This window comes from Dipodomys spectabilis, unplaced genomic scaffold (assembly GCF_019054845.1).
Source record: "Dipodomys spectabilis isolate Male_0828 unplaced genomic scaffold, ASM1905484v1 ptg000018l, whole genome shotgun sequence".
Lineage (NCBI taxonomy): Eukaryota > Metazoa > Chordata > Mammalia > Rodentia > Heteromyidae > Dipodomys > Dipodomys spectabilis.
Window position 1 is genome coordinate 9,422,707 of NW_024870695.1, and position 140,064 is coordinate 9,562,770.

The 140,064-nt window shown below is 46.5% G+C and overlaps 5 protein-coding genes, 1 long non-coding RNA gene, 1 other non-coding gene and 1 pseudogene across 9 annotated transcripts in view; 5 read left to right on the forward strand and 3 right to left on the reverse strand.

The window, feature by feature from the left end:
• The first annotated feature begins 4,888 nt into the window (after window positions 1-4,888).
• Meioc (meiosis specific with coiled-coil domain) lies at window positions 4,889-26,453 on the forward strand. Its single transcript, XM_042674092.1, has 8 exons — window positions 4,889-4,954; window positions 5,731-5,865; window positions 10,949-11,106; window positions 14,597-14,701; window positions 16,701-18,573; window positions 19,005-19,139; window positions 25,119-25,299; window positions 26,224-26,453. Exons 1-8 carry the CDS (start codon window positions 4,889-4,891, stop codon window positions 26,451-26,453), a joined length of 2,883 nt encoding a protein of 960 aa, XP_042530026.1.
• A 4,307-nt stretch (window positions 26,454-30,760) lies between these two features.
• On the reverse strand, window positions 30,761-46,175 carry Ccdc43 (coiled-coil domain containing 43). The gene is made up of 5 exons (XM_042674093.1): window positions 45,889-46,175; window positions 38,796-38,883; window positions 36,487-36,622; window positions 34,450-34,508; window positions 30,761-31,149 (listed from the first exon to the last, which is right to left on the reverse strand). The coding sequence occupies exons 1-5, from the start codon at window positions 46,090-46,092 to the stop codon at window positions 30,962-30,964; spliced, it is 675 nt and encodes a 224-aa protein (XP_042530027.1). The 5' UTR covers window positions 46,093-46,175; the 3' UTR covers window positions 30,761-30,961.
• Window positions 46,176-49,180: 3,005 nt separating this feature from the next.
• On the forward strand, window positions 49,181-82,898 carry Dbf4b (DBF4 zinc finger B). The gene is made up of 13 exons (XM_042673871.1): window positions 49,181-49,309; window positions 49,594-49,656; window positions 57,780-57,925; window positions 61,527-61,712; window positions 63,186-63,236; window positions 64,568-64,634; window positions 65,686-65,762; window positions 69,122-69,158; window positions 71,301-71,346; window positions 74,047-74,163; window positions 79,718-79,826; window positions 79,976-80,097; window positions 80,958-82,898. Exons 2-13 carry the CDS (start codon window positions 49,623-49,625, stop codon window positions 81,799-81,801), a joined length of 1,836 nt encoding a protein of 611 aa, XP_042529805.1. The 5' UTR covers window positions 49,181-49,309; window positions 49,594-49,622; the 3' UTR covers window positions 81,802-82,898.
• LOC122103321 lies at window positions 52,255-52,922 on the forward strand (annotated as a pseudogene).
• A 6,928-nt stretch (window positions 82,899-89,826) lies between the features above and the next one.
• On the forward strand, window positions 89,827-107,757 carry Adam11 (ADAM metallopeptidase domain 11). Of its 3 annotated transcripts, XM_042673916.1 has the most exons (27): window positions 89,827-90,051; window positions 90,436-90,611; window positions 98,774-98,850; window positions 99,021-99,087; window positions 100,121-100,206; window positions 100,296-100,371; window positions 100,784-100,850; window positions 100,917-100,984; window positions 101,305-101,379; window positions 101,456-101,527; window positions 101,699-101,865; window positions 102,382-102,466; window positions 102,573-102,663; window positions 102,791-102,842; window positions 103,284-103,383; window positions 103,464-103,535; window positions 103,665-103,757; window positions 104,088-104,168; window positions 105,141-105,191; window positions 105,293-105,356; window positions 105,591-105,690; window positions 105,866-105,985; window positions 106,099-106,267; window positions 106,357-106,471; window positions 106,556-106,646; window positions 106,807-106,824; window positions 107,341-107,757. In XM_042673916.1, the coding sequence occupies exons 1-27, from the start codon at window positions 89,991-89,993 to the stop codon at window positions 107,354-107,356; spliced, it is 2,310 nt and encodes a 769-aa protein (XP_042529850.1). In that variant the 5' UTR covers window positions 89,827-89,990; the 3' UTR covers window positions 107,357-107,757. The 3 variants fall into 3 exon arrangements, with proteins under 3 accessions (XP_042529850.1, XP_042529849.1, XP_042529851.1); XM_042673915.1 differs by having other exon boundaries at window positions 89,833-90,051; window positions 106,807-107,362; XM_042673917.1 differs by lacking the exons at window positions 89,827-90,051; window positions 90,436-90,611; window positions 98,774-98,850; ... (1 more) ...; window positions 100,121-100,206; window positions 100,296-100,371 and having other exon boundaries at window positions 100,610-100,850; window positions 100,917-100,980; window positions 106,807-107,362.
• Window positions 107,758-113,732: 5,975 nt separating this feature from the next.
• On the reverse strand, window positions 113,733-126,369 carry LOC122103276. The gene is made up of 3 exons (XR_006146732.1): window positions 125,152-126,369; window positions 121,738-121,745; window positions 113,733-113,744 (listed from the first exon to the last, which is right to left on the reverse strand). It is a non-coding gene; the product is annotated as an uncharacterized LOC122103276 (long non-coding RNA).
• A 1,834-nt stretch (window positions 126,370-128,203) lies between these two features.
• Gjc1 (gap junction protein gamma 1) overlaps window positions 128,204-140,064 on the reverse strand; it is a 17,170-nt gene continuing 5,309 nt past the window's right edge. The window contains exons 2-3 of the mRNA XM_042673847.1: window positions 132,450-132,516; window positions 128,204-129,816 (exon numbers count right to left, since the gene is read on the reverse strand). Coding sequence (XP_042529781.1) covers window positions 128,606-129,796 — 1,191 coding nt within the window. The 5' untranslated portion in view covers window positions 129,797-129,816; window positions 132,450-132,516 and the 3' untranslated portion in view covers window positions 128,204-128,605. The remainder of the gene's footprint in view (window positions 129,817-132,449; window positions 132,517-140,064) is intronic.
• On the forward strand, window positions 132,974-133,110 carry LOC122103633. The gene has a single exon (XR_006146806.1). It is a non-coding gene; the product is annotated as a small nucleolar RNA SNORA70 (small nucleolar RNA).

Consider the following 140,064-nt stretch of genomic DNA (forward strand, 5'->3'; position numbering starts at 1 on the left):
TTATCAAGTACTGAGACTTGAACTCAGGGCCTTGACAGTGTCCCTTAGCTTTTTCACTATAGGCTAACACTCTATTACTTGAATCACAACTCCATCTTTCAGCTTTTTGGTAGTTAATTGGAGATCAGAGTCTCATGGACTTTCTGTAGAGCTTGACTTCAAACCTCTATCCTCAGGTCTCAGCTTCCTGAGTGGCTAAGATTACAGGTGAGAGCCACTGGGTGCCCAGCTCTCAGTCATTTTTTTATGTAAAAAAATTATTTAAAATTAAAAAAAATTAATTATATACTACATTTATTTGTATCAAACTGTAATAAACCTAGAAGGACATATACTAAACTATTCACAGTAAATACTCCCAGAGACAACAGAGAAAAGCTTATAAGCTTATATTTCATTGTGTACATTTCAATATTTTCTTTAAATGTTTTACAGCCAGCACATACTTCTTTTGTAATAAGATAAAACAATTAAAATTGAGGATCAATCATAAATTATAGGTTAAATAAACAAAAACTTCAAGTAGAGCGTTAGCCTTGAGCTGAAGAACTGAGGGACAGCGCCCAGGCCCCACAACCAGACCCTCCCCCCAAAAAAATAGCTTGCTTGAAAGTAGAGCTATAATTCACAGTAGTAGAGTGCTAGACTTAAGCAAAAGAAAAAAAAAAAAGCTTAGGGACAGCATCCAGACCCTGAGTTCAAGCCTCATGACTGACAAAAAAAAAAAAAAAATCTTGGGCTGGGGAGGTGGCTCAGTGGTAGAGTACTTGCCTTGTACACATGAGGCTCTGGGCTCGAATCCTCAGCACCACATAAATAGAAAAAGCCAGAAGTGGTGCTGTGGCTCCAGTGGTAGAGCACTAGCCTTGGGCTAAAGAGCGCAGAGAGAGCGCCCAGGCCCCAGAGTTCAGGACCCATGTCTACCACCACCACCAACAACAAAAATCTTGCTGACAGTGGTAGAGTGCTTGCCTTGCATGCATGAGACCCTGGTTTCGATTCCTCAGTACCACATAAGCAGAAAAAAGCCGGAAGTGGCGCTGTGGCTCAAGTGGTAGAGCGCTAGCCTTGAGCTGAAGAGCTGAGGGACAGCTCCCAGGCCCAGACTTCAGGCCTTACAACCGACAAAAATAAATAAATATCAATAAAAATGCAAAAAAAAAAAATCTTGCTGAGCACTAGTGGCTCATGCCTATAATCGTAGCTACTCAGGAGGCTGAGATCTGAGGATTGCCCTGAGTTCAAGCCCCACAAGTGACAAGGAAGGAAGGAAGGAAGGAAGGAAGGAAGGAAGGAAGGAAGGAAGGAAGGAAGGAAGGGAAGAGAAGAAGGTACTCTGGTAGCTCAAGGATAGTTTCCTGAATTCAAGCCCCAAGACCAACACAATAAACAAATAAGTATCATCTAGCAAAAAGGAGGTAAACGCTGACTTACATAACTGTAACCCCTCTGTAAATCACCTTTAAGATAATGAAAAATTTTAAAGAGAGATAAATGTCATAATATCTTGTTTTTGTTTTGTTTTTGGGTCCGGTCGTGGGGCCCCACGACCGGACCCAAAAACAAAACAAACAAACAATAATCAGCAAAAAGCCATCCTTAAGTGAAAAACATGGATAAGAGCTTGAGCTATGACCTGAGTTTAAGTTCCAATATTGGTACAAGCAAAGTGTCAAGTTCCTCAGAAGACAAACGATTGACTTCCCACTTATTCAGAATAATAAAAAATGCAGTTTTCTGTTTTTTTGCTTTTGAAATGGAAAACATTGTATGCCACATGTATAGTTGCAAAATCTAAATAATTAGAATAAAATGTACAACAGAAGAAACTTTTCAATTCAGTCCTTTATAGTGCCTGCAAGACAGAATTCTGAACTTTCTTAATTATAGTACAAACACCAGATTATAGATACAACTAGGCTTAGCAATATGCAATTATAATTGCCTTTTTTTGTGGGGGAGGGTGCAGTTGTGGGACTTGAACTCAAGGCCTAGGTGTTGTCCCTGAGCTTTTCTGCTCAAGGCTAGCACTTTACCACTTTGAGCCGCAGCTCAACTTCTGATTTTCTGGTGGTTTGAGTCTCATGAACTTTCTTGCCCAGGCTGGCTTTGAACCATGATCTTCAGATCTTAGCCTCCTGAGTAGCTAGGATTACAAGCATGAGCCACTGGCTCTTAGCTCATGTCTTGTCTTGTTTAGGCCATCTTTGTGTTTGTGTGTTCTATTACATTTAAGTGATTATAGATTTTGCTCTTCTGGGGCTTCTTGTTTTTACAACTGTTTCCTTGGAAAAATTATAATGAAGATAATGTCACAATATATTATGACATTGAGGGCTGGGAAGGTGGCTCAGTGGTAGAGTGCTTGCCTTGCACACATGAGGCCCTGGGTTCGATTCCTCAGCACCACATAAGCAAAAAGAAAATATCCGGAAGTGACGCTGTGGCTCAAGTGGTAGAGCGCTAGCCGTGAGCTGAAGAGCTGAGGGACAGCGCCCAGGCCCAGAGTTCAGGCCCCACGACTGGACCCAAAAAAAAAAAAAAAAATGCATAAGGAGCTGGGCACTGGTGGCTCACACCTGTAATCCTTAACCACTCAAGAGGCTGAGATCTAAGGATCACAGTTCAAGCAAGCCAAAGCAGGAAACTCTGTGAGACTTATCTCCAATAAATCACTTAGAAAACCAGAACTGGCCCTGTGGCTCAAGTGGTAGAGTGCTCTCCTTGAGTAAAAGAAGCTCAGGTACAGCACCCAGGCCCAGAGTTCAAGCCCCAGGATTGGGGAGGGAAAAAAAAAAAGCAAAAGGAGAAAAATTTTCAAAATTCTTCTCTGGGGGTAGGGCAAAAGCAGTAATGGGGGGGGGAGAAAAGAGGGGAGAGATGGGAAGGGATGGGAAGGGGAAACAAAGGAGGAGAAAACAATGCTTGATAAGAAATGAACTCATTATCTTGCCCATGTAATTGTAACCCCTCTGCCCTCTGTATGGTATTTTCACAATTAAAAAAAAAAAAAAAGCAGTAATTTGTATGTGTGAGTGTCCCAGTAGTGGGGCTTGAACTCAGGGCTTTCCACTCTGGCTTGGCTCCAGGCTGGGCTCTAACCACTTGAGCTATACCTCCCCACTTCCAGCCTTTTTGTTTTGTTTTGTTTTGTTTTGTTAATTGGAGATAAAAGGCTCTTGGATTTGTCTGCCTGGGCTAGCTTCCAACCTCCATTGCCTCCAACCTCTTAAGTTTCCTGAGTAGCTAGGATTACAGGCGCCATAACAGTAATTTTAACAGTGCCACAGAGAAACATAATTGGTACAGCCCCAGTCAGCTTGCTGGAGACAAAATAGATATTTGAACTATAAAATGACTGGGTCCCCCCAAAACTTGTCCTCTTATTTCCATTTTTGCCTCAGTTAAAAAACAAAAACAAAAAACAAAAACAAAAAAATCCACAACTACTTAACTGAGCATTGCTCAAGTTATTACTATTAATTTTCTTGGTCATACTGAGATTTAAACTCAGCCAAGGCCTCACATTTAATAGGCAAGTAGTCTCTCACTTGTTTTGATTTTAAATATAAAAGGGGGGAGGGGAGGCCTGTGGCTCATGCCTGTAATCCGAGCTAAGATTTAAGGATGGCAGTTCAAAGCCAGCCCAGGCAGGAGAGTCTGGCAGACTTTTTTTTTTCCCCCTAATAACATATTTTCATTGTATTTACTGTAGAGAGGGGTTACAGTTACATGAGTAAGGAATTGAGCATTGTCACCCCCTCTCCGGCAGACTCTCATCCCCAATCATTTACCAAAAAGCTGGAAGTGGAGCTCTGACTCAGGTGGTAGAGCACTAGCCTGGAGCAAGAAAACCTCAGGGACAGTGCCTAGGCCCTGAGCTCAAGCCCTAGGACAAGCAAAAAACAAAACTAAAAATCCTGTGTTTCATCTTTACTATTTGAAAAGGCACACAAATGTATTTTCAGAGAAACAAGCAACAACAACAACAAAACTTGTATTTCGGACACTATTATACCTCCAGACATACGGTGTAAACGGCTTGTCTGGCGCTGGGATGGACCTATGGGGGGGAAATTTAAATCATGGTAAACTTTGAAGGTTACATGAACATCTTTACACCTCCATTCCACCCCTACCCTGAAGCGTGGGCCTAGCACCGTGCGTGGCTTTCTCTCAACACCCTCGTGCTTATTAAGAGGCTCCTTGACCCCTGAAAAGCCGTGCAGATCTGTTGGCGTCTGGGCGGTCCCCAAAGGATTCTGGGAACTAGGGTATGCCCAAGAGACAAAAATGAAGAGAAAAACGTTACCACAGAGTGCGCGGCAGAGAGGTTTAGTTCTTGTTGCTGAGCGATTTCCCAAATCTTCCCAGCACGCCCACCCCCTACTCCAACCCAGTAGGCCAGCGCCCTCGTATTAGCCAATCAGCAGGCTGTTACTTTTCCATGCGGACCAATCACGAAAGAGCTTACTTTGAGCGGGAAATGCTCATAAGCTGTGGGAGAAGGAGGTCGGCTAACCGTCCATTCCTAGCCTCGTCTCCGAGGGGTTAACACACTCGGGAGTCGGTTGCCCATTGGCCGGGCAGCAGGCCAATGAGGGGTTCTAAGCGAGATAGAGGCCCCAAAGGAGGGGGCGAGACAGGGCACAGCCGGCCGGTGCCCAGGCGCGTGCCAGGACCACGAGTCCACCGCAGGCGATATAACGGCCTTTCTTCGGCCCCACCTTCCCCGCTCCAGCCCCCCACCCACGGACCGGCTCCAGGCAGTGCCCGGGGCGGCGGCACCAGCGGTGGGGTGCGGGCTGAGGGAATCGGGCCTCGACGCCCTCCCTCACTCCCGTACCCCAAGGAGCTGTACTTGATCCGGAAGGTGCTGGGGGGCCCCATGGAGGTGAGAGGCGGAGACACCTGCTCACCCCCTCACCCCCTAGGCCTGAGGGAGGGACCTGAGGTAACGGGTCGGAATGGACAGGGCCCCCCCCCCAGGGGTGTGGGTGGCCAGGGTCACAGGATGGTGACCCAGAGCAGAGGCTGGAGGAATGAGCACGGTCCCCTAGGGTTCCCTCAGGAGGCTGGAGTGGGGGTGGGGAAGGGGAGAACCCCCGACGGGGGGTGTCCGGGCTGTGCCTTGGGGACTACCGGAGGTCGCGGCTGAGGCTGGGGGTCCACTAGACACCTCGAATTAGGCCGCCCCCCAGCCCCACAACCTGAGGAGCCTGCAAGAACGGCCTGTCATGGCGTTAAATGAAGTAACGCTGGGGGAGGGGGGTGGGAGAGCGTGACTGGACCAGGGCCTGTCATGGCGTTGAGCGCCAGGACTCAACGCAGAAGGGCAGGTGGCGACCATGTCCTGTCATGGCGTTGAACACCAGGCCTCATAACGCGGGCGGGGGGTGGGGGGTAAGAGGGAGCGACCATGGCCTGTCATGGCGTTGCGCCTGTCAAGGCGTTAGCCGCAGTGCCTCCTAACGCAGGGTGGGGGTGGGGGCACGACGGCCCCCCTGGCCTTGGGCCCTGTGCTTCTTAACACAGGTGGCCCAGAGCAGAGAGAGGATTTCTGGGACATGAAAGGAGGGACACTTTTTGCGGGCCCCCCCTCCCCGGGAGAATTAGAGCATCGTCAGTAAAATAATCAGCGTGAAGGGTCGCATGGCCCTTTCTTTGCCTATCACTCTGCATGGCGGGTGACCTGCTGGCTCGCATGTCCCATTTTCTCCTTTTGAGCAGCCGAAAGTAGCGTTCCGGGGAGGTGCGAGTCGCTGCTGGAACCTCAGTGTGGACCCCAGCAGTAGACTGTCCGATGTGTTCAACAGCGTCATGCTCACAGGTTCTGCGTCCTTCTGCGATTGCTACAAATCTCAGGTCCGTTCAGAAACTTGTCCTTATTGATACCGTTTATTCTATATATGGTTTGCTTAGCCAGGCAATTTCATAGTCAGCCTGGCTTTCCTTCCTTCATTCCTTTTTTTTTTTCTAGGTACCAAGTTTGAATTAAGGGCTCTCACCCTCCTTAGTACTTGGCTTGCTCAGCTGGAGACACACCTCCAGCACAGGGTGTTTTCTTTTGGTCAGTCATGAGGCTTGAACTCAAGGCCTGGACACCATCTCTGAGCTTTTTGCTCCAGTGTTCTACCACTTTGAGCCACAAGGCCACTTCTGATTTTTTTGGTGGTTACTTGGAGATAAAAGTCTCAAGGATTTTCATGCCTGGGCTGGGTTTGAACCTCAATCCTCAGATCTCAGCCTCCTAAGTAGCTAAGATTACAGGCATGAGCTACTGGAGTCCAGCTCTCCAGCTGGCTCTCCTTCTGCCACTTAATTTTGTATTTGAACCAGTTTAACTCAAGGCTTTAACTCAAGGCCTGGGTGCTGTACCCTAGAGTCTTCTGCTCAAGGCTAGTTGTTGCTCTATCACTTGAGCCACAGCTCCTCGTCCAGCTTTTTGCATGTTAATTGGAGATAAGAGTGTCCAGACTTTCCTTTTTGGGAGGGCTTGGAACCATGATTCTGAGATCTCAGCCTCCTAAATAGCTAGGATTACGGTTATGATACACCAGCACCCTGTTGCTGGGTTTTTTTTGAGATGAGTCTTGTAAACTTTTTCTCCTGGGCTGGCTTCCATCCATGATCCTTTAGAGCTCAGACTCTTGAGTAGCTAGGATTATACGGGTAAGCCATTGAAACCCACCTTTTCCCCTGTGTCTGTCTGTTTCTTGACCACTTCTCTCTTCTTCTCCCCTCTCCCTTCCCTTCTCCTGTCTCCTCCTCTCCTCTCCTCCCTTTCTCCTCTCTTGTCCTCTCCCATCTTCAGCTCTTTTTGCCTTTTTCAGTCTTGTCTCTCCTGCTCTCCTCTACCTTCCCTTCTCCCCTGCCTTCCCCTCTCCAGCTTTCTCACTGTTGTTCTGTATAGCACTCTTTTTTCCTTCCTCTCCCCTTTCCTCTCTCCTTTCTCTCCCCTTCCTTCTCCCTTCCCCAGCTTTTCTATTTCTGTCTTCTTGTCCTGTTTTCTTTTCTTTCTTCCCTTTCCTTCCCCTCCCCAGCTTTCTGTCTGTGGGTCTCCTTTTCTGTGTCTTTCCTGCCCCCCCATCTCCCTTCTTCCCTTCCCTCTCTCCTCCCCTTTTTTCTCTTCCCTCCCCAGTTCTGTCTGCCTTTCCCTCCCACTCCTTCCCTTCTACTCTACTCTCCCCTCTTCCCTCTTCTACAACTTTCTCTCTCTCTCTCTCTCTCTCTCTCTCTCTCTCTCTCATGTGTGTGTGTGTGTGTGTGTGTGTGTGTGTGTGTGTGTGTCCTGGGGCTTGAACTGAGAGCCTGGGCACCCTTTAGCTTTTTTTCTCAAGGCTAACGCTCTACCACTTGAGCCACCTTTTTGGTAGTGGAGATAAGAGTCTTGCAGACTTTCTTGCCTCAGCTGGCTTCCAACCATAATCCTCGGATCTGTTTCCTGAGTAGCTAGGGTTACTAACCTGAGCTACTAACGCCTGGATATTTCTGTTTCACTTTCTCCCTTGCTTTCCTCTCTTCTCTTTTCTCCTTTCCTCCCTTCTCCCCCTCCTTCTCTTCTTCTCTCCCCTCCCCAGCTTTTTTTTGTCTTTTTGTTTGTCAGTTGGGCTTGAACTCAAACCTGGGCACTATCTAAGATTTTTTGCCCAAGGCTAGCGCTCTACCACTTTGAATCACAGAGCTACTTCTGGTTTTCTGATGGTTAGTTGGGGGAGTGGGGGTGGGGCGGAAGAGTCTCACAGACTTTCCTGCCTGGGCTGGCTTTGAACTATGATCCTCAGATCCAAGCCTCCTCAGTATCTAGGATTATAGGCATGAGCCACCAGTGCCTTCCTTTTAATAGTATCTTTAATTACAAGATACCCCACTGAAGGCATAATTTTGTTGAGTATTAAATTAGGTTTAGAGCCAGGTACCAGTGATTCACACTGTAATCCTCTCTACTTTGAAGGCTGAGATATGAGGACTGTAGTTTCCCAGGCAGGAAAGTCCATGAGTTTCTCATCTCCAATTAAAGCTGGAAGTGTAGCTATGGCTCGAGGGGTAGAGCACTAGTCTTGATGAAAAAAGCTTAGGGGCAGCACCAAGGCCCTGAGTTCAATCCCCAGTACCACCCCCCAAAAAGTTAAGCTTAGAGTAATGCAAATATTTATTTAAAATTATTTAATCAGATATTAATATTTATATCATTAATACTTTGAATTTTAGCAATATATAGAAATAACATTTAACTAGGTGCTAGTATCTCACATCTATAATTCTAGTTATTCAGGAAGCAGCAATCCAAGGATTACTATTACAAGACAAGTCACTTCAGTTAACCAGCAAAAAGCTGATACTGGAGGCATGGCTCAAATAGTAAAGCACCAACCATGAACAAGCAAAAGGCAAGCAAGCCAGAGACCCCAAGTTCAAACCCTCATGCTTCCAAGAATAAATACATAAATAGGATAATAAGTCTTTTTTTTTTTTTTTTGGTCTATCATGGGGCTTAAACTCTGGGCTTGGATGCTGTTCCTGAACCCTTTAGCTCAAGGCTAGCACTCTTACCACTTGAGCCACAGCACCACTTCCAGTTTTCTGGTGGAGATCAGAGCCTTAGGGATGTTCTTTGCCCTGGCTTGCTTTGAACTGTGATCCTCAGATCTCAGTTTCCTGAGTAGCTAGGATTACAGGCTGAGCCACTAGCACCAGTCTATTAATAAGACTTATTAAGCAGGGTGTTGCTGGCTCAAGCCTATAATCCTAGCTACTCAGGAGGCTGAGAAGATCGATGGACACGGGCCACCAGGTAGGGAAGTCCTTGAGACTCATCTCCAATAAAATACTCAGAAAAAGCTGGAAACAGCAAAAAGAGGCTTAGAGACAGTAGTTAGGCTCTGAGTTCAAGCCCCAGGACCAGCAAAAAGAAGAAGTCTTATTAACTAAAAAAAAAGTTACCATGAAATTCTATTGATGTAGATTTTATTGGCACTTTTAACTAAAAACCCTTACGCTTCTCTCTAACTTAATAATTATAAGCTATATACAATGTGTAGGTTCAAATAGTATTTGTAACCAAAATTTATACAAATATTGTAAAGTCTGTTGAGATTCTTATGTTAGACAACTGGGAGTTATAAAGTTTCATATTTTGTTGGTATAGTATAAACTCAGTATTGTATATTTGTTAAGATTGTGTCTAGTAAGAAAAAATTAGATATACTTTGAACATTTCTTTTGGCCAGGCGTGGGTGACTCATACCTGTAATCCTAATTACTCAGGAGGCTGAGATCTGAGGATCACAGTTCAAAGCCCACTCAGGCAAGCCAAATCCAAGAGAGTATCTCATCTCCCATTAACCATCAAAAAACCAGAAGTGGAGCTGTGGTTCAACTGGCAGAGCACTAGCCTTGAACACAAAAATGGGACATTGCCCAAGCCAAGTTCAAGCCCTAGTACCAGAGAAAAAAAGTCTTTTCTTCTTATACAAATATAGATATAGATAGATATGAAAATACTATTTCTAGCTGGGTGCTAGTGGCTCATGCCTGTAATCCTAGCTACTCAGGAGGCTAAGATCTCATGATCAAGGTTCAAAGCCAGCCCAAGCAAGAAAGTCAATAAGACTCTTTATCTCCAACTAACTACCAGAAAACTAGAAGTACTTCTGTGGCTCAAAGTGGTAGTGCACTAGCCTTGAACAAAGGAACTCAGGGATAGCCCCAGCCCCAAGTTCAAGTCCTGAACCAACAACAACAAAAAGAATATCCTTAAAATTTCCAAAGAGATAACATTTTACATATCTTTTCATTTTTATTTATTTGTTTGGCAGTACTGGAGTTTGAATTCCAGGCCTGGTGCTTCTAAGCAGTCACTTTCACCATTGAGCCATATCATCAGTCCTGAGTTGTTGTTGTTGTTTTGTTGTTGTTCTTCTTATTATTATTTTGGGTCCAGTCGTGGGCCTGAACTCTGGGCCTGGGCACTGTCCCTCAGCTCTTCAGCTCAAGGCTAGTGCTCTACCACTTGAGCCACAGCACCACTTCTGGCTTTTGTTTTTCTGCTTATGTGGTGCTGAGGAATTAAACCCAGGGCCTCATGCATGCAAGGCAAGTGCTCTACCACTGAGCCACCTTCCCAGCCCTTATTATTATTATTGCCACTCCTGGGACTTGAATTCAAGGCCTGGGTACTGTCTGTGAGCTTCTTTTACTCAAGGCTAGCACTCACTTAAGCTACAGTGCCACTTCCAGCTTCTTCTGTTTATGTGGGACTGAGGAATCAAACTGAGGGCTTCATGCATGCTAGGCAAGCACTCTTATCACTAAGCCACATTCTTAGTCCCTGTTCATTATCTTTAAGATAGGGTCTCAATTTCTGCCCAGACCTGTACTTACGTGCCTGGGCAAAATCAATCTATGTTAGGTTTCCTGGTAGCTAGGTGTGAGCCATTACATCTAGTTTTTGGTTGAGAAATGAATCTGGAGAACATTTTTCTGGATAGGCTGACCCAAATTGTAATCCCAACAATCTCAGCCTCCCTAGTAGTTAGGATTACAGGCATGAGCCATTGGCTCCTGGCTTTTCTACTTTGTGCTGGTACTAGAGCTTGAATCTAGGCCTCTTAGTCTCTCTGGCTTATTTGCTTAATGCTAGAGCTCTACCATTTGGGCCATACCTCCACTTATAACTTTTTTTTTTTACTAATCTGTATGGGGGTGGGAGTGGCTGGCTTTGAACCATGACCCTCAATTCTTAGCCTCTTGATAGCTAGAATTACAGGTATGAATCATCAGCAACCTGAGCCAGAAAAAATTTGGTGTTAAAGTCTACATTTAAATATGATAGCAGATCTTAACTACTACCTCTGCTACTTCTTTTGATTTCTTGCTATTTTGCTAATATTCTGTAAAAAATAAAGTTTTGATGTGTCAATGTACCAACATCTCTTTAAAATTTCAGAATGAAGACACTGTAGACCTAAGACAGACCTATACTCCACTTTCTTCATCAACAGAATATACAAGTTCTATAGATTCTTCACTTTTCTATGCACCATGGTCTAGTTATGGCGATGATATTAAACAACCTTCTAATTCTCAGATCAGTGTAAAGAACAGGTAAATTAATAAATTATGATTTCTCAAGTTAATCTTACGTGTGTGTGTGTGTGTGTGTGTGTGTGTGTGTGTGTGTGTGTGTGTGTGTGTGTGTATGTGTATGTGTATGCACAAGCGTGCCAGTCCTGGGGTTTGAATTCAGGGTATGGGTACTGTCCCTGAGCTTTTTGTGCTCAAAGCTAGTGCTCTACCACTTGAGCCACAGTTCTACTTCTAGCTCTTTTTAGTTAATTGGAGATACAAGTCTCATGGACTTTCCTGCCTGGGCTGGCTTTGAACCATGATGCTCAGATCTTAGTCTCCTGAGTAGCTAGGCTGTAATAGGTGTGAGCCACTGGCACCTGGCAAATATGGTATTTGTGTATGTGTGTATGTGCCGGTCCTGGAACTTGAACTCAAGGCCTGGGCAGTGTGTCTGAACTTCTTTGCTTAATGCTAGCAATCTACCACTTAAGCCACAGCTCCAATTCTGGCTCTTTTAGTAGCTGATTGGAAATAACAGTCTCATGTACTTATAGACTTTCCTGACCAGACTTCCTGACTAGGGTAGCTTTGAAACAGGATACTCAAATATCAGTCTCCTGAAGCTGGGATTACAGGCATAGGTCACCAACAGCCTGGATAAGATAAATGTGGTATTTTTAAGTTTAATTATATGGGACCTAAAATGTATTAGACCTGTTCCTAAATCAGCATTTTTCTTTTTTTCTTTTTGCTAGTTGTGGGGCTTGAACTCTGGGCCTAGGGTGCTGTCCCTGAGCTCTTAGCTCAAGGCTACGCTCTACTGCTTCAGCCACAGCGCCACTTCTGGTTTTCTGGTGGTAAATTGAAGATGAGTCTCAGACTTTCCCACCCGGGCTGGCTTTGAACTTTGATCCTCAGATCTCAACCTCCTGAGTAGCTAGCATTACAGATGTAAGCCACCAGTGCCAGGCTCTCTCTTTTTTTGGGGGGGGTCAGTTGAGGGCTTGAACTCATGTGCTGTCCCTGAGCTTTTTCAGTCAAGGCTAGCACTCTACCACTCCAATTTTCTGGTGGTTAATTGGAGATGAGTCTCATAAACTTTCCTACCTGGGCTAGCTTCAAACTATGATCCTCAGATCTCAGCCTCCTGAGTAGCATGAGCCACTGGTGCTCAGCAGCTTCCTTCCTTCCTTCCTTCCTTCCTTTTTTTGCCAGTCCTGGTGCTTGAACCTCAGGGTCTGGGCACTGTCTCTGAGCTTCTTTTGCTCAAGGCTAGCATTCTACCACTTGAGCCCACAGCACCATTTCCAGATTTTTTCTGTTTATGTGGTACTGAGGAATTAAACCCAGGGCTTCATGCATATTAGGCAAGCACTCTACCACTAAGCCACATTCCTAGCCCCAACATTTTCATTTCTTAGATCAGCATTTTTCAGACTTATTTACTAGGGAAAAAAATGTTTTGTTTTTGTTTTTATGTGATACTGAGGGATCCAACCCAGGGCCTCATGCATGCTAAGCAATCACTCTATCACTAAGCCCCTTTCCCAGACCTGCCCCCCACCCCAGAAAAAAATATTATAGCATAATTTTATGCTCACAAAACTTTTAGTAAAGCCTATACTAGGCAGTTATTTTTATTTTTTTATTTTTGCCAGTTCTGGAGCTTGAACTCAGGGCCTGGGCACTATCCCTGAGCTTCTTTTTTTTTTTTTTTTTTTGTCGGTTGTGGGGCTTGAACTCTAGGCTTGGGTACTATCCCTCAGCTCTTCAGCTCAAGGAGAGCACTCTACCACTTGAGCCACAGCGCTACTTCTGGTTTTCTAGTGGTTTATTGGAGATAAGAGTCTCATGTACTTTTCTGCTCGGGCTGGCTTTGAACTGCGATCCTCAGATCTCAGCCTTCTGAGTAGCTAGAATTACAGGCATGAGCCACTGGTTGCCTAGCCCTGAGCTTCTTTTGCTGAAGGACAGCACTCTACCACTTGAGCCACAACACCACTTCTGGCTTTTTTTATGTGGGACTGAGGAATTGAACCCAGGGCTTCATACATGATAGGCAAGCACTTTACCACTAAGCCACATTCCAAGCCCTATTTTTTAAAATTAGAGAAAAACTTTAGTAAATATATCTTTGTAAAGATAGCAGATTTAAATTTTGGTCTGGAGTGGGCAGTACTGGGGTTTAATACTCAGTACCTCATACTTATTAGGCATATGCCTTTATAATAATAATAATAATAAGATGATGATGATGATGATGATGCTTTTAAATTTTATCCTGTTCTGGGGCTTGAACTCAGCACTTAGGTGCTGTCTTTGAGTTATTTTATCTCAAGGACACTTGAGCCACAACTCTACTTCGTTTTTGTTGTTTTGTTTTGTTTTTTGTAGTTACTTGGAAATAATCATCTCATGGACTTTCAAACCACAATCCTCAGATCTCAACCTCCTAGCTAGGAGTATAGCATGAGTTACTGGCTTGGACTTGAAGTTGTATTTTAAAACCAAACATTACTTCTAGGAAGGAATTATGCAAAAACTATATGAAGTAAAGAATACCAATTTTCCATGTGTTTGTGGTTTCTATATTTTGTATTATTTGGACAATATTAGTTACTAGCAAGGATTTCAGGAACATGGAACTCCAACTCATAGCTACTTGGGGCCCATAAGCTGTCACATTTAAGGAACCAACTGCAAAATTCTCATGGTAGCTAGGAGGACCATACAGCAGTTCACTTTTTAAATTTAGTATATAGAACAGTCACAGAATTAGAGCAGTGGGTTTATGTTCTCAAACCACAAATGAGGAGACTGAGCAAGGTGTTAAAATAATGATGTATAACAGGACCAGACATGCTTTCAGGTATGTCTCAAACATTGTACATCAGAGATTTATGCCTTGATTACCTAAAATAAATAGCATGACTTATGGGAAAATAAGAGATAAACATACAAACTAAACACAGAATGGATCTGAAATAAGGAGAAGTATTTATAATAGGATAAACATTAGGCCAAAGTAGAACATATTCTTGAGTCCTTCCCTTCCCCATTTTTGAGAGTTGTACTATGTGGCCCAGGCTGGCCTTGAGCTCTTGATCCTCCGGCCTTAGCCTACTCAGCCCGCTAGGAATATAGGCTCATGCCACTACATGTAGCTCTTTCCCTCTTGATTTGAAATAATGGTTTGGAAGTAGTCCGAATATCTTGTAGAAAAATAATGGTGGAATATATCTAGAAGTAGAAATCAATACATTGGGGGCTGGGAATACGACTCAGTGATAGAATGCTTGCCTTGCATGCATGAGGCCTGGGTTCGATTCCTCAGCACCACATAAGCAGAAAAAGCCGGAAGCAGTGCTGTGGCTCAAGTGGTAGAGTGCTTATCCTTGAGCTGAAGTGCTGAGGGACAGCACCCAGGCCCAGAGTTCAGGTGCCACGACCAGCAAAAAATAAAAGTAAAAATCAATACATTGTATTTTAATGCAAATAAAAGTTTACATATGATATTCATTTATAGGATTCAAACGGAAAGAAATGACTATGGCAGTGAAACAGACTTATACGGACTTGTATCTAACATTTTGGAAGAACAAGATAAGTCACAGACATATTTTGCTGAAGGGTTGGTATATAAGCTTTATAGTGTATAATAATAGGCTTTTAAATGTACTTATACTAGGTTACCCTGTTTCTTATCTTGGAATATTATTTAATAGTAGATCATCTGACAGTAGATAAACTAATTCAAGTATTTTTCTCTAAGAATCTTGATTTTCTGCAGTAGTTGTCATACAATTAGAAGTTCAATCTAAGATTTTATTTGCTTAAAATCTATCACCTGAAAAATAATCAGTTAATTCTCTTGAGTTCATGGGCTAAACTCCAGCTGGGCACTGGTGATTCATACTTGTAATCCTAGCTACTCAAGAGGCTGAGATCTGAGGATCTAAGTTCAAGGCCAGGAAAGTCTTAGAGATCTTTGTGTGTGTGTGTATGGGTGGGGGGAGGTCAGTCATGGGGCTTGAACTCAAGGCCTGGATGCTGTCCCTGAGCGTTTGTGCATAAGGCTAGTGCTCTACCACTTTGAGCCCAGCTCCACTTCTGTTTTCTGGTGGTTAACTGGAGATAAGAGAGTTTCATAAGCCGGGCACTGGTGGCTCACGCCTGTAATCCTAACTACTCAGGAGTCTGAGATCTGAGGATCATAGTTGGAAGCTAGCTCAGGCAGGAAAGGCCATGAAATTCATTATCTCCAATTAACCACCAGAAAACAGAAGTGGAGTTGTGGCTCAAAATGGTAGAGCACTAGCCTTGAGCAAAAGAGCTCAGACCTGGAGTTCATGCCCCAAGATGATGGGGAGGAAAAAGGGTCTCATAGACTTTGTTGTCTTGGCTGCTTGATCCTCAAATCTCAGCCTCTTAAGTAGCTAAGACTATAGGGCTAAGTCACAGGGTGCCTGGAATCCTTGAGACTCTTTATCTCCACTAAAACACACACACACACACACACACACACACAAAGCCAGAAGTAGAGTTGTGGTTCAAGTGGTAGAGCACCATCCTTAAGCATAATAGTTCAGGGATGGCCTTCAGGCTCTAAATTGAAGCCTCAGGACTCCTCCCCCCCCTGCAAATTAGTAAGAGTGCACTCTAAAATAACATAGCTGGTGCCAGTGGCTCCTGACTGTAATCATAGCAACTCAGGAGGCTGAGATCTGAGGATCAGGGTTCAAAGCCAGCCTGCAGGAAAGTCCATGAGACTCTTATCTCCAATAAACCACCAGAAAACCGGAAGTGGCCCTTTGGCTCAAGTGGTAGAGTGCTCGCATTGAACTGAAGAGTTGAGGGACAGCACCTAGGTCCAGAGTTCAAGCCCCATGACTGACAAAAAATAAATAAATAAAAATAAAAATAAATAAATGAAATAACAACAATAAAGCTGGGCACCAATAACTCCTAGATAGTCAGGAGGCTGAGATTTGAGAACTGTGACTCACAGCCAGCTTGGGCAGACAAACCTTGAAAGACTCTTCTTTCCAATTAACCAGTAAAAAGCCATAAGTGTAAGTGTGGTTCAAGTGGTACCAGCTGTGAAGCACAAGAGGTCTAGAGCTCAAGCCCAAATATGTATAGTATATTAATTACATTAACCAGTAAAATAGTCACTATAATGATCTAGTATTATATACTATAAATAACTATATACTATACTATTATGTGACTGACAGTACATTAATCCTATGTTTATTTTCACCAGTGCCATAGACACAGGAGTAATGCATTGTGCTACGATGATGTTGTAACAGCTATGATCTCACTAGACAACCAGAATTTTCCAATTTCTCAATAATCTTAGACTTCCATCATATTTGTGACCCATGGTTGATTGAAACATCTTTATTTAATGCATGACTGTATCTTTAGAGTGTATAATACATTTTGTGTGATAAAAGAATTATCTGAAGATAATGGTAGCTTTATATAAGTCAGAGTTAGGAAAGATTTGAGGATGGTGAGGATAAGGGAATATAATATTTCTGAAAATGTTTTTTACCTTTCCACTGAAGATTTAAAGTTTTTAGAACTTAACTTGTAATTATAATTATATTTATTTGTTATAGGACCTGTTCCTCCAATTTAAAGTCAGTTTGGCCAATGAACACAAACAGATTTGTAGATCACCATGACCTCTTAACAGAAACCAAAAGGCCAATAGATCCAGCTATCTCTCAGCAAGCTTTTTATAGTGGTGAATCTGTGTCAGCAGTGGAAAAGCAATACCTGCATAGTAGTAGTCTCATACCACAACAAAAAATAGATGAACTTTATCATGGATTTACTGGTTTAGACCTTGAAGAACAATGGATGTACCCTGCACGAAATGATCATTCTAACTGTTATAATATACAGACAAGTGATACAGCAAAGGCAACATTCCAAGAATATCCATTTATGAAAAACTGTTTTACACCACAAACTGGTCTGTTTGATATCATGAAAGAATCAGGAATTGATACTTACACTTATGGAAGAGATAAAATATGTGCTAAAAGTCTCGAAGCACCATTACAGCAAAAAAGGGCAGAGATATTTCTTTCCCAATTTAATAGATACAATGAAAATGCAGAATACTGTAGATACCCAGAATATGCTCATCCTAATAAGGCTAAGCTTAATAAATGCTCAAGTTTTAGTATCCAAGATGGTAAAAAATTGTCCAATGGCACATCTGAAACACCAACTGTAGAAGCAGATGCGTACACAAAGCTATTCCAGGTTAAACCAGCAAATCAGAAAAAAATGGAGGAGGCCATACCTGACCAGCAGAATTTTGCATTTCCAAAAACCACACCACATTTGGCAGAAAAACAATTTGCAAAGGAAACAGCATTTACTACTGATTGTGGCTTAAAATCAGAATATGGACTAAAACCTCATACAGCTTGTCCAGCTAATAATGATTTTGCTAATGTCACAGAAAAGCAACAATTTGCTAAACCTGATCCCCCAAATTCTGAGTATTTTAAATCAGTGAATTTATTATCAAACTCAGCAATATCTTCAGGAGGTATCAATTTAAGTAGACCATCTTGGGTGAATGTTCAAACAAAAAATAGCACTCCTATTCCTTACCGAAATCAAGGTAACTTGATCAAATTAAATAGTCATTTAAGTGCAGCTTCAAAAAGTTCTAACCATTCTTCAGATTTCCCCCAGCTATTATCCACAAATTTAACCCCAAATAGCAATCTATTTCAAAAGTATTGCCAAGAAAACCCTTCAGCATTTGCTAGCTTTGATTTCAGTTACAATGGTGCAGAAAGAATCCAATCTGTCAATCACATGGAAGGACTGACAAAGTCTGGAGAAGAAAATCTCTTCGAAACGGTTACAGATAAAAAAATAAAGCAGCCAAATGGATTTTGTGATAACTATTCAGCTCAACAGTATGGGATCATTGAAAATGTAAACAAACATAATTTTCAAGCCAAGCCCCAGAGTGGACATTATGATCCTGAGGAAGGTCCAAAGCATTTAGAAGCCTTATCTCAAAATTCCTATCAAGATCTGTTGGAGTCACAGGGTCATTTTAATAGCCACAGACAAGGAAGTGGAGACAGCAATATTAATAGCCGTGTGAATCGCACACAGGCCTCATGCTTTTCTAATAATTATATGATGGGAGATTTAAGGCATAATCAGGGTTTCCAACAACTTGGTTCAAATGGGTTTCCACTAAGATCTGCTCACCCTTTTGGCCATTCAGTTGTCCCACTGTTGGATTCCTATGATTTGTTTTCTTATGATGACTTAAGCCATTTATACCCTTATTTTAATGATATGATGTATGGTGATAATTCCTTTTCTGGTTTCGTGCCAACTTTTGGATTTCAAAGACCAATTAAAACCCGTAGTGGACCAGCCAGTGAACTACACATTCGTCTAGAAGAGTGCTATGAACAATGGAGAGCATTAGAAAAGGAGAGAAAAAAGGTAATGAGCTATCCATTTAGATGGATCCATTGTGGGCCAAGAGTTCTTAACCTTTTTTTCCAAGCTGAATTCTTCTATAATGTACAGTATTTAAGTTAATTGCCACAAGGAATTAGCTAGGTTACTTAAAGACTAAAAGCTTGAGGCTTTAAAATAATAGGTATGTATATGTTAATTTTTAGTTTGTCTATGAAGTAGATTTTTTTCCTTATTCAATTAAAACTTTGAAATTTTTTTAGTATTGAAGTGTTGGAGGATTAATGTATTTTGTATGTATTAAGTATTATAGAAAAATACTGTACTACTATGGTTTTTTTTATACTAAGACAACTTCTATTTAAAGGAATAACTATTTCTTAGAACTATGAAAAATATTAGCAGTTGAATCATATTTACAAAATTCAACATAAAAATTATGTAATTTTTTACAGACTGAATTAGCCCTTGCCAAGAATTATCCAGGAAAAAAAGTATCTAGTACTAATAATACTCCAATTCCAAGGCTGACCTCCAACCCATCTAGAGTTGATCGTTTAATTGTGGATGAACTTCGAGAACAAGCCAGAGTAAGCCATAAAAACATCCATAATGAATTTTTTTTTAATTGATGAGTTTTTAAAACATTTAAGCAAGTTAAACTTATAAAAAAAATTTTAAAATCACATTTATATAAATGAAATACATTTTCTTCACATTTGGTTCTAAAGCTAGATTAATATTTAGACAAGGAAAAAATAGTTTTACTCAATGATTTAAAAAGTACTTGAGATCAGTCATGATGGTATAATCCCAGTTACTCTGGAGTTCAAGGCTGGCCCAGGTAAAGTTAGCATGGCTCTATCTCAAAAATAAAATTTTTGTTGTCGTTCATGGGGCTTGAACTCAAGGCCTGGACACTGTTCCAAAGCTTTTGCATTCAAGACTAGCACTCTACCACTTTGAGCCACAGCTCCACGGGTTCCTATTTTCTGGTGGTTAATTAGAGATAAGAGTCTCTTGGACTTTCCTGCCTGGGCTAGCTCTGAACCTCCATCCTCAGATCTCAGCCTCTTTTTTTTTTTTTTTTGGGTCCGGTCGTGGGGCCTGAACTCTGGGCTTGGGCTCTGTCCCTCAGCTCTTCAGCTCAAGGCTAGCGCTCTACCACTTGAGCCACAGCACCACTTCCGGCTCTTTTCTTTTTGCTTATGTGGTGCTGAGGAATCGAACCCAGGGCCTCATGCATGCAAGGCAAGCACTCTACCACTGAGCCACCTTCCCAGCCCCCAAGATCTCAGCCTCTTGAGTTGTGAGGATTCCTTACAGATGTGAGCCACTGACACCCAGCTACTAAAATCTGTTTCTAAAAAAGAGAGTAAACCCTTAGTAATAGCAATAAAGTAACATTTTTTGATTAATTTGTTTTAAAGGCAGGTGAGTTGTGGGTACAGCTCAAGTGGTAGAGCACTTGCTGAGCAAGCTGGAAGCCTTGGTTTTTGAATGGGTTAGGAGATCACTTGCATGCAAAAGGGTCTGGGTTCCATCCACAGTACTACAAAAAAGAAAATATTTAAAATAATTTAAATAGTTCCTCTTCAAACTCTCATTGCAATGTAGCTAATCCTTAAGAGAATATTTTTAAAGCCCCTTTGAATGATATTTATAGGCAACATCTCCCACTTTTTAGTCTTTTAGAGACCATTTTTAAGCCTCCACATTAATTTTACCAGCAGTTAAATACACTGGGGAGGGGGGGGTGAGGAGGGATTCAACTCAGGGCCTTGAGTTTACTAGGTAAACTCCTTGAGCCACACCCCCAGTTTAAAGTCCCATGTCTTTTTTTCTTTTTCTTCTTTTTTATTTTGGTCCATCGTGGGGCTTGAACTCTGGGCCTGGGCGCTGTCCCTCAACTCTTCAGATCAAGGCGAATGCTCTACCGCTTGAGCCACTTCTGGTTTTCTGGTGGTTTATTGGAGATAAGAATCTCAGACTTGGGCTGGGAAGGTGGCTCAGTGGTAGAGTGCTTGCCTTGCATGCCTGAGGCCCTGAATTCGATTCCTCAGCACCACATAAGAAAAAAGAAAAAAGCCGGAAGTGGTGCTGTGGCTCAAGTGGTAGAGTGCTAGCCTTGAGCTGAAGAGCTGAGGGACAGCACCCAGGTCCAGAGTTCAGTCTCCATGACCGGACCCAAAAAAAAAAAAAAAAAAAAAAGAATCTCAGACTTGGGGCTGGGAAGGTGGCTCAGTGGTAGAGCACTTGTCTTGCATGCTCAAGGCCCTGGGTTCGATTCCTCAGCACCACATAAGAAAAAAGCTGGAAGTGGCGCTGTGGCTCAAGTGGTAGAGTGCTAGCCTTAAGCTGAAGAGTTGAGGGACAGCGCCCAGGCCCAGAGTTCAGGCCCCACGACCGGACCCCCAAAAAAAAGGAATCTCACAGACTTTTCTGCCCAGGATGGCTTTGATTTGGAATCCTTAGATCTCAGCCTCCTGAGTAGCTAAGATTACAGGTGTGAGCCACCAGCGCCCTCTAACGTTCCATTTCTTAGTTCTACATACTGAGTATTTTACTGAGCATCTGTATAGTTCCAAGCATATACAATTATAGCTATCTAGGGATTTTTCTTTAAAATTTTTTAGTTTAGGGCTGGGAAGGTAGCTCAGTGGTAGAGCACTTGCCTTGCATGCCTAAGGCCCTGGGTTCGATTCCTCAGCACCACATAAGCAAAAAAAAAAAGAAAAAAGCCGGAAGTGGTGCTGTGGCTCAAGTGGTAGAGCACTAGCCTTGAGCTGAAGAGCTGAGGGACAGCGCCCAGGCCCAGAGTTCAGGCCCCACAACCGGACCCAAAAAATAAATAAATAAATAAAAAATTGTTTTAGTTTACCTTTCAAGGATCTGGCTGCCATACAGTGGGAAGAAAATATTGGACAGTTAGAGTAGATAGATTTCAAAGAAAGTTGTCAGGAGTATAAAGTTAGAAGCATTCATTCCAGGGCTTTTAGTTACTTGGTTTTCTCGTGTTTTTTTGTTTTGTTTTGTTTTTTGTTTTGTCAGTAACTGAATGCCAAATTTTAATTCTTAAATCATTTGATTTAAGATGATTTACCTGATACTCAGATTCTAATGAATCAAAAATTGTATAAAGTTAGAAGCATTCATTCCAGGGCTTTTAGTTACTTGGTTTTCTCGTGTTTTTTTGTTTTGTTTTGTTTTTTGTTTTGTCAGTAACTGAATGCCAAATTTTAATTCTTAAATCATTTGATTTAAGATGATTTACCTGATACTCAGATTCTAATGAATCAAAAATTGTATAAAGTTAGAAGCATTCATTCCAGGGCTTTTAGTTACTTGGTTTTCTCGTGTTTTTTGTTTTGTTTTGTTTTTTGTTTTGTCAGTAACTGAATGCCAAATTTTAATTCTTAAATCATTTGATTTAAGATGATTTACCTGATACTCAGATTCTAATGAGTCAAAAATTGTCTTCTAGGGCTGGGAATGTGGCATAGCAGTAAAGTGCTTGCCTAGCATGCATGAAGCCCTGGGCTTGATTCCTCAGTACCACATAAACAGAAAAAGCTGGAAGTGGCACTGTGGTTCAAGCAGTAGAGTGCTAGCCTTGAGCAGAGAGGCTCACGGACAATGCGCAGGCCCTTAGTTCAAACTCCAGGACAGGCAAAAAAAAAAATCTTCTATACACTTTTCAAGTTTAGAATCTGAAATCTTAGACATAAAACATAGTCCTCGGGGCTGGGAAGGTGGCTCAGTGGTAGAGTGCTTGCCTTGCATGCATGAGGCCCTGGGTTTGATTCCTCAGCACCACATAATCAGAAAAAGCCAGAAGTGGCGCTGTGGCTCAAGTGCTAGAGTGCTCACCTTTAGTTGAAGAGCTGAGGAACAGTGCCCAGGCCCAGAGTTCACGCCCCACAACAGAAAAAAAGTAAATAAAAAATAAATAAATAAAACATAGTCCTCCTATTGATCTCATGTGTCCAGTCCCCTTTTTAAAGCTTCATTAACGAAATGATTGAGGACATTTTTAATTTTAATTTTCAGTAGAAGCTTTGACAATTATATGTATATATTTATATTTATAATTGCCTTGTAAATTTGTGGGGGGTGGTATGCATGCACGTACCCCTGCTTTCAGCTTGAACTCAGGGCCTGGGCTCTGTCCCTGAGTTCCTTTGAGCTTTTTTTTTATTTTTTATTTATTTATTATTTTTTTTTTTGGGGGGGGGGGTCCGGTTCTGGGGCCTGAACTCTGTGCCTGGGCGCTGTCCCTCAGTTCTTCAGCTGAAGGCTAGTGCTCTACCATTTGAGCCACAGCACCACTTCTGGCTCTTTTCTTTTTGCTTATGTGGTGCTGAGGAATCGAACCCAGAGCCTGGATTTTTTTGCTGGCTAATTGGACTCTCATAGACTCCTGCCTGGGCTGTCTTTGAACAGCTACCCTCAGGTCTCAGCCTCCTGAGTAGCTTTATCAATGTAAATTTTAATCAAAGTTTCCTATATAATGGGTTCTTTACAACTATCACTTTAGGGGGCTGGGAAGGTGGCTCAGTGGTAAAGCGCTTGCCTTGCATGCCTGAGGCCCTCAGTTTGATCCCTCAGCACCACATAAGCAAAAAGGAAAAAAGCCAGAAGTGGCGCTGTGGCTCAAGTGGTAGAGAGCTAGCCTTGAGCTGAAGAGCTGAGGGACAGCGCCCAGGCCCAGAGTTCAGGCCCCACAACCGGATCCAAAAACAAACAAACAAAAACAAAAAATTATCACTTTATTATTTTAATCTGAATATTTCTGATTTCCAAAAGGAACATTACAGGCCTAAAAAGCTTAAGAGCGTGCTGCAGTCAGGATTAATCAACCTAATGCTTGTCTGTTTCAACTTCTTTTGCTTGAGATACTTCCTAACAATCTATTGACAGGCTATTCTCTTATTTGACAAAAACAATATTAAGCCTTTTATTTGAATATTTGACCTTTTATCATTACTGCTATATTCTCAAAAAGTACAAAAAGGGTTCGGGATTTAGCTCAGTGGAAGAGCAAGCACTTGCCTGGCAAGTACAAGGCCTTGAGTTTGGTCCTCAGCTCTAGAAAAGAAGTTTTAGGGCTGGGAAGGTGGCTCAGTGGCAGAGCGCTTGCCTTGCATGCCTGAGGCCCTGGGTTTGATTCCTCAGCCCCACATAAGCAAAAAGCAAAAAGCCGGAAGTGGCACTGTGGCTCAAGTGGTAGAGCGCTAGCCTTGAGCTGAAGAGCTGAGGGACAGTGCCTAGGCCCAGAGTTCAGGCCCTACAACTGGACCCCCACCTCTCCCCCCCCCCCCCAAAAAAAAAGAAGTTTTAGAAGCCAGGTGCTGGTGACTTACACCTGTAATCCTAGCTACTCAGGAGGCTAAGATTGGCAGCAAAATCCCTGAGACTCTGATTTCCAATAAAACACCAGAAAACCAGAAGTGGCGCTGCGGCTCAAGGGTTAGAGCCTTAAGCTGAAGAGCATAGGGACAGCACCCAAGCCCAGACATGACAAAGAAAGTTTTATAATTAAGACAAGATGGGCTGGGAAGGTGGCTCGATGGTAGAGTGCTTGCCTTGCATGCATGAGCCCCTGGGTTCGATTCCTCAGCACCACATAAACAGAAAAAGCTGGAAGTGGCAGTATGGCTCCTTAAGTGGTAGAGCACCTTGAGCTGAAGAGCTGAGGGACAGCGCTGAGGCCCAGAGTTCAGGCCCCATGACCGGAAAAAAAAAAAAATTAAGACAAGATGATTTAAAAGACTGACTTTCTACTAGGGCTTTGGCTCATGCATGCAATCCAGGCTACACAGAATGAGATTGGGAGGATTGTCGTTCTAGGCCAGGTTGGGTAAAAAAGATTGCAAGATCTATTAAAAAAAAAAAAAGGCTAGGTCAGCACCAGTGGCTCATGCCTGTATCCTAGCTATTGAGGAGGCTGAGATCTGAGAATCTTGGTTCAAACCCAGACAAGGCAGGAAAATCTGATGAGACGTTTATTTATAGTTAACCAGCAAAAAGTAGAGGTATGGTTCAAATTGGCAAGAGTGCCAGCCTGGAGCGAAAAAGCTAAAGGACAGCACCATGGTCCCAGTAAGGACACACAGACACAGACAGACAGACAGACAGACAGACAGACAGACACACACACACACACACACACACACACACACACACACGAACGACTGAGTAGAGTACACCTGTCATCCTAGTTCTGTAGAAAGCATAAATAAGAAGATAGTGGTCTAGACGAAAAGTAAGAAGACCCTATCAAAAATTAATAAAAGCAAAAAAGGCTGGGGACATAGCTCAAGTGGTAGAGCACCTAAAAAGGACAAGGTCCAGCAGTGCCATCTCAGTACTGCCAAAGAGAAAACATGAAACTCAAAACTTCCTTTCCAGTAGTTTCTCCTAGCATATTACAATATAGTAAGCATTCCTGTATTTTGCATGATTGTTACTGTTTTCATCTTTTTTTTTGAAGAGTTTTACTTTGCTTTCTTTTTTCTTGCACACAGTGTGGTTACATGCTTTACCAAAATTTTAAATGTTTCCCTCAGGTTGTGACTTTATTAGGCAAAATGGAACGTCTCCGAAGCTCTCCTCTTCATGCTAATATCTCTACTGCGCTTGATAGACACCTAGAGTCCATTCACATCGTACAGTCACGTAGAAAAGATGAAATTGTTAATGCTTCAAATCGGCAAAGGCAAGGAGTGCCTAGATGCCAAGATGACAGAGGTATATATTAATGCAAATTATTTTGATAGCCATGTGAGTATTTGATAAAGCAATTTGAATGTTAATAAAATTAGATTCTTAGATTAAAAGTTTAACATTTACCTAAAAAATTGGTAAATGATCTCAACATTATTTGCTCCAAAAATACTATATTTTATTTTGTTAACTTTATGCATTTAACTAGAATACCTGTCTTAAGACATAGTCTGTATTTTACTCAAAGCATTGTTATTGTCATATATTCTCAGAGAGAAAGTACCAATATTTTAAAATAAAATGGTAGCCGGGTGCTGGTGGCTCACGCCTGTAATCCTAGCTACTCAGGAGGCTGAGATCTGAGGATCGTGGTTCAAAGCCAGCCTGGGCAGGAAAGACTGTGAGACTCCTATCTCCAATAAACCACCAGAAAACCAGAAGTGGCACTGTAGCTCAAGTGGTAGAGCACTTGAGCTAAAGACTGCAGGGACAGCACTCAAGTCCAGAGTTCAAGCCCCACAACTGACCAAAAAAAACAAATAAATAAATAAATAAAATAAAATGGTAAAAACGAAGTACTGCCAGGCACTGGTGGTTCATGCCTATAATCCTAGCTACTCAGGCTAAGACCTGGAGGATTGTAGTGCAAGGTTAGCCTGGGCAGAAAAGTCTGCAAGAGTTCCATCCTAAATTAACCAACAAAACACCAGGCTAAAGGCTCACATGGTAGACAGGCAACTGTAGACAAGCATATTGAGCAAGTGTGAGGCCTGAGTTCAAGCTCAGGTATCTGGGAAGAAAAAAAAAGTACTTCATTTAGCTCAATTAGCTACCCTTTTTATAAAAGTAGTGTTCAGTCATTTAGTAGCAATAACTATGGACTTTGTAAGAGCCAAGGATATTTAAATGGTACCAAATAAGGAATAATGCTGAATATTTCTTTTACAGATGTTTTTGCCCTTGCTTCAGCAATTAAAGAGATGTGTGTGGCTACTCGGAAAGCACGTACTACCTTATGGTGTGCACTGCAGATGACCTTGCCAAAAACAGCGAGTACAGCTGGCCAGTCAGATGTAGAAAAGGCTTTCCAAGATGTTGTAAACTGTGAAGATAGAGTCCATGAAAGCATAAGTAGTAGCAATCCAACAAACCAGAGAGGTGAAGCAAACAAACATTAAAGAAATGCCAGTAGAAGAAATAGTTTAAAAGCTGATAAGTAAATGTATCAAGACATGCTAAAGAATTTTAATGAACTTGTCAAACTTTCAGTACATTAATTTTCTTTCAGATTTAAAGTTAATACCTTAATGAAGTCTAACTTCTATTTAAAACTCTACTTGGAATGAATCAGATATAGTTTAAAGTGAACTCAAAGGAAAAGTTGATTGCTCTTGTCAGAGTTCTGAGTAGTCAAAGATAACAATTTAAGGTAAATTAAATATTTCCTAACAGCCAAAATATTGCTTAAATCCATTCTGCAGTGCAGGTATATGCAAATACAAAATTCTTCTAGGAGATAAGTTTTATTTAGTTCTGCCTTAGTAAGTGTAATTCCAAATAATGAATCTAAGTGACTGTAACCCAATTATGGTTACAGTTTAGAAACCAAGACAAGTTTTGATTGTGATATAAAAGTGTTTTCCTTACAAAACTGGATAATACCTAGGAAACAAAGGAAAACAGGGATAAGCCTAATATTCATGTAAAAATTTAATGTTTAAAATACTACAATATTTATAAATTTGAAATCTTAGTGCTTAAGTATTTGGAGGGAAATGCATCTGATTCTCCTAAATTAGTGATAAAAGTGCCAGTGTAAAAACCATGCAAGTTACTGAATATAAAACCTGTTCAAATCATTTGTGTATATTCTTTAAAATGTAATTATACTATCAATTATTAAATATTTCCAATTTTAAAGTATTTAAATTGAATCAAAACAAAACATTTCCTTTATCTGGATCTTTTAGACTTTATGCACAGTAACTAAAATAATGACTATTGTTTTAATACCCTTAGTTTGCTGTCTTTTATGAGGGTATCACGAAGTTCTAAAATGTACTTTTTAAGGTTAATCTTTAACTAGTTTAGTTTGCAATTGGTTAGTGTATATTTTGTGTAGTTGTGTTTACTAGTTTGCTTCTCCATTTTTTTTTTAAAAAGAGCACTTGAAAGCTTGGCCTTTTCTGTTTCTCATCATTTAATATCTTTGTATTGAATGTAATTTATTCATTAATATGAAATGTTGGTATTATGTGACTCAGAAGATCTTGGGTTTTAACATTTCTAGCATGAGTTAAACTATAATGTACTGATGAAATTTAATTGAAATATCCTTCACTAGAAACACTGATGTTTAAAATGTTGGTGTTTTCCTTAGTTTTAGAAATCCTGGTATAAAAAAAAAAAAGAGTGTAATCACACCACATAAATTTTGTTCAGATGATGTGCGGAAGAAACTGATTGAGAATGCAGGCGTAACTGTAGGGAGAAACATTTTGATCACTGATGAGCCTTAGAACTACTGGATGAATTAAATGGAGGGTAGTCAAATAAAATAGATCACACCACAGTCACTGCATAGAAAGTGGTTAAGTTTGATTTAAGACATGTTGGATGTTATGAAAACAAATATTGTACTGAATTTAGTCTCAGAAAAAAATAAATTACTTTGTTGAAAATATTTGGTTTTACTTTTTTATATTTGTATTCATTTGTGTATGTGCATGGGGCTTGAGCTCAGGGCCTGTGCACTGTTACTAAGATTTCTTACTCAATGCTCGTACTCTACCACTTGAATAACAGCTCTACTTCTTGATTTCTGGTGGGTAATTGGAGATAGGAGTTTCACAGACTTTCCTGCCTAAGCTGGCTTTGAACAGCAATCCTCAGATCTCAGCCTCCTGAGTAGCTAGGATTATAGGCATGAACCAGAGGTGTCTATTAGTGTGGTTTTTTTTTTTGGTCAGAAAACCAACTAATTTCATTTAACTGGTAAGAACCTATGTTAAATTTTATTAAAAGTAATAACGTGGCAAAACAATGCAATCCAGATACTCTTAGATCACATACCTGATCACCGTCAAAGAGAAAACTCTTTGCATTTACTACTGTTCAGGCAAACCAGAATGAATCTGGATGACATTGATGCATGATGTGAGATTTTTGGTTGTATTGGTGGTGGTGGTTGCTTTTTCTTTGAGTTTGTCTTCTTAGGGGAGTAAAAGGGAGGCACAGAAAGGGAGGGTGAACAAGTACAATCATGCTATTCAGTATACACTATGTGGAAAATGAACTGTGTAACTTGTAGACAGGGAAAGGAGGGTAAAACAAGTGAAGGACAGGGTAACATTGCCCAAAAAAGGAAATTACTCAGGCTACACAAGTTACAATTACTTGACTTATAAAATGGTAACCCCTCTAATCAAGACCTTAATAATAATAAAATTCTATTTTTTTAAAAGATGCAATATGTCATGCACTAATCTGAAGCCAGCCCAGGCAGGAAAGTCACTCAAAAAACTGGAGTGGCACAATAGCTCTAAGTGGTAGAGCTCTAGCTTTAAGCGAAAAGAGGCGCTCAGGGACAGCACCCAGGCCCTGAGTTTAAACGGGAAGAGGGGGTGGGGAAGAAGGCGGGGGGGGGGGGGGGGGGGAGACAATGAGCACCACAACAATAGTGACTTAAATAAAGTTTATTTTTTAAAAAGTGGTTATTCCTGAAATACCATGGTTGTAGGAATATATGAAGAGGTAGTATATCTCCTTTTCCTTAACCATGCTTTTTTTTTTTTAACCTTCTGCACAAAGGTAAAGGTTTTTGTTAATTTCATAGTTAACTAATATAAAACAGAGGTCAGCAAACTTACTCCAAAGGGCCAGATAAATATTTTAGGTATTACAAGCTGTATCCATTCTTTTACCTTTTTTAGTGTGCATCACAAAAAGTGGGCCAATTTGGCTTATGGGTGGTGGTTTGCTGATCCACTTCCTGTCTTATCAGAGAAATTACTCTCTTTCAGAACAATTATTACTCTCTTCAGCTAACTGCTGCCTAGAGTAGAAAAGGGCCTTATTTACAACTGAATGTAACTTATGACAAGTAGAAATGAAGATTCCTGTTCAGAGTTGACTCTTCAGGCAATTTCTCTATTCACTCACTCATTCAAAAATTTGTTAAGCTTTAACATCTTTGTATCTTAAGTATGTTTGTGTTGCCAAGAATTCCATGCCGGTGGTTCACACCTGAAATCCTAGCTACAGGAGGCTGATATCTAAGGATCAAGATTCAAAGCCAACCAAGGCAGACAAAATTGAGATTCATTTCTCCAATTAACCAGAAAAAAGTTGGAAGTGGAGCTACGGCTCAACTGATAAAGTGACAGCCTTGAATGAAAAAAACTAAAGGAAAGCACAGAGCCAGGTCCCGAGTTCAAGCCCCAGTACCAGTGCACATGTGCATACGCACATGCATGTACGCGCACACACACGCACACAATTTCCAGTGTTTCTTATAAGGACAATTCCTCCAGTTTTTCTAAGCCAGGAATTATAGTTTTAAAGACTTAGTTTTAAGGTAAATCAAAATTAAAACTCTCAAAGGAGCTTAAAAATATTTTGTCATTATTTTAAAAAAAGAAAAAAAAAATCTAGGCCTGTAATCCTACTTAGGAGACTTGGGATTGGAGGATCACAGTTCAAAGCCAGCCTGGGCAGAAAAGTCCATGAGGCTAGAACTGGGGTTATGGCTCAAGTGGTAGAGCACTAGCCTTGAGAAAAACAGTTCAGGGATAATGCCCACGACCAGGATAATGCTCAAGGCCCAAGATCTGAAAAAAAAAAAAAAAAAAAAGAGACTAACTAATAATGGTATCTTTGCACTCAATACTAACACATAGCTTGCTTAAAGTCACAGACTTGAGCAAAAATATGTAATTCTACTTAAAGACATATTTTTTCTCCCATAGATGTTTTTTTTGGTGTGTGTGTGTGTGTGTGTGTGTGTGTGTGTGTGTGTGTGTGTGTGTGTGTGTGTGTGTGTGTGTGTTGTGGTGCAAGGGATCAAACCCGGGACCTCATGCATGCTAAACCATTCTACCACCGAACTACTAGGATGTACCCACAGCCCAGGCTAATATTTTTTAATTCTCAGATTTAGAACACCCACAAATAATTTCTTCCTATTTTTTCTAGTTTGCTGCCATACCACATAGAATCTGGATCCCAATAAGGCTTTTCATTAGTTTTCTATTTCAGCTATAAAATACTACTAGATTCAGAGGTAAATATTGCTTCTGACACAATTTGTACGCCCACTTTTCAGAAGAGTGGATTATGTTTCCTTCAAGATGAAAAATATGTAACTGTTACCTCTCTGAATCATGGTATTTATCCAAGGTGAGGGAAGACCTTAAAAACAAAACCCAAAAGCACAGGATTACAGTAATAGATTCCAGATCTTTGGTTCAGACAGTAACTATAATAATCTGATTGCCGACGTCACCAAAAAGTTGGCACATTTTATAATTAAATGTGATTGTGATTTTCCTTTTGACCATGTTATAACAAAAGGAGAAATGCCTTGGGAAATCATTTTGCAAAGGTTTCTCATTGCTTAGATAGACATATTCTCAACCAGTCCTCCCTTTGATCAAGTTCATGGAGGAAACAATAGAGTAGGCCAAGGTTATCGTTTTCGCTCCCCTCTCTGTGTCCTTTTCTTTTCTTTTTCTTTGCGCTCCTGCTTGGCTAGTTTGTCCCTCTCCCTCTGTAGTTTGTCCTGTTCCTTCTTCCTTTGAGACTCATCTCGAAGTGAATCTCGTTCCAATTTCCGAGCATTGAGAACATCTTCCACATTGGTATTTCGGAACAGGGCTACTGGTGAGTTAAGGGATTAAAGTTCCACAGGTCACAGTTACTATTTTCTTAACTCAGATTCTGACTGTCCTCTCTACATGATAAGTGTTGAATGCTTTTTCTCATTTAAAAAAAAATCTGAGGAAGTGGCGTTGTGGCTCAAGCGGTAGAGCACTTGCCTTGAGCTAAAGAGCGCAAGTACAGTTCCCAAGCCCACAGTTCAAGCCACAACCAAAAGAAATAAAAAAATTCTGGGTATGGTGGTTCATACCTATAATCGCAACTACTCAGGAGCCAGATATATTAGAAGGATTGAGGTTCAGAGACTGTCTGGGTAAAACAAGACCCCATCTCAAGAAGCTGGACAGGTGGTGAAGGTGGTACATACCTGTGAGCCTAGCTATTTGGGAAATTGTAGGTAGGAAGGTTGAGGTCTGAAACCAGCCCCAGGCAAAAATAATACCCTAGCTTGAAAGCAAAAAAAAAAAAAAAAAAAAAGCTGGGGAAGTAGTTTAAGTGGTAGAGTGCCTGCCTAGCAAGTGTAAAACACTAAGTTCAAACTGCAGTACTGTCAAAAATTATTATTAGCTATTCCAAAGGCAGAGATCAGAGGGAATGAAAGTTCAAGGCTAGCCCATGGAAAAAGTGAAGCATAAGTATGAGGACTGTGGTCTAAGCCACCCCCAGGGGAAAAAATCTTGACTCCATCCTAAAATATAAAAAAAGGGGCTGGAGGCATGGTTCAAGTGATAAAGCCACTGCCTAAGCCCTGAGTTCAAACCTCAGTACTACCAGAAAATAATAAAACTTGTGTTCACCTTTGTCTAATGGGAAATTCTTTTTTTTTTTTTTTTGGGTCCGGTCGTGGGGCCTGAACTCTGGGCCTGGGTGCTGTCCCTCAGCACTTCAGCTCAAGGCTAGCGCTCTACCACTTGAGCCACAGCACTACTTCCGGCATTTTTCTTTTTGTTTATGTGGTGCTGAGGAATCGAACCCAGGGCCTCAGGCATGCAAGGCAAGCGCTCTACCACTGAGCCACCTTCCCAGCCCTCTAATGGGAAATTCTAAAGGTATTATTATAGATTAAAATATACCTCTCTAGGACAGTGCCCAGGCCCAGAGTTCAAACCCCACAACCGACCAAAAAAAAAAAAATTCTGGTGACAACAACAAAGTTCCTATAATCGAATGAAAATGAAACATTTAGCTGGGAAGGTGGCTCAGTGGTAAAATTTACCTCTCATTTGGACTTAACCTGACTCCCCCCCCTCGCCCCCCCCACCCCCCCCACCTCCCCCCACCCCTGTCCTAAGGTTTGAACTCAGCCTGGGCACCATCCCTAAGCTTCTGTGCTCAAGGTTGGCACTCTTACCACAGCCCTACTTCCAGACCTAGTGGCTCACTCTTACAATCTTAGCTACTTAGGAGGCTGAAATCTGAGGATCTCAGTTCAAAAGACAGCCCAGGCAGGAAAGTCCATGAGACTCTTATCTTCAATTAACCACTAAAAAGCCAGAAGTGGAGTTGTGGCTCAAGTGGTAGAGAGCTAGCCTTGAACAAAAAAGCTTAGGAACATGCTGGACACCGGTGGTTCACACCTGTAATCCTCCTATTCAGGAGGCTGAGATATGAGGATCACAGTTCAAAACCAGCCGAGGCAGAAAAATCCATGAGATCCTTATCTCCAATAAACCACTAGAAAACCAGAAGTGGTGCTGTGGCTCAAGTAGAGCCGCTCGCCTTGAGCTGAAGAGTTGAGGGACAGCACCTAAGCCCAGAGTTCAAGCCCCACAATCAACAACAACAAAAAAAGCTTAGGGACACCACTCAAGCCCAGTTCAAGCCCTAGGACTGCTACAAAATAAAAACAAACAAAAAACTTGTCTAGTAGATTTTGTTAGCTGGTATATGTTTTTTCAGTATTGGGGTTTGAAATCAGGGCCCGACATCTGCCAAGCAGAAGCCTTATCACTTGAGTCATGCCTCCATTTATTTTTTGCTTTAGTTATTTTCAAATAGGATCTCACATTGTTACTTGGGCTGGCCTCCCATATAGTTGGGATGATGTATATGCCATCATAGGCAGTTTATTGAGAGGCAGGTAGCACAAACTTTTTGCCCAGGCAACCTCAGTCCTTCTGATCTCATCCCAAATAGCTAGGATTACAGATGTTAGCCACTATCTCACCCCAGGGTTTGTTTTGTTTTGAAGTTAAATGAGGGCCAAGTGCCAGTGGCTCATGCCTGTAATCCTAGCTACTCAGGAGGCTGAGATCAGAGGATCATGGTTCAAAGCCAGCCCAGGCAGGAAACTCTGTGACTCTCTTATCTCCAATAAAACTACTCAAAAAAAAAAACCAGAAGAGAGCCACAGCTCCACTTCCAGCTTTCATGGAGATAACAGTCCCCTAGTACTTTCCTACCCTGGTGGGCTTTGAGCCAAAATTCTCAGATCTCCACCTCTAGAATAGCTAGGATTATAGGTTTCAGCCACCAGCATTCCACCTCTCTATTCTAACCATGATCTTTTTTCTACTTTTAGGCCATAAATATTCAATGAGTCTTAGGCCAGGGGTGGAACTCAGTGGAAAAGCACCCACATCAAAAACAAATGAGTCGAAGGGCCCTGGTGACTCATGCCTGTAATCCTAGCTACTCAGGAGGCTGAGATATAAGGATCACGGTTCAAAGTCAGCCCAGGCAGGAAAAGTCCTGAGACTCTTATCTCCAATAAACCACTAGAAAACCGGAAGTGGCACTGTGGCTCCAGTGATGCTGTGGCTCCAGCAGTAGAGTGCTTGCCTTGAAGAGCTGAGGGAGAGCACCCAAGCCCAGAGTTCAAGCCCCACGACTGACAAAAAAAAAAAAAAAAAAGTCTCACTCCTCACCTTTGAGGTGGATTTTTAAATTTAACTTTCCTAGAAAGCTTGTCAAAGTGTTTCTTTAGAAGGACCTTCCTCAATACATATTTCATTATGTTCATACTTTTAGTTTGAAGTGTTCAATCTTTGTGTTCTCTTTCTAAAAATTTGGAAAAAAATTGACAAGAAAGACAAAACATTGTTTTACTTATTTTCCCAGGGCCAGGCAACCCAGAGCTGAATACAGGGAGTAGAGATTCTTATTTTCCCTTAAAAGTCCATCTTCCAAGCTAATCTCTTCAAAGTACTTAATTTGTTTCAAAACAAACAAATTAAGGGGCTGTGCTGTGCATGGAACTCTCAATGTTGGCTTGGAGAACCTATAAATGACAGCAAAGTAAAAATGAATTCCCAAGACTTGTTGGCAAAAAATGGGGATAGACACAGGAAAGGATACATTTGTCAGAACCGAGGTTTGTCGTCGTGGCACTTGAATCCTCCTTCTCATCTGCTTCAGTGAGTGATGTTAAGGAAAATTAGATGGAAAACAAAGCTTTGTATATCCCAACCTGGCTCTAAAATATAACCAATAAACATGAGTAAGCCAGTCATGGTGGCAATGTGTCTGTAATTCCTATACTCAAGAGGCAGAGGCAAAAGGATTTCATGCACAAGACCAGCCTGGGCTGGTTTATGGGGGGGGGGGGGGGGCTAAAGACTCTATAAGGGGAGAGGGGAAAAGACATGGAACCAGACACTGATGGCTCATGCCTGTAATCCTAGCTACTCAGGAGGCTAAAATCTGAGAATTGAAGTTCAAAGCTAACCCTGGCAGGAAAGACCATAAGACTGCTGTTTCCAATTAACCCCCAAATTCCAGAAGTAGAGCTGTGGCTCAAGTGGTAGAGCAGTAGCCCTGAGTGAAATAAGCTAAGAGACAGGCCCTGAGTTCAAGCCCCAGTATGGGCACAAGAAAGAAAAAGCTGAAAGTAGATGTAATGCTCAAGCCAAGAAGAGTCTGAGATCCTGAATTCCAGTGATGGCCCAAAAAAAATATGAGTAGGAAAAGCAGGCTGAATAACGGAAGAGTCATCTTCAGAAATCAGGCTCAAACCTGAAAGATTAAGGTTCAAAGCCAACCCCAGAAGAAAAATCCATGAGACTCTATGTACAATTAAACAGAGAAAAGTCAGGCTGGTGGCATGGCTCAAGTGGTATTACACCAACTGTGAGTGAGGAAGCCAAGCAAATATAAGGTCCTAATTTCAAGTCATTGTCCCAGCACGCATGTGTGCACACGTGCGCGCGCACACATATACACACACACACAAAGTTCTTTTCCAAATTACAGGAGAAGAAAACTTACCTTTTCTAGCCTAAGAACTAATATGTTTGTCATTGGAACTGTAGCACTGACAACTCTGACCAAAAACATGAGGAAAACTAGAAGAAAAAATAGCCTCAAAGCACTCAGAGAATTCTTTCCTAGTGATGAGACAGACAACATTTCTGGGATGATGTCCAGTATATAATGTGTCACATACTTCATTCAAGAAGGCTCAGTAAGCTGCGCATTTCCTAAATAACTTCAAGTTCTCCAAGAATTAAATCTCCCCTACTAACAACTCTTTTGTACACTTCCCATTCAAATTCCAGATTAATTGTTGGGGATTCACCTTACTTTTAACCATGTAGTCATAAAAGATTAAATTACCCTATTAAGTTGCTCTCCTAATTTTTAGGGTAACTTTTACCCACAAACATCAAGGTTCTAGTCCTGGGGTGGGCACTAATTTTCTGAATGCCTCTACCTACCCATTCATCTCTTTTGTTCTGTGGTAGTACTGGGGCTTGAACTCAGGTCCTCCTGTTCATACTCAACTTTTTGGTTCACAGCTAGCCACAGCTTCACTTCTGGCTTTTTGATGGTTAAATAGAGATAAGTGTCTCACAGACTTTCCTTCCTGGGCTGGAGTTGAACCATGACTCTCAGATCGTAGCCTCCTAGTAGCTATATTAGAGGCATGAGCCACAGGCCTTACACTTAAATTTTCAGGAATGTATTGATTATGTCTTGAAAAATCTAAGTGCAGTACCAATTATTCCAATATCATTCCTCAACATCACTGCCATTTTAGAGGAGAAAATTAGGGTAGAGGGGACTGCCAACTTCCCAAAAGTCACTATAAATCACTACCAAACATTTCTAGTTTAGCTGGGCACTGATGGCTCATACCTGTAATTCTAGCTATTCAGGTGGCTGAGATCTGAGGACTGCAGTTCAAAGCCAGCCCAGGCAGGAAAGTCAGTAAGACTCTTATCTACAATTAACCACCAGAAAACTAGAAGTAGAACAGTGGTTCAAAGTGGTAGAGTTCTAGCTTTGAGCAAAAGAGCTCAGAGACAGCATCTAGGCTCTGAGTTCAAGCCCCATAACCACCACCAACAAAATCTTTGGTTTGACTTTCAGAGAATGAGGCTCTAGAAAGGATATTCTTCTTCATCTGTCACATCAGCATACTGGGCCAGCAGGGCAGCTTTTCTCTGCTTCTCCTCTTCTGACACCATCCTGGGTTTCACCACAATCTGTGCCTGCTTCTCAATTAGGGAGGCGATGGCCTGTACTTCATCTGGGAGGTGGTAGAAGGGGGACAAAAAGCTAATAGGAGTGCCTTACCATGGAACAACTATTCTACCCAGACATATGCTGACTCCTTAGAAATCTGGAACTCCAACGACACAGCTCACAGGCCAGTGAGAAAGCCAAGAAAAAGCCATACAGGCCAGGGTTTAGGTCTTATATCTCCCTTCAGAGTAGTTCTGATTATAATTGGATTGTAGGTTAAAGTTCTACTTTTTTTCTTTTTCTTTTTTTTGGTGTTGGTACTGTGTCTTGAACTCAAAGCCTAGGTACTGTCTCTGAGCTCTTTTGCTAATGGCTAAGCACTCTACCACTTGAGCCACAGCTCTACTTCCAGCTTTTATTTTTGGTGGTTAATTAGAGATAAGAAATGAACAGAGCCGGGCACTGGTGGCTCACACCTGTAATCCTAGCTACTCAGAAGGCTGAGATCTGAGGATTGAGGTTCAAAGCCAGCCTAGGCAGGAAAGTCTGTGAGACTCTTATCTCCAATTAATCACCAGAAAACTGGAAGTGGTGCTGTGGTTCTAGTGGTAGAACATGAGCCTTGAGCCAAAGAGCTGAGGAACAGGTCCCAGGCCCAAAGTTCAAGCCCCATGACCAATACACATACACACACAAAAAAGGAACAAACAGAATTTTCTGCCCAGGCTAGATCAAACTGCAATCCCTAGATCTCAGCTACCTGTGTAACTAGGAGGAAAAAAATGCTAGGTACCAGGGGCTCATGCCTGTAATTCCAGCAACTCAGAAGGCCGAGATCTGAAAATTGTGGTTAGAAACCAGCCCAGGCAGGAATGTCCATGAGAGTCTTATCTCCAATTAGTCACCAGAAAACTGGAAGTGGTACTGTGGCTCAAAGTGTTGGACTAGCTTTTTTTTTTGGTCATCGTGGGGCCTGAACTCTGAGCCTGGGCACTGTCCCTCAGCTCTTCAGCTCAAGGTTAGCACCCTACCATTTGAGCCACAGCTCAAGGTTAGCACCCTACCATTTGAGCCACAGCACCACTTCCAGCTTTTTCTGCTTATGTGGTGCTGAGGAATTGAACCCAGGGCCTCATGCATGCAAGGCAAGCACTCTACCACTGAGCCACGGTCCCAGCCCTATTGCACTAGCTTTTCTTGTTTGTTGTTGTTGTTGTTGTTTGGGGTTTTTTTTGGGTCCAGTTGTGGGGCCTGAACTCTGGGCCTGGGCACTATCCCTCAGCTCAAGGCTAGCGCTCTACCACTTGCGCCACAGCGCCACTTCCGGCTTTTTTCTTTTTGCTTATGTGGTAGTGAGGAATCGAACCCAGAGCCTCATGCATGCAAGGCAAGCACTCTACCACTGAGCCACCTTCCCAGTCCTTCTTGTATTTTAAAGGGTGAAGAATTTAGTCAAATGAAGCAAAATCCCAATCACAATTTGTTTTAACATCTGAAAATATGAAAAAGATTACAGCCAGGCCCTAGTGGCTCACATCTATAAACCTTGCTACTCAGGAGGCTGAGATCTAAGGACTGCAGTTCAAAGCCAGCCTAGGCAGTAAAGTCCATGAGACTCTTCAATTAACCACCAGAAAACCAGAAATGACACTATGGCTCAAGTGGTAGAGCACTAGCCTTGGGCTGAAGAGTTCAGGGACAGCGCCCAGGCCCAGAGTTCAAGCCCCACAACCAATTTAAAAAGAAAAAGAAAAAGATTAAAAGTGAGAACAACAGAGGCGAACCAATACCTACACTGTATATAATGTATATTACTAGGAGCAGAGAATGACTGTGGTCAGGCTAAAATGGAAAAATGCAAAAGAAGAAAGAAAATTATGTTTAATAAAAAGATAAAACAAAGCCAGGAGCTGGTGATTCATGACTTTAATCCTAACTACTCAGGAGGCTGAGATCTGAGGATTATGGTTAGAAACCAGCCCAGGCAGGAGAATCCATGAGATTATCTCCAATAAACTATTCAGAAAAAGCCAGAAGTGGCACTGTGGCTCAAGTGGTAAAGTGCTAGTCTTGAGCACAAAGATGCACAGGGACAGTGCTCATGCCCTGAGTTTAAGCCCCAGGACCAAAAAAAAAAAAGATAATGCAAACTGTTTTGGCTATGTACCAGTATAAATTACCTTAGAAAGAATGAATCTTTTGCTTTTGTAGGTTAGATACATAAATACCAACTCTACCTTCTTTCTTCACTTTGGTGACAACGTTCTGTGTTTCCGACCATCGTTCCACAATCTCTTTGCAAATGTCCAGGAGAGAATCTTCTTCCTAGTTGGAAATGTTAGACCAATTAATTTCCTGAAAGACTCTTGAAACAGAACCCTAACCTAATAAAAGCCTATGAAGAGGCACAGCTCCACCTGCTGGAGATGAGAAGAAAACTTGGAAGGGTTGGGAGTCAGCAGAATGTTTCTCTCTATACCTGCTTGGTAAAGAGCAGCCAATCCAATCTCCCAAAATCTAGCAGAAAAGATTCCCACCAACTTAGGAAAGTCCTCTTCACTCATTGTATATGTGTATGTGTGCGCATGTGTGAGTGCTGGTCCTAGGGCTTGAAGTCAAGGCCTAGATGCCATTGTTGAATTTTTTTCTCAAGGCTAGCACTCTACCACTTGAGCCACAGCTCAACTTCCAGCTTTTTGGTAGGTAATTGGAAGTAAGAGCCTCAAGCACTTTCCTACGAGAGCTGGCTTCAAAATGCAATCCTTAGGCTTCAGCCTTCTAAGTAGTTAGGATTACAAGTATGAGCCACTGACACCTGGCTTTCATTCATTAAAAAATATTTTCTTAATTTTATTTTTGATTGACAAATTATTATACATATTACACATTTTGGAGTACAATGTGAATGTGATTTTTTTTTTTTTTTGGTCGATCATGGGATTTGAACTCTGGGCTTGGGCGCTATCCCTCAGCTCTTCAACTCAAGGCAAGCACTCTACCACTTGAGCCACAGCGCCACTTCCGGTTTTCTAGTGGTTTATTGGAGATTCAAGTCTCATGGACTTTCCTTCCAGAGCTAGCTTTGAACCGTGATCTTCAGATATCAGCCTCCTGAGTAACTAGGATTACAGGCATGAGCCACCAGCGCCTGGCTTGTGAATGTGATATTTTATGTTTGTGTGCCAATTCTTGGGCTTGAACTCAGGGCCTGGGCACTGCCCTGAGCTGTTTTGCTCAACTAGAACTCTACCACTGAGCCACAACTGCACTGCCAGCTCTTTGGTGGGCTAACTGGGAGATGAGTCTCCCAGTGGCTCACACCTGTGATCTGAGGATCATGATTAGAAACCAAACCGGGAAGAAAAGTCATCATGAGACTCTGATCTCCAAATAACCATTCAACAGCTGGAAGTAGCACTGTGACTCAAGTGGTAGATCACTAACCTTGACCACAAAGAGGCTGAAAGACAGCTCACAGGCCCTGAGTTCAATCCCCACAACCGACAAAACAAAAACTAAAAACAGTCTGTGCTGGCTTCAAACCATGATCATCAGATGTCAGCCTCCTGAGTAGCTAGGATTACAGGTGTGACCCACCAGTGCCTAGCACAATGTAATACTTTTACATGTTTACAATGAGGAATGTTTAATCTAGCTAATCTACTCCTTTAGGAATTTTGAAAATATGCAATGCATTACTGTTTATTATAGTCTCCATTCTGTCCACAGATTGCTAAAACTTGTATCTTTGAAACTATGTGCCATTTGATTAGCAATTTCTTTTTTTCTTTCTTCCCTGTCTACCTCTCCTATTTTGTGTATGTGTGGGGGTCTATGCTGGTACTGGGGCTTAAACTCAGGGACTGGGTGCTGTCTCATCTTTTTCATTCAAGCTGGCACTCTACCACTTGAGTCACAGCTCTATTTCTGGGTTTTGAGTAAGATATTAGTCTCATGGACTTTCTTGCTTGTGCTGGCTTCAAACTGTGATCCTCAGATACTCACCTACTGAGTTGCTAGGATTACAAGCATGAGCCAATGGCGCCCAGCTTTCTCCTTATTCTTTTTTTTTTTTTTTTTTTTGGTCGGTTGTAGGGCCTGAACTCTGGGTCTGGGCACTGTCCTTCAGCTCCTCAGCTCAGGGCTGGCGTTCTACCGCGTGAGCCACAACGCCACTTCCAGCCTTTTCTGCTTATGAGGTGCTGAGGAATCGAACCCAAGGCCTCATGCATGCAAGGCAAGCACTCTTCCACTGAGCCACCTTCCCAGCCTCTCCTTATTCTTTCCATACAAAATTTGTTGGCTGAGCCGGGCGCTGGTGGCTCACGCCTGTAATCCTAGCTACTCAGGAGGCTGAGATCTGAGGATCGGTTCAAAGCCAGCCCGGGCAGGAGAGACCGTGAGACTCCTATCTCCAATAAACCACCAGAAAACGGGAAGTGGCGCTGTAGCTCAAGTGGTAGAGCGCTCGCCTTGAGCTGAAGAGCTGAGGGACAGCGCCCAGGCCCAGAGTTCAAGCCCCATGACCGACAAAAAAAAAAAAATTTGTTGGCTGTGCCAAAACTGTCCCTGTAAAATCTTCCTTGGCTGATAAGACTATTTTTCAGGATTTACCAGCTTTCACACTGCAATATATCTATGAGCTTGCTGATATATTTATCAGAGGAGATAAATGAGTAGAGGAGAACCTATGCAACCATCCCCGTGTCCATTTTACATCAACATACATATTCTACATTCCAATCAATCCCTCCTCAACATGGTAGAACAAAAATGATGTTGGAGCCACGCCAATGATTCACAGCTGTAATCCTAGCTACTCAGGAGGCTGAGATCTGAGGATTTAGAAGCTAACCCAGGCAGGAAAGTCCAGAGACTCTTACAAATTCAATTAATCACCAGAAACCAGGCCCTGTTGGCTCAAAGTGGTAGAGTACTAGCCTCGAGCAAAAAAGTTCAGGGACAGTGCCCAGGTCCTGAGTTCAAACCCCATAACCAACAAATAAACAAAAAAAGGAAAGTTTTCATATAGGAGCTGTTGAAATAGTATTCTAAAGCAGTGTTTCATGGATAAAACTTCTGCCTCACTATAATTCTCACAAGGCTGCCCCAGAGTCAAGCTTCTATATTGAGGGGTTCAGAAAATCAAATATGGTATATTTATGAGACAGTTGGGGGAAACTCCTATAAGAATTTTTGTTTTCTTGGGCTGGGAAGGTGGCTCAGTGGTAGAGCCCTTGCCTTACATGCATGAGGCCCTGGGTTCGATTCCTCAGTACCACATAAGCAAAAAGAAAAAAGCCGGAAGTGGCGCTGTGGCTCAAGTGGTAGAGCGCTAGCCTTGAGCTGAAGAGCTGAGGGACAGCGCCCAGACCCAAAGTTGAGGCCCACAACTGGACCCAAAAAAAAAAAAAAAAAAGAATTTTTGTTTTCGGCAGGTTATGAAACAAGAGGCAAATACATAGAGCTAAATGTGTTTCTGGATATTGCCTTCTCTAACAAGAGACTAGCAAACACATTTCCCTTCATCCACAAACACATAGCCCTACATAGTAACACCATAGAAAGGAATAGTTAGTTATAAACTGGTAACAAGAAGTTCTGCATTGGGACTGGGAAGGTGGCTCAGTGGTTGAGTGCTTGCCTTGCATGCACAAGACCCTGGGTTCGATTCCTCAGCACCTCATAAGCAGAAAAAGCCAGAAGTGGTGCTGTGGCTCAAGTGGTAGAGAGCTAGCCTTAAGCTGAAGAGCTAAGGGACAGCATCCAGGCCCAGAGTTCAGGCCCCATGACCAACAAAAAAAAGGACTGTTCTGGAATACTATTTCAACAACTTTTTAAAAAGCTTTATGGAATGCCGGGCCCTGGTGGCTCACGCCTGTAATCCTAGCTACTCAGGAGGCTGAGATCTGAGAATCGTGGTTCAAAGCCAGCCTGGGCAGTAAAGTCTGTGAGACTCTTATCTCCAATACCACTAGAAAACTGGAAGTGGAGCTGTGGCTCAAGTGGTAGAGTGCTCGCCTTGAGCTGAAGAGCTGAGGGACATCGCCAAGGCTCAAAGTTCAACCCCCACAACTGATTAAAAAAAAAAAAAAAAAAAACTTTATGGAAACATTAGAAACCCACATTCCATGTCTCTTACTTGAAATTTCTTCCTATATAATTTCTGATAGTAGGGTCCAAGAGAAAAACTAATTCCATTGTTTTGTATTTCCTCTGAACTTCAACAATTTCTCACAAGCTGTATCAAACTTTCCCATTTATAGGCCAGTCCTGCCTGAGCAAGCGTTGAGGTTCTTGCCAAAGGCATTTGAGACAGCTGCACTAGTGTTATGTTACAGCATGTACCTAAATCAATGAACTGCATTTCCACCAAGTATTTTACTAGCATCTGCCCCTACATACACAAAATGCTTTTGATTTTGAAAATGTCCATTCTACCTTCTACCTCTCTACAAAGTATGTATATTCATATCTGCTCATCTTGCCTTTTCTCTTTAATAGCTGCTGAAAATTGATTTTAATGATAATGAACCCATTCTCCAAACCCACTCATTGCGACAGATGCTAAAAGATAGTCTTTGATAGCCTGGCAATTTTCACATCACCAATGTAGTTTCCAAGATCTCTGTATCACAAACACAGAAACAACTCGTTTGTATAGTATCTAGTAAGGATGCAAGTAAATTTTTTTTTTTTTTTGGCTGGTTGTGGGGCTTGAACTCGGCCTGGACGCTGTCCCTCAGCTCTTCAGCTCAAGATGAGCACTCTACCGCTTGAGCTACAGCGCCACTTCCGTTTTTCCTAGTGGTTTATTGGAGATAGGAGTCTCACGGTCTTTCCTGCCCAGGGGGCTTTGAACCTCGATCCTCAGATCTCAGCCTCCTGAGTAGCTAAGGGCGTGAGCCACCTGCGTCCGGCTTATTTTTGAGCTTGCATTTAAAAGGAATTTGTAACTGAAAGCTGGTGGTTCATGCCTGTAATCCTCTCAGGAGGCTGAGACCCGAGAACTGAGGTTTAAATCCAAACCTAGGCAGGAAAGTCCATGAGATTCATCTCCAATTAACCACCAGAAAATCAGAAGTGATGCTGTGGCTCAAAATGGTAGAGTGCTAGCTTTGCACAAAAGAGCTCAGGGATAGCACCCAGGCCCCGAGTTCAAGCCCCACAACAGAAAAAATAAAAATAATTAAAATAACTTGTTGGATAGCCATAGGAAGTGCCTATGAAGGGCTGGGAATGTGGCTTAATGGTAGAGTACTTGCCTAGCATGCATGAAGCCCTGGGTTTGATTCCTCAATATCACATAAAAAAAGCCAGAAGTGGCGCTGTGGTTCAAGTGGTAGAGTGCTAGCTTTGGGCAAAAGAAGCTCAGGGACAGTGCCCAGGCCCTGAGTTCAAGCCCCAGGATTGGCAAAAAAAAAAAAAGAAAGAAAAAAAAAAGTAATGAAGCTGAGTTTAAGTAACTTCTCACAGCCATCCTGGTGCCTTGCAGGTGGAGGGGGCTTTTCCACTCAGTTTTGAAAAGCCTACAGGTGAGAGAGTCCATTCACTGAATTGCAGGTATCCAGTTCTTTAGCCTTAGGAGAACTTTTGCTCCCTTAATGGTTTGATTAGCTTGCCTCTGAGGCTATCTCCCTATATGAAAGGTTGGAGGTGTAAGCCCCTGTAATGAAAGTTTAAGCTGACCCCTAAGCTACTCCCCCAGACCGAAAGGTCTGCTGGTAACTGAGCTACTTCCCATATAAGGTCTGCTTTTGCTGGGTTTGGGTGCTCCACCCAAACATGTGGTTTTTGTCTTTAAAAAGCTCTGTGCTATGGGCTGGGAAGGTGGCTCAGTGGTAGAGCGCTTGCCTTCTATGCATGAGGCCCTGGGTTCGATTCCTCAGCACCACATAAGCAGAAAAAAAGCTGGAAGTGGTGCTGTGGCTCAAGTGGTAGAGTGCTAGCCTTGAGCTGAAGAGCTGAGGGTCAGCGCCCAGGCCCAGACTTCAGGCCCACAACCGGACCCAAAAAGAAAAAAAGCTCTGTGCTACCTCTATACTGGGCTGCAGTCTTTGAGACAGGAATCCACCTGCAGAAGCAGATGCTGGCTCTCCAATAATAGACTCCCAATTTGACCTCTCAAAATATGGCTTCTGTTTCTCACTGGCAGAGTTACCTTACAGCACCCCAATAACCAATCTAATTAATTGTGTGTGTGTTACAGGTGGGGGAAGTGGACACAATGCATTGGAAAAGTGAGCAGCTTGGCCACTAACTACAAAAATACAATTTGTAATACACATTTCTTTTTTCTTTTTTCTTTGTCCAGTCGTGGGCCTGAATTCTGGGCCTGGGCGCTGTCCCTTAGCTCTTCAGCTCAAGGCTAGCGCTCTACCACTTGAGCCACAGCACCGCTTCCGGCTTTTTACTTTTTGCTTATGTGGTGCTGAGGAATCGAACCCAGGGCCTCAGGCATGCAAGGCAAGCGCTCTACCACTGAGCCACCTTCCCAGCCCACATGTAATACACATTTCTGAGTTAAAGATTCTGCTTCTAAAAGAATAAAAACCGGATTTGTCTTCCTGTCTCCCATCATCACCCTCTCATACTAATGATTACAAAATTTGTTTCCTTTTTTTTTTTCAACAGTAAGGTTTGAATTCAGGGCCTCATTCTTGCTAGACAGGCTCGTGTTTGCTAGACAGTCCCTCTGCCATCATCAGCCCAATATTAAATTCCCAATTACTGTAAAAAAAAAAAAATCAAGCACATTTGGTACAGATCCGCCTACCGTAAAAAGACCTTTACCATCAGCTTACCATGTGGGGACGCCTTCACCCCTCATCCCTCTCCTTACTTCCGAAATAGGAACCAAGAAGGAACTTCCATCGGGATTTTCTCATAGGACAGACCGGGTCACTGCCTCTGAATGGGGCGGACATCCCAAGAGCATGTTATTCCTGCGTGCGCACGTAGTGAGCGGATGGGATTAGAATGTGGTGTCAGACGTTTATGATAAAACTCATTGGGAGTGCACTCTCCAGCTCACCCACAGGCATCCGCAAAGGCCTGGCTCCCAGGAATAGGGGAAAGCCATTCCTCCCAATACACTTGCCACCATCAAGCTGCAAGAAACCCGGCTGGGGGCGGCGGCGGGGGGACGGGGAGGGGGCGGCGGCGGGGGGACGGGGGGGGGCGGGCGGGGGGAGGTCGGAGAAAGGGTACACTTCTCCCAAACACGCCCACTAAGGCTGCGGGACTCCAGGCACGGAAAGGGAGACGCTAACGCTGCCGGAGGGTCTCAGACGCCGTCGAAGGCTGAAGGAAGGTGTGCGGGCTACTCACCAGGAAAGCAGAGAGGATGCCCTGCAGAGCATCCAGCTTCTCTTCCTCCTCTTCTTCTTTCAGGACACCAAGGATGTAGGCGCCGTAAACTGCTTGGTCCACTCCCAGCGCCTCCAAACGTCCGTCCAGCCACGATCTAAAACCCCCGCCCCCTCTATCGCGTTCTCCGAAGGCTGCCGCGGCCGCTTCGCTGGGCGCTGCCATCTTGGGGCCAGGGTCCTGCCAGCGCCCGGGGCGCCTACCGCAGTGCCTGACGGGCCGTGCTGCGCAGGCCCACTGCGCAGGCCTGGAGAGGGCGGCCACGCCCCCGCGCCGGAGCGCAGAGCTTTTAATCTGAGTTTTGTAGAAGTCATGGTGGGCTAGGGTAGCAAATGGGAAAGTTTTGGTTTCAGGCCCCTTTTCATTTAAAAATTTAAAAAATTGAGAATCCCAAATGAAATTTTTGTGTGCATATTTATCCTTTGCTGTGTAACTAATCACCCTCAACATTTAATGATTGTGTTCCATCCCTGTAATAAACCTGAGATAACCAACTTATGAAGAGAAAAAGGTTGGTAAATTTGATAGGGATACACTATATGCACGTGTGGAATTATCACAATGAGAGGGGGGTAGGGAGAGAAAGGAAGGGGGAAGAGAGAGACAGCGAGGGGGAGGGAGGGAGAGAGAGGAAGGGATGTGTGAAGGTTTTGCCCCTATATGTTCCCTGAAGCCTCTGGGAGGGGCTCTTCCAGAATGCAACACACTGGTAAGAAGAGGTGTGGACATTTGGGAACATGTTTGCTTTGGAGAGGACCGGCTTCAAACTATTAGTATATGATCTCTGCCTCAGAAGCAGCTTTTGTTATAAGTGTGAGCCACCATATCAGGCTTTAAGTTTTAAATTAGGCTATGAATTGAAGGATGTCCTAGGATCCTTAATAGCCTTTCAGTTTGTGGTAATATATCAAAGCCTTTTTCTGTGTCTCCCAATTGGCAAATCCATTAGCGTGTGTTTTCCTTTGTTGAGTGGGCAAGATGAAAAATCTAGATATAGTTTTATTAGAACATCAGAGCTAGGATGTATAACTTTACTGCAGACTGAGGCCCCATTGGAAGAGAAACAAAGTCTGTGTGCTATATATATACACTTCTGTCATGGTGTTTATATATTCTGGTGGAGAATGATAGTGCACACCTGTAATTCCAATATTCAGGAGAATTAGGCAGGAGGCTCATTAGTTTAGTTTGAGGCTATCTCAGGCTATATATTGAAACAGTGCATTATCTTAAAAAAATTTGGATTGTAGGAGAGAGATAGGAACCTACTAAAGAGAAGAAGTAATGTTAGGAACCAACTGAAGTACTTTAGCCAAGAAATGCTAGTGGAAACTTGACATATGGAATTGTAAGCTCTTTATACAACTATACAATAATGAAGAGGAAGGAGGAAGAGGAGGAGGAAATGATAGAGAAATGACAGAACAAGGATAGTAGAAATGGTCTAATTTGAGGATGTACTTCTGGGTATGACTAGTAGGGTTTGTTCTTGGGGTGGAAAGAGGGCTTAAGAAAAAGTACCATTGCAAGCTGGGCACTAGAGGTTCATACCTGTAATCCTAGCTACTCAGGAGACTCAGAATTGAGTCCAGCCCAGACAGGAACATCTATGAGGCTCTTCTCACCAATAAACCACTCAAAAAAATGCCAAAAGTGGCCCTGTGGCTCAAGTGGTAGAATGCTAGCCTTGAGTAAGAGAAACTCAGGGACAGCAATCAGGCCCTGAAATAAGTACTGTTGCCAGTATAGGTAGCTCAAACCTGTCCTAGCTACTAAGATATAAGGCTCAAGTAAAAATAGTCCAAGAGATTCTTATCTCCAATTAAATAGTAAAATTCCAGCCAAGTGCTGGTGGCTTACACTTGTAATCCTAGCTACTCAGGAGGCTGTGATATGAAGATTGCAGTTCAAAGCCAGTCTCTGAGACTTTTACCTCCAATTAACCATCAAAAAGCTGGAAATGACACTGTGGCTCAAAGTAAAGAGCTCAGGGATAAGCCCCATGACTGATAAAATAAATAATAAATATATAGATAGTAGAATTCAGACTGGGGTGGGGCTCAAATGATAGATTACCAGTTGTGAAGCTGAGTGACTGCTCCATACCGTGAGATCACATTTTGACCTTCAGCAAAAAAAAAAAAAAAAAGGAAAAGGAAAAAAAAAGTACTGAAAGATAACTTTCTAGGTTTGGGGGTTTGAGTGATTTACTGAGATGGAATAGACTTGGAAAACAGATGGGTATTTTTTTTAATTTCTTTTCTTTTTAGAGCTGGTGGATTGAATGGTCAGTTTTGACTATGTTAGTTTTAAGTGTCCATTAGATATACAAATTGAAATGTCCATTGACATTGGTTTTAAGTCTGAAGATTGTGTGGAGGTGGGGAAATCAGAAATAGAAATTCTGGGACAGGCTGCAAGCATGGTTCCAGTAGAGTTCCCACCTGGTGAGCACAAAGTCTGAGTTCAAATCCCAGTACCACAAAAATAAATAGATTTTGAAGGCTTCAGCTTAGAGCTGAATTGGACATTCCTAGGGGGATAAGGAGGACTAAAAAATAAAGATTCCAGTAAGTCTAAGGAATAATGGCTTGAATCCAACAAAGGGAAACAGTAGAGGAGCCATTGGCATAAGATGAAACTACTAATGCTTCATTGGAAAAAGAGGAGGCAGCGTTTCGAGAAGGGAGTAGTCTGTTCCACGTTTAGAAGTTGGACAGGCTGAAGATAGATCGCGGTGCGACCACAGTATTTGGGAACGTGGAAGTCACTGGTCACCTGGACAAGTACAGTTTACGTAGAAAGGTGAGGATGAATGTGTAATTAGAAAAGTTGGAAAATGATGGATGACACGTCTCTGGAGAACTTTGGCTAAGAGGAGAGAAAGGGAGGAGAACCCATGTGAAGATGAAACACCGTGCAAGCGAAACCTTATTACCTTGTAATTTATTTATTGTTCGACTATCAAAGCGGCTCGCTTTAAAGTCACAAAAAGGAAGACTCGAGTTCTCAGTGGTCGGCCGTGAAGACACCAACCCCTTCAGCCAATGAGAAGCGGAGAGATGCTGCGCTCCCTGGAGAAGGCGGGACAGAGGGCCAGCTTGGCAGTGGAAAGAACACTTGGAACTAGTTTGTCCTTCTAGGGACACCGTAGGGCAAATCTCGCGTTTGCTACGTTCTTTCAGGGGCGGAGCTGCCAGGAAATTTAAACCGAACCCGCGGCGAGGGACGCTCGCTGGCCTGCTGCCGTGGCTGAGCGGGGACCGGCCGGATTCTAGAATGTCAAAGAACACTTGAAGCCCGGGAACACAGTACGAAGTACTGGAGGAAGGAGGACGGCAGCCGGGAAAGACCTGGGATTTGAAGAGTGAGCCAAGATAGGGTACGGATGCCGGGAAGGGGATAAAGCGTTACGGGGGTCTCTAGGCCCGGGTTGCATTGTGGTCGGAGGATCCGAGTTAAAGAAGCCGAGGACGATGGAGGAACCGAGGAGGAGTTGCTGGAGTCGAGGGCGCGGGATTAGAGATGGTGGCTGAGGAAAGGACGAGGTTCCGGAACTCTGTTTCCGGAACCGCATTGGGGAATTACTTGGAGGTGGGGGGCATAGGAGGGGAGGTGCGGGGACGGAGGGGTTGGCGATTGAGCTGCTGTTCTGTCCTTTTCCAGGCTGCGTGTACCGCACACTGGAGAGTTCCATGGCCGAGAGTAAGCTCAGAGCTCCAGATCAAGGTGGGTAACCACAGGTCAAAGCTACGGATGTGAACGTTTGAGCCCTGTTGCAGTTTGCTAGTTATTTAGTGGGCTTTTTTGGGGGGGGGTTGGGGGGGCGATTGGGGGAGATGTATTTAGGAATTTAGGGAGATTATTTAGGAATTTATGGTAAAAGACTAATTATTATGAAGGAGATTGACGGACAGATGCAAAGTCAGTATGGAATTACTTATTCAATGCATGTATATTCGTGGGTTTTTTGTTTGTATGTTTGTTTTTTGTCGGTCCTGGGGCTTGAACCCGATCGGCCTGGGTGTTGTCCCTCAGTTCTTCATCTCCAGGCGAGCGCTATGTATCACTTCCCTCGGTACCCCTGTGTCTTTTAGCATCATCCATGTTATATTTGTTTGTTCTTTTCATATGTGGTTGCTTACTTATACATTTCTCTCTTTTGCTGGAGAGCTTTCTGCAGAGTATTGTCAATGGGGGAGCTTTTCGGTGAGCTAAAGCTTGAGGGCATGAATTATCTTTATTCCATCTTCCTATTAAAATTCAACACAGCAAAAAGAATACAGGTTTTGTTTTTGTTTTTTCATGCAAACAGCAGATGCTGGAAATGTAGATCAGGTATAGCATTTGGGTAGCCATGATCAAGGAAGCATTGAGTTCATTCTCCAGCACTGGAGGGAAAAATCACCAACATCATTATATGTAAAATTTAGAGGGTTTTTTGGGTCTGGGAAGGTGGCTCAGTAGTAGAGTGCTTGCCTTGCATGCATGAGGTCCTGGGTTTGATTCGTTAGCACCACATAAGCAGAAAAAGCCGGAAGTAGTGCTGTGGCTCAAGTGCTAGAGCGCTAGCCTTGAGCTGAAGAGCTGAGGGACAGTGCCCAGGCCCAGAGTTCAGGCCCCATAACCGACAAAAAAATAAAATAAATTAAAGGTTTTTATCTACTTTTCTGCATATATAGTGTAAAGGGCCAAAGTCTATCACAGAAACAGGAGGTCTGATCCCTCCTTTCTCTCAAGCTGTTTTCCACTCATTAGATACAACCATTTCTTTCTTTCTTTCTTTCTTTCTTTCTTTCTTTTGGGTCCGGTCGTGGGCCCTGAACTCTGGGCCTGGGCGCTGTCCTTCAGCTCTTCAGCTCAAGGCTAGCGCTCTACCACTTGAGCCACAGCACCACTTCCGACTTTTTTCTTTTTGCTTATGTGGTGCTGAAGAATCGAACCCAGGGCCTCAAGCATGCAAGGCAAGCGCTCTACCACTGAGCCACCTTCCCAGCCCCCATTTCTTTATTTTTAATCCTTGGCTGAAGCAATCATCCAACCACAGCTTATTAAGTAGCTTTTTTCCTTTTCTTTTTTCCTCTGTGGCATTTTGGGTATTTGCTTTATATCTATCCAGTTGCATCAACACTACTTTTTAACTTACCAATGTAATTTTTACTTCTATCACCCTTTTTTTTTTTGAGAACAAGGCCTTACTATGGTGTTCAGGATGGCCCTGTAATCCCAGATTCAAGTGAACCTCCTGCCTCTGCCTCTCAAATAGCTGAGTCACAGGCATATGCCTAGTTTGTATGAATTTAAATTAGAAAATTTCACAGAGGCCTGAGGTTTTGAATTCTCAAGGAAGACTTTGATGTAGAGCCTAGGATGAAAGACAGTCTATTCTCTCTTTCGTGGCATGGATTGTTGTCTGCTTTACTTTTCTCCTAGGCTCTCACTTCTGGCTTCAGGCCAGCACAAAGACTATATTGCCTGTGCTCATCTGGTCTCTTTGCAAACGCTGCTTTAAAAAAAAAAAAAAACCCGCAAAACCAGTCAGTGTTTGCACACTCATCACTGTGGTTTTGTTTTTCATTTTTGGCACTTGTGGAATCTACTTATTTGTTTATCTTGTGGGCCCAGCAGTTAGGTAGGATTTGTGTTTAGCCAGTAGAGAGAGAGAGAGAGAGAGAGAGAGAGAGAGTGAGTGTGTGTGTGTGTGTGTGTGTGTGTATACCTGTCTTGGGCCTTGAACTCTAGATCTTCTGCTTCAGTTTGGCTTTTTGCTCAAGGCTGGCACTCTTTGACCCATAACTCCACTTCTAGTGTTTTGCAGGTTAATTTGTAGTAAGAATCACACAGACTTTTTTCCCTGGGCTGGTTTTCATCTGAGATCCTCAGATTTCAGCTTCCTGAGTAGCTAGGATTACTGGCCTAAGCCACTGGCACCTGGCCTAGATATTTTGTTTAAGAGGGCTTTTTGATTACCTGATGTCCTTTGCCCACAATGAAAGTGAAAACTCCTTATCTTACCTGTTCTGGAATTCCATAATAATGCTCCTTAATGAGGGATTTTTTTTTGGGGGGGGTCACTTGTGGGGCCTGAACTCTGGGCCTTGGCACTGTCCCTCAGCTCTTCATCTCAAGGCTAGCACTTTAGCACTTGAGCCACAGTGCCACTTCTGGAATTTTCTGCTTATGTGGTGCTGAGGAATGGAGCCTAGGGCCTCATGCATACAAGGCAACACTCTACCACTGAGCCACCTTCCCAGCCCAAGAGATTTTTTTTTTTTTTTTGGATAATTTTATTGTTATGGTAGAGTTTTCTGTTAGCTCCTCTGAACCATGCCAAAAGTAGTGTCCTGGTCCATCATCTGCTCTGACACTGGGACTGAGAGGAATATGATGATGGCGAGAAGCCCTTCCATGTCTACTGCTGTTTGTGTGGCCAGATGGCCCTGGTGCTCAATTATCAGTTAGAGAAATTTCTTATGAGGCTACGGGACTGATCTTATGTGATTGATGCTGCCAAACATGCCCACAAGTTTTGTAACACAGAGGATGAGGAGACTACATACCTTCTGAGACCTGAAGGCATTGAATGACAGTACAGTAAAAAGTGTTCAAAGTGTGAACTACCACTCTTCTACCAATCCCAACTGAAGAGGGCTTCTGTGACCCTCATTGTGGATGGGGCAGTATAGTAAAGTTTGGTCAGGGTTTTGGGAAAATGAACATATACACTCAGAAACAAGAGCCTCCTAAGAAAGTGATGATAACCAAGAGGACTAAAGACAAAAGTTCAACTCTGTTATCATGTCTGCCATTGATGAAGAAGAAGAAGAAGTGATTGAGGCTAGGGAAGTTGCTGACTCCTAGTCACAAAATACCAAGTAATTGAAAAACAGTGGGAGCGCCAAGGTATGAGTAAGAAGCCGCTGCCAGAGCTGGCTGAACTGGAAGCCGAGAAAGCGAAAATAAAGGGGTCTCTGACTGACGACCAGTTTAAGTGACTAGGATCTTAAATTATGAAGAAAAATAGCTTTTTTTTTTTGGGTCCGGTCGTGGGGCCTGAACTCTGGGCCTGGGCGCTGTCCCTCAGCTCTTCAGCTCAAGGCTAGCGCTCTACCACTTGAGCCACAGCACCACTTCCGGCTTTTTTCTTTTTGCTTATGTGGTGCTGAGGAATCGAACCCAGGGCCTCATGCATGCAAGGCAAACGCTCTACCACTGAGCCACCTTCCCAGCCCCGAAAAATAGCTTTTTGATTACACAGATTGGTTTCTATTTATGCCCCAGGGGAAGATTTTTCTTTGCTTCCCATTCGCTCTTATATTTAGTGAGGTCTTCAAGTCCTTTTGACCGGCTTTCTAGGAGATGGGTTAGCCTTTGTGTAAGTTTTCTATACGTGTGTGTGTATGTGTGTGTGTTTGATGTAGTTTCAGCTGTGTAGAAACTTGACTAATATGTCAGATTTTTCTTCTAGTTTCTAAAGTGGCATAATCCTAGCTACTCAGGAGGCTGAGATCAGAGGATTATGGTTCATAGCCAGCCTGACCAGGAAAGTCCATAAAACTCTTATCTCCAATGAACTACTCTGAAAAAGCTGGAACTGACGTTGTAGTTCAAGTGGTACTTAAGTACTAGCTTTGAGCTCATAGACGGTGTCCAGGTCTGAGTTCAAGCCCCAGGACCTACACCAAGAAAACAAAAACTGGAGATCTTTACTATTCTGATTGTTTCTCCTAAAGTATTTGTCCTTTGATTCTAATCCTAACCATTTCAACATCTGGTTAAAGTTATGTATTTTGCTTCATCTATAAGATTGGTTGTAGGGTCTGAACTCTGGGCTTGGGCGCTGTCCCTCAGCTCTTCAGCTCAAGGCTAGTGCTCTACCACCTGAGCCACAGCGCCACTTCTGGCTTTTTTCTTTTTGCTTATGTGGTGCTGAGAAATCGAACCCAGGGCCTCTGGCATGCAAGGCAAGCACTCTACCACTGAGCCACCTTCCCAGCCCAGGTAACAGCCTTTGTTGGTGGGTTAGCTGCCTTGTTTCTGGGCCTGTGGGGAAGTAGAACATCCTGGGGGAGAATAGAGCTATTTATCTATCTAGCTATTTATCCATCTATCCTTCCAGGGCATACCCCAGTGACCTCCTTTCTCTAACTAGCCCCCATTTCCTAAGTCTTCATCACCTCCCAAAAATAGCAACTACCAGTTGGGGACCAAGCCTTCAACACATGCGCCTGTGGAAGACATTTTGTATTTAAACCAATATAGCTTCTTGTTGGCTTTAGATTTGGCATTTTCTGGTCTCTAGGCTGTTCTTCACTCACCCATCTCTTTTCCAACTTCCACCTCTGTGTGTGTGTGTGTGTGTGTGTGTGTGTGTGTGTGTGTGTGTGTGTGTGTGTGTGTGTGTGTGTGTGTGTGTGTGTGTGTGTGTGTGTGTGTGTGTGTGTGTGTGTGTGTGTGTGTGTGTGTGTGTGTGTCCGTCTCAGGACTTGAACTCTGGGCCTGGGTACTGTCCCTCAGCTCTTCAGCTCCAGGCAAACACTCTATTGCTTGAGCCACAGTGCCACTTCCGTTTTTCTAGTGGCTTATTGAAGGTCTTTCTTTCCTGGGCTGGCTTTGAACTGTGATCCTCAGATCTCAGCCTCCTGAGTAGCTAGGATTACAGGCGTGAGCCACCAGAGCCCAGTCCACTTCCACCTTTTTATAACATTCTTGCTTGTTTCTGTCTTCTTGCCAGTGTCTTAGTCCACTTTTTGTTCTATTTCTATCATCTTAGTAAGATTTTGGGATGAGAACTTAAGTTTGGTTTTTTTTTTTCAATTAATTTTATTCATTATTTTTATGTGGTACCAAGGAATCAAACCCAGGGCCTCATGCATGCTAAGCAAGCATTCTACCACTAAGCCACATTCCCAGTCCCTAGAACTTAAGTTTTTATATTCTTCCTGCACATACATTGAGAAGTCTAGATCATTATTATTTTTTTTTTCTTTTTCTTTTTTGGCAATACTGGACTTAATTCAAGGCGTGGTGCTTCCTAGGCAGACACTTTACCCCTTGAACCAACCTCCAGCCCTGTTTTGTTTTTGGAAGGGGGTTCTTGCTGCTTATTTATTTATTTATTTTTGTTCTGGTACTGTAACTTGCGCTCAGAGCCTGGGTGTTGTCCTTTAGTTTTTGTGCTCATGGCTGGTACTGTACACTTGAGCCACATCTCCTTTTCCAACTTTTTGGTGGTAAATTGTAGGTAAGAGTCTCTTAGACTTTCCTACCCAGATGAAATCCTTACTTCCCAGCTTCATGAGTAGCTAGGATTATAGATATGAGCTGGAAACTTTCTGAACTCCCAAATTACCCAGCTTTCATTTCCAACTTTTTACTAATGAATGGGAGATAAGAGTCTCAGATTTGTCTGCCCAGGCTGGCTTCAAACTTCAATCCCAGATCTCAGCCTCCTGAGTGACTAGAATTATAGACACAAGCCACTGGTGCCTGGCTTGGAAAGTATCTCTTTAAGGCATAAAGGCCATGTTTAACTAGTTCTTTTTTCTTTTTTAGTTTTTGAACTTGCAGTTCATCTCTCTTAGCCTCCTAATTTCTAGGATTTCAGACACAAGCCATCATGTCCAGCTTAGTCATGTAAATTGTACTTCATAAACTTAGACATATGTCTTCCTAAGTAAGTACAATCTAATTGAAAATAGTTTCAATACCATAGCTCATAGCAGATATATAGGTTTAGAACTTGTAAGAGCTAGCCGGTGCCTGTGGCTCATGCCTGTAATCCTAGCTACTCAGGAGGCTGAGATCTGAGGATCGCGATTCAAAGCCAGCCCGGGCAGGAAAGTCCATGAGACTCTTTATCTCCAATAAACCCCCAGAAAACCAGAAGTGGTGCTGTGGCTCAAGTAGTAGAGCGCTCACCTTGAGCTGAAGAGCTAAGGGACAGCGTTCAGGCCCAGAGTTCAAGCCCCACGACCGACAAAAACAAAATTGTAAGAGCTCATAAACAGCCCAACACCATATGTCTCTGGCCATCCCATTGTTATCTAGGTTTTGTTTACAATTAGAGGTACTAGAAAGGCATAGAAAGTGGTCTGTCAAATACAAATCTGGAATCCCAACATTACTGCTGTATAAAATTACCTAACAGTAAACTCCACAATTGAGATACCAATATGGTTGTCAACATGGAGAATGTTTTCTCAGTAAGATGCAAGCTCTGCTTGCCCTCATCAGTGAAACCACCATTGTATGGGTTCTGATTTCAGATCAGCTGTGGCCAAACCTGGTTTAACAGCTCCTATTGCGTATTCAATTAGATGACTGCTGCCCTCAGCACCTAACAATGACTTTCTATTGGTTGAAACAGTACTTACCTGGCTGTGAGACTCCTTCAAGGGTTCTTTGTAATTGTCATTTGTATTTTTCTGGTGGCTAATAATCTTAAGTATCTTTTTATGTGCTTATTGACCATTTGTATGTCTTTGGAAACTCACATTCTTTTCCCTTTTTTTTTTTTTTTTGCTAGTCCTGGGGCTTGAACTCAGGGCCATGGCGATGTCTTTGAGCTTCTTTTTGCTCAAGGCTAGTGTTCTACCACTTGAGTCACAGTACCACTTCCAGCTTTTTCTATTCATGTGGTACAGGGCTTCATTCATGCTAGGCAAACACTCTACCACTAAGCCACATTCCCAACCCTTTTTTTTTTGCCAGTCATGGGGCCTGAACTCAGGGCCTGGGCGCTGTCTCTCATCTCTTCAGCTCAAGGCTAGCGCTCTATCACTTGAGCCACAGTGCCACTTCTGGCTTTTTCTGCTTATGTGGTGCTGAGGAATGGAACCCAGGGCCTCATGCATGCAAGGCAAGCACTCTACCAGAGTCATCTTCCCAGCCCCCCCTCCCCTTTTTTTTTAAGCTAGACTATTTGTTGGTTGAAGGAGGGGCTGGTAATGAATGGAACCCAAGGGCTCACACATATGGTCAAGACACTTGATACTACTGAACCACAAACACATAGTGTAATTTGTCTTTTTACTATTTGAGGTGTGTGCATGCATGCATGAGTGCAGGACTAGGATTCTAACTTAGTTCCTGAGCCTTTGGCTCATTGGCTATTATTCTACGAACAGAGCCATACTTCCAACCCCTATTTGAAGTTCTTAATTTATTTTTTATTTTTTGGTTCAGTTGTGGGGCTTGAACTGTGGGCCTGGGCGCTGTTCCTCAGCTCTTCAGCTCAAGGCAAGGGCTCTGCCACTTGAGCCACAGCGCCACTTCCAGTTTTCTGGTGACTTATTATTGGAGATAATAGTCTCACAGATGGGGCTGGGAAGGTGGCTCAGTGGTAGAGTTCTTGCCTTGCATGCGTGAGGCACTGGGTTTGATTCCTCAGCACCACATAAGCAGAAAAGCCAGAAGTGGCTCAAGTGGTAGAGCGCTAGCCTTGAGCTGAAGAGCTGAGGGTCCAGGCCCAGAGTTCAGGCCCCATGACTGGCAAAAAGAAAGAGATTTTGCCACGAACACTAGTTTTTCATGCTTTCAAGTTTATAGCTGTATGTGATGAGTAGAATCGCTATGTCATATAGTAATTCTATGTTTAATTTATCAGGAAACCACCATCTGACCTAGTCACTGGTGGTTCACACCTACACTCCTCAGAGCTAGGTTTATAGAGCTCTGTTTTGTCCACATCTAAGTGTCCAGAGGGACACTAGTTTTGATGTTGTCTTCATGTGCTCAGGGCCTTCGCTCAGGACCAGGCAACCTGGACTGTCGTGGGATTGCCTGACTCACAGGACCCTCTCTTACCTCAAGCTTCTCACTTGGTTTCTCTTTGTGTTACTCTTTTCCAGGGGCTCATCCAGGAGTTTCCGGTTGTCTGAGAAAATGCCAGAAGAGTGCTAAGCGGCAACCCTTTTCTGGAAAGTCTTTTTACTTAGATTTACCTGCTGGCAAGCATCTCCAGTTTCTGACGAGGGCCGTCCAGCAGCTGGGTGGGGTATGTGACTTAACTTCTAGGATATTACAAGCTTTGTGGACTGTGGGGCAGGAACTGGAGAGGGATTGTATCTGTGCTTCTCATGTATTTCCAATGGTTATTACTTCATTTTCCAAAGCAGTTTTAAGTATGAACCATTTTTTTAAATAAGGTAAATTATTTTCCTCATTGGAAAAATAACATCTGTTTATTCCAAAGAGGTAGAGACTAGGAACTATTTTTAGTGACAATCTGAATTTTTCTGAATTTTTCTTTCTTCCTTTTTTCCTTTCCCCCCTTCCTCCCATAATGGCTTTTTTTTGGGTCCGGTCGTGGGGCCTGAACTCTGGGCCTGGGTGCTGTCCCTCAGCTCTTCAGCTCAAGCTAGTGCTCTACCACTTGAGCCACATCGCCACTTCCGGCTTTTTTTGCTTATGTGGTGCTGAGGTATGGAACCCAGGGCCTCATGCATGCAAGGCAAGAGCTCTACCACTGAGTGAGCCACCTTCTCAGCCCCAATGGCTTCTTTTTTGAAGTATAATTCACATACACCATAAAATGTACCCATTTCTTTCTTTTTCTTTTCTTTTTCTTTTTGGTCATGGGGTTTGAACTCTGGGCTTGGGCACTGTCCGTGCGGTCTTCAGCTCAAGGTGAGTGGTCTACCACTTGAGCCATAGTGCCACTTCCGGTTTTCTGGTGGTTTATTGGAGATAAGGTCTCACGGAGCTGGGCATCAGTGGCTCAAGAGGTAGAGCACTTGTCTTGAGCTGAAGAGCTCAGGAATGGGCCAGGCCTAGAGTTCAAGCCCCACAACCAACAACTACAGAAAATTTATATCTAGCCAGGTGCTGATGGCTCACACCTCTCATCCTAGCTCCTTGGAAGGGTGAGATTGAGAGGGTCTCACTTTTAGGCTAGCCCAGGCATACACACAAATCCCCTTTTCAACAAAAGCTGGATATGGAGATGACTTCCCAGCAATAGTGAAAAGTGAAAAATAGGATTGTAGTCCAGGTGTGTAGTTGGGCAAAAAGCAAGCCATATCTTTAGCCCATGGAGTCAGATGCCAAAGGCTCATGCCTTTTTTTTTTTGGGTCCGGTCGTGGGGCCTGAACTCTGGGCTTGGGCGCTGTGCCTCAGCTCTTCAGCTCAAGGCTAGCCCTCTACCACTTGAGCCACAGTGCCACTTCCGGCTTTTTTCTTTTTGCTTATGTGGTGCTGAGGAATCGAACCCAGGGCCTCATGCATGCAAGGCAAGCGCTCTACCACTGAGCTACCTTCCCAGCCCAAGGCTCATGCCTTTAATCCTAGTTGCTCAGGAGGCTAAGATCTGAGGATTATGGTTCAAAGCCAGCCAGGGCAGGAAAGTTCTTGAGACTCTTATCTCCAATTAATCACCATAAGGCTGAAAGGGAGCTATCACTTAAGTGGTACAGTGCTAACCTTGAGCACAAAAGTTCAGAGGCAGTTCCCAGGTCCTGAGTTCAAGCCTTAACAGTAGCATGTGCACACAGACATACAAATAACTCATGTAAAAAAGGGGGCTGAGAGGTGGGGATCGGCAGTAGAGTACTTGCCTACTAAGTGGAGGTCCTGAGTTCCAACTCTAGTATTGCCAAAAAGAAAAGAAATTGCAAGGGTGGGGTGTGTGTGGGGGGGGAGTGGAGATGGGAAGGGATAGGAAGGGGAAACAAAGGAGGAGGCAACAATGCTTGATAAGAAATGTACTCATTGCCTTGCCCATGTAATTGTAACCCCTCTGTACGATATTTTTCATAATTAAAAAAAAAAAAAACAGCTAAAAAAAAAGCACCAATACTGAATTTGTACAATTTTTTATCTCATTATTCCTTAAACAATACAGTGTTTTTTTTTTTAAAAAAAAATTATATTGTATCAATATAATCCCAATAGCCTGGCTGAACTTTTAGTCTATTCTTTCATTTAGCTTCTGCTTATAAAAACCACCCTGGAATTAGGATTTGAAGCAATGTTTTATCCTTTCAAATCATTATGCTGGCATTGGCTGGGTAATTCCTCTGTGCTCCAGCAGTATTCAGCTGGAGGGTCAGCTGGATTGAAAGGACCAAGATACTGGTGATCACATAGCACTATGTTGCTTTTTGTTCTTATACACAAAGCTTCTTATATACATTGCTCATCTGTATAGTATGGTGTCTGTTTATATTAAACCAAACCAACTGGTTTCCAGTGGTCACAGGCAGCCTTCCTAGAAGGGAAAAGATATTACCTCTCCCACATTCTATTGGTCAAAATGAGTCAGGTTGTAGAGGAAAAAAAAAATAGGCTGTATACTTTCTGAAGGAAGGAATAGCAAAGTCACATTGTAATACATGGAGAGGAGAAATGTGTGGCCATTGAGCAGTCTGCTCCATTTACCTAGACTGATAGTTGTCTAACTTCCACCCTCTCATATTTGTTTTTGCCTATTGAAAAAAGTAGATGTACTCCTTCAAGCTATAACTTTTTTTTTTTTTTGATGCCAGTCCTGTGGTTTGAACTCAGGGACCAGACCAGGTGCTGTTCCATTGGTAGACTAGTGCTGTACCTTTTTGGTGATTATTGGTGATAAGAATCTCATGGACTTTCCAGCTTGGGCTGGCTTTGAACAGTGATCCTCAGATCTCAGCCTTCTAATAAGCTAGGGTTACAAGCATGAGCCACCAGCACCCAGCCACCAAATCTTTTTTGTTTCATTATTGTTTTAGGCTCCTTTTTAAATACATATATATTGTCTCAGGAGGCTGAGATCTGAGGATCACGGTTCAAAGCCAGCCCGGGCAGGAAAGACCGTGAGACTCCTATCTCCAATAAACCACCAGAAAACCGGAAGTGGCACTGTAGCTCAAGTGGTAGAGCGCTCGCCTTGAGCTGAAGAGCTGAGGGACAGCGCCCAGGCCCAGAGTTCAAGCCCCACGACCGACAAAAATAAATAAATAAATAAATACATATATATTGTGATCAAGATTACAAATTCAGTGTTGGGGGCTGGGAAGGTGGCTCAGTGGTAGAGCGTTTGCCTTGCATGCATGAGGCCCTGGGTTCGATTCCTCAGCACCACATAAGCAAAAAGAAAAGGCCGGAAGTGGCACTGTGGCTCAAGTGGTAGAGCGCTCACCTTGAGCTGAAGAGCTGAGGGACAGCACCCAGGCCCAGAGTTCAGGCCCCACAACCGGACCCCCCAAAAACAAAACAAAACAAACAAACAAAAAAAACAAGTTCAGTGTTGGACATCCAGGTGTGTCTTACAGAAAACATAGTGTCCTAACCAAGCTGTTATTAAGCCTACCTCACCCCTTACATGTGTTTCTTCTATGTGCAGTATCATATTGTCAAAGAACTCAAAGCATGTTGCCTTCTGCTGCTGGTCAGGAGTAGCAGTTCTTGGAGTCAAAAAAAAAATACACACACACACACACACTATTGTATTTCAGGGTAACGTCTTCTTAGGGATTTGGTGCAGAAGTGCATTCTAGTCTATTTAAAGACATTGATTTTTGAAACTTCTGGCAGCCAAGATTTGCTTTCTCAACTTTTTGTTATTGACAATTCTACATCTGCTTTTTGATCTTCAGCCATGTCTGTGATCTGGTTTCAGGTAATTGAGGGTTTTCTGAGCAAAGAAGTAAGTTACATTGTGTCCAGCCGCAGAGAAGCAAAAGCAGAGCGCAATGGCACAAGCCACAGAGGCCGCCCCAGCTCCAGTGAGGTCAGGGTGGAAACTGCCTCCTTAGCGAATCCAAAAGGCTACCAGGCCACACCTTCACAGAAACCTGTAGACTCGGTAAGCACCTCATGCGGGAAGATGGACGTTCTGTAAATGAAGGAAGAGGGCATTGGTGAGCCCTTTTAGGACATCTCTGGTTTTAGTTTAATCTTACTTGAATTCAGAAACAGGTTATTTATTATAGCTGTGGATCTAAGCACCTCATCAGTGCGCCATCGCCATGATTCCTTCTATGCTACAGGTCCTCTGTTGCTACTTCTGTTCCTATCCTGGGGCTTGAATTCAGGGCCTGGACACCTGTCCTTTAGCTTTTTTGCTTATGGGGCTGGTGCTCTCTCACTTAAGCTACAGCTCTACTTCCAGCTTCTTGTTGGTTTATTGGATATTAAGAGTCTCATGGCCAGGCGCTGATGGCTCATGCCTGTAATCCTAGCTACTCAGGAAGCTGAGATCTTAAGATCATTGTTCAAAGCCAGTATAGGCAGGAAAGTCCGTGAGACTCTTTTTTTTTGCCAGTCATGGAGCTTGAATTCTGGGCCTGGGCACTGTCTGTCAGCTCTTCAGCTCAAGACTAGCACTCTACCACTTGAGCCACAACACCACTTCCAGCTTTTTCTGCTTATGTGGTGCTGAGGAGTGGAACCCAGGGCCTCATACATGCAAGGCAAGCACTCTTTTTTTTTTTTTAATTTTAATTTTTATTTTTGGTGAACATACTGTACAGAGGGGTTACAATTACATGAGCAAGATAATGAGTACATTTCTTATCAAGCATTGCAGCCTCCTCTTTTGTTTACCCTTCACATCCCTTCCCAGCCTCCCCCCAAGGCAAGCACTCTTGACACTGAGCCACCTTCCCAGCCCAAGACTTTTTTTTTTTTTGGGTCCGCTCATGGGGTCTGAACTCTAGGCCTGGGCGCTGTCCCTCAGCTCTTCAGCTCAAGGCTGGCTCTCTACCACTTGAGCCACAGTGCCACTTCCGGCTTTTTTCTTTTTGCTTATGTGGTGCTGAGGAATCGAACCCAGGGCCTCTGGCATGCAAGGCAAGTGCTCTACCACTGAGCCACCTTCCCAGCCCCCCAAGACTCTTTTTTAATCTCCAATTAACCACCAGAAAACAGGAAGTGGCACTGTGGTTCAAGTGGTATAGTGCTTGCCTTGAGCTGAAGAGCTGAGGGACAGCGTCCAGGCCCAGAGTTCAAGCCCTAGGACTGACACCCCTCCACCCCCTCTACTCCCCCACCCCCAAAGAAATGAGAGAGGTCTTGGAATTTTGGAATTTTGTGATCATATAACCTCGAGTGCATTGAGAGTACCCTTTACCAGGGTTCAGACTGTCCAGGCTGCAGCCACCTCTAGGTGACTTGATCTTATATGTAGTTATGCCTCTACATCCTCAAGAGTCTATTTGTGCCTAGCCTCAGCTTTCTAGCTTTCTGAGAACCATGACCTAAGACACTCTCATCAGCTCATGTGTGAGCATCTATGCATACTTTGTGGTCTATCTCATTGCCCTTCTCTTCGTGGCAGGTACCTTTGAGCAGAGGGAAGGAGCTGTTGCAGAAGGCCATCAAAAAACAGGTGAGCTAGGGCAAGACAGGGCTGAATGGATGGAAACAGGTAGTGGTGAAGGTCACCACAATTGTGTAAAGGCAATTGATGCCAGTAAAAGCATGCATTTAAAAGACCAAAATATCTCTTGTTTTATCACAATTTTAAAACTTTAAGAAGTTACAGCTTGGGGCTGGGAAAGTAGCTCAGTGGTAGAGTGCTTGCCTTATATGCATGAGGCCCTGAGTTTGATTCCTCAGCACCACATAAGCAGAAAAAGCCAGAAGTGGCTCAAGTGGTAGAGTGCTAGCCTTGAGCTGAGGAGCTAAAGGACAGCACCCAGGCCCAGAGCTCAGGCCCCACAACCGACCAAAAAAAAAAAAAGTTACAGCTTGAAGGAATATATTACTTTCTTCAATGTGGCAAAAACAAGGATGATAGAGGGTAGTGGGTAGATGTTTCCAGCACAAGGAAGATTTAGCCAAGTACTTCTGAAGAACTAACTCAAAAGCCATATTCTGAGATGTTAGTAACACCATTAGTTCCTTCTTACAAAATGAAGGAGTAGAGGCTTAGAGAAGTTCAGTAATTTATCCAGAGCCAGCTAGGGATTGTATATTAAAAGCCACAATCAGGGCTAGGAAGGTGGCTCAGTGGTACAGTGCTTGCCTCGCATGCATGAGGCTGTGGGTTCGATTCCTCAGCACCACATGAACAGAAAAGCTAGACTTTGTACATCTTTCATAAGTGGCTGCTTATCCCTTTTATGAGTTCCAAGAGCCATTAAAATTAAATAGCAAGAGAAAGCTCTCAGGTGATCATGTGAGAAGAATGGTTAAAGCAGAATTAAGATGTGTACGGTCAGGTACAGTGGCCCATGCCCACAGTTCCCACTTCTTAGAAGGCTGAAGCTAGGGGAGTGCTAGCCCCAAGAATGTTGCCTGGGCAACGTAGTATGTCCTCATGTAAATAAATAAACAAACAATGGGTATCTTGGCTGGAATGAGCAAGGGAGATGATATTGCTGGACCGAGGCAGCATAGCTTCCTACTTGGTGCTGACGATCATTGCTGGTGTTTTATTATGTATACTTGCTGTGTTCAGTCAGCTCTCAAGCCCTGCTGACAGACCTGTGTCTTAGAAGCGTATGTTCCTTTATAGTCACAAGTGGCCAGAACAGAGCATGTGGGTAGATCAGCAGTCTTCCCCTGTCCTGGTCCATCCATGTGGAGAACAGGGTGTGTTTTCCCTAGGACTGGAATGCCACCCCACAGATATCCTTCTCAGAAGACTCCCAGAGCAATATCTACCTGTCCCCATCATGCTCTAGCCCTGAGCTGTCTCTGCTCTTGTCATTTCAGGGGAGCAGCAGCAGCAGCCTCCTGACCAATGCTCGTTCCTGGGGAGTGAAAGTCCTGCATGTGGAAGGTACTGCTTCCACCTTGGCTACATGTAGGGGAGAATACAGGTGACCAGCCTGGAACATCACCTTTCAGAAGATCGTGGTCATATAAGCTCTGGTAGCCGAAGCCAGAGCTCTCAGTAACTCTGTTGGTCCACAAAGTGAAAGTGTGGAACAGTAGAGTAGCAGATAGCAAAGTGTGGGCCGTGGCCTCAGCATCTGGGACAGGTCTCCTCAGGCCAGTGTAATGGTCATGATAGTAATATTTTTTAAATAAAGCTGTAATTCTAAGATCCACTCACCAGGTGCTTAAGCATTGCTAAGAATTACTTATTCTCACCATAGTTCTGAACCCATTGTTCAGGTGAAAGAATTGAGCCTCAGAGGGATTAGTTTAACTGGCCCTGTCTCATCAGAGTGAGCACCATGACCTATATTGTTTTGGCTTCTCTGTTTTTCCAAAGGGTTGCCTAATGCTATAAATGACCTGTTTTGCTTTTGTAATAAATTTATACTAGAATAATTGTCCTCAATTTGTTAGCAATGACTGATTCCATTTTCAGTTTCACTTGGTGCCAGGTTTTCCCTGATCCATTTTAGAGGGTAGGTTCAAATGGACAGCCTCCAGGTACTAATTTGGATGCTACCCCATCTTGTGCTGAGGAAGTTCTTATCTGGCGTGTGGGGACTCCATCTCACTGGAACATGTCAGTTCTGGACTTGATTTGTTTCCCTGCCTATGTGCTAGAGAAACTCTGGCTTGCTGAGCTCCTACTTGGTATCTACCAGAGGCTACACCTGTGTGGCTCAGAGGGTCGGTTTCCCCTGCAGGAAACCCCTTGCTTTTAACATACCATCCTTGGTGAGCTATACGACACCTCCATTCAAAGCTGAGTTGTATTCGGTGCTAGAAAAGAGCAGGAAGCCTCCTGTTGTCAGGAGGTGTCAAGTGACATGGAGCCACAAGGTGGCAGGCAAGGCTGATATTATCCAGTGGGCTAAGCAAGGTGACAAGTTTAGTCCTGGAGCCAAGAAAGAGACTGCAAAAGCCTTGCCACTGTCTTCTGTTCTCCACAGAAATGATGATGCACGTGCGGCAGCTATCTATTGGTGGTTGTTCACATATAAAGAAACAAGAACCAAAGAAGCCAGAAGTAAGTCATCCCACTAAAACACAGGGCAGTGCATGGTTATCAGTGATGTCTATGACACATTGGGTTATTCTGTGACCCACCTAAATCCCATTGTTTCCTAGCCATTCTGGAAAACCTAATAGTGGAGATCTAAATGGCTTGAGAGTCTAATTTTGTAGACATTTCAACTGCAGGAGGCAAAGTGGGAAAAACACAGCAACTTGGTCTCCTTTGTGTGTGTGTATGCGTGTGGGCATATATGCGTGTGTGCACGCACATACCAGTCTGAACTGAGGGCCTCATGTTCTTGATTGGCTTTATTGTGGGGGGGGAATATTGGTTGTGGGGCTAGGCCTGGGCACTATCCCTCAGCTCTTCCTCAAGGGTAGCATTCTTACCACTTGAGCCACAGCGCCACTTCTGGTTTTCTGGTAGTTTATTGGAGATAAGAGTTTCACAGACTTTCTTGCCTGGGCAGGCTCTGAATTTCGATCCTCAGATCTCAGCCTCCTGAGTAGGATTACAGACATGAGCCACCAGCACCTGGCTTGATTGGCTTTTTTACTGAAGGCTGGCACTCTGCCACTTGACACATGCCACCACTTCCAGCTTTTACTGGTTAATTGGAAATAAGGGTCTCACAGATATTTTTGCCCAGGCTGGCTTCAAATATTGATCCTCAGATCTCAGCCTCTTGAGGATTCAAGAGGTAGGCCACTGACACCCACTTCTGCCTTTATTCTTAGTTAGTGTCCACAGCTCTGCATGGCCCTTTGCTTTCTCTTCCTATGATTCACTGCAGCCTAGGCCAGGGGCTGCCTGTAGGTGAGCCTGTCCTAGATAAATGTGCAAATGCTCATGACCTGTGTCCAGCCTACCATTCTGGGGACAGCTCTTGGCCTGGGAAATGAACTTACAGATTGTATGGGGGAGGGAGAGTTGTAGCTTCAAGTAGCTGTCACCTTCCAAGTCCTTATTGGCTTTTCCTTCTTGCTGGGGTTAAAGCTGCACATGCCCTATCAAGAGAGCCCAGACTCATTTAAAGCCACAGTATCTGCACCCAAGCCTAAACATGAGAAAGGAGTGAACCTGCATATCTGCCTGGCTCTACATCCAGGAATAGGACTAACAGGAGGAACAAAGTGTGTCCAAAGTGGTTGGCGTGCTCAGAGTCTAAAAGCCCCCTCTCCATATCTCCAGTCTTTGCACTAGGGGAGTTGGTTACAATGAAGAATTCTTTTTTTTTTTTTTTTTGGGGGGGGGGGGGGCGTCTGGTTGTGGGGCCTGAACTCTGGGCCTGGGCGCTGTCCCTCAGCTCTTTAGCTCAAGGCTAGCACTTTACCACTTGAGCCTCAGTGCCACTTCCGGCTTTTTTTTTTCTTTTTGCTTATGTGGTGCTGAGGAATCGAACCCAGGACCTCATGTATGTGAGGCAAGTGCTCTACCACTGAGCCACCTTCCCAGCCCGTGAAGAATTCTTCTTAAAATGAAAAATGTCCTTCCAACTTAGGTCCCCCAGCCTCCAGCCTCCATTCCCAGCATAAACAGTGTGAACACATTCCTATGTACCCTTCTAGAGCTCCATACACATACAAGCAAACATCAAAAATCCTCCCATTGTGGCTGGGAAGGTGGCTCAGTGGTAGAGTGCTTGCCTTGCATACATGAGGCCCTGGGTTTGATTCCTCAGCACCACATAAGCAGAAAAAGCCGGCAGTGGTGCTATGGCTCAAGTGGTAGAGCCCTAGCCTTGTGCTGAAGAACTGAGGGACAGTGCCCAGGCCCAGAGTTCAGGCCCCAGGACTGACCCAAAAAAAAAAAAAAATCCTCCCATTGTGGACTGAGGGTTTAGCTCAGGAAAAGTTCCTGTCTGGTACACATGAGACCCTAGGTTCCATCCTAGCACCGTAAACAAAAATAACCCTCCGTGTGAATACATAGCATTTGTACTTCGCTTTCCCTTAGCAGCCCATGTAGTAGATATTTGGGTCTTCTGGAATTTTCTACTCTGGCTTGTCTGCCCTAGAGGTGCAGCTGGAGGAGAATCTGGAGCCACCTTGGGCCCAGATGTATAGGCAGTTGTAGATTGTCAGCTTTCTGCCCCACCCCAGATCTTGGGCTGCCTTTTATTTTGATCTGTTTAGTTTTTAATAACAGCTTTATTTGACCCTATCCTTTTTTTTTTTTTTTTTGGTCAGTCCTGGGGCTTGAACTCTGGGCCTGGGCACTGTCCCTGAGCTGCTTTTGCTCAAGGCTAACACTCTACCACTTGATCCATAGTGCCACTTCCAGCTTTTTCTGCATATATGGCACTAAGGAATTGAACCTGGGCTTCATGCATGCAAAGCAAGCACTCTGCCATAAAGTCACATTTCCAGCCCTTGACCTTATCTTAAATATTGGTTTGGACCCATAGTGCTAAGGTACATGACATGAGCACTGGGAAGCAAATAGCCATTTTCCTTACCCTCATCCTATAGGTGACCTGGAAAGTCCACAGTGCCTAGAAGATAAAAGCTGCCACCATAGCTGGGAGGTGGTGGCTCATGCCTATAATCCAAGCTACTCTGGAGGCTGAGATCTGAGAATCACACTTTGAAACCAGCCCAGGCAGAAAAAAAAGTTCATGAGACTCTTAATTTCCAACAAACTACTCAGAGCCAGAAGCAGCTCTGTGGCTCAAGTGGTAGAGAACCAGCCTTGAGCAAAAGAAGCTCAGGGACAGCACAAAAAAAGAAAAAAGAAAAAAAGCTGCTACCTAGTGATCACCTTTGGTTTTGGGTCTTTCAGGTGCTTCGATTTTAGCCTGTCAGGTAAATGGATGCTTCTTACCTTACAAGTGGCACAGCTCCACTTTACGCCTGAGCCAGAGTGACTCTTGTTCTTTGCTTCATCCTGCATCTTCTCTCCAAAGTCAATTTCCATCAAGATTCACCGAGAGGCTCTCCTTTGATCATGGTCCTGGGCAAGAGGAGGAAGCCTCTGCTCAGATTTGCTCCAGCTCACAGCCTGAGAGTCTAATTTTTGTTTTTGTGCTGGTACTGGGCTTAAACTTAGCCTGGGCACTGTCCCTTAGCTTTTTTGTAGTGCTCTACCACTTGAGCCACTCCTTTAGTTCTGGCTTTTTTCTGGTTACTTGGAGTTTCACAGATTGATCTGCCTGTGCTGGCTATGAACCATGATCCTCAGATCTTAGCTTCCTGGGTAGCTAGAATTATAAATGAGCCACCGGTGCCCAGCTCTGAGAGTCTAGTTTTGGCAGACCTTCCAACAGCAGGAAGCAAAGTGGGACAGAATCAGAGCAACTGGGCCTCCCAGGCCCAATTCCTCGACCCCTGTGGCTCTCTCACATCCTTAACCTATTTTCCTTTTCCATTTAGGGAACACGTCCAGGAGTGGAGTCAAGAGCACGGAAAGGTCAGCGTGGAAGCTTTTCTTCATCTAATTGCAATCCCTCCCTCTATAAACACTTCCCCATGACTCCCTCTGAGGTAGCATCTGCTCGCTTTTCTGTGGCAGGAAGCAAGTCCAGCTTGTGTTGCCCCCTCATGTTTCCAAGGCCTGTGCCTCAGATCTCTGGGGTGAGAGAAGTCCATCTAAGTACCAGCACAGAGCTGCCAGGTTGGGCTTCTCCTCAAGAGCCAGGATGCCATGCAGGTGCTTTTGGCTTCTGTGTCCTCTGGTTGTTCCTGGGCATCAGTTGAAGTTCACGGTCCTTTTCCTTCTGATTCAGTAGCAGTTTGGGGTGGGCAGTTTGACAGCTGCCTACCGTTTTCAGAAATGCCAAACTCCCTGAAACTGACAAACTGGCAGATTGATGGACTCTGTCTCCCAGTTCCTTTTGGACAGCAGGAGAGTTTCTTCCCCCTGGATGTTTCTCCCAGAGCTGCTCTTTAAGTGGCATTTATTCCTGCCCAAGCAGGATCTAAGAAAAGTTTCTTGGCACCACCACATGAAATTTGGGGAAGTCTGTAGGGGAATTGATTTTAATCACTGTCTTAGTTAATTAGAAAGACAAAAAATTGTCCCCAAAAGGTAATTAACAGGAGCTGAGGCTGAGGAGAAGAGGCTGCATTTTGCTTGGGTGCTACTGATGGCTTCCTGCGGGGTTGGGAGTGAGGTAGCAGTCTCTTTGGTTCTGCCCAGCTCCCAGCCTGCCTGTTGTGCCTTGACAACTGGTCACAGTGAAATGATAGAAGAGGTCTTAGCTTGAGGGAAATCTGTAAACTATGCAAATAACTAGATGGTAGGGGATAACTATCTTGATTAATTGAGTCCAAATTTGTCTCCTCAGCAACCCTTTGCCTTAGTTTTTTTCAGCAACCAGATTTCTCCTGTGATACTTTTCTGTCCTGCTGCTGAGATCACAAAACACTCTTGGTATTGGGCTTGAACTCAGGGCTTTGGACTCTTACCTGAATTTTTCTTTTTTTGTCAGTTGTGGGGCTTGAACTCTAGGCCTGGGCGCTGTCTCTCAGCTCTTCAGCTCAAGGCTAGCACTCTACCACTTGAGCCACAGTACCAATTCCAGTTTTCTGAGTGGTTTTTTGGAGATAAGAGTCTCACAGACTTGGGCTGGGGAGGTGGCTCAGTGGTGGAGCGCTTGTCTTGCATGCATGAGGCCCTGGGTTCAATTCCTCAGCACCACATAAGCAAAAAAAGAAAAAAGCCGGAAGTGGCACTGTGGCTCAAGTGGTAGAGCACTAGCTTTGAGCTGAAGAGCTGAGGGACAGCACCCAGGTCCAGAGTTCAGGCCCCACGACCGGACCCAAAAAAAAAAAAGAGTCTCACAGACTTTTCCTGTCCCGGCTGGCTTTGAACCAGGATCTTCAGATCTCAGCCTCCTGAGTAGCTACAATTACAGGGGTGAGCCACCAGCACCCGGCTTTGCCTGAATTTTTCACTCCAGGCTGTCACTCTACCACTTGAGTGACATTCCACTTCTGTCTTTTTTGGGCTGGTTAGCTGGAGATAAGGATCTCATAGCTTTGCTACCCAGGCTGGCTTCAAACTAATCATCAGATCTCAGCCTCTAGAGTAACTAAGATTACAGGTATGAGCCACCGACACCCAGCACTAAACACTCTACCTATCCTTCCTCTCTACTGTGGCTCCAAATCCTAGAGTCTTTGGGAGAATTCTGCCCAGGGAATGTTCTTGTCTCCTTCAGGATTCTGAGGCACCAGAGCTAAGGTATAGGAAGACCTGGGACTTGGGAACCTCAACCTGCTTTTAACCAGACCAGCAGAACCTAGGTTTCTCGGCTAGCCAAATTTGGAATGGTGGTAGCATCTGTAGGTGGTTGACAGTCTCCAGAACCCACACACAGGGCTCTTGTGTCCTGAGGATGGAAGACATGTCTGTGGGCTTTCTTCCCAGGAGGTGTGACTCTTTTCTGGGGTTCCAGCTGAAGAGGTCGGAATGCTGATACCCTGCCAAATGAAAAGGCATAGGTTCCTGGGCTTTGTTGGAGCCTCGCCTCTCGGAGCACTTGCTCCATGTGTGGCGTGGGCCCTGTACTGGGTCATATTGCTAATATGTGCATTCTTCCCCTTGCAGTGGCCAGACTGAAGTCACCATTCCTCAAAATCGAAGATGTGAGCAGGTAAGTGGGACTTCGCATCTCCATTCACCCTGCCAGGCCTACACATGGAGGAAGGTACTCAGGGAACCCAAGTTGTTAGCAGGACATGAATCCCTGTATCTTTGTCTTCCTAAGAGCTGCTTTCTCCTGCTGTCAGAGAGAAGGCTTATGCAGATCAGGGACAGACTCAGGGTGGCATCATGCGGTTGATAGTCTTCTTAGAGATGAGTCAGAGATTAATGATCCTCTGTGTGAATTACTTTGATTTGTGACTCTCAGAAGCTTGTGCTGTCCCTCCAAAAAGGGCTATTGCCCACCATCTTGCTAGCCACCTGCAGTCCAAGGCTAGGAGCCTGCCAAGTATTCCCTCCACTTTATTCCCTGTTCACCATTATGCCCCCTTCTTACCCAGAGCCTGAGGGCCAGACAATAGCATTAACCTGATGAGTCTTAGCAGCTACCTTGGCTATCACTGATTCTGTAGTAACTACTGCATCACGAGTCCATGTTAATATATAGTGGTTTCAAAACACAAAAGTTAAAGGAAATATATTCATGTGTGCCAGCAGAGGTGACTAGAACCAGAGCTTTCTGTCCTTCCTCCTCAGGCAGGGCACCTGAAAGCCCAGCCCTGGAGCCTGCAGCCTGTCCAGCCTCTCAGGGGGCCTTACTTCCCTTCTCAGTGCCTGTGGACAGTACAAAGTTGGCTATCTTGGTCCAAAGTTAGTGGAAAGAACTGGAAGGTGAGGTATTCTATTCCTTTCCAATGGGATGGAGCACAAGCTCTTCATCCCTAGTTCCTTCACAACTAGATAAACCACAGCTGAGAGACTGTAGTGCCTCCATGTCTTCGCTGCATGTGGCAGGCATAGGAAATGTCACCTGTCAGGGCACGCTGCATACGTGCTCCTGGCATCTAATAGGCCAGAGAGGAAATCCAAAGGAGCTGAGTTTTTTTGTTTTTTTTTTTGGGGGGGTCATGGGGCCTGAACTCAGCCTGGGCACTGTCCCTTACCTCTTCAGCTCAAGGCTAGTGCTCTACCACTAGAGCCAGAGCGCCACTTCCCGCTTTTTCTGCTTATGTGGTGCTGAGGAATCGAACCCAGGGCCTCATGCATGCAAGGCAAGCACTCTACCACTGAGCCACCTTCCCAGCCCCAGGAGCTAAGTTTTTTTTTTGTCACATTTTCTTCAGCTGTTCTGAAACAGGTGCTCTTCCAAGTCCCTTAGCCTGACCAACAACAAGTTTCAATCCTGGGGCTGGGAAGGTGGCTCAATGGTAGAGTGCTTGCCTTGTATGCATGAGCCCCTGGGCTCAATTCCTCAGCACCACATAAGCAGAAAAATCCAGAAGTGGTGCTGTGGCTCAAGTGATAGAGCACTAGCTTTGAGCTGAAGAGCTGAGGGACAGTGCCCAGGCCCAGAGTTCAGGCCCCGTGACCAACACCACTCCCACCCCAATTCCCCCCCCCCCCCCCCCCAAAAAAAAAGTTTCAATCCTAAGCAGAAGCAAAACATGAAAGAGGAAGAGGGATGCTGGAGTGAGTTACGAACATCCTTCTCCCCTTAAGAGTGCAAGTTCCTGAGCTGAAGAGCTGAGGGACAATGCCCAGGCCCAGATTTCAGGCCCCATGACCAACACCACTCCCACCCCAATCCCCCCCCCCCCAAAAAAAAACCAAGTTTCAATCCTAAGCAGAAGCAAAACATGAAAGAGGAAGAGGGATGCTGGAGTGAGTTACGAACATCCTTCTCCCCTTAAGAGTGCAAGTTCCTGGTGCCACAGGGCTCACCCTGCTGCCAGGGATCCATGGCCTCTACTCTATCCCCAGACCATAGGCATCACAATCACCAGGCATGCCAAGCCTGGCAGTGACCTTAGTCAACAAGGTTTGCTGAGTACACACATAGCAGGCTCTGTCTGATACACAAGTCTCTTGTATATTTGAAACTTCAGGCATATTGCCAGAACTACTCAAGACAAGGCTGGCCATCCAGAGTCTTTCTCTGTGCCTCTCCTCTTTATTGAGAACACTCCTGTCCATAGGGAGGGAGGGAAAGGTTCTCTTCAAATAGTACCAGGGATGAGCCTAGTACAGAAATGCTTCCCTTCACAGAATAAGAAACGTGCAGTATTATGGTTTAAATAGTCTTCCACTAAGTTTCTGTTTATCTAGACACTTGAAAGTTGTTGTAAGCTCAAGAGACAAATAGCAAGAAGTAGGTCAGGAAGCCAGCCACCAGTGGCCCAGCTACTTGCCCAGTGGGCACTTATAGGATTCAGATTAGGTAGTACATGTAAATCTATTTGAAAAGTAGACAGGGACGCCGGGCGCTGGTGGCTCACGCCTGTAATCCTAGCTACTCAGGAGGCTGAGATCTGAGGATCGCGGTTCAAAGCCAGCCCAGGCAGGAGAGACCGTGAGACTCCTATCTCAAATAAACCACCAGAAAACTGGAAGTGGCGCTGTGGCTCAAGTGGTAGAGCGCTCGCCTTGAGCTGAAGAGCTGAGGGACAGTGCCCAGGCCCAGAGTTCAAGCCCCACGACCGACCAAAAAAAAAAAAAAAAAGTAGACAGGGAGAACATAGTTATAGTATTAGTTTAACTTAGAAAGTCTGCTTGAGATCTATGGCAAGGTTGGGATGCTAGAGTTGGGCTAGTTCCTTCCCAGCTTCTCCCTTGCCCACTGTAGTCAAAATCCAAGTTTTCTTTGTTTCAGGAAGTTTCGTCCCTTCCACCATCAGTTTAAATCCTTTCCTGAAATTTCTTTTCTGGGACCCAAAGCTGCAAGTCCTTTTGAGGCTCTGACAACCCCCAGCAGCTTGCAGCATTCCAGGTAAGCCTTTCTAATTCCTGAGGACCAAGAACTGGTTACAGGCCAAAGCCCTCCCCCTCAGGGACCTGCTGGTCAGATTTGGGATTGGCCATCTGTTTGCTCCTTTGGCAAAATCTTTTTTGAAGCTTAGCCCAGAGAAGAGAGACACTAGGAATATTCATCCATTTTATTTGGAGAGTTGGAAGTGTCCAAAGGGCTCGGAGCTAAGACCACCATCATCAGAGTGCCCTGGAGCTCCTTAATTCAGGTTCCCACTATTCCCCCAAAACACATCTCTAGGCTCTAGCCTACACCTGCAGAATCAGCATTGGTGAATCCCTAATTGCTACATTGTTACAAGCTCCCAGATTCACTTCACAGTAGAGGCTGAGGAATAACTAAGGGGCAGGAGGCTGAAGGAACTCACTGCATTATATGGTCATGGTAACTTGTAGGTGTGTTGATTGAGAATTTTTTTTCCCACAGTTGTAAAGAGTATTTAGTAAAGAGAAAGAGTGTTTGAGAATTTTTTAACCTTTTAACCAAAATAGAAAAGGAATTCAGCTCTGCCAGTCTGCCTCCTTCTTTCCTTTCCTCCCTCCTTCTTTCCCTCCCTCCCTCCTTCCTTACCTCTCTCCTTTCCTCCCTCCCTCCCTCTCTTCCTTTTCCTTTTTCCTTCCTTCCTTTCTCTCTCCTTCCTTCCTTCCTTCCTTCCTTTCTTGGCCTGGGCACTATCCCTGCGCTCTTCAGCTCAAGGCAAGCGCTCTACCACTTGAGCCACAGGGCCACTTCTGGTTTTCGAGTGGTTTATTGGAGATAAGAGTCTCACGGACTTTTCTGCCAGGGCTGGCTTTGAACCATGATCCTCAGATCTCAGCCTCCTCAGTAGCTAGGATTACAGGTGTGAGCCACCGGCGCCCAGCTTCTTTCTTTCTTTCTTTCTTTCTTTCTTTCTTTCTTTCTTTCTTTCTTTCTTTCTTTCTTTCTTTCTTTCTTTCTTTCTTTCTTTCTTTCTTTCCTCCCTCTTTCTCCTTCTCTCCCTTCCTCCTTCTCCTCTCCCTTCCTCCTTCTCCTTTCCCTTCCCTCCCTCCCTTCTTCCCTTTTTTTGGAGATAAGGTCTTACTATATAGCCCAGGCTGACTTCAAATATATGATCTCTCTGCATCAGCCTCCTGAATGCTGAGATTATAGATATGTGCCACTATACTTGGCACTTTTTTTTTTGTTGTGGGGTTTGAACTCTGGGCCTGGGTGCTGTCCCTTAGTTCTTCAGCTCAAGGTGAGCGCTCTACCGCTTGAGCCACAGCGCCACTTCCAGTTTTCTGGTAAATTATTGGAGATAAGAGTCTCACGGAGGGCTGGGAAGGTGGCTCAGTGGTAGAGCGCTTGCCTTGCATGCCTGAGGCCCTGCGTTCGATTCCTCAGCACCACATAAGAAAAAAGAAAAAAGCCCATAGTGGCACTGTGGCTCAAGTGGTAGAGTGCTAGCCTTGAGCTGAAGAGCTGAGGGACAGTGCCCAGGCCCAGATTTCAGGCCCCATGACCGGACCCATCCCCCCCCCCAAAAAATAAAAAAAAAAGTCTCACGGACTTTGCTGCCCGGGCTGGCTTTGAACCTCGATCCTCAGATCTCAGCCTCCTGAGTAGCTAGGATTACAGGTGTGAGCCACCGGCATCCAGCTCATACTTGGCACTTTCTAACATCTGAACCACAGGGTTAGTTCAGTAGACCAGCACAGTAGAATAGAGAAGACTCAGCCTCAGAACTACTAGGGCCATGGAGAAAGCCCAGATTCATCAGCAGATGAAAGCAGCAGATCATGAAATAATGAAGGTGGGAGAGTGGAGGAAGGAAGTAGAGTGGGAAGCAAGGAAGTAAGCCGAAGGTAACTCCCAAATGCTTTCATTCCTTTCTACATGAATCAATAGATACCAGGGAAAGCCCATCAGGAGGTGGCCTAGGCATGAGGATGGCAGGGAGCCAGGCCTGAAGTGGTCTTGGAATTGCAGAGGAGCTGAGAGGCTTTAGAGGGGAGATAAGAAAGCAGGGAAGCTTTGGATCTGCCTGTAAGGAGCCTGGGCAGGGGTCTGGCCCAGATGGAACATGGAGTTCCACTTGAGTGTGTTACATGTATGTGCATATGTGTAGAAAATCTGTATTGGGGGCTGGGCCGGTAGCTCATGCCTATAATCCTAACTACTCAAGAAGCTGAAGTGGGGCGCCCATGGCTCATGCCTGTAATCCTAGCTACCCAGGAGGCTGAGATCTGGAGGATCACAGTTCAAAGCTAGCCCAGGCAGAAAAGTCCCTGGGAGACCTAGCTCTGATTAACCACTCTAAAACCAGAAGTGGAGCTGTGGCTCAAAGTGGTAGAGTGCTAGCCTTGAGCAAAAGAGCCCAAGGACAGCACCCAGAGGATCTGGGTTCAAGCCAGCGCTGACAGAAAAGTCGGGTTTTTTTTTAATGTATATTTTTTTTTATTGTAAGGATACTATACAGAAGGGTTACAGTTACATGAGTAAGGTAATGAGTATATTTTCTATCGAGCATTGTTACCCCCTCTGATTTTCCCCTACCATCCCTTCCTTCCCCAACTCCTCCCAAGTCTAGAGATTTTTATCTCCAAAATAATCAGCAAAATAGCTAGGCTGGAGGCATAGCTCAAGTGCCAGCCAAGCAGAAGCTGAGCAAGTACAAAGCCCTGAGTTCAAACCCCAGTACCAGCAAAGAAAAAGGGGGGGGGGTGACAGGAAAATAAAATAAAATCTATACTGGAAGAAAGGTTTTATTTTTCACATTTAAATTATTGTGAATAATTTCTTAACAATGATTAATTACAAGTGGCACACATCTCATCATACAAGAGGTTGAAGCAGGAGAGTCCCAAATTTAAGGCCCACCTGAACTACTTAGAGAGATCCAATATCCAAGAAAAAAAATTATTTTAGCTTCAAAAATCAAGAATTATGCCAGGCACTGGCATCAAGCACCTGTAATCCTAGCTACTCAAGAGGCTAAGATCTGAGGATTGCGGTTCAAAGCTAGCCTGGGCAAAAAAGTCCATGAGATTATTTTTTAACTATATATATTATTTATTTATTTTTGGGTCTGGTCGTGGGGCCTGAACTCTGGGCAATGTCCCTCAGCTCTTCAGCTCAAGGCTAGTGCTCTACCACTTGAGCCACAGCACCACTTCCGGCTTTTTATTTTTTGCTTATGTGGTGCTGAGGAATCGAACCCAGGGCCTCAAGCATGCAAGGCAAGCGCTCTACCACTGAGCCACCTTCCCAGCCCTATACATATATATATATATATATATATATATATATATATATTATTTTTTGTCTTCTTTTTTGGTACTGGGGATCAAACCCAGGATGTTGCACTTGCTTTGCCACTGAGCTACATCCCAGCCCTATGAGATTCTTATCTTTAGTAAACTTCCCAAAAAAAGCTGGAAGTAGAGCTTTGGCTCAAGTGGTAGAACACTCTCTTTGAGCAAAAGAAGCTCAGGGACAGGGCCCACGCCCCCTATACTGTCACACACACAAAAAAAAATCAAGAATTATGAAGGACTGAAAGTGAAAATTCTGTATTCTATATCCAGCCTCCGGTTGTTGGCCCTGAGATATTGTATGCGTGCACATCTAGACCTGTCTTCTTTGCTGGATCATGTCTTTCCCACTTAATATATTTTAAATTAATTGCCTATTATAACTAAAAAGCATTCTTGTTCCTTTTTTTTTTTTTTTTGGCTGTGCAGTATGTCTTCATATGATTTGCTCTACTTTATTTAACCAGTTTGTTATTGATCAATGCATAGATTAGCTGTTCAGAGTAAATTTGTAGTTATTTGAGTCCATTTGTGGGATAAATTCCTACAGATAGAAATGCTTGGGTTTAGGGCTGGGAAGGTGGCTCAGTGGTAGAGTGCTTGCCTTGCGTGCCTGAGGCCCTGGATTCGATTCCTCAGCACCACATAAGCAGAAAAAGCCGGAAGTGGCGCTGTGGCTCAAGCGGTAGAGTGCTAGCCTTGAGCTGAAGAGCTGAGGGACAGCGCCCAGGCCTAGAGTTCAGGCCCCACGACCGGAACCAAAAAAAAAAAAAGAAGAAGAAATGCTTGGGTTTAGGGGGTGCCTGCATTTCTCATTTTCATCAGTCTGACCAAATTTGCTGCTTTTCAGAGAAGTGAGAGCAATGATCCCTGCACTGCTAGCCCTCTCCCCACCTAGTACTGTGTACTGTCAGATTTTTCAGCATCCACCAATCTGAGATTGAGAACTGTATTGGTATGTTTTTGTTTTGTTTTGGGGTGGGGGGAGAGTTCAATCTTGGGCTTGAACTCAGAATCTGGGTACTGAGTTTTTTTTGCTTAAGGCTAGCATTCTACCTCTGAAGTCATAGCTCCACTTGCAGCTTTTTGGTGGTTAATTGGAGATAATTTATTATTTTTTTGTTTGTTTGGGTGTTTTTTTTTTTTGGTCATAGGGCTTGAGCTCAAGGCCTGGATGCTGTCTCTGAACTTTTTCACTCAAGGCTAGCACTCTAGCCACAGTGCCACTTAAAGTTTTCTGAAGATGAGAGTCTCATGGACTTTGCTGCCCTAGCTAACTTTGAATTATGATCCTCAGATCTCAGCCTCCTGAATAGCTAGGATTATAGGCATGAGCCACCAGTGCCCAGCTGGAGATAATTTCTTTTTATGTTAACCTTCTTTGTATCCTTTGCATAACTATTGATCACTTAGTGATACATAAGGAGCTCTGGTATTTGGGGCCTAAGCCCTTTATTACTAGCTGCATGCCTTTTAGTCTAACACAGTTTAAACATACAGCTTTTCTATGTTTTGGGGATTTTTGTTGAACTGAGAAATTAGAAAGCTCTTAAAAGGGGAATGTTTTGAAACCAGGAGGCTGAGATCTGAGAGTCAAGATTTGAAGCCAGCCCAGGAAGGAAAGTCCGTAAGACTCTATTCTCCAATTAACCACCAAGAAGCCAGAAGGGGAGCTGTGGCTCAAGTGGTAGAGTGCCAGCCTTGAGCAGAAAGCTCAGGGATAAGATCCAGGATCTGCACAAAAAGAATAGGATCCAGGGTCTAGACATGAGCTTGCTAGGGTGCCAAAGAGCGCAATGTCCCTCAGGCCATCTTATAGACATGGCTGAAATTCCAGTGAGAAGACTTTGAGAGATGGCAGCTGTGAGAAGGACAAGCCAGCCTGAAACTGAAGGCAGAACAGTCCCCTCCTGCTGTTAAGCACTTTGCCTTCCATCTTACAGGTCAGGTGAACATGGCTGTGTCTAGGCACACAGGTGAATATCTACACAGGAGTCTTCTGTAGCCATTGCCATTTGCCCTCACCTGTGGTTTGAAATGTAGGGGCAAGGAGGACACAGGGAGGATGTGGTGACCACCTCTTCCCTGCCTCTTCTACCACCCTTGGATGCGTGGTACCAAGTGTAGGGTAGGCCTGCCTGGCTCCTTGGTCATCTTCCTAGTCTGAGCACCAGACCCTAAGCAGCAGCCTCTCCCCTGAGATCCACAGTCGTGACCAGCACTTCCACTCTCCTCTCCAGAGAACTCAGGGATCCAGAGCCAAGCCTGCGATCAGCTGTGCACACCTTGCCCAGGAGGAAGAAGGGGTACTGTGAATGCTGCAAGGAAACCTTTGCAGATCTCCATGTGGTAAGCAAGCCCCGTTAGACAGCACCTCCCCAGACTGGAGAGAGTCTGGGCAGTCAAGGACGAGTCTTACCTAAGACCAGTTTGGGAGCTCTGCTTGTATCTCACCCCAGCCTTGTCTAATGTTCCATGCCTCCTCTTGTCCTGGGTAGCATCTTCAGAGTGCCCAGCACCAGAGCTTTGCTCTAGAAGCCCATCCATATGCAGAAATCGACCGGATCATCGCCCAGCTCAGCCCGAGCTTTGTAGACATCTCCCAAGCCAGCCTCCCCAGGTGAGCACCACAGCTGCAGACACACTACCTTCTGTTACCCTGTCCCAAGTGGGAAGAAACCCTCAGGTCATCAGCAGCAGCAACCACCCTGTAGCATTTTTCTCTTTCTTCCCATCATCCTCTGTCCACTTAGTTTTAGCGGTGATCATTGATGTGCAGAATGAGCAGTTGTAGCCAGCTAGTTCCTAGTTCCTAGGTCCTTTTTTTCTCCTTTTCCAGAAGTTAGCCTCAGAAAGTCTAGCAGGGGAGCTGGGAAGGTGGCACAGTGATAGACTGCTTGCCTTGTATGCATGAGGCCCTGGGTTCGATTCCTCAACACCATATAAGCAGAAAAAGCCAGAAGTGGCACTGTGGCTCCTGTGGTAGACTGCTTGCCTTGAGCTGAAGAGCTGAGGGACAGCATCCAGGCCCAGAGTTCAGGCCCCACAACTGACAAAAAAAAAGAAAGAAAGGCTAGCAGGGGCTTGGTGGGGATTTCAGGGTCCTCTGCACCTTGTTATCCCCCTATTACTCAGCAAGGGCTCCTATTGAGGTCCATGGTGTCCCTTGCTAACCAGATTTCCACCTCTGCAGATCTTGGAGAGCCAGTTTCTGTGCTTTCTGTAACCTCCTTGAAGTTACTAAGTGGGAGTCTCTGTCCAGTTCTTCTAGCCAACCCTGACCTGACACTGGCCACAGAGCTAAGAGAGGTGCACAATGTTGTGGCCACTTCTCCAACCAGGCCCAGAGCAGTCATCTCTCCTCACCATGCTAAGACCCATAGGGGTAGCATCTCACTGGCTGCTCTGCCTGTCCTCAGTCCCAACCAGGGAACTCTGTCTGCTCTGGCTGTAGCTCACTGAGTATTTTTCTCCCCACAGGCAATCAGGTTCTCCTGCTTCTAATCGTGACATACTCTGTTCTGAGACTCCACCCCTAAGCCGGCCCTGCCAACCCAGGACAGCATCTCCCAGGATGAGGAAGGAAGATGGGGGACAAACCCCATGGACTGCAGAGCAGGATGGGACAGTGGATAGTACAAAGGAACCAGCTGAACCCACAGGGACTGGCCACGTACCCAGATCAGTAGCAAGCTGCCAGGAGCTGGTAGGGTCAGTTGGTGTGTTTGTGACCTCCCAGGAACACAATCCCCAATCCCTATTACCCAGTGCCTTCTCCTCTGGCACAGATCAGACACTTGGTGGTCATAAGCGGAAGATTCAGTTCCCAAGTGGCAGTGCCAAGAAGAGATCAGGGGCCTCCTGGCGACATGCCTCATTTTTTATCCCAAGAGCCCTCTACCCCTGCGGTGCCATGACCACTGATGACAGGGATATTCTCTCTTTTTCTCTCTCAGACTTCTTGTTCCCTTGGCATCCCTCGGATAGACAGGTAGCGCTCTGGGCTCCACAGCCCGTCTGGCCTAGAGGAGAATGGCCCCTAGAATCTGAGGATTCTGAGTGTGCAGCTCCTGCTCCCGGCCCTGTGCCCCAGCAGACAGACCTGCTCCCCAGCTTCCCCACAGCCCCAGGCCAGCCACCAGCCTACCTGCTCTCTATAGCAGACGAGCCTTCAGACAGCCCATCTCACTCACTCCCCCACCCTCTGCCAGCAGGAACCCGCTGCTCCCAATGGCTCTGGGTCCCCCAGACTCTCCAAATGGCCTGTCTCCCTGTCCTGCAGTCTGAGCCCCCACCCAGTGCTAGCAGAGAGCTGGTCCTGTGACTCCCTAGGTGCCCTCAGAGCTATAGATAGACTCAGTTTACTTCCTGGCCAGGGCCGCTCAGGGAAGTAGAAGGAGCCCAGCCTTTGAGGTACAAGTAAGTAGCTGGGCTCTGTGGGACCCTTGGGGCTAGGTCTTCTGCCCAACAGGTCTTTGGACAGGACCAAGAGTCTGAGCTGGAGGCTGCCCTCTCCTCTCCCTGCCTCCAAACAGATCCTAACCAGGCAACCAGGCATCATTCTGCAGTGGGCCTTCCCAACCAGAGCCAGCTGCCCACGCCAGGGAAGAGGCAAAGTTGGCATAGGGAGGGAACCACAAAGAAGCAGGAGTGGTCTAGCTTCCTGCCCTGTGCCCCCAGGCACTTGCCTCTTTGCAGTACCTAGGGTTAGTTGTTCCCCACCCCCACCCCAGCCTCCTTTCCCACAAGCATGTGGTCTCTCCTGTTTTCTGAAATGCCTGTGTGTCCCCTCCCCCAGCCCCCCACGCTCACACAGATCCTCAGGAACATATGAAGCAGAGGAGGGGCTCAGCTGCAGCACTTACCATGCTCCCTCCCCCATACACTTAGCTGGGGCCCAGCACTGACCTTTCCCCCTGAGCCAGGATGTGGCCAGAGTCCCCTCCAGAGACCCTTTCAGCAGCCCACCTGGGGCTCTGCTGTTCCAGGGTTAGTGTCTCACCTGCCAACTTCTACATCACCCTCTTCCCTCCCTCCTTCCCCAAGGACCTCCCCCCCATTTCTGACTGCCAAGCCATTAATCTGGAAGCAGAAATGGGTTTGCTATCGATTCTTTGGCCACTTTGTTTTTTTTTTTAAATCATAATTGGTACTGTGGTTCTTCTCACCCTTCTCTGCCTTTGTTGTGTGTTTGTCTCTTTAAATGTTGAAGCTGCCGGAAGCCTGGTGCTATTCTGTCTCCTTTCAGAGGAAGGAGGGGGAGCCTAGTTTCGGGTGAGGACCTGAGTTGTTAGTTTGGAAATAGAGCATCTGTGTACACGAGCCTCCTCAGAGGCCCCTTTTGGCCTTTTTATGCCATTCCTGTTAAATTTCACAATTAATCTTGATTTAGGAAATGTAAATAAATTTGTTAATAATAAGTAGAAAAGAAGTGGGCCAGGAGTGCAATGTTTTGGTCCCCAATCTGCCCTTCTGTGACCCAAGGCAGGGGTGAGGGCCTTGCCAATGTCACCACCCTCCTGTAGGCTGGCCCCAGGCCATGGGGAGTGAGGGAATCTGCCCTGCCTCATCTTGCCAGTCCTATCTGCCTGGTGACTAGTCGCCTACAGAGGGCATACTGGTCATCCATGCCAAGAACACTCCGCCTAACAGGCATTTCTGCTCCAGGCCCTGCCCAGTTTCCCAGTCGGGCTCCACCCATGAGCGAGGGCTTGCTTTGAGACTCTGTTGAAAACCTCCTTTCCTTCTGTGATGTGTAACCAAACTTGTTTCCTGGAAGTTTCCTCTTGCCCTTCCTCAGACCTCACTGGCACCTTCACATGCGGCACACTCGAGCCCCCGAAACGAGCTTCTCCTGCCCATCTCTCCACACAAGGCCCATCCCCCACTGCACAGCTGGCCCATCTCAAAGATTGTGACCTTTGACATCTGCTGCTGTAGTCATTTGTCTATTCCAGCTTGTACGCTGTAGAGTTACATTAGTGGGGAACCCTCAAACACCTGACACCTGACCAGGATGAATGAGTGCTACCTGACATGAGTTGGGCCCCTCAGTGACTCACTGACCTGAGCACTGCTGACACTTCAAGTCCACTTCCCCTTGCTCAATAGGCACTGTACCATTTGGCTATCCAGCCCCCTTCATGTTGCTCTTTGGTTTTCTTTCAAAGGAGCAATGTCCTTCTGGGAAGGACTGCCAGGCCTGGGCCTCCAGTCACCCTTGTCAATTCCCTTCTCAGACTCTGCACCTTACCTTTGCCAAAAAGCTTGATATTCTTCCACCCTGGAAGATACCGGAGTTGATTCAGCAGCTTGAAGAAGGTGCATCTTCTTCTCTGGCTACTTCTCACACAGCCTCTGCCTACTGCCTCCATACCTTCCCTTTCCCCTTTTGCAACATGCCACCCGGCCTGTGTATTCCAAGGCCATCAGCTACTTCAACAGGACCAAGTCATATTTTTCTCCTTGAAATCCTAGCCCCAGTATTCCCATGTCTTCCCCCCAAACCTGCCCACTACCCACTCATCTATCTATACAACAGGACCCTTGTTTTCCCCTCCCCTCACCAGTGCTTTCACTTCTGCAGATGTGACCTGGAGCTCTTCTAACTCTAATCTACCAGGGGCTAGTGGCTCACACCTGTAATCCTAGCTGCTCAGGAGGCCGAGATCTGAGGATCGCGGTTCCAAGCCAGCCTAGGCAGGAAAGTTCATGAAACACTTGGTTGTTTTTGTTTTTGTTTTTGTTCAGTCATGGAGCTTAAACTCAAGGCCTGGGCACTGTCCCTGAGGTCTTTTACTCAAGGCTAGCGCTCTGCCACTTTGAGCCACAGCTCTACTTCCAGATTTTGTTTTGTTTTGTTTTGTCTTGTCTTGTCTTGTCTTGTTGGTGGTGGGGCCTGAACTCTGGCCCTGGGCACTGTCCCTCAGTTCTTCAGCTTAAGGCTAGAACTCTACCACTTGAACCATAACACCACTTCTGGCTTTTTCTGCCTCGTGCATGCAAGGCAAGTACTCTACCACTGAGCCACCTTCCCAGCCCTTGTGGTTTTTTTTTTTTTTTTTTTAATATTATAAAGGTGATAAACAGGAGTTATAGTTACATAAGTCAATTAAAGAGTACATTTCTTTTTTTGGACAATGTTACCTCTTCCTTGCTCTCTACCAATCACTTCTGGTTTTTGAGTGGTTAATTGGATGTAAGAGTCTCACAGGGACTTTTCTGTCCCAGCTGGCTTCCAACTGTGTGATCCTCAGATCTCAGCCTCCTAAGTAGCTAGGATTACAGGTGTGAGCCACCAGCACCTGGCTTTCATGAGGCTCTTATCCCCAATTAAACACTGAAACAGCTAGAAGTGGAGCTGTGGCTCAAGTGGTAGAGCACAAGCCTTGAGCATTAAAGTTCAGGGTCAGGAAGTGGCGCTGTAGCTCAAGTGGTAGAGCGCTCGCCTTGAGCTGAAGAGCTGAGGGACAGCGCCCAGGTCCAGAGTTCAAGCCTCACGACCAACCAAAAAAAAAAAAGTTCAGGGTCAGAGCCCAGGGCAGGGCTGGCCACTTCCATAATCATACAGTGACTTGGGTCCATCCCTTTCTTACTGCTTCACATCTTAGAACTGAAGAGTGTGGAGGAGATGATTTCAAAACCACCCCCCATCTCTCTCACACACACACACACACACACACACACTGGCAAATCACCATGCCCTCCATCAAACACACACACACACACACACACACTGGTAAATCACCATGCCCTCCATAAAATAATTTCATTCTTTACTGTCCTGTCCTGTCCTGCTGTCACACAGGCAGTATAAAGGAATCCTCAAAAGGAGACCATTAGGGGCTGGGAAGGTGGCTTAGTGGTAGAGTGCTTGCCTCGCATACATGAGGCCCTTGGTTTGATTCCTCAGCACCATATAAGCAGAAAAAGCCAGAAGTGGCTCTGTGGCTCAAGTGGTAGAGTGCTGCCTTGAGCTGGAGAGCTGAGAGACAGCGCCCAGGCCCAGAGTTCAGGCCCCACGACAGACCAAAAAAAAAAAAAAAAAAGGAGACCATAGCTGGGCACTGATGGCTGTAATCCTAGCTACTCAGAAGGCTTAGATCTGAGGATCATGGTTCAAAGCCAGCCCAGGCAGGAAAGTCTGTGAGACTCATCTCCAATAAACCACGAGAAAACCGGAAGTGCTGCTGTGGCTCAAGTGGTAGAGTGCTTGCCTTGTGCTAAAGAGCTGAGGGACAGTGCCCAGGCATACAGTTCAAGCCCCACAACTGACCAAAGAGAGAGACCCCATAGTTTCCCTTTTCCTTTGTCCTTGTATTTCTCCACCGGTCTCCAACTCCTGCCTGTCAGCCAGTTTGAAGTCTCACTCCCTTTGCCTCCTGGACATCCAGCCTGCCACCCACCCACCTCCTCTTTAGTTCAACTCCATTTTCTGGTACCTAACTCTGAGCTCTTAAATTCCTGAAGCTTAGTTTTCTGAGTTGGAAAGGTGTAGGTAATAAGTGATTCTGCCCTGCTAGGAAGTAACAGGAGTTAGATTCATGTGCTATACTTGGCACAGAGTTTGGCACATCTCAATAAGCATTGCCTACCCCCTACAGCTGTATGCTCTCCTAGACACTTAAATGGAGTTTATTTCTATGAATCTTTCACCTTGCAATGTCCTTTTGTGACCAACACCTCATCCTAAGGGCTCTCCATGCTCCAGGAGAGCAGGGCAGCAGAGCCTAGGGGTGCTTAACAACATCCATGTCCCTCAAGGCCCTTGGGCCTGTGCTCCTGGGAACCTGGTATCCCATGTGCATCCAGCCCCTCCCTGGGCAGGATTGAGAGCTGTGGGGTTGCAGGAGGGTCTGGGAGGTGCTCCAGTGAGGACAGACAGTTCACTTCAAAGCCGGATGAGCCTCCAGTCCAAGTGCTATGACACTTCCCCTTCCCTCACCCCTCCCCATGTCACCAAGCGTCTCTGCATCACTGGGTATAGATCGGGTACCAAGGCTCCCAGGCCGCAAAGGGTTCTTCTTCAGCATCGTGCATTGCTCCAAGTACACAAGGCTCAGGTACCCAGTCCTCCCCAGCAACATGGGATGAGAGGCAGGCTCGGAGAGGCTGAGGGCTTGCTTAAAGTCCCACACCCTGTAAGTGAGGAATTTGGAATTGGGACCCCCAGTCAGGACTTGTACATCTTTCTTCATTGGCAGGCCTGGTCTGTGCTGCAGGGCACCAAGACTAGATAGTTCCATTAGCAGGAATCACACTGTCCAACAGCCAATACCGCTCTTTTTTTTTTTTTTTGGTTGGTCATGGGGCTTGAACTCTGGGCTTGGGCGCTGTCCCTGCACTTTTCAGCTCAAGGCTCTACCACTTGAGCCACAGCACCACTTCTGGTTTTCTAGTAGTTTATTGGAGATAAGAGTCTCACAGACTTTCCTGCCCGGGCTGGCTTTGAATCGCGATCCTCAGATCTCAGCCTCCTGAGTAGCTAGGATTACAGGCATGAGCCCCCAGCGCCCAGCAATACCCCTCTTTTACCTGCAGTTTCTGAGATAAGGTTGGGCCCATCACCTTGGCCCTTTTGCAGGGAAATTTGAAAACTTGGTGGGAAAATTGCGGAGAAAAGAGCTCAGGCCTCCTGGTGGGACCAGACCCTTGGAGGAAGATGGCACCAAAATTTTGGCCACGAACCTGAAGTGACAGACTAAAGCCAGCCACCACCATGGAGTTGGAGTGGGGACCTGGCAGGGAGCACTCTAAGGGGCAATCACAGACTCTGCCCTAATCCAGGAAAAACAGCCTTTGGGGCCAGTCTAATGAGGGAGATTTCCCTACCCCCCACCCCCACCTTGGGGCTTAATCTCAGGGCTTGGTGACTGTCCTTGAGTTTTTTTGCTCAAGGCTAGGCTCTACCACTTGAGCCAGAGTTCCACTTCTAGCTTTTTGGGGCTTAATTGGACATAAAGAGTTTCACAGATTTTCCTGCCTGGGCTGGCTTCAAACCATGATCCTCAGATCTCAGCCTCCTGAGTAGCTATGTTTACAGGCATGAGCCACCTGCACCTGGCTGCCTATTCTTGTCCGTCGTAGGACTTGAATTCTGGGCCTGGGCGCTGACCCTCAGCTCTTCAGCTCAAGGCAAGCGCTCTACCACTTGAGCCACAGAAAATCACTTCTGATTTTCTGGTGGTTGAGATAAGAGTCTCATGGACCTTCCTTCCAGGCTGCCTGTGATCCTCAGATCTCAGCCTCCTGAGTAGTTAGGATTACAGGCTGGCTGCCAGTAATCAGTTCCCCCACTAATAGACAGTTCCTGACCTTAGCAGGGAACATGGAAGAGGAGCAGCCTCCTGCTTGGCCAGATGCCTTGTATGGAGCTGAACCAGTACCAGATAGAGGGAGGCGGAACCTCTGGGGCTGGGAAGGGGGTGTGTCAAGGAAGAGCCAAGATGTCCAGCTGGGTCCTTGCAAAATGAGGGGGCCCAGGGAGAAAAGGCTGTTGGAGACAGCCTTTTGGGGCCCCAACTGAAAATAGCTGGAGTGCCACAAGGGGAAAAGCCAGAGACTAGGACAGTCTCCCCAAGGGGAAGCAAAGGTCAGTACCTTATGTGGTAGAATAGGAGTATGCTTTCATCATAGAATTGAAAGTCCCATTCAAGCTCAGTGTGTTCTTGGCCATGTAGGGACTCCGGGCTCTCCACTGTGAAGCAAGCCTTGCCCAGCCTCTGGAGGCACATCTGCTCAGGGCTCACCCATGTGCCTTGAGGCATGGGGAGGCATAGTGGGCAGACTAGTCCCCCCAGTGTCTGGGGTGACAAATGAAGCAGTGAGAAGCCAGCTGAAGCAGTCGCTCTGGTGCAGGGAGGGGGAGGAGGTAGGGGCAGCCAGGGAGAATGGGCCCCTGATAGTTAGGAGCCCAACCTCTCATTAAACAGCTGTGAGACTGAGAAGCTAGTTCCCACCTGTAAAATGGGAGCCCATCTATCTGGCCCTCTGCACCCTGCCTCCCTCCCACTAGGCTCTACTGACTACAGGGACAAAGGCATACCAGGCCTTCAGTCCTGGGAGCCTCCTCACCCATACCTACATCCTAGAGATTTTTCAAGTTATCTACAGAGTGAAGGAAGAATTTGCTCAGCCTTGCTGAGCATCTGGGGCTGGAATGGCAGGTGGTTGGGGGGGGGGTCACCTCCTTCCCAGCATTGATGTCAGTGCCTCCTGGGAAATCGCCTTCTCACCTCTCCTGGGCCTAAAATAGAGCTGGGGGGGGGGGGGGTAGGGAGGAGTAAGACTGTCACAAGCCAGAGGCAACTCTCTCATCCCCAGCAGAGGTCCCAGGGAAGAAGAGAAGAGGACCCAGGAAGGGGTTCCCTGTCTCCCAATGTTAATATAAAAATACTCTAGTCAAGGGGGCTTCAGCATCAGCCTCCACACACACACACACACACATACATCTCAGGTACTGGCTCCTGGGAACTCAGCAGAAGTCAAAGATCACAGTCCCAGTGTGGGAATCCATCTTGCCCAGAAGACTAGGAACTGAGTTAAGGAAGCGAGTAGGACAGTTGGGCTTGGGGGTACATTTGGGGAGATGGGTGGGAAGGCTTTGTAAAACCCGAGAGAGGAGGTGGATCCCCCAAGTGTCTCCTTAAAGGCTGGGACAAACCAAGGGAGCAGAAATGGGGCATGCTAACTATGTAAATGACCTGGATTGTGTTTGGGAGGAAGGTTTGGGATACCCTACTTGAGGGACTCAGGATCCCAGAGGGGAGGGAAGGCCAGTCTCTCCTGGTGGCTGAGGTGACAGGCAGTCTCCTGGTGGCAGGGGCATCTTTGTCGGGAAGGCTCAGGCCCGCGGGTACCAGGAGGACTGCAGTGGCCTGCCCTGCCCTGCATGCCCGGTGCTGGACAGGTCCCCCGGAGGCAGGGACGGGTCTGCCGAGAGAACCCCAGTCCCCAGCGTTCCTCATCCCTACCACACCCTCCGAGCCTTAGGTCGCAGGGACGCCAGGCAGGACTGAGCGCAACACCCTGGGGTCCCCAGACCGGGGGCTGTCGTCGAGGCCGAACCCCCCGGGGGTGGGGACCCTCTGCCCCCAGACCCCCCCCACACACACACACACTAGGAAAACACGGATCCCCCGCAGATCCTCGAGCAAGGAGGGGCCGCGCGCGGGACCGGGGCGCAGCGCGGCCCCGCCGCGGGGTAGGGTGGGGGGTCTCGGGCGGCGCCTCTTTTGTCCTCCCGCGGCGGCGGCCCCGGCCGGCCGGGCTGGGGGTGCGCGGGGGGCGGGCCCTCGGCTCACGTGCTCGCCTCTCGGCTCTTAACCCGGCCCCGCCGCCCCGCCGGGATGGCCGCGGCCAGAGCACGCTGAGCCGGGCGCCTCCCCGCCGGCCCCCGCCCCGAGACCCCCGCCGGTCCTGCCGCCGGCGCCTCCCGCCCCCGCCCTCCGCCCGCACCCCCTCCCGCCGCCGCCGCCGCCGCAGCCCCCGGAGCCCGAGGATTATGAGCGAACCATGAGGCGGCTGCGGCGCTGGGCGTTCGCGGCTCTGCTGCTGCCGCTGCTCCCCGCGCCCGGTGAGTGACCCCCCGCCCGCGCCCCGGGCTTTGCGGCGGATGCTGCGGCAATGCCGCCCGGGTGACGGCGGGTCCCGAGCGCGGCGGGGTGGGGGAGCGGGAGAGGGGGGAAGGCGCGTCCGCCCACCTGTCCGGCCGCGCCGCGCTCCTGCCGGCTCTGCGGGGCTCTGCGGGGCTCTGCGGGTTCGTGAGGGGGGGGGGGGCAGTCGTGACTCGGGCAGGAGGGAGCTGCTGCCCCCCGCCCCGTGGGGCTCGAGCCTCCGCGGGGCACCCAGATCGCCCACCCCCGGCTCTCAGGGCCACGCTGGAGCGGGGGCTCGCAGGGCGCCTGCCCCGTGGCCCACGGAGGGCATCCGCCTGCAGCCATGGCCTTGTCTCCCCCAGGTCTTGGGGCCCAGGGTCCCAGCGGAGCTTTGCACTGGAGGGGCTCACCCCAGGTGGGGAGCCCGGAAGCCCCAGAGGTCACAGAGCCCAGCCGCCTGGTTAGGGAGAGCTCTGGGGGAGAGGTCCGAAAGCAGCAGCTGGACACAAGGGTCCGCCAGGAGCGGCCCGGAGGCCCGGTGAGTGGGGTTGGGTGGTGAGGCCAGAGGCTGAAGCAGGCCTCGGAGCCCCCTGGAGGCCCCTGGCTAGCCAGGGTTTGGGGATCCCCATCCTGCAGCTTCCCCTTCTGTACAATGGGCCATCAGGTGGGGCTGGAGGCCAGCAGCGCAGACACACTGGGCCTGCCCAGCTCCAGCCTCTCATCTCTGTGGAAACCCTGAGCCATCAGGGACCCTGGCAGCCTAGTTTTCAAGTCTGCTTGGGGGTCAGCCTTCTGCCAGCCCCCCTGCCCGAGTTAGTGGTCCTGCTTGAAGCACAGTTTGGTCTAGAGAAGCAGCTAAGTGCTCAGTCAGAGATTCAGGCTTCCAAAATCATCCTCAGTAGGCTTTCTTGGAACAGCTTGGTGTTTGCTCCTGCCTCAGTTTCTCAGGGTGCACTGACAGGCTATTGCTTCCTTCCTGTCCTGGCACTGGAAGACAGTTTGAGCCCTCCCCCCTCCCCCAAGCTCATCAGCCGATGCCAGCTCTACCTGGGTCCTGTCTCTTTCAGTTGCTGGTCCCCTCCCGCCTCCCAGAGGAAGGTTAGGAATGAAGGAGATTAATTGCAATTAATAATTAATTAATATCATGTGAATAATAATCACCCAGATGGAATATTCATTCAGTGTGTCTCTGCTCTCCAGGAGCTTGAAGCTGAAAGTTAGCCAGGCCGATGGGGGCGGCAGAGGGTTGGGTGGTGAAGACCTAGCCAGAAATAGGAGATGTAGAGGAGAGACTCAGAGGAGGGGTGCCCCAAAGTCTGGGAAGTTGAGGCAGCTGCAAGTGGTGGGTGGTAAACTGGGCTGGGCAGAGAGAGGAAGGAGGGAAACGGAGGCTAACATTACAGACATCTGTCAGACTGGCATCTGGCCCTGCCTAATGTACTTGGTTAAAAGCCCTTAAGGGGGAGGGAGGGGAGGGGAGGGGTGAGGTGGTGCAGGGGTGGGGAACACTGAAGAAATGGAGTGGAGCAGGAAGAAGCATGCATAATGGATGGCCCATCACTCAGGGCAGTGAGCAGCGAGGGGAGGGAAAGGAGGGGAGCAGGGAGAGAGAGAGGGGAGGGGGATAATGGTCCCTAGCTGGCAAGGTGGAGTCCAGGGGGGGGGGGGGAGGACAAGGGCCAGCTTCAATGCCTTCCCAGGCTCCCTGGGAGGCAGCTCCATAGGCAACAAGGCTGGTTGGCCCCAGGCTCAGGATCTTGGCTGACATTTGGTCCCTAGTTGGGCTTTCTGTAAATTGTGCACCCAGCACGCTACAGTCACCTTGGAGGGGACTCAACCCTGGGGGAGCAGTGGGACCCTGACTTGTACTCAGAAGAATGTTCAGGTTGGGGGAGGGGAGAGCCACCATGGGGTCAAGAGACAAAGTTGAAGGGAAGCATGGGATGAAAAGTGGGTAAATTGTACTTTCAGCCTACACCTTTCTCAAGCGGGGCTTGGAGTGGGGGCCTGAGAAGCCCGGATGAGCAGCAGGGCTGGGTGGGCCAGGGGTCTCTTTGGGCCTGTCCTGCTGGGTGCATGGGAGGCCTGGGTGGTGTATAGTCCAGTGGCTGAGTCTGAATACACCTGAGCACTATTTGAGGGCTCTGGGTGTGAATGGGGAGTTCTGAGGATCCGTGTGCAGTGCTCACTCTCAGGCAGGGTATTCTGTGGAACTGACACTGTCCAGGCACTTCATGAAACCCCCGAGGAACTTGCTTAAGACACTTGACTCCTCTGTGCCTCAGTTTTCCCTGAGACAGAGGACCTGCCTGTGGTAAAAGAATTGCCAGCTCTGAGCCTGGTTCTCTGCTGTATATGTGTGTGTGTCTGTGTGTGTGTGTGTGTTTGTGCGCTATGCGCGCAAGCACATTACATCATTTCATTCTCAGACTAGGCAGATACCTTCTCTCTGCTCCATTTTACACATGAGCACACGCGGGCTCAGAGAGGTTAAGTCATTTGTCCAAAGTTGATCAGATCTCAAACAGTGGGGCTGGGAGTAATTTTCTCCAAGAGCAGGGCACTGCCCAGTATACTGTGCTTCCCCTCCAGTTCTCTGGTTTGGGGACCAAGGGCCATCTCCCCAAGCCACTTATAGCAGGAAAGAACAGCAGGCTTTAACTCCTGACTGGAAGGGGCCTGGTAACACACCCCCTCAACCTCCCACCTCCCCCTTCCCACCTCCCACCTCCTACCTCTCCATAGGGTCAGGCCTGATGGGGCCCGTGCAGCTTGTAGCACAGTAAACGCCCCACTGGGCCTATCATTGCCCTGCTTTGGAACTTTAGCAGCAAGCCCCCTAGTCCTGTAGAGGAGTCTGGGCTACATCGTGGCTGACAGCCCCAAACACTAACCTGCTCTAACCTGCTCTAGTTTGGGGCTGCTCACTTCTCCTTTGCCAAACTTCATCTTCCTGTTCCCTAAACTCAGTTTTCCTACCACCAACAGGAAATGATGATGGGAAAGGGCTCAGTATGCTGAGGGCTTTGGGGAAAGCAGGGCTAGGGCAGGAAAAGGGAGGTGGCAGGAAGCAATTAGATGCCAGAGAGATCAGATACCAAGCTGGGCAGGCAGGCTTCTGACTTCACCTGTCTGAATTTCTTTAACCCTTACCCCAACCCCAGGAGGATTTACAGATGGAAAATAGGTCCAGAGAGGTAAACTATCCTTCCCAGGTCTCACAGCACTTCAATAGTATAATCAACATTGATCCCTGAGCAGCCCTATTTATTTTGCTGGGACTAGGATTTTGAATTCAGAGCCTTGCAGTAGCTCAGATTGCTTGCTTGCTCAGTTAGCGGCACTCTACCACTTGAGCCATGCCTCCAGCCAGGCTTTTTTTTTTGTTGGCTATTTTAGGGATGGAGTCCCTCTGGACTTTTCTGCCCAGTGTGGCTTCAAGCTTCAAGCCTTTGGATCTCAGCCTCTTGAGTAGCTAGGATTACAAGTGTGAAGCATCAGCACCTGGCTCAGAGCACCACTCTTAGCCAATGGGTGATCAGAGTTACAGCAAAGAGGAACATAGGAGACCCTTGGTCCCCTCTTTGCCACTGCTTATTGACAGTTTGGAAGCATGTTGGGCCTGCAGCCCAGAGAAGTGGAGTGCTAGAAGTGCAGAAATGTATGATTACAAGGAGTTTGCAGCGGAGGGGTGAAGCAGAAGAACAAGAGGGTCAGAGCGTACCGTTGGGCTGGTTGTTCACTGCATAAGGACACCAGAACAAGAGGTAACCAAGATGAATGAAACCCAGGGGCACACAAGGCTGCATGTAGCCTGTGGGTCACCTTTTCTGATTCACAGGAAGCTGCTGTATGGGTCATGCCTGGCCCTGGGGAACTACAGACTCCTTGACAACAAAAGAGACCACAGGGAAATGATCAGTCTCAGGAGAAGAGTCTGGGGCTTCAGTCCCTGAGTCCCTGGGAACTGCCCACAGAAGCATTTGCCAGAAATTTGGGGTAGGGGGGAATGCCCTTCGTAAAACCCTGCACTGTGATGTGGGTTTTCGGGCTGCACAGAAGTGTGCTCGAAAGACGGAGAGAGACTCACAAGACAGATGCCACAGACAGCGAACCCCAGGGTCTGCGCCCTACTGGCGCCAAGGTCACCCTGTGGTCTCTGTGGCCAGTTACAGCAGGGTCTGGGTTGAGGGCAGGCAGATCCCAGTAGAGGGAGGCTTCCCACAGGATAAACTCCACTCTGAAAAGTTGTGCACTGTGGTTTGGGGGTAAGAGAGCCACCATATGGGTCGCTGCTAATGCGTGTGACTTAAGCAAGCCTCTGAACCTGCTTTTCCTCCACATAACCAAAGACAAGTCTCTACCCTTCACCCTGCTGCATGTCTACCCTGGGATCTAGCCATAGCAGTGTCCCACACCCCAGACTGCATGGTGGTATGGACTCCAGGTGCCTGAAAGGCTTGGGGTCTGGGGACAGCACAGGACTCGGGACACCGGGGGGTCACCTGTTTGAATGAGGCTAGGTACTTCCCACCCAGCTCTAGCCTGCGAGCTTGGCTTCACTCAGGCACCCTCCTGGCCGCCTAGAGAAACCCAGCTGTCCAGTGTTGGTCCCCAGAGGGACTGATAACGCTGTCCTTAAATTTTTAGGTCAAATCCCATCATTGGAAATTCATGCAACTGTTCTCCTTGTCCAGAAATCCTCAGCCTTGTTGAGGGAGGCTGGGGGGGGGGGGTCATCTGGGATTAGAGGGTTTCCTGGCCCTAACACTTCAATGGAGCCTCTGCCTTTCTGAGTGTAGCCACCCAGCCCAAGAAGTGCTAGTGTCTCCAAGCATAGCAGGGTGAGGGGCTTCTAGAAAGGTTTACCTGTGATAGGCAAGAACACCTCACAGGTACATCGCACCAACCCACCCAGATCTGCAGCACAAAGCCACCATTCAGGCATGGCCCTATGGGAGGAGTTCCTCAAGTCGTTCATTATATTATTGTTCTTCTCTATGATAAGAACCTATTAAGCAGGGCTTTCCCTAACCGTCACAGTATCTATCCCATTTTACCCATGGGGAAGCAGGATTCAGCAGCTCCTCAGGTCTCCCACTGCCCTGGTTGGAGAGAAAGGAGGATTAGCCCTCACTCAAGAGGAGTAAAGGTCACCTCCAGTTAAGGTGAATCAGTGATAAGTCTGTGTATCTGTTTCCAGAAATGAGTATCTGCTGGGCACTGATGACTCACACCTGTAATCCTAGCTACTTAGGAGGGTCTCGGATATGAATATCAAGGTTCAAAGCCAGCCCACCAGCAAATCTTCCTCAGCAAAAAGCTGAAAGTGGAGGTACTGCTCAAGTAGTAGAGGACCAGCCTTGAGTGAAAAAGCCAAGAGAGAAGAGAAGGCCCTGAATTCAAGCCCCTGTACCAGTACACACACACACACACACACACACACACACACACACACACACACACACACACACACACACACACACACTGGTGGTTCACATCTGTAGTCCTAGCTACTCAGGCAGCTGAGATCTGAGGATTACAGTTCAAAACCAGCCTGGCAAGAAAGTCCATGAGACTCTGATCTCCAATCCAATTAACCACAAAAAAGCTGGGAAGTGGAGCTGTGGCTCAAGTGGTAAAGCAGTAGTCTTGATCACAAAAGTTCAGTGACAGTGCCCACAGCCCTGAATCCTGAGTTCAAGCACCAGGACCGCACGCACACACACACACACACACACACACACACACACACTGGTATCAAAGACTAAGGTGGCAAGAATAAGCTCTGCAGATAATGGGAGAGGATGAGGGTACAGCGGTCGCGGCGCAGAGGCTTGAAGGGCAGTGTCTGGAGATTGTGGAGAGCAGGGCTCTGCAGGCTCAGTTGTCCTGAGACACATGGAACACTAAATGTCTTTAGTCCCCTTCCTATCACTAGGATCCTTAGTGGGGCAGAGGCTGGAGATGCAGATTCTTCCTCTTCCTCTCTGCACTGACTCTGGTCAGTCCCGCCAGGGAGTATGGCTGGGGCAAGGTCCTCCTTCCCCAAAGCAGAATAGAGGGTGGGCTAGAGGGCGGGTTCCACAACAGGAAGCCTGTGGTAAAGAGGCCATTACGTTTCCAAGTACCACAGCTGTCAGGCAGATACAACCCCAAGTCTGAGGGTAAGAGCCAGTGTGACCCCGAGAGTGTCACCTTCCATGTCTCTCCCTGAGCCTCAGTGGCATTTGTAAAATGAGGACCCAAAAAGATCTCAACCAGCTGGGTAAGATCAAATGAGCTGGAGCGCGTGGTAGCCAGGATGCCCTGGGATCAAGAGGCAAGTGCAGGGCACAGGGCCGCCGAGCTGGGCAGGGAGGAGAGGGAGGCTGGAGGGCTGCGGTGACCTCAAGACTAGAGGGCCCCAGGGACCGAGAGGTGATGAGATAAGGCCAGGGCAGGGCAGGAGGCAGGCCCCATAAGAGCACCATTTGGCTTTGGCAGAGCATTGGTCTGAGCTCAGCTGGAGTCATGGGGCTCTTGGCACTGGCAGGAACCCCTCCAGGCACCTGGCTGCAGCAGCTGGGGCTGAAATGAGCTTGCCTGATTTGGCTGTCTGCTCAGACAGGGGGCAGAGCGGTGCCCCTCGCCGGCCGGGCCAGTCCCAGGTACCTGAGGAGCTGGTTTCCTTTTTCCATCTGCCTTTTTGGGGTCACACTCCTTTTGGCCTGCTTCCTCTCAGGCCTGAGCAGGTGGCTGTCCCCTTCCCCCCACCCCACCCCTTACTACTTAGCCCCATAGGTTGCAGGAGGAGGCAGCCCTTTCTGGCATTGTCCCACCCATGCAGCCTTTCTCAGGGTGGAGGCCACAGAGGGAGCAGGCCAAGTTGCTTTGCTGCTTTCCCGAGTGGGGAAACTCTATAGAATTCCCCAGAAGGGATGGCTCCCACAAGCTCACCTCCTAGCCTTGGAAGTGTACTCAGCTTACCTTTTTCAGCCTCTCTGAGGCTCAGAGAGGGTGCTGGGTCATCCTGGAGGGTACACAGCCTGAGAGTGGAGTCAGGACAGGGGACTCAAGCACACTACTCTCAGGACAACCACGACAAGCAGGAATAACTCAGCGTGGAGGGGAGAGGAGAGAGAAAAGGGGAAGGTAGGCAGGGATGCCCAGGTATGGAGAAGGGAGGAAAGGGATGGAACTTGGCCAGAAACCGGGGGAGGGAAGAGTGGAGCTGGCCCAGGTTGAGGCTTTGGAAGGAAGCGGGGCCTCCTTGCCCTTGACTTTCTATTTCAAGTCTGATCGATGCTGTAGGGGCTCAGGATGGAGCTTGGAGCCTTGAGTGGCCTGGGACAGGGTGAGTCGATGTCCTTGGGGCTCAGAGGTCTGCCTCCCCGGGTCAGCTTCTCCACTTCTATGCTGTGTGACCTCAGGCAAGTTAGTTTAGCCTGTCTGTGCCTCAGTACCCCCATCTACCAGATGCGAATGGCAGTAATGTGTATCTGAGGATTGTGAAGATCAAATCTGATACCTGTCAAGGGCTTAGACCCATGAAGGGCATCTGAGCAGCACTCAGTCAGGACTACTCAGGATTTAGGTGGTGGAGGACAACGAGGCCTGAGCTGTGGCTACTTTGGGGCTACTGCCCTGCCTCCTGTCTGTGTCCCCGTCGCTAAAGCCCAGTAGGGAGCAGAAGCTGCCCGCTCACAGGGAGGAATGGCAGGACCCTGTCTTGGTGTCTGGAGCTCCTGGATAAGGTGGGAAGCAGGTTCTAGCCCCTAAGCCCACTCAGGCCTTGCCTGTGTGTCCAGGTCTTTCATAAGATGGAGGCTGTGCCCACACCAGCTTGGGGTGGGACCTCCAGGTTATAAGGATGGTTATAACTCAAAGGGAGGCCAACCCCGCCCCCCCTTATCTCAGACTCTCCTGCAGGCCTTGTCTTAGGGGGCTTTCCCTTCCATGCTCTTACATTCCCACACACACACCTGCTCTAGCAGCTGGGCACCCAGGCCGGGGAGGGCAGCCATATTGTGTAGGCCTGGTCCGTTGCCATGGCAACCCAGAGCCTCCCAGCCCCACTGCATAGGTTCTTTTGAAAAATTTATCAGGAAAACTTCCGTGTTTAAAAATTAACCATGGGATTGAAATATTAAAGATGATCTGCTTTGGGTAAGGCAGAGGGCAATGGATTTGGGGCTGGAGGAGCCAAGTCCTCTCCTCTTGTCTGGACGATGCCTGCCCCTCGTCCAGCCAGCAGCCAGGGCCACCCACTCCCTCCACCTGGGTCTGCACCGTCCAAGGCCTCCTGTGGAGATTGAGGACGGAAACAAAGCACCTCCAGGACAGAGACCTTTCACCCCTTTCCATGAGACTTCTGGGGCCTTCCCTTTGTTCCACTGACAGGGAGTGGCCTTGTCAACTTGTCCCAGGAGGGCCTGGCACAAGGCCCTGGGCAGGAGACTGCTCCAGGAGATTGGCTCCAGAAGACCACCAGAAGGCAAAGGGTAGGCCATGTTCAGGGAGGAGCAGCTGCCCCTGCACCCCAGAAAGGAACAGGGTCTTGAAAGCGGAGGACCTTGTACAAAGCCTCTTCTCTATAAAGAGGGGTCCCCTCAGCTTCTGGGGCTGCATTGCCCTTTCCCAGGGTTCACTGCACCCCAGGACCCCCAACTCCCATCTTCAGGCTCCTCAGGCTGACTTCTCTTACCTTCCCCATGCCAGCCTGTGCACCTGGCCCAGGTGAGTTTCGTCATCCCAGCCTTCAACTCCAACTTCACCCTGGACCTGGAGCTGAACCAGTGAGTGTGGCCTGGATCCCGGGGTATGGGCAGCAGGGACGGGCAATCCGTGGCCTGGACTTTGCTGGTTGGGGGCACCTAGGCCATGGTGACCCTGAGCTGGGATGGGACCTGCCAAGCTGATGTCACCAACAACTCTCCTTCCTCTCGCAACTCCATGGGCCGTTCAGTCACCTCCTCTCCTCACAGTATGTGGAGCGCCACTTCAGCCGCGAGGGGACCACCCAGCACAGCACTGTGAGTGCATTTGGGAGGGGTCTGGGAGGTGAGATGTCGGGACAGGGCTGGCAGTGGTGGAGTGCTTTTGCCTGGCATGCACAAGGCCTGGGTTCCATCCTTAGCACAGCAGCAACAGAAGATGGAGAGACAGGTGGCCGATGGGCAGGAGGTCAGGGATGTACCCAGGACAGCCCAGGCCCTTGAGACCTCACACCCTTCTCCACCCCGGAGGCTCCAAGGATCAGCAGCCAGGGTGGGCAAGTTACATGGTGGGGAGCCCCTGAGCCCCACTCACCCACGGTGGGAAGTCTGATTCCTTGCAAGCCTCCTTCTTGCATGGAGATACACAGTGCCCGTCACTGTGCCATGCCAGCTATGTGCCCAGTATCTTCCCCTTGGAGAAAGTAGAGGAAATGCCCCTTCTTCCCCCAGGATTCCAGGCCATTTGCCACACCAGGGGCCCAGCCTTGGAGGCCCTGAGCCTGAACAAAGATGAATGAGTAGCTATAAATAGCCCTCCTCTCCCCCCACCCCCTCCACGCCACCAGCCTGTTCCATAACTGGAGCACAAGTAATTCTGAAGGAAGCAGAGCTGGGGGAGGCGGGCGCAGCTGGCCCCCTCTGACCCACGAGTCTCACTAGGAGGCCCCTCCCTGCTGTCACAATTTCTCAACCTCAGACCCCCTGTGTGGGGGCCTGGCCACGGGAGCAGTGGCCAAGGTAGATTGTGGGGGAGGGGGAGGGGAGTCCACAGCAGCCCGCTGACTGGGGTGTAAAATGGGATGAGTGCCCAGGACACAGCCGATGCCACTTAGAGATCTCAAAGGAATCTGGGATCCCTTCACTAGCCCCAACAAACGGCCAAGAACAAACCATAGCTATGTTCCAGTGCCCTCACATTTAAGTGAGGTGAGTTAGGAGCTCGCCCAGGGGGATGCAAATTAGGAGCATCACCAGCTTGGATACAGATCCAGAGCGCCTGGGGTCTGTAGCCAGGGCAGCTTCCTGCACCTGCGCCCACCTGCCCTGCTCAAGGCTCCGCCCTCCCCAGGGGGCCGGAGACCACTGCTACTACCAGGGGAAGCTCCGCGGCAACCCACATTCCTTTGCGGCGCTGTCCACCTGCCAGGGGCTGCAGTGAGTACCGTTTGGGGACACAAGGGAGGTGGGTAGGGAAGACCTCTGTCTAGCCTGGGACAATAGGGGAGCCGCACCTCTCTCCACAGTGGGGTCTTCTCTGATGGGAACCTGACTTACATCGTGGAGCCCCAAGAGATGGCTGGGCCTTGGGGAGCCCCCCACGTAAGCCCTGTCTAGATCCTCACCGTCCGTGCGGTGGCCCTGCCTTGCTTGTGCCCACAGCTGTGGCTGCCTCCTCCTCCCGCCACCGGCCGCCTCAGCCTCACTGCCCTCCTCCGTGCACCCGGCTCTGGTTCCTGCCTCCTGTGCCCCCAGCTCCAATGTCCCCTCTGTCCCCCACGTGACCTCCCACTGGGCTCCAGTGTCCTTTGCCCCTGTCTCTCAGGGCGCCCCCAGGTCTTGACCCCGGAATCTGAGCATCTGGGAGATCAGATCCGACATGGGAGCTCTGGCCAGTTCTGGGTCACCCCAGGGTGGGGTGGAGGGAAGGGCTGGAGCTGCCCCCCCCCAAAAAAAAAACTGGGCCCAGAGGAGACCCGCTTGGCTCCCCAAGAACTAATTTCCCTCATTGCAGGGACCCCTTCCCCACCTCATTTACCGGACCCCTCTCCTCCCAGCCCCCCTCGGATGCAGGGAACCAGGTAAGGGAGGGGAAGGGGGGCAGGGGAGGGGGCAGCTGTGCCCATCTCACCCGCCCCTCCCCGCAGGCTGCCTGTTTGCTGCCCCTGCCCATTCCGCTCTTCCAAACCTGCCAAGGCTGAGAAGGAAAAGGCAGGTACGGGGCCCGCTCAGACCTCAGGCTGCAGAGACCTTGGGCTGTGGCCTGGGGCAGAGGACTCCCCTACCCCTGGTGGGGCAAAGGAGGCTCAGCGTGATGGAGGCCAGTGCCCCTCCCCCCAGTCCTCCCTAATACTAGCGACCACGTGGTCCCCCACCTCTGCCGCCATCCCAGGCTGGGACGCATGGAAGCCCCTGCCAGCGAGGGTCTGATATTATCCCTGACTGGAGTGGAGATCCCCACCCCACCCCAGCACGAGTTTGTTCATAAGGCCAGACATGGAGGGGACTGAATCCAAGTGCCGCCCCGCCCCCTAGGTCCGCAGGGGCCACCCCACAGTGCACAGTGAGACCAAATATGTGGAGCTGATTGTGATCAATGACCACCAGCTGGTAAGTCTCAGGCTGGGGGGGACACTGGACAAGGGGCCCAGAGGAACCTGCCCCTAGCCCACTCCTCCCTTCCCAGTTTGAGCAGATGCGGCAGTCCGTGGTCCTGACCAGTAACTTTGCTAAGTCTGTGGTGAACCTGGCAGATGTGGTAAGCAGCCTCTCTCCCCTTCCCACATCTTTCCTCCACCTGACACTCAGGGGTCACTGTCAGCCTCCGACCACTACTTCCTTGGAAGGAAGTAGAGGCTCTCCATCCCTCCACCCTCCCCAGTCCTACTCTTTCCTTCCACTCCCCTCATCTTCTCCCCTCTGGGCTCAGATATATAAGGAGCAGCTCAACACCCGCATTGTGCTGGTTGCCATGGAAACATGGGCAGATGGGGATAAGATCCAGGTGCAGGATGACCTCCTGGAGACCCTGTCCCGGCTCATGGTGTACCGTCGGGAAGGTCTGCCTGAGCCCAGCGATGCCACCCACCTCTTTTCGTGAGTCCCCCATCCGGTTCACCCTGCTAGCTTCTGCTGGCTGCCCATAAGGGTCCTGAATACCTGCCCCTGTCAGCTGCCCGTCCCAGAGTCTGGAGTCTGAGGGAACAGGCTCACTTTGTAGCTGCCACCTCTCCCTACTGTGGGCACCTGGCCAAGCATCCCCTAAATCAGGCTGGTGTCCTTTGCCTTAACCCTGTTGGTTCTCTGCCCTCTGATTCCCATTGGTTCCCCCCCCCCCACACCTTTTTAGACAGCCCTATCATCTCCTCCTTTGGGACCCAGTACCTGGTGGAGGAAAGTCTAATAAAAGGGCCTTGCAGCTAGAAATGAGCCAATAGGAGCCTCTCTCATTTGGCTGTAGGCTAAAGAACCCAGGGGGAGCTTGCCTGAGGCCACACACATTGATTTGAAGGGCAAAACCTACCTCTCAAAGACTATTAGGGGTCCTCCTTAACAGCTCAGGGGGGCCCCCTGGGTAGGATGGAAGTCATCCTGACAACTCTCTCCTTCCAGGGGCAGAACATTCCAGAGCACCAGCAGCGGGGCAGCCTATGTGGGGGGCATCTGCTCGTTGTCACGAGGTGGGGGTGTGAATGAGGTGAGTAGGGAGGTTGGCTGGGGGATGTCTGGAGGAGGGGCTGTGAAGGCACGGGTGCATGTTTGGAAGATGTAACTATCTTCATGTCCATCTTCCCCACCCCTAGTATGGCAACATGGGGGCCATGGCAGTGACCCTGGCTCAGACACTGGGGCAGAACCTGGGCATGATGTGGAATAAGCACCGGAGCTCAGCAGGTATCACCCCTTGAAGGCTCCCCTGCAGGCCCCGGGTCTATCCCAGATGCACACTCAGCACATGTTGAAGTGAAAGGGTGTGAGGGGGCCTGTTTTTGACCCACTCATGTCCTGGCTTACCTTTCAGGGGACTGCAAATGTCCAGATATCTGGCTGGGCTGCATCATGGAAGATACTGGGTGAGTTCTTAGGGCAAAACTCAAGAGAAGGAAAGTCCTACAACAAGTGCTAGATGGCCTTCTAGGCCGGTGGCCTCAAAAGACCCAGCTAAGCAGAATTGCTTAGCATTCTAAGATGTGGCAGTTGTCTGCAAGCACTATTTAGGGAAGACTCATTTTGTCCTGCTGAACATCCAAACTAGCCGGACTGTAGTGCGTGCAATTGCCACTGGGCGGCGCCCACGCCACGTGCGGAGGCGCCACCTCTCCAGAGCGCTCCAACCCTGTCCCGAGGTTCCTCACTCACACTCCTTGATGGGGAGGTGGAAGGACTAACAGGCTTTCCCTGGGAAGAGCCTCAGCCCCTAGCGATGGCGACCATGTCTGCTCCCCAATCTTGACAAAGGGTGAGGCAGGGCCGGAGGGCTGCACCCGTGCCACCGACCCTTCACGTTTGCCCAGGTTCTACCTGCCCCGCAAGTTCTCCCGCTGCAGCATCGATGAATACAACCAGTTTCTGCAGGAGGGCGGCGGGAGCTGCCTCTTCAACAAACCCCTCAAGGTACCAGCTCCTGGGCCGGGAACCGGGGAGCGGGCTGTGGGCAAGATATGGCCAGCCTCCCGACCTCTTTCCTGGCCCAGCTCCTGGACCCTCCCGAGTGCGGGAATGGCTTCGTGGAGGCCGGGGAGGAGTGCGACTGCGGCTCAGTGCAGGTGAGTGGCGGGCGCGGGCGCCACGCGCGGGTGCCAGGTGGGGGACTCGCAGAAGGACGCGATGGAGACGCCGAGTAGAGAGAATTAGGGCTTGCCCGCCTCCCTGCGCTTCTCCCTGCCGACCCTCAGGAGTGCAGCCGCGCGGGTGGCAACTGCTGCAAGAAATGCACCCTGACTCACGACGCTATGTGCAGCGATGGGCTCTGCTGTCGCCGCTGCAAGGTGAGGAGGGAGGGCCCGAAGGACGCCATCCGGCAAGGGGCGGGACTTAAGGAAAGAGGCGGGGTCTGATAGGGCGGGACTCATGTCTGGGCGGGGCCTATCACTAAGCGAACCCAATGGTGGGTTGGGGGTGGGGCTTCATGGCCACCCAGGGACGTCGAAGGTCGAACTTGGAGAAGCTACCAGCCCAGGGTCTGGAGCCGCCCCGAGGTGGTGGCAACGCTGAAATGGGAATCTGTCTGGGGACTGGGGCTGGGGAAGGGGAGGAGGACTCCTAGACGGAGAGCGGTGCTGTGTCCTGTCTGAGCCCATGAATGCATTCTTCCCCAGTACGAGCCGAGGGGCGTCTCTTGCCGAGAGGCGGTGAACGAGTGTGACATCGCTGAGACTTGCACTGGGGACTCAAGCCAGGTCTGCCCGGCCAGGTCATCCTGCAGAGCCCTGGGCAAGGCACCTCTTACCCTTAGGGGTTTCATTCTGTGGAGGTCTGGTCTCCCCACCCCCTGCCTGCAGCGGGCCACACCTGACGTTTATGAGCCCTAGTTTCTTTCTCCTAGAAAGGGGCTCTTCGTATCTCCCGGCGTTGTTCCTTTGATCATTAGACCAGCATTCGTAGTCTGGCTGGTATCCTAGGGCCTGGCACCATACTTGCCTAGTGTATTAGTCTGCATTCACGAAACCCTAATTAGGTGCCAGGCATCTTCTCCCCGCAGGAAACTGAGGTAGGCTAAAGAGGTTACAGAACTTATGAATCCAGAGTCAGCCCTCCAGACAGAGTCCCTATTTATTTATTTAGTCGGTTGTGGGGCTTGAACTCTGGGCTTGGGTGCTGTTCCTGTGCCCTTCTGCTGAAGGCGAGAGCTCTACTGCTTGAGCCACAGCGTCACTTCTGGTTTTCTAGTGGTTTATTGGCGATAAAGAGTCTCACAGACTTTCCTTCCTGGGCTGGCTCTGAACCGAGAATCTCAGCCTCCTGAGTAGCTGGGATTATGGGCATGAACCACCAGCACCCAGCTCCCCCACTATTTTTTATTTAGTTAGTTTTATTTTTTGTCAGTCGTGGGGCCTGAACTCTGGTGCTGTCCCTCAGCTCTTCAGCTCAAGGCTAGCTTTCTACCACTTGAGCCACAGCTCCACTTCCTGCTTTTTCTGCTTATGTGGTACTGAGGAATCAAACCCAGGGCCTCATGCATGCGAGGCAAGCGCTCTACCACTGGGCCATCTTCCCAGCCCCTCCACTATTTTTTAATGTAGAAAGAAGGCTGTAGCTGAGAGATGAGCCCCCATTTAGGGAGAAATAGGCACATCTGCATTCCCCCCTGGGGTGGGTCTCAGGGTCTCAGTGCTAGGGCTGCTCTGCTCAGTCAGCCCCTCCCTCCACAGTGTCCACCTAACCTGCACAAGCTGGATGGTTACTACTGTGATCACGAGCAGGTATGTGGAATGGGCGCCCCTCCCCCTCGGGACTCAGGGCAGTCTCTTGTCTCTACTATGATCCCTTGTCTCCATCTGTTGTCTCTTTGTCTGCCTGCTAGGGCCGTTGCTATGGGGGTCGCTGCAAAACTCGGGACCGGCAGTGCCAGGCCCTCTGGGGCCATGGTGAGTTTGGCCAGATCAGGGAGATGGGGACTCTGGAGGACCCAGAATGGAGAGGCTAGAGAGGGGTAGCTTCCTGCTGAATATACCGCCCCCGCCCCCCCCCCCCCATACACACAAATGGGTGACTCCCAGGATCTCAGGAACCCAACCAGCCTTGGGTAAGGCCAGAGTGTGGGAGGTACAGACCTGAGGGCCTGGAGCAGTGAGGTAATACTTGATATTACCTGCCTGCAGTGGCTGCTGATCGTTTTTGCTATGAGAAGCTGAATGTGGAGGGGACAGAGCGTGGAAACTGTGGACGCAAGGGGTCAGGCTGGGTCCAGTGCAATAAGCAGTGAGTAGCCCAGGCACCTATTGATGGGTGTCTCCAGCTCTGTGGAGAGGGTGAAATTCTTCAAAGATGGCGGAGCAGGTTTTCCTAGGAGAGGGCCTATGAGGCCCAATGAATAGGGGAGATCAGAGTTCACTGGTTCAGTCAAACCTGGGGCTGTTTCTATGTATCGCAATAGGGATGTACTCTGTGGCTTTCTCCTGTGTGTCAACATTTCTGGAGCCCCTCGACTGGGAGACCTGGGGGGAGACATCAGCAGTGTCACTTTCTACCATCAGGGCAAGGAGCTGGACTGCAGGTATTGTTGCTGGGAAGGGGCGTTGTTGTTGCTGGTGCATGGCTGGGGAAGGGGAGGGGACCGCTCTGATGGGAGCTAGGCAGGACCTGAGGCTGGCTGTGCTATTTCCCCAGGGGAGGCCATGTGCAGTTGGCCGATGGTTCTGACCTGAGCTATGTGGAGGATGGTACGGCCTGTGGGCCCAATATGCTATGCCTGGACCATCGCTGCCTGCCAGCCTCTGCCTTCAACTTCAGCACCTGCCCGGGCAGTGGGGAACGCCGAATCTGCTCCCACCATGGGGTTGGTACCTAGAGATCAGAGGTGGTGGGAGAGGCTTACAGCAGGGGACATGCCCCTGCTCACCTCTGCCAACCTCCACTTGCCCCTAGGTCTGTAGCAACGAAGGGAAGTGCATCTGTCAGCCTGACTGGACAGGCAAAGACTGCAGTATCCACAACCCCCTGCCCACGTCTCCACCCACCGGGGAGACAGAGAGATATAAAGGTGAGACTGGAGCTGGCCCCCCTGGTCTGTCTCTCCCATTCTCCATGCCTGTCCCTGCCAACCAAGCCCTGCCCTCCTCCCCAGGTCCCAGCGGCACCAATATCATCATTGGCTCCATCGCCGGGGCTGTCCTGGTTGCAGCTATCGTCCTGGGCGGCACGGGCTGGGGATTTAAGTAAGAGACACACGCCTTCTAGGTCCCTGGCATCTGTGGGGAGGAGAAACTCGGACTGTTGGAGCGGAAGGGCTCAGAGCCAGAGGTCCCTCCCATAGAGAAGGGAGGGTCATGTTCCTTTTCCTTTCTCTCTGCTTGTCCTCTCCTTGGGCTGCTGAAGAAACATCCGCCGAGGAAGGTATGACCCGACCCAGCAGGGGGCAGTGTGACGCCGGCCACATCATCCCTCCCGCTGTTGCTGTCCTTGTCTCCTCCATCTCATTCGTCTCTCGCATTCTGTTGATTGGGAGTGGGGCGATTCCCTCCCGCAACCTTGCTGGCAGCCTGGGAAGAAAGTCCTCAGCCTGCTCTGCCCCTTCCTCCTGCCCACCTGTCCCCTCAGGCTGTGATCCACTTTCTGCTGCCCTTCCTCTGGCCAGACCCCCTGGCCAGGTCGGCCTGGAGCTGTGCCCCACCCCCCACCCCCCACGCAAACCCTGTCCCCTGGGAGGGGGCCTCCCTCTGCGTCCATCTGTTTTGTCCGCCATGTCACCGCTGTCTGACCTCTGCCAGACCCCTCCCAGCCAGCCTGTGACTTGCTGCCTCCAGGGCCTAGCACTGACCCCCCCCCCCCAACCCCCTCAGGGCCCAGCTGGAGGGCTCTCCCTCTGGGCCCTGCCTCCTATCTCCCCCTGATGCCCCCTCTCCGTTCCAGGTCTGGAGGGGCCTAAGAGCCATCCCCCTCCTTCCGAGCCTGGCACCCACCGTCTCGGTCCTGAACCACGAGGCTGCCCCCACCCAGCCACGGAGGGAGGCACCGTGCAAATGTCTTCCAGGTCCAAACCCTTCAACTCCTGGCTTCACAGGGGTTTGGGGTGGGGCTGTGGCCCTGCCCTTTGCACCACCTGGGTGGCCCTGCCTGGAGTTCATTTCCTTCCCACAGTCCCCTGTTCCACCTCATATGGCTTTGGCCTCGCACATCAAGTCTCCCCATGTGAATGTAGCTTTCATCATCACAGACCGGCACAGCTCAGGTGGGGGCCACCAGCGAACATGGCCTTCAAAACCAGGCCTCTGGGACCAGGGCCTTCCTCTCTGGTACCTAGGGGGAAGGGACTGACATCTTATTTTTTCCTTCTTCTTTTTCTTTTTTTAACTTAATCTTAACAGATGAATGTAACTTTGGGGGTGCCAAGGCCAGGGCAGTTGTAAGGTTGTCTTGACACAGCAGGACCTGGAGGCCTGGCCAGCCTCTAGGCCCTCCCCTGGGAGGAATCCTGTCACTGACCCCAGGCACAGGCTGGGCATCCCTGCTCACCCCCACCCTGCCCAGCCCCACAGAGCTTTGCAAGAAGTACAGTGCTGATTCAAACCAAAGCTGCCTGTCCCATGCCCACAGCCTAGGCTCTGGGTATGGTGACCACATGTCCCAGATTGTCTTCAATTCCAAAATGACTGACCTTTCCCCTTAAATGGGGTAGAAAAGGAGTAAGAGAATATAGTTCCTGAAATAACATGTCACCTACCTGTCTCAGGGTTTAGGTGTCCCTGGTGTGGCCTGGTAGTCCCAGGCCAGGAGGATTCTCCAGTGAGGACTCTCCAGGTGGAGAGGCCTGAGGTGACCCAGTGTCTGTGATAGGGAGCAGAACGTCAGGAAAGGGCAGGCCTGGATGATCCTGGGCCTCTATAGAGAAGCCCTCAGAACCCCCAGCAAACGCTTTCTACTCCCTACCTGAATGCCAGGGCCAAGTAATACGTTTACAGATGTCCCCCATCTGTCCCGATTCCTGCTAAGGCCGAGCTGGAGAGCCAGGAGGAGGCCACCTGGCGGACTTCCTCACCCTCTGACAAGGTCTGCCGTGGCCTTCTCTCACCATCCTTGCTCGGCTCCTTGGCCCCAAGTCAGCAGGCAGAGCAGGTCAGGGGTGGGCTGCCTTATGGATGAAAGCCACAAATGAATGGCGTCCCCTCCCTGGGGCAACCCCGCCCAGGGCGTGGCTGGGGGACTCTGAATACCCCAAGGGCCCCTAGCTGCCTGTCCAAGTCCCTCTTTTTCTGGAATCTTTTTGAGGAAGGTCTTTTTATGGAGAAAATGGCTCCCTATTTATCTGAAGCACCCTCAAAGGCAAACCGGAGTCCGCAACCGATAGATGGTCTTTTGAGTGACTGGGTGGCATCTGGCTACAGTGGGGTCCTCAGTACTCAGCCCCAGTGAGGGGGCTGGGTGGGTGTCCTCCAGAGCAGGACAGGAGGAAGGGCACAATACCTTGAGGACTCCATCCTTGGGTGGCACATAACAGCACAGGCATGTAGAGCCACATCTCTGCAGGAATGTGAATGCTTGCACATACACAGGCATGTCTGTGTGTGTGCACACACGTGTGTATGTGTATGTGTGTGTGCATATCAGTGGCAGGCACAAGACTTCCTGTGACCAGTCCAGCTCCTGGCTGCCTGTATCATCCAGCCCCACCCTGGCAGTGCCCAGCCTGGCAGTTCCCAAGAAGGAATGGGAGCTGCATTGGCCTGGCATGGACCTGGCTCCCTCTGCATCCTGTATATACATCATCTGGGGCTGGGGGGGAGGCGGGGCCAGGAGCATCAATTAAAGATCTCATCCTGGGGCTTCCATGGAGCTCACACTGGCTTGTGTCTCTCTTTTGTGTAAACAATCACACTGGAGATCTGAGATCCCCACTACCCATGTATCCTGGAAGGGAGTGTGATGACTGGGGTGCCAAGTGAGTGCCTAGGATGGCAGGGGAAAGGGAAGGAAAGGGCGAGTCTCCCCATTCTCAGTGAGGAAACAGCACTGGGTGGAAGCCTGGCCCTCCCTTCCTCTGCTTTTCCAGCAAAGATGAGGTACCCTTGTGCTGATTTCCACAAAGCAGTGACCTGATGTCCCCTCATGGTTGAAGTCAGAGAAGCCTCCCTTCCCCTCCCAGTTCCAGGAAGCGCTGGGCAAGCCTTAGACCCTTAGACCCTGGATGGTTCACATCTTTGCTTCACTGAGCTTGGGATGGGGAGTGGGGATTTGGGCCACACTGGGAATGGACTGGTCAGAGGCCTGAATTGGGGAGTCTGGAACATGCCATAGTCTTCTCACCTTCCTGCCAAGGTGGACCTGGAGGTTTATTCTGGGGAAAAGGGAGAGAAGAACCATAGGAGGCCCTAGAAGTCCTATGTACCCAGAGATATAAAAGTGGGGGAAAGATGGAGGCAGTAAAAGGAATGGACTGAGAGGAGATGAAGTTGCCAGCAGGTAGGTACAAGAACATTGCTGGGGGAGGGAGGGGGAGGCCTGGGAAGGTAGCTCAGTGGTAGAGCGCCTGCCTTGCAAGCATGAGGCCCTGGGTTCGATTCCTCAGCACCACATAAACAGAAAAAGCCAGAAGTGGTGCTGTGGCTCCAGTGGTAGAGCACTAGCCTTGAGCTGAAGAGCTGAGGGACAGCACCTAGACCCAGAGTTCAGGCCCCATGACCGGCAAAAAAAACAAAACAAAACATTGCTCCCCTCCCAATTGGGTTGATCTAGGATCACAGGGTTCTTTGCAAAGACAAGACATAGGACCACATTCAGACACCAGTCCCCATCCAACTTCAGCATCTCAATCCTCCCAAGATACAGAGGCATATCTAAGGCATCTCCTGAGGGCAAAGGCCTCCTCTTTCTGTTCTGTGTGCAGGGTGAAGCGGCCAGGATTATTCTCCAACCCATCAGTCACACACTCAAGTCTGGGTTTGTCCTTGCCTTCCTTGCTCTGGGCTGGATTAGCCTATTTTTAACTTGTTTCGTAGCTCCTGCCTCTCAGCAGCTCCATCTCTGCATTTAACCCTTTCTCTATTCCCTGTTCTCAGTCCCGTGTGTCCTACCACTGCCCCTCTAGGAGTGAAAGCATGGCTGTTGGCAGACAGAGGCTAGGGGCAGGCAGAAAGGACACAGAGAAGCTGAGGACAACTCCTGTCAGGAACATCAGCCAGGTCATCCACCCCCTCTCAGTCCCAGCACTGCCTGCCAAATCTCCCACAGTGCTAGTGCTGGCTGGTAAGAGCGATGCCAGGAGGTACCCACCTTCTTTGCTCCTGTCCTGCCTGTCTGTGATACCAGCACCTCTCTGCCCAGCTTGCCCAAGAGAAATAATTTCTAGTGGGCTGGAAATGAACTGCAATTGTGACCATACAGATCATCTCAGAGGACTGTGTTTCCCTCAGAACCCAGGGCAAGCCTCCCTCTAACCTCCTTTACCAGTTGCAGGTGGCCAGGATGGAGGTTGGGGGTCAGGTAGCACCTCTATGCCATGCAGGCATTTGAGTCTCTTGCCAGGCTAGAGAAGCAGTGATACATGAGTCATGGCTCAGCCCAGGGTCTAGAGCAGTGCTTCCAGAAGAACAGAACAGGAAAGTTTGGGCAGAAAGGTATCTGGATGGTCTCCTGCCCTGCTTCTACATGCAAAAATTTTAAACTTCCTGATAGTATGTTTAAAAAGAAGCAGGGAGCTGGGCACCACTGGCTCACACCTGTAATCCTCGCTACTCAGGAAGCTAAGATCTGAGGATTGCAGCTCAAAGCTAGCCTAGGCAGGAAATTTTTTTTTTTTTTGGGGGGGGGTCTGGTCGTGGGGCCCGAACTCTGGGCCTGGGCGCTGTCCCTCAGCTCTTCAGCTCAAGGCTAGCACTCTACTACTTGAGCCACAACGCCACTTCCGGCTTTTTTTCTTTTTCCTTATGTGGTGCTGAGGAATCGAACCCAGGGCCTCAGGCATGCAAGACAAGCGTTCTACCACTGAGCCACCTTCCCAGCCCGCTAGGCAGGAAATTCTGAGCACTAGCTTTGAGCAAAAAAGGCTCACGCATGTGCACGTGCACACACACAATATACTAGGGAAATGGAGCTATGGCGCAAGTAGTAGAGCATCAGCCTTGGGCAGAAAATGCTAAGGGACAACACCTAGGTCCTGAGTTCAAGCCCCAGAACTGGCACAATTAAAAGAAAAACAAACTAGAATCTTTGGTTCAGGTGGTAGAGCACCAGCCAATGAATGAAAGCCTCAGATACTAAGTTCAAGTCCTGGTTTCAGGCCAAAAAAAGAAAAGCTATAACCAACATAACCAAACTATTCATATTTTAACATGTAACCAACATAAAATAATTAGTGGGGTGTTATATTCTGTTTTGTTCTCTTCCCCCCCACACTCCCTTCACATAATGTCAGGACTCAGGTTTGCACTTAAAGTACATCCAGATCTGGACTAGCCACATTTCAAGTGCTCAAGGGCTCCGTGTGGCTCTAATTGCTGCTATGAGGTAGCAACATGAAACCCAGAAAGCTTGAAATCTGGCAAGGGCAGGAGGAAGCAGAAAGGCACAGTAGGAAGGACCTGGATCAGCTACAACAGACACCGGCGCATCATGGGAACCTGTGTGTACAGTCCTCTCCGGAAGGCAAGAGCAGGGCCAGAGCTGGCCATGGGTGATTCATGTAGAAGGCTGAGATTCATGTAGAAGGAGGATTGAGAATTCAAGACCAGCCTGAGCTATACAGTGCAACTCTGTTACAAACAAACGAAATAGAGCATAGAGCAGAGCCAGGACAATGTTGGTAAGATGGGATGCTTTTAACTAGAGTGAGAAACCTAAATTTGTCCTGCCCTGAAGCCAGTTCTGGACTCTGAGAATTTGTTATGGGTAAAATAAGATTTCTACTAACTTCCTAGCACCAGTGACTCATGCCTGTAATCCTACCTATTCAGAAGACTGAGATTTGAGGATTGTGGTTTCAACCAAGCCCAGGTAGACAAATCCACAAGACTTTTATCTCCAAATAATCAACAAAAAGCCAGAGTGGAGCTGTGGCCCAAGTGGTAGAGCTCCATCTTTGTGTTCAAACCCCAGTACTGGTATGCACACCCACACATATAGATTTTTTTTTACCTACCATTCCTAAAAGTCTGTGGGAGAGAAGCAGCCTAGCTAGGGAATTTGATGCTGAAAAGTTTCCTGAAGACCTCCAGTGAAACCCAGAAAGCTTTATGGCTACAGGCCTGTGCTCCAAAGCTGGAAGTAAACTCTTAGGGATATTATTAGAGATGGTGCTGAGGCTAGAGCTATGGCTCTCATGTCTTCTAAGAGGCTCTAAACTCTCACCAGCCACAGCCCATCCCTGCTGACAACCAAAAGGCCCCAGCAGCCCTTGCACTGGCTCAGGAGTCCCAAAGTGAGGTCGGCAGATTGGGTAGCCACAGACACATCTCTGCAGAACATAGTTTCTCGGGACTAAGTGCCATCTGGCTCCCCTGAATCAAGACAGAACACCTTAATAAGAGAGCTTCATCTGTGAGGGGCCCCACTAGACTTCTGATTGTCTTCTGCTCCTGTACAGAACCATTCACACAGTCCATTTGACCACAGATTGAGACTAGACCCGACACACCCTGGATGAGTGAACAAGGGCATTTGTGTCACTCAAGGGGCTGCTGGCCCAAGTCTCAGTGTTTGAGTCCCCGCTGCCTCCTTGGGCTCTTCTAACCCTTGCCCGACCCCTCTAGCTCAGCCTTGGCTTTCAGCCACTTGAACCCTAGCCTGCTGGGCAGCCTCCAGGCTTCCTGACAAGTGTCTGACTAGCTGCCAATCTCCATTCTCCCGAGAGCTGTCGGCTGCTCACTGGCAGCTCTGGTGCCCAAATAGGTTTAAAAATAAACTCCCTATCTGTCTTTCCTCCAGTTGACCCCAGCAGCTTCTTCCACGCTGGGCAGATCCCAGTATCCCTGAAAAGAAAGTGACACCATCATCATCAGAGAACATTGCAAAGATGATGTGCCAGCATCTCCACTGAAGACATGCTGGTTCTGTTACCTGTTGCTTCTCTGATCTGAGGATCACTTCTGGGCTGAGAATTACAAAGCTCAGGAGGAAGGTGCTAGGAGGCAGAGCCACTCTTTGGGGAAAAACAGATCCTCAGGCTGGTTTGGACTGATGATATCACAAAAGCAGTCCGAGCCTCAGCTGGGCACCCATGGCCATGGATCCTCCTCCACCATTTCATTCCTATTCCTTTTGCTGTCTTCAAGGCTATCCCATCCAGATAACGTGTTCTTTCCTGCTTCCTCCAGTTTGAAAGGCTCCCTTCTTGCATTAAGATGATGATGATGATGATGAAGAAACAGTTTCTCCTTAGGACAACATTCTGTTATTTACCAATCTTTTCTCCCAACATTTTCTATTTTTTTTCCTGTGACCCAAGGTCTTTCTGTTCCCTCCAAAACAAACAAACAAACAAATCCAAAAAAACGTATAATCATAGCTGCTTGGGAGGTAGACATTAGGGGATTGTGAGTCGACTCCTAGCCTAAAAGTTGGCAAGACTTTGAACCAATGGTTGGGTAGAATGGCACATGCCTGTCGTCCCTGCAACACAGAGAAGCAAAAGGAAGAAGATCGAAGCCCAGTCTAAGCCAGGCACTGGCAGCTAACGCCTGTAATCCTAACTACTCAGGAGGCTGAGATCTGAGGATTCCAAATCAAAGCCATCCTGGGACAGAAAAGTCCAAGAGACTCTTATCTCCAATAAGCCACTCTGAAAAGCCAGAAGTGGCACTGTGGCTCAAGTGGTAGAGCGCTAGCCTTGAGCACAAAGAGGCTAAAGGACAGTGCCCACACCCTGAGTTCAAGCACCAGGACCAGGAAAAAAGAAAAAAAAAAGGCCTACTCTGGCCCTTGAAAATAAGCAATGCAAAAAGGAACTGGAGATGAGGCTCAAATGGTAGAGTACCTGCCTGGCAAGCATGCGGTCCCGAGTTCAATTTCTGCAACAAAGACACTGGAGCCCTCATAGCCTTGCCTACTCATAGAATTGCCTGCTCCCACAGCCAGTCCCTCGCTCCCCATTCAGGCCTGGGAGCAAACCCTGGATGTCACCAACTGCAAACCCACCTCCTCCCTCCCATCCCCTGGCTTGAGGGACCCCTCTCAGCTCTCACTTCCTGCCTGATCCTCACCTGGCTCTCCAACTCATCTCTAGCCCCTTTGCCTTCGATGCTGCAACTTAGAAGAAAGATTTTTTCAGTTTCTTGAAAAATTCTGTCTTGGGGCTCCCCCGGCACCTGTATTTTATCTGACTTCTACTCACCTATTAAGGACTCCGTCACCTACTACTTGCTCCAGAAAACCAGTCTGGGACAAGTACCTTTTTTTTTTTTTGTCGGTCATGGGGCTTGAACTCTGGGCCTGGGCGCTGTCCCTCAGCTCTTCAGCTCAAGGTGAGTGCTCTACCACTTGAGCTACAGCGCCACTTCCGGTTTTCTGGTGGTTTATTGGAGATAGGAGTCTCACGGTCTCTCCTGCCCGGGCTGGCTTTGAACCGCGATCCTCAGATCTCAGCCTCCTGAGTAGCTAGGATTACAGGCATGAGCCATCAGCGCCCGGCTTGGGACAAGTACCTTTATCCTGTGTGCTGGAGCCCTTCCCGTCTACTTCCTAGAAGTCAGCAAGCAGCACCCCGACCCCAGGAAGGGGGACTAGAATGCATATCACAGGCCATATTGGCAGCGTGGATCTCATACCTGCAGCACTGCTTGGGGTTTAGTAGCCTCTCATTCTGCAATGAGAGACTCAGAGCCCTGGAAAGGCAAAGCAGGCTGCATAGTTGTGTTGGGCTTGAGACAAGGGGAAGCATGCAACAGGACCTGACCTGAAAACCCAGACTGGCTCACAGCTCCTGGACACTGGATGTGGCAGGGCTATTGCTGGCCCCACTCCACTGATGGTGAAGCCAGCTAGGAGGACACACCTCCTTGAGCTCACCCTTTATGTTGCTCACAATGTTAGTCTGCACCATTGCTGAACTCAGTGAAGCCACCAAGAGTCTCATGTGGCTCATGGCTGCAATCCTAGCTACTAAGGAAGCTGAGATCTGAAGATCTCGGTTTGAAGCCAGCCCAGGCAGAAAAATACCCATGAGACTCTTATTTCCAATTAACTACTCAAAAACTTGAAGTGGCACTGTGGCTCAAAGTGATAGAACATTAGCCTTGAGTAAAAAAAAGCTGAGGGACAGTGCCTATACCCTGAGTTCAAGCCCCCTCCCTCCCCCCCCCCCCCACAAAATCTCACAGACTCCCTGCCTGGGCTGGCTTCAAACCTCGATCCTAAGATCTCAGTCCCCTAGCTTAGGATTGCAGGTGTGAGCCATAGACATCAAGTTCCTTTGGATTTCTTCAGAGCTCTGGGCAGGCCTTGGATTCAAATCTTGCTGATCCTGTAGGTCCTCTGGGCAGTCTGACCCTGTCACTCCTTCTACAGTCCACACCACCCTAGATGGACATAAAGAGCAGATGCCAGTGTGTTCTGGCCTTCCCTGGTGAGGGCCCTTGATTTCCAGGGAAGTCACTGTGCTCTGTTCACAGCACATGAGTTTTTGATTTCTGGGAAGAAATGGTAAAGAGTGGTGTTACATCTGAGAAGCTGGAATAGCAGGAAATTTGGGGACTTTTTTTTTTTTGGGTCCAGTCATGGGGTCTGAACTCTGGGCCTGGGCACTGTCCCTCAGCTCTTCAGCTCAAGACTAGCGCTCTACCACTTGAGCCACAGCGACACCTCTGGCTTTTTTCTTTTTGCTTATATGGTGCTGAGGAATCAAACCCAGGGCCTCAGGCATCAAGGCAAGCGCTCTACCACTGAGCTACCTTCCCAGGCCCAAATTTGGGGACTTTTATCTCTTTAGTAGGATGTGTGTGTGTGTGTGTGTGTGTGTGTGTGTGTGTGAGAGAGAGAGAGAGAGAGAGAGAGAGAGAGATGGGGCAGGGGGATGGACAGAGACAGAGACTTCCTTGTCTGGGCTGGCTTTGAACCATGATCCTTAGATCTGTAGTCCACAGGTCTGAGCCACCAGTGTCTGGCTGTGTCTTGTTTTGTTTTTGTTTTTTTTTTGGGTCCGGTCGTGGGGCTTGAACTCTGGGCCTGGGCACTGTCCCTCAGCTCTTCAGCTCAAGGCTAGAGCTCTACCACTTGAGCCACAGCGCCACTTCCGGCTTTTTTTTTTCTTTTTGCTGAGGAATCAAACCCAGGGCCTCAGGCATGCAAGGTAAGCACTACCACTGAGCCACCTTCCCAGCCTTGTGTCTTGTTTTTATTTGTTAAGTGACTTGTAAATACATTTGCTTATTTTGTGACATGCATTGTGGAGCCTGCTAAGGAGAGGACAGAACAGGCTTTGCCCTGAAGTAGAACTGCTAAATTCAGGTTTTTGTTTATGTGTGTTTTGTCAGTCTTGGGGCTTAAACTCTGGGCCTGGGCACTGTCCCTCAGCTCTTCAGCTCAAAGCTAGCACTCTACCAGTTGAGCTACAGCGCCACTTCCAGTTTTCTGGTGGTTTTATTGGAGATAGTCTCACAGACTTTCCTGCCCAGGCTGGCATTGAACCATGATCCTCAGATCTCAACCTCCTGAGTAGCTACCTCCTGAGTAGCTTCCTGAGTGAGCCACCGGAGCCCAGCTTTTTTTTTTTGGGGGGGGGGTTTGGTCGTGGGGCCTGAACTCTGGGCTCAAGCCCCTTAGCTCTTCAGCTCAAGGCTAGCGCTCGACCACTTGAGCCACAGCGCCACTTCTGGCTTTTTTCTTTTTGCTTATGTGGTGCTGAGGAATCAAACCCAGGGCCTGATGCATGCAAGGCAAGCACTCTACCACTGAGCCACCTTCCCAGCCTTTTTTTTTTTAAGCAATCTGTCACTGACCCAAGTTTGGGTTGACATGGTATTTCATTGCTACCATTAAATTACAGAACCAAAAATGTTTTCCATCAAAGAATTGTCATAGTCAGGAAAGACCAACATTCCTCACTAGCAACATGATTTACTACCTTTCTGTACTGCATACTCAGTGCACACTGAGTAGATAGCTTATGTGGTTTTCTTTTTTTGCAGTACTAGAATGGAACCCAGGGCCTGAAGAATCACGCTGAGTGTACTTCAACTTGGTCTACATCCCCATTTTATTTTTACTTTTACTTTTCAGAAAGGGTCTCACTTTTGCCTGGGCTGGTCTTGAACTCATGAACCTCCTGGTACTTTTACTTTTGAGAAAGGGTCTCACTTTTTTTTTTTTTTTTTTGGGTCCGGTCGTGAGGCCTGACCTCTGCGCCTGGGCGCTGTCCCTCAGCTCTTCAGCTCAAAGCTAGTGCTCTACCACTTGGGCCACAGCGCCACTTCCGGCTTTTTTCTTTTTGCTTATGTGGTGCTGAGGAATCGAACCCAGGGCCTCAGGCATGCAAGGCAAGCGCTCTACCACTGAGCCACCTTCCCAGCCCAAGGGTCTCACTTTTACCTGGGCTGGTCTTGAACTCATGAACCTCCTGGTACTTTTACTTTTGAGAAAGGGTCTCACTTTTGCCTGGGCTGGTCTTGAACTCATGAACCTCCTGTTTCCTAGTCCCAAGTACCTGGTATTATAGGCATGCACACCAAACCCAGTTTTATTTCTCTAGTACTGTATTTGATTAAAGCCTGTTCTGTCTTCTCTTTACCAGGCTTCAGAATGCACGTCTAAATTAAAATGAGCAAATGCATTAACAAATGGTTTGCAAGTTACTTAGCAAATAAAAACAAGACACAGCCAGGCACTGGTGGCTCACACCAGCTATAGTCCTAGCTACTTGGAGGCTGAGAACTGAGGATCATGGTTCAAGGCCAGCCCAGACAGGAAAGTCTGTGAGAATCTTATCTCCAATTAAACATCATCAAGCCAGAAGTAGAACTGTGGCTCAAATGGTAGAGTGCTAGCCTTAAGCAGCTCAGGAAATCCTGTGCTGGTGGCTCATACCTGTAATCCTAGCTATTCAGGAGACTGGAATCCAACTATCATAAAGTCTGTGACGTTCTTATCTCCAATTAACCACCAGAAAACTAGAAGTGAAGCTGTGGCGCAAAGTGTTAGAGCACTAGTCTATCTCAGGGACCATGCCCAGTCCCTAATTTCAAGCTCCAAGAATGGTACCAAAAAAAAAAAAGAAAAAGAAAAAATATATATCTATAGTTAAATTTGAATTTCAGGTTAACAGTTTGGGGGGCAGGGGCAGGTGCTGAGGATTGAGCCCATGAACTACATCCCAGCCCTAATTTGATATAATATTACATGTAATATAAACAAAATTATTCATCACTGAGCTGAAATCCAATGGAGCCAATCATCTTGTTAAACCAAAACTACTGGCTCCTGCTTACGCATCTCCTTCGGGTCAACCTAGAGTGACCAACTCACCCTCTTCTATTTAACTCGGTTGTGTTACCATTCCACATTCCTCCCCAACATCCTTAGCTGCGCCAGTGTTCTACCCTGCTTCCAGCTGTTTCCTAGGGTCAGAGCTAACTCCTCAAGAGCTGTCCTCTCAAGCAGGAGTGAAATGAACAAAAAAGTGCTCACCTCTATTGAGATGTAACACCTCTATTGACTCTATAACTAGTATAAGCTCATAAAAAATGTATATATATGTACATACACATATACATTTTTTTTTTTTGGTTGGTTGTGGGGCTTGAACTGTGTCTGGGCGCTGTCCCTTAGCTATTCAGCTCAAGGCAAGTGCTTTACCACTTGAGCCACAGCACCACTTCCAGTTTTTTGGTGGTTAGAAATGAGTCTCAGCCAGGCACCGGTGGCTCACGCCTGTAATCCTAGCTACTCAGGAGGATGAGATCTGAGGATCACGGTTCAAAGCCAGACCAGGCAGGAAAGTCCGTGAGACTCTTATCTCCAATAAACCACTAGAAAACCGGAAGTGGCACTGTGGCTCAAGCGGTAGAGTGCTCACCTTGAGCTGAAGAGCGCAAGGACAGCACCCAGGTCGCGTTCAAGCCCCATGACCAACCAAAAAAAAAAAAAAAAGAAGGGCCTCATGGATTTTCCTGCCCAGGCTGGCTTTGAACTGTGATTTGAGTAGCTAGGATTACAGCTGTGAGTCACTTTTTTGAAGTGATTCCCTCCACACTATGTCTCTCCTAGCTCATCCTGCCACCAAACCAGGCATAGTAGCACATACCTGCAACCCCCATCCTCGAGGCTAAAGCAGGATTTGGGGCCAGCTATCTCAAGCAAAGAAAACATCCCTCCTTGTGCCTCTCCCCCTCTCCCCCCGCAAGCATACCACTGGAACCAAATGGTATCTTGGTTATAATCTGGCTGGTCGAGACCCTGAAGATTTTTATCTGTGTTCAAAGTCTTCATTATGGATGTGAAGTAATCTTGACAGCTATTTCCAGGGCTCCTGCAGTCAAGTGTCAGGGCACCCAGCCCTCCTGCAGACCCCTCTGAAGTCTGAGACTGAGATGTCACTGCTCTGCACAGCACCTGGGTATAGGATATAAGGCAGCCTCTGCCTGCTGGGCAGAGGCCACAGCTGTAACATGCCTTCAGAAAAATGGGCCAGGCCAAAACAACTCCCTGTCAGTGTTTTTCAGTGTTTCTGGTGCAAAGATAGCATTTCAGTTTCACAGGACTACACATACTAAAAATAAAACAAAACAGAAAAAAAAAGCTATCTAGTTCTGTATCATTTCCCCCATGGAAAGGTCCCATTCAGGTCACTGATCATGGGCTGAGTCAGTTATGAACAGTTGTTTGGTTCTGCCTTGCCTGGAGTTTAAGGGCCAGCCTCCCAGGCCCCCTGGGCCAGCCCCAGAAGAGCAGAGCAGATAAAGATACTGGTTTGTGGGAGGCTCAAAGAGGGGATCCAGTCAATTTTTCCTCTAGACACTAGCCATGGGCTGGCTTCCTGGTTTTTTTTCAGGACTCCCTGTCTGGTTTAAAGCAGGCATGGCCCTGTAAAGGACAGGGCAAAGAGGATACTGTGCCATTTCCTCAGGACTGAGAGGCATTAGAGCAGAGGAAATCAACCCATGAGGAAGGCTTGTCACTATCTCTCCATTTACTAACCCAAGTCCCTTCTTATCTCTAAAATGCCATTTAATGCAGAATGGAGATTGCCTCTTATCTACATACAGGGTGCCTCGGTTCTTATCTTGTGAGTTCTAGTCATAGTGATAAACCAGGAAGTTCTGAATCCACATTTCATCTTCTGAAACCTTATGCGTAAGCATCCAGTTTAGGATGGCATTCTCTTCCCAGGACTCACTCCTAGCACCTACCAATCTCTCTGAGCTAGCCGATGAGATGGGGATAAAACAATCCCTCTTCCTGTTATTCTGCCCTACATTTCAAAATGTGTTTGTTATTTTCCCTTTTTCTTTCCTAAGACCCCTGGCTTCTCAAACCTTAATGCAGACAACAATCACTAAATTTTTGGGTCATGCTACTAACTCTGCACTTCAGTGTTAAGTATACATTTGAAACTACTTTTAAGAATGTCTGAATGGAGCCAGGCGCTGATGGCTTAGGCCTGTAATCCTACTCAGGAGGCTGAGATCTGAGGATCTTGGCTCAAAGCCAGACTGGGCAGGAAAAGCCGTGAAACTCATCTCCAATAAACCACTCAGAAAACCCAAAAGGGGCAGTGGGGGGGGAGGGGGAAGAGATGGTAAGAAAAAAAAAAAAAAATATATATATATATACATATATATAGAAAACCCAAAGTGGCACTGTAGAGCGCTAGCCTTGAGCTGAAGAGCTGAGGGACAGCACCCAGGCCGAGTTCAGGCCCTATGACCAGAAAAAAACAAAAACAAAAACAACTCTATCTATCTATCCATCCATCCATCCATCTGGGCACCAGTGGCTCATGCATGTAACCATAGCTACTCAGAAGGATGACCTGAGGTTCGTGATTTGAAGCCAGGTGGGCAGGAAAGCCCTCGAGATTCTTATCTTCAATAAACTACTCAGAAAAAGCCCGAAGTGGCTCAATGGCTCAAGTGGTAGAGTACTAGCCTTGGGCACAAAGAAGCTCAGGCACAGAGTTCAAGTCCCAGGACCAGAAAAAAAAGAATGGCTTTGTGTGGTGCCTCACCCCAGTAATCTGAGCTACTCCAGAGACTGAGATCTATACTATAGAAAATAGAATGCAGGTTCAGCCTGAGACCCAATAGATGCCCTGAGTTCAAGCCCTGGTATCAGCACAAAACAAAACAAAGAAAGAAATGTGAAACCTTATCTCTAAATAACTGGTACAAAATGGACTAGCTTAGCAAAGTACTTGCCTAGCAAGTCCAAGGCCTGGAGTTCAAGCTCCAGTATTTTTTTTTTTTTAAGGGGAAGGGGGTATTGATGTAGTAAATTTTACTGCATGTGAATTGCACTTTGAAAGTCCTCCCCCCCCCCCACCCCCCCAGTCCTGGGGCTTGAACTCAGGGGCCTGGGCACTGTCTGCGTTTTCTTTGCTAGCACTCTGCCACTTGAGCCACAGCACCACTTCTAGCTTTTATGGTGTTTAATTAGAGATGAGTCTTATGGACTTTTCTGCTGTGGCTGGGTTAGAACTGTGATCTTCAGATCTCAGCCTCTTCTGTAGTTAGGATTACAGGCATAAGCCAACACCAAGCTCCCCACCCCCCACTTAACAAAATGAATCACTCAGAGAAATTATTAGTTCTGATTGTTCTTATTACACAGGCTGAGACAGACTCAGGATAGGTCTAATAGTGACATTTATTAAACAAAACACATGGGTCACACATGCCACACATGGTCCACGCAAGATCTGTCCACCTGCACCCTACCCTATGAGTACTCATTACCGGCTTCTCTGGACATTCCTCTTAGAAAACAGCACAGGATACTGATGGAGCCTTCTAGCAGTCAACTCTGCTTCCACCTCCACTCTTCATGCTCTTCTACTGCCTTCAAGTGACAGCCAGAGGTGAGCTTTACAAGTATAGTGTATATGCTCTTAAAATCGTAAGGTTTTTTTAAAACTCTGCATAACACAGAAAGAACTTTGATACTAGTACCTTCTCCAGATATTATCTACCAAATGATCCACTTTCAAACCAGACTCAGAGTGATTTAAGTACTCCACCAGCTTTCGAATGGCTTACAAGTTTATTACCAAATATGGTTGGCTGGCCAGTTTACAATCTGAGCTGCTGAGTAGGCCTTGTGCTGCCCTACCAACCAGCTAATTCTGAGTCTGTGGGGAACAGAGGGCACTGTAGGGGATAAATGCTGTCCTATCCCACACCCTACCCTCAGTAGCATGCCCATACAATGTTCTACAAGTTGCTGCTGCTCCAGTAGCTGCTCAGGGAAAACAGCCCTACTCTTCCTTCCGGAAAGGCTTCTGAGAATCAAAGGAAGTCACAGAGAAGCGTATGTTCCCAGCAACTAGGCTTGGACCTCAGCTTCCCACCCCCCACCCAAGACCTCCTGTATTGCCCAGAGTGTGATGCCATAAACATGCCAATCCAAGAGTCCCAGAGGCACCTCCAACCCAATGGCCTCTCTTGAGTCAAAACCTCTAGTAGGAAATCTTACTGCTCCTGTATTCCCACTAAGCTCAACTTACAGGAAAAATTATCAAGTTTTCTGTGTAAACCTTTAAGCTCTTTGGGTACAATTTTATAAAAAGAATGGGATAAAATGTGCAATGCAGTATTTCCTGATAGCCTAGTTTTCAAAGGGGTTTTGAGTTTTCAGAAAGGATGCACAGACCACAGGTGAATATTCTAAATTGTATTTGGAACTAACAAAACATTTGGAAACTAACAAAATCTTCCCAGAGACCAGACCCTAGGCACAGAGCTTGTCTCCACCATGAAAAGTTTTACATAAACTGTACAGAACAAAATCAGCAACAAATGATCTTTGGGACTAAAACAAGTTAATTCCTTAGCAGTTCATGCAACATCCAAACTGCATACCATATGACATTAGACTGCTGGTTATCAGTTGAATTTTACATTTATATTATTTTAAAAGGTGAAAGTCCTGTTTTTTCAGCATCAATATGCTACTCATAGCAGTGCCTGAGGTAGACTTCTGTAAGAGATTTACTAAAAGAAACATAATTGGGAGAACAATTCCATTTTTTCCTCAGTCTCCGAAGCATAAACAAGTTTTTGGAGCCTGATCCAACAAGCCAACCTGAAAGGAAGTACTCTGCTTTTTATCCCTGTGGAGATTTTACACTGGAGTGGAACTTGCTCTTTTTTGGACCCCTAGATTTTAGAATACCATGAATTGTTTCATTGTGGAATGTGCATGAACTAAACCCAATTAGTATTGTTATTATAAGCAACATTAACAAAGCAATGGACCTACATTAGGACAAGAGCAAATCAAAATCTTAAAATTTTCCATGATGTATGGCTAGAATGAGAGACAAATATATAATCAATTTATTGATTCTAACATTTGATGGTGTTTGAACTATTACAATGACTTGTGATATACCAGTTGAGTTGAAGTTTTATTTCCAAACTTCCCTGTACAGGTGCAAGATTTATTATTTAGAAGTGGTTAGATTTTAAGAAATTACATGATTTTTTAAAGATAAAATCTAATATTACCTAAAATCTTCTGATCAAAATGACTAGCAGCTACATATCTTTTACATCCGCTATTTTTTTTCCATAGCTGGGAAAGTTGGTTTTTATGTTTTTGATGGTCCTGGGGCTTGAGTTCAGTGTCTGGGTGCTGTTCTTGAGGGTTTTTTTTTTTTTTTTTTTTTTGCTCCAAGCTAGCACTGCTCTACCACTTAAGCTACAGATTCACTTCTGGCTTTTTTTGGTAGTTGACTGGAGATAAAGAGAGTCTCACTGACTTTCCTGCCTGGGCTGGCTTTAAACTACAATCCTCAGATCTTAGTCTCCTGAATAGATAGTATTATGAGCAAGAGCCACGGGTACCAGGCATGAGATCTTTGTTTTATAAGGAGGCATTCATTAAGATAGGTTCAAGAATGATATACTTGCCTTTTACAAAACACTGGCTGGCCCCAAATTTATCATCATCCACAAATGTTATTTTTAGAAGTGGACTGCTTCTTAAAAGAGACAGAAACATAAAGCATGGATATCTAGACGCTATATAGGTAAATCACAGGTATGAATAATAGGAATGACATTTTAAGTCCTTTCTTGGTATAAACTGCTAGAGCAAGTATTTCAAACCATCACTAAGGCCAGTGATAAAAAGAATACCAAAGCACATCTTCCTATTAAAGCACAGTTCAGTAATTTTTTTTTTTCTTCTGGGCTGGGTGTTTGAATTCAGGGCCTGTGTGCTATCCTTGTGTTCAAGGCTAGTACTCTACCACTTAAGCCACAGTGCCACTTCCAACTTTTTCTGAGTTGATTATTGGAGATAAGAATTTCATGGACTTTCCTGCTCAGGCTTGGCTTTGAACCCTGAACCTTAGATCTAAGCCTCCTGAGTAGCTAGGATTATAGGTGTGAGCCACCAGTGCTCAGCTTCAGTAACTATTTTGGAGCTAATAATTGTGTTGTTTTGTCTGTGGTGTTAGGGATTGAACCCAGGACCCTCTTGTGTGCTAGGAGGTTCTCTACCATGGAATCACACTCCCAGTTGCAATAATGCTTTTTAAAAAACACCTTTTACCAGAGGTTATTGGCTACTAGTTAGTACATTTAAAACTTTGTTATCTGTAGTCCTCAACCACACCATCCTGAACGTGCCAGCTAAATCTTGTCTGATGCCAGAAGCTAAGCAAGATCAGGCCTGGTTAGCACTTGGATAAAAGAAAAGTAATCTGCCCAGTATCATACCACAAAGAAATGACAATTAGGGTACTTAATATCTTGATTTTTTTTCCCTTTATATAGGTGATCCCCTAAAAGACACAGAGCATGACAAGTCATGTGAGAATCACTTTAGAAGGCAATGTTCATTTTTATCAAATAGTTCTATAGGGTATCAGTGAGGGAAAAAAAATCACCAGAAAAAAACAGATTCCAACTGAATTAACACACTTGCCTTTTGTTTTTTCTCTTGGTGGTATTAGGGTCTTGAACTCAGGACCTCATGCTTGCTAGAAAGGTGCCATACCATTTGAGCCATGCCTCCAGACCACACTTGGGGTTTTAAATACAGAAACAGGCGAAACTAAGTCAAGCAAAGACAAAGGATATTAACAAAGACAAAATGGATATTAACATTTCTTTAGGGGAAAATACTACCTAATTCTCCCCTCAAATCTGAAGAAAAAGAACTCTGTTCCTTTTATAAATATCTTCTGAATAAACAGGTTGTTTAAAAACAAACAACAAAGTGTCAGCATATGGCTGAAAAAAATACCAAAGCATGTTAAAGAACATAACTATGTTACTGCTCTTATTCTGATTTAATACAGGAAGGACAGAGCACTCAACCCCCACTTAGGGCAGAATTAAATGTCATGACATAGCGTGTCTTACATGGCAATCTAAAACAGACTATGGACAGAAAAACAAACTTGACAGGCCTTTGAGACAAATACCTGCACAGATCAGAATAGTATTTTTATAGATTCATTGTGGAACCAATCAGTGGGTTATAGTAGGCACTAATAAATTGTTTTCTTAATGGAGGTCCATAACAAATCATGAGGGAAAATGGCTTTGCAAACAAACAACTGTTCAAAGGCTGAAAGAAATGTGCTGTAAAGGAAGTGAGTGTAGAAATTCTTGCTATAATTAAAAGTTTACCAGAAGAATGAAAATTTAAAGGGTATGTATATGAGGAGGTGACTTAAAATGTCTTTCTGCAAACTTCAAACTTTAAGAAGCTGAAGGGTACCAAGTGCCAGTATCTCACACCTATAATCCTAGCTACTCAGGAGTTTGAGATCTGAGGATTGTGGTTCAAAGCCAGCCTGGAGAAGGAAAGTCTATAAGACTCTTATCTCCAATTAACCATCAAAAAAGCCAGAAATGAAGTTGCAGCTTAAGTATTATGGCATTAGCCTTGAGCAAAAATGTTCACGGAGGGTACCCAGGCCCTGCACCTCCCCACCCCTACTCCTACCCTTTACCCCCCAAAAAGCTGCCATGAGTTAGTCAGATATAAAAGATAACATTCTGACCAAGACAGAACCACCAAGGGCACTGTAAACTAAGTGGATGCTTCCGGCACTGAATGTCTTCGCCTGGATCTTCCTGGCCTTTCTGCTTGACTCCTCTATCACTCAAATTCCCAACCTTTCTGCTGGCAAAGCTACTCTGTTCTCCTTCAGGCACTGAGGTGCCAGCAGTGTACAGTATATGAATTTTGTGTCCTTCAATTAAGAAATCTGCTGAAAGCTCTAGCAACTTAAGAACTGGGAGTTCTTTTCCTAGTTAGGCTGAGATGGTTAAAAATTTGCCTGTTTTCTTAGAATTATATGTTTCCTTATTAACCATTTGAAAGAAATGTTGCATGTCTATTAATTGTCCATGATACATAGATATATACCATTTTCTGAAACTGTCCCTTCAGCTAAGCTAAAATTTAAACATAAAAAGGGATGAAATATAAGTAAATGAATGGCTAGAAGGTTACGTTTTCTACTTTTTGGTGGGGGAAGGTAAAAGGAAGGAAGGAGAAACAAAAAGGAAAACAACTAGTATCCCTCTAAATAGTAGAGAACTGGCATCTCAAAATTAAGACATAAAATGTGATATTTTCAGAATTTCTAAGTCAGAGGTGGCTTGCAGCAGCTTTCTGTTGGAAAAGAGAAAGACTCTAATGAAAAAGCTTCCTGGTGGAGCAAAGCCTCTCTACTCCACCTTACAAGCTTGTGCTCTAGGCTTAGCACTTTCAGACAAACCATAAAAGTGCAGGAGGAGAACAATGCCCTCCAACATAATAAGACTGAAAACACTGCAAATTACTAGTTTTATGAACATTAGAACTTACCACTGACAAATACATATGCCAACAGAGAATAAATACTGAATTTCTCTATGTCTATTTACAGACAGAATCCTAAAGTCAGAATGGCCATTCAGACAGGAATTTACATTGGCAGAAGTAAACTGTAAGTTCCATGGCAAATTATAAAAATAAACAATCTGAACTGCCATTCGAAGTACAAATACCTTTGAGTATTCTTAGAAGAGGTGGGGTTGTACTTCTAGTATTAACAAATATAGAAAATATCCATTACTGGCTTCTTCAGAAACCAGAAAGAGGCAGTTTTTTGGATAGAGGTTTAAGGCAAATCAAACAGGTTCACAACTAAACATCCTATTTAGGGATCATTTTCCAGGTGTGGCTTTGCTTTCTGAAAAGCAGCTTATATAGCATCAACTCTAGCCAGGTACTCCACACTGCTATCGGATTAGGGACACCTTCTATCAGTCTTTTGAAAGAACTTAAATTACATATATACTAATAAAGTACACACTGGCCATATTGGTATTTAAAAGAATCCTTCAGTGAATCCTTTACCTCCTTTAGAAACATTTTGTCAAAGAATGGCTACAACTCTAGTCACAGGATGAGATCCCAAGATTTCTCAGGTAAAGTGGGAAGATCCCGACCTCTTTATAAAGTGGACTGAAAACTGCTATCTCTTCTTTGCAAATCCTTACATACTTGTAACCTTTCTTGCAATATGAGAGGCACTTTTTATTCAGTGTAGCATCTATTAAAACTCTAAACCCAGGGTAGAATTTGCTAAACAAAGTAATTAAACACTAGCCTAACAAGCATTACTTATAAGGATTTTTTTTTACTTTTAATATAAAAAACTACAGCAGTCCAATATACAGATACAAAAAAAAGTTCTCATACTAAAAAAAAAAAAGGTCCCATAATACTGTACATACAAAAACTGTTCAACAAGAATGATTTAAATATATCTGTTCTTCTCTGGATATGGAAGACATGAATGTAAAGTTCTGCAACTGTATTATTGCTGAGAACATGTGCCCGGGAATACTGTGTTTCCCTCTCCCTACTCATCCCAGCCCCACCTTCAGAGTCCCCTGAGTTTGGATCATGAGCCAACAGCATCCCTGAAGATAACCAGAGCCAAATGTTTACTCAATGGAAGTCATTATTCAGTGAGCCGTTGCTTACCATAAACTATGAAAAGCCCAAGTTTTAAGCCCAGCCAAGATTAAATCCAGACGGAGGTCTTCCCATCCCCCGATTTACTACTACCACTACTTTTGTTAGACCCAGCTTTGGACCCCACTTTGGCCTTTTTTTCCCGAGGACCATGGGGGTTGTTTTGGTGATGATAGGCCTGAATTGCTAGATCCAAGCGTTCCTGAGCCATTCTGATCTCCCGCTGCAGTGTCTCCAGATCAGCTGGGAGGTGCTCCTCATGGCTGCCATACTGCTGTTCCTGGGCAATGTTGGCTTTGTTTTGCTTGTAGGCAATCTTAGCATTGGACAATTCAGTGTACTGGATTTGATCTGGTTTGACAGCAATGTTATAGCCAGGGGGAGCAGATGGGGTATTCCATGTGAAAGGATAATTATAAGCACCCGGATCTTCAAGTTCCCTCCTCTTACTGTTTAGTGAGTCTCGAATGGTCCCAAACCCTAAATGAAGCATCTCCCAAATATTAAGCAATAGGCAGAGGCCTGTAACACCATACATTATCAGAAGGAAGATTGTCTTTTCAGTGGGTCTAGAAATAAAACAGTCTATCTTGTGAGGGCAAGGAAATCTGCTGCACACATAAAATGGGTGGACTTGGAAGCCATACAGGAAATATTGTCCTATTAGGAAACCCACCTCAAAGACAGTCCTTGCCAGCAACTGCAACACATAGATTTTCATGAGCCCATCCTCCCGAATCCGTCGTCGGCCATCATGCTTGGGTTTTGGCTGGCTCTGCTCTTTATTTTCTTTTTCACTTTCTAATTCCATTTCTGGATACATCATGGGATCCTCTTCATGGTCCTCTTCTGTTTCTTCCAGAGCCCGATGTTGTTTCCAACGCATTGCATAGGGTTTGCTCCGAGCTGCCTTCTTGTCTGCCTCACCATGCTCCATTTTGGCAATCTTATGAATGGCATAGCCCAGGTACATCACAGAGGGAGTTGCCACCAAGATGATCTGGAACACCCAGAAGCGCACATGGGAGAGAGGTGCAAAGGCATCATAGCAGACATTCTCACAGCCTGGCTGTTCTGTATTACACACAAATTTGCTTTGTTCATCATAGTAGATGGATTCTCCTCCTACAGCTGTTAGGACAATCCGGAAAACAATCAACACAGTGAGCCAGATCTTCCCTACAAACGTAGAATGGTTGTGGATCTCCTCTAGCAGGCGAGTCAGGAAGCTCCAACTCATGGTGCTCCAATTGAGTTGCCCTGATAAAAGTGGGAAAGTACCAAGGGAAAAGTCAACAAGTATTAAAAAGTTATTTTGGAAAGGGTGGAATGTGTGTGCTTGGAATTGGGCACTAGGGCTTTGCACATGGTGGGCTTGTGTACCAACACTGAGTTAGCCCCAACAAATACTAAAACCTCAACAATATACATTTTAAATCATGAGATTTCTAGGAAGTACTCCTTTGCATACTTGAAATTTAAAAGCAAAGTGAAATAATTTAGAGAACGGAGTAGTACTGGGTCTTTTTTTTTTTTTGTCGGTCATGGGGCTTGAACTCTGGGCCTGGGCACTGTCCCTCAGCTCTTCAGCTCAAGGCTAGCGCTCTACCACTTGAGCCACAGCACCACTTCCAGTTTTCTGGTGATTTATTGGAGATAAGAGTCTCAGGGGCTTCCTGCCTGGGCTGGCTTTGAACCATGATCCTCAGATCTCAGCCTCCTGAGCAGTTAGGATTACAGGTGTGAGCCACCGGCACCAGGCACTACTGGGTCTTCAACTCAGGATCTTGTTTTCACTTGGCTTTTTCATTCAAGGGTAGTACTCTACTACTTGGGCCACCATTCTACTTCCAGCTTAACTGGAGATGAATGTCTCAATGACTTTTTTTTTTTTTTTTGGTCGGTTGTGGGGACTGGACTCTGAGCCTGGGTATTGTCCCTCAGCTGTTCAGCTTAAAGCTAGCACTCTACCACTTGAACCACAGTGCCACTTCCAGCTTTTTCTGTTTATGTGGTGCTGAGGAATTGAACCCAGGGTGTCATGCATGCAAGGCAAGCACTTTACCACTGAGCCACCTTCCCAGCCCCTCAATGACTTTTTTTAAAAAATCTGGGCTGGCTTTGAACCTTAATTCTCAAATCTCAGCCTCTTGACTAGCTAGGATTACGGATGTAAGTCACCAGCTTCTGGCAAACACGTGTTCAATACCTGTCTTACTACTCTTAGGTAGGACAATTCACCTTAATCTACAAATACTTATTTGGACTTACAGAATCCTAAAAAAGATCTGGTTTAAAAATAAATGGTGGGCTGGGGTAAAGTCTCACAGACTTTCCTGCCCGGTCTGGCTTTGAACCATAATCCTCAGATCTCAGCCTCTTGAGTAGCTAGGATTACAGGCATGAGCCACTGGCACCACCCAGCTCCATGAGACTCTTATCTCCAAGAAACCACTCAGAAAACCAGAAGTGGTGCTGTGGTTCAAGTGATAGAGCTCTTGCCTTTAGCTGAAGAGCTGAGGGATAGCACCCAGGCCCAGAGTTCAAGCCCCACAACTGACAAAAAAGAAGAAAAAAGAAAAAGAAAAAAGTTCCAAGTCCAAGCTATGCTTCTGACCCATGTGAGCTAGCATTAAAAATCTTCACATAAGCATTTTAGCTGGTATCAGTGGCTTACACCTATACTCCATACTCATAGTTACTCAGAGGCTGAGCTCTGAGAATTACAGTTCAAAGCCAGGCAAAAAAGTTCATGAGACTTTTATCTCCAATCAACCAGCAAAAAGCCAGAAGTGGAGGTATGTCAGTCTTAGCTTTAAGCAAAAACGCCAAGCAAGAGCATAAATAAGTAAGAGTAAATTATAGGTCTCATAGAGATAACTTCTCAGATATAGTACACTAGGCCTTTTACATATATTAGTATTTCATAAGACCTACAGAATTTTGTGAGATATAGATAAAAACATACAAGTACAGCCATATGTAGACCATCATTAAAATCATAAAGAGGATTCTTGGACTAGACTTCACTGTGAAGTAGCTTATTAGGAAGCATATATTTTGGAACAGCTGACAAAGTGTTAAAAGGAATTAAGGAGGGGCTGGGAATGTGGCTTCCTGATAGAGTGCTTGCTTAGCATGCACAAAGCCCTGGGATTGACTCCTCAGTACCACATAAACAGAAAAAGCTGGAATTGGCACTGCGGTTCAAGTAGTAGAGTGCTAGCCTTGATCCCAAAAAAAAGGAATTGAGATGGTACAGCACAGCACAGAAACAACTAGCAGTGATCAAGACTAAAAGACAGAAACTAGGAAGAGACTCCCAAGTTAGGCTGCACAGCAACAGGTTCTGGTGAATGTTCTTATAGTAAACATTATAATCCCATCTGTATTTGCTTATTGGAGATGTCAAAAAGTGTTTGCAAAGCTGTACTGTGAGGACATTAAGTCTAATCAAGAGACAAATCTATTTTAAAACAAAATTTTATTTTATTCATTTCTTTAGATGGTACTGGGTTTGAACTTAGTACTTCATACCTGCTAGACAGGTGCTCTTCTGCTTGAATCATGCCCTCAAGCCTATTTTATTTTATATTAGATATGATCCTCCTGCCTCAGATTTCCAAGTGCTGGGATTACAGGCCTGCACCATCCCTCTCCAACAACCAGTGCCTGGTTCTAAAAGCAACATTTTAAAAGATAGTTTAATTCTAAGATTCCTAGACCTACTCTAGAATCAAGATTAAAACCACCTAAGTCAAATATGTGTAAAATGTGAAACCACTGAACCAAGTACAATTAGTCTTCTAACTTTTCCCTTCCCTCTCCCAGTTCATGTGCATAGATTGTAAATGTCTTGTCATCACCATCAAAGAAGTTTAAATTCACTTTACCTGTTATCCAGAACTTCTGTTACCCAAATTTTCTTAGAAAAATGATGTTTTGCTTGCAACTTTTTCTCTGGAAAGAAAAAGAAAAGAATAGGCCATAAATTTCCCACAGAAAACAACAAATCACTAAAATGCCATTCAGGAAGAAAAGCTTTTTATGAATCACAGCAACCAAGCAAAAATGAGATGGAGATACGCATGTCTTTGAACACCACTGTTTTCTCCTCTCAATATAAACAGTAGGAAAAATAGTGTGTAACAATGGCCTAAAGATTCTTTTTTTGGGGTCCGGTCATGGGGCCTGAACTCTGGGCCTGGGTGCTGTCCCTCAGCTCTTCAGCTCAAGGCTAGCACTCTACCACTTGAGCTGCAGCGCCACTTCCGGCTTTTTTCTTTTTGCTTATGTGGTGCTGAGGAATCGAACCAGGGCCTCAGGCATGCAAGGCAAGCGCTACCACTGAGCCACCTTCCCAGCCCCTAGCCTAAAGATTCTTAAGGCATTGTAGTCCAAAAAACTCTGATAGGATCTGCAGCCAAATAAGCCCACCAGATTCCTTTGCACATAGAAGCTGCTGTGCAATGGCTGCAAATAGCAAATAGCCTCCTTAGTAGTATACCTAGTCTGTTGTTTGTATGGTTGACCTAGAGGACCTTGAAGACAGAGCTTTCCAGTGAATATTTTTATCTTTAATCTTAAGCAATTTAGACATGAGAAAAGTCTGAAGGTGCCTTTGTGAAGTCCAGAAACAGTGGCCAGGTCATCATATCCAGCTGTACCAAGCTGCAGAATAAGAGTATGTGATTAGGCACAACACACGTACAATTTCAAGTTTCCTGACCACAAGAAGACCCATATTTTAAAGAAGTGGGACTTTATCAAGTTTATGTGGATGAATTTATAGACAAGGTAGCTCAGAAGCGGATGGCTCATCCTAGATGGCCATAGGGTCAAATATATTCCTAATCATGATACCCTGGGGATAAGTATCAAATCTTGCAATAATGAAAGGCTTGAACTGTGCTGTCCCTCCCTTTAATCCCACTAATAAATCTTGTATCCTCTCCAAAAGAAATTTTTATAGGGAATGACTAATTTATGAAAACCCAAAGTTGATGAATTCTGGTCACATATAGCGAGAAGCTAAAGCAGATGGAAGTGGTTGCTCACACCTGGTAAACCCACTGCCTTCAGAAGATAGAGGATCATGTTTGAGTCAGCCCAGGCAAAAAAGTTAAGACCCTATCTCAACCAGTAGCTGAACAACAGTGTGTGCCTATTAACATAGCTACAATGAAAACCAGGAGGATTGCAGTCCAGTACAGTTCTGGGCATAAACACATAAAAACTCAAAGTGCTACTCCCAAAATAGCTAAGGCAAAATGGGATAGGGGTATGGCTCAAACACCTCTAGCAAACACAAGTCCTTGAGTTCAAACCCTAGGATCATCAAAAAGAAAAGTGAAACTGGGCACTGGTTGCTCATGTTTGTAACCCTAGCTACTCAGGAGGCTCAGATCTGAGGATCACAGTTCAAAGCCAGTCCAGGCAGAAAAGTCCCTGAGACTGATCTCCAATTAACGACCAGAATTGGAAGTGGAGCTGTGGCTCTAAGTGATAGAGCGCTAGCCTTGAGCAAAAGAGCTCAGCCCAGCTCCAGGAGCTAGAGGAGAGAAAGACAGAAGAAAGAGAGGAGAGGAGAGAGAAGAAAGAGAGGAGAGGGGAGAGAGAGAGGAGAGAGAAGGTGAGAGAGAGGAGAGGGGGAGGAGAGGGAGAAAGGGAGAGGGAAGGGGGGAGAGGGGGAGAGAGGAAGAGAGAGGGAGGGAGAAGGAGAGAGAGGGAGGGAGAGGGAGAGAGGTCAAAACAGGGAAATTCTAGTAGATTTAAACCAGGTCACCACAAAGCTTTGCACACTCTTCACCCTGTGTGCCCGATTCCCTGGAGCAGCCAGTACCTCTCACTAGCATCAGAGCAGTCAAATAGGAGCAAGCTGTTTAGGAGCAAGCTGTTTAACTAAACACCCAACAGCTGGCTTAGTCACTGAGCCACCCTTCTTCCCTGGAGGTGGCTTACAGATTCAGCTGCTCACAAAGCCAGAGAAAGAAAACACCTGCATCGGTACTGTGATTTAAAAAAAAAAAAAAAAAAGCAAATTGCAGTATAAATTATTTCATTATCAGGTTCTGCCCAACTTTAAAAAGGTATGGCTAAAAGTCATCAATAAGATACCAAGTTGGTAAACCGGGTTTCAATGGCTCACACCTGTAATCCTAGCTACTCAGGAGGCTGATTTGAGGATCGCAGTTCAAAGCCAGCCCAGGCAGGAAAGCTCATGAGATTCTTATCTCCAATAAATCACCAGAAAACTGGAAGTGGTGCTGTGGCTCAAGTGGTAGAGTGCTAGCCTTGAGCTGAAGAGCTGAGGGACAACACCTAGGCCCAGAGTTCAAGCCCCATGACCAAAAAAAAAAAAAAAAAAGAAAAAGAAAAAGAAAAAAGATACCAGGTTGGTTTGTTTTTATTATTATTTAAAGTAATCCATGAGGGTTGGAAATGTGGCTTAGTGGTAGAGTGCTTGCCTAGTATGTATGAATGAAGCCCTGGGTTTGAGTCCTCAGTACCACACACAAACAGAAAAAGCTGGAAGTAGCACTGTAGCTCAAATGGTAGAGTGTTAGCCTTGAGCAAAAGCACCTCAGAAATAGTGCCCAGGCCCTGAGTTCAAGCCCTAGGACTAGAAAACAAAACAAACAAATAAAAACTGGAAATCTACTGTGGCTCAAAATGGTAGAGCAGTAGCCTTGAGCAAAAGAGCTCCAGGACAGTGCCCAAGCCCTAAGTTCAAGCCCCATGACTAATAAAAAAAATTTTTTTTTTAATGTACTACTGTTCTAAAGATTGTTCTTTTTATTTTATTTGTGTGTGCGTGTGTGCCTGTCCTTAGGCTTGAACTCAAGGTCTGGGTGCTGTCCCTATGCTTTTTGCTCAAGGCTAGTGCTCTACCATCTGAGTCAATACTCTTCTTCCAGGTTAAGTGGAGTTAAGAGTCTCATGGACTTTCCTGCCTGGGCTGGCTTCAAACCATTATCTGTGGATCTCAGCCTCTTGAGTAGTTAGGATTACAGGCATGAGCCCCAGTACCCAGCTCTATAAAGGTTATTTTTTCTTTGTTTTGTTTTTGTCCATCATGGGGCTTGAACTCACTGGGCACTGTCCCTGAGCTTTTGTGCTCAAGGCTTGTGCTCTACCACTTTGAGCCACAGCGCCCACTTCTGGTTTTGTGGTGGTTAATTGGAGATGAGACTCTCATGGACTTTCCTGTCCCAGCTGGCTTTAAACCACAGTCCTCAGATCTCAGCCCTCTGAGTACCTAGGGTTTGCAGGTGTGAGCTACCAGTGCTTGGCTCTATAAACCTTTTTTCTTTTTTTTTTTTGTTGATTGTGGGGCTTGAACTCTGGGCCTACGCACTGTTCCTCAGCTCTTCAGCTCAAAGCTAGCGCTCTACCACTTGAGCCATAGCACCACTTCTGACTTTTTCTGGTTTTTTTCTGTGGTTGCTGAGGAATCAAACCCAGGTCCTCATGCATGCGAGGCAAGTGCTCTACCACTGAGCCACCTTCCCAGCCCTCTATAAAGGTTTTATAAAAGCAAAAACAAATACAAATAGACCAGAATCAAGTTTTAACTTCCTAATTAAAAATGAAATCCATATAAAAATGGAACCCATTTTAATATTAAAATACTAATTTTTTTCTAAGCAAAAACAAAATCCAAGATGAACTAAAATTATCTAAAAAGAGCTATTCTTAACCTTAAATTTCATGAAACTGAGCCATAACAAGTACTGGACTAGGAGCCAAGAGATTTTTGGAATGTGATTCAGGAACCTCAGGAATCAGTTTCTTTCTACATTTTCATTTGTGAATTGGAGAATATCAAATTAGAAGATTTCTAAGGTATTTTATGTTAACATTTGCTGAAAAATTATATCCAGCACAGTAAAATTCATAAAACAACTGAAAAATATGTGGAATTCAGTCCTCCAGGGATAGGCAGGAAGCAAAGTAACAGAAGTAAAATTAAGCAATAAGACATTAATTTTTCAAAAAGACACTTTCCAAACAGTCATCCCAGAGAATTTATACTAGGATTGCACTAAAAACATTTCAATACTGACTCACCATGAGTCCAAGTATGCATTAACTATCTGTGTATCTCAGATTTTGGGTTTAGCAATCTATTAAGACTCATGTTAGTGACTCACAGCCCTGAATGAATCTACTTTATGTGCAGAGACAGGGAATCAATTAAAGGGTTTATAATGAAGTTTTGTTTAACTGGAACGTTTTAAGTGGAAGTTAATTCCACATGAATGATAATAGATGCTTAATAACTAGTTGGTGACAATTTCTAAGTAAAAGCATTATGGCAGCTAACTTGCAAATAGTAATCTACAAATCACAAACATGAAAACAACTTGTTTTCAAAAGAATTCCTGGCTATGGACAATGTTTGAAAAACTCAAAATATAATTTATCACAAATTAAATTTTATAACCATTTCAAAAGAGAATACTTTGAAATCTTGGCTCTATCAACCAACGAGGAAATAAAATGAACCATTGTGGGTAGAAGTGCCAATCTGTACTGGCAAAGAGCCATTGTACTTGAATACATGAACACTCAGGAACCAGCTGGAAAAGTATGGAAAACCTGGGATAATGCACCCTTTCACCATGTCTCCCAAGTGTGACTGTCTTCATTCAAGGACAGCATTGGTATACACATCCAAGACAGCCTAAGCTTACATCAAACCAAATGTCTGAAGAGTGTTCAGTCTAGAAAAATGAATGCCTTAAGACAAAAGTGCAGGCTGGGTGCCAGTGGCTTACACTTTAATCTAGCTACTCAGGAGGCTGAGGTCTAAGGATCATGGTTCTAAGCCAGCCCTGGCAGGAAAGTCCATGAGACTGTAATCTCCAATTAGCCACAATAAAACCAGAAGTGGTGTTGTGGCTCAAAGTGGTAGAGCACTAGCCTTCAGCAAAAAGGCTCAGGGACAGCACTCAGGCTCTGAGTTCAAGCCCCAGGACTGGAAAATAAATAAATTAAAAGTTAAAAACAATCTCTCTTTCTCTCCCTACCCTCCTCTCTATGTATATTCCAATTTTCACAAACTGAACATACTCATGTAAACAAGATGGAGATAAAGAGCAAAAATATAGCCAAGTGCTAGTTTACTCAAGCTACTCAAGAGGCTGTGATTTGAGGATCAAGATTCAAAGATAGTCCCAGCAGAAAAGCCCCTGAGATTCTTATCTCCAATGAATCTGCAAAAAAAAAAAAGAAAAAAAAGCTGGAAATAGAGGTAAGGTTCAAGGAGTACAGTACAAATTTTGAGCAGAAAAAGCCAAGTGAGAGTAAGAGGCCCTGAATTAAGCCCAAAACCAGTATCATAAAACAGTTTGAGGTCATAGGATTGAAGTTCAAAGACAGAAAAGGGCAAAAGAGTCAGAGACTTCATATAGAATTAGAAATGCTAGTCATGCCAGGGGCTGGTGGCTCATTCTTATACTCATAGTTACTCAGGAGGTTGATATCTGAGGATCAAGGTTCATGGCCAATTCTTTTTTTTTTTTTTTGGTTGGTCTCGGGGCTTGAACTCTTGGCCTGGGCACTGCCCCTCAGCTCTTCAGCTCAAGGCTAGCACTCTACCACTTGAGCTACAGCGCCACTTCCTGAGGATCAAGGTTCAAAGCCAGCCCAGACAGGAATATCTGTGAGACTCTTAGCTCCAATTAAACACTAGAAAACGAGAAATGGCACTGTGGCTCAAGTGGTAGAGCGCTCGTCTTGAGCTGAAGAGCTTAGGGACAGCATCCAGGCCCAGGGCTTTTCTTTATTTTCTATAATAGGCATGCATAGTTTGCAAATTTTTTACTATGCAACAAAAGCCCTCAGGAATTTCAGAGTACATTAGGGTACAAATTTCATAATATTTGCATATTTCATAAAGGCCTAATTAGGCAACAAATCAGAAAACAGCCTAACTATAATACCCAAGAGTTGCTAGAGACCAGATCTTGTTATTTATACTAGAAACTTCATATAATCTTTTGTACAGTTATTACACATCCTCTTGGATATAGAAGGTAGTACTTAATATAAAAAAATCTTTTCCATGGCTGGGAATGTGGCTTCGTGGTAGAGTGCTTGCCCTGCATGCATGAGGCCCTGGGTTTGATTCCTCAGCATCACATAAGCAGAAAAGGCCGGAAGTGGTACTGTGGCTCAAGTGGTAGAGCGCTAGCCTTGAGCTGAAGAGCTGAGGGACAGCGCCCAGGCCCAGATGTTCAGGCCCCACGACCAGACTCCCCCCTGCCCAATAAAAGTCTATTCCAGAGTAAAATACAAAGGGTCCAAAGAGTAATTTTTTTTTTTTTTGGTTGTGGAACTTGAACTCTGGGCCTGGGCGCTGTCCCTCAACTCTTCAGCTCAAGGCGAGCACTCTACCACTTTAGGTGCAGCGCCACTTCCGGTTTTCCAGTGGTTTATTGGAGATAAGAGTTTCATAGACTTTCCTGCCCCGGCTGGCTTTGAATTGAGATCCTCAGATCTCAGCCTCCTAAGTAGCTAGGATTACAGGCATGAGCCACCAGTGCTCAGCTTCAAAGAGTAATTTTTTATATTAATTGTACGGAAGGGCTTCCTTCTGAGATTTCTATAATGTGATATATGAATATGATGTACTTTGATCAATTTTACCTCCTCCATTACTCTTTCTTACCCAGAGAGTAGTTCTTTTTCTTTTCTTTTTTGTACCAGTCCTGAGGCTGGATGCTGTTCCTGAGCTTTTTTTTTTTTTGGGGGGGGGGGGGGGAATCAGTCATGGGTCTTGAACTCTGGGCCTGGGTGCTATCCCTCAGCTCTTCAGCTCAAGGTGAGCACTCTACCACTTGAGCCACAACTCCACTTCTGGTTTTCTGGTGGTTAATTGGAGATAAGAGTCTCAGGGACTTTCCTGCCCAGGCTGGCATTGAACCACAAACCTCAGATCTAGGATTACAGGCGTGAGCCACTGCTGCCCAGCCCTGAGTGGTCTCAGGACACAGCTCAAGTGGTAGATACCTGACTAGCAAGCTCAATGCCTTGAGTTCAAATCCCAATATACTAAAGACAAAATGGGTTACAGATAAAAATTTAGGAATAGCTGGGCATCGGTGGCTCACGCCTGTAGTCCTAGCTACCCAGGAGGCTGAGATCTGAGGATCGCGGTTCAATGCCAGCCTGGCAGGAAAGTCCCTGAGACTCTTATCTCCAATAAGCCACTCAGAAAACTGTAAGTGGCGCTGTGGCTCAAGTGGTAGAGCACTCACCTTGAGCTGAAGAGCTGAGGGACAGCACCCAGGCCCAGAGTTCAAGCCCCATGACCGAAAAAAAAATTTAGGAATAGTCAAAACACATATGGTAACTGAAGGCATGGAGTCGGTTAAGTTTTAGAGAAGAGAGCAAGACCAAGGATAGACTTATAACCATTAATTAATGCTCTGGCTGATAGGACAGTTGGCAAGGATCTGAGGAATAGCCAAACCCAGGAGATGGAAAACTTTGACTCCAAAT

What these genes read in the sequence shown, in the direction of transcription:
- Meioc (XM_042674092.1), top strand. Translation starts at nt 4,889, where the DNA reads ATGGAGGTGAGAGGCGGAGACACCTGCTCACCCCCTCACCCCCTAGGC. An exon ending in GCCTGAGGGAGGGACCTGAG is followed by an intron (nt 4,955 to 5,730) that starts GTAACGGGTCGG and finishes CCTTTTGAGCAG; the next exon opens with CCGAAAGTAGCGTTCCGGGG. An exon ending in CAGACATATTTTGCTGAAGG is followed by an intron (nt 14,702 to 16,700) that starts GTTGGTATATAA and finishes TATTTGTTATAG; the next exon opens with GACCTGTTCCTCCAATTTAA.
- Ccdc43 (XM_042674093.1), bottom strand. Translation starts at nt 46,092, where the DNA reads ATGGCAGCGCCCAGCGAAGCGGCCGCGGCAGCCTTCGGAGAACGCGAT. An exon ending in CACCAAAGTGAAGAAAGAAG is followed by an intron (nt 36,623 to 38,795) that starts GTAGAGTTGGTA and finishes ACCACCTCCCAG; the next exon opens with ATGAAGTACAGGCCATCGCC. An exon ending in AAACCTCGGTTCTGACAAAT is followed by an intron (nt 31,150 to 34,449) that starts GTATCCTTTCCT and finishes ACTCACCAGTAG; the next exon opens with CCCTGTTCCGAAATACCAAT.
- Dbf4b (XM_042673871.1), top strand. Translation starts at nt 49,623, where the DNA reads ATGGCCGAGAGTAAGCTCAGAGCTCCAGATCAAG. An exon ending in CACAGAAACCTGTAGACTCG is followed by an intron (nt 61,713 to 63,185) that starts GTAAGCACCTCA and finishes TCTTCGTGGCAG; the next exon opens with GTACCTTTGAGCAGAGGGAA. An exon ending in AAGAACCAAAGAAGCCAGAA is followed by an intron (nt 65,763 to 69,121) that starts GTAAGTCATCCC and finishes TTTTCCATTTAG; the next exon opens with GGAACACGTCCAGGAGTGGA.
- Adam11 (XM_042673915.1), top strand. Translation starts at nt 89,991, where the DNA reads ATGAGGCGGCTGCGGCGCTGGGCGTTCGCGGCTCTGCTGCTGCCGCTG. An exon ending in TGATCAATGACCACCAGCTG is followed by an intron (nt 101,380 to 101,455) that starts GTAAGTCTCAGG and finishes CTCCCTTCCCAG; the next exon opens with TTTGAGCAGATGCGGCAGTC. An exon ending in GGCAAGGAGCTGGACTGCAG is followed by an intron (nt 105,986 to 106,098) that starts GTATTGTTGCTG and finishes CTATTTCCCCAG; the next exon opens with GGGAGGCCATGTGCAGTTGG.